This window comes from Colias eurytheme, chromosome 26 (assembly GCF_061535395.1).
Source record: "Colias eurytheme isolate Ceu_HAF_F1 chromosome 26, ilColEury1 Martin Lab GWU primary, whole genome shotgun sequence".
NCBI classification, from domain to species: domain Eukaryota; kingdom Metazoa; phylum Arthropoda; class Insecta; order Lepidoptera; family Pieridae; genus Colias; species Colias eurytheme.
In genome coordinates this window covers 3,655,502-3,799,680 of record NC_143005.1, presented here as the reverse complement: position 1 = coordinate 3,799,680, position 144,179 = coordinate 3,655,502, and the positions used below count along the sequence as shown (strand labels likewise).

The 144,179-nt window shown below is 32.4% G+C and overlaps 2 protein-coding genes across 2 annotated transcripts; both read left to right on the top strand.

The window, feature by feature from the left end:
* The first annotated feature begins 50,285 nt into the window (after positions 1 to 50,285).
* On the top strand, positions 50,286 to 141,764 carry Gycalpha99B (guanylate cyclase 1 soluble subunit alpha 2). The gene is made up of 14 exons (XM_090116908.1): positions 50,286 to 50,468; positions 76,444 to 76,517; positions 78,078 to 78,160; positions 83,419 to 83,579; positions 84,543 to 84,751; positions 86,728 to 86,912; positions 105,960 to 106,138; positions 125,010 to 125,189; positions 126,388 to 126,526; positions 130,130 to 130,296; positions 133,570 to 133,713; positions 134,931 to 135,085; positions 141,200 to 141,341; positions 141,681 to 141,764. The coding sequence occupies exons 1-14, from the start codon at positions 50,286 to 50,288 to the stop codon at positions 141,762 to 141,764; spliced, it is 2,085 nt and encodes a 694-aa protein (XP_089973034.1).
* On the top strand, positions 51,380 to 53,155 carry LOC149897121 (uncharacterized). The gene has a single exon (XM_090116892.1). It carries the CDS (start codon positions 52,314 to 52,316, stop codon positions 53,145 to 53,147), a length of 834 nt encoding a protein of 277 aa, XP_089973018.1. The 5' UTR covers positions 51,380 to 52,313; the 3' UTR covers positions 53,148 to 53,155.
* Positions 141,765 to 144,179: the final 2,415 nt, after the last annotated feature.

Genomic DNA, 144,179 nt, shown 5'->3' with positions numbered 1-144,179 from the left:
GATTTAATTCAAACTTCGTATACTCAAGGATCGTTGACAAAACAATAATTTCAGCATACTAGAGCTTGTTTGTGAGTTTATTTTCATTATAATATTTATTTTTATTTTACAAGCTATAGTGATATTTAACATATAAAGCACTGATTCCTTGTTCAGAAATGTTAAATTACATTTTGTTACACTAGCTTCACCATAAAAAATATGCCTCAAATAGCGTATGTTTAAAAATAAAACGCAAGTCTCCTCGACAATCCGTTCTATATCAAACATTTGTTTAGAAACCATTTCTATCTTTAGATAGCATAGAGGTATCTAGAGATTCCCAAAAACACTATCACAAGGTAAAATCAAGCGCGACATTTTATTTGGACACCGCTCGTAAAACTGTCAAGTAACATCCCAGCGACCTAATTCGACAATTTACTTCGATCTTGTGGAAAACGCGCCGATTCATCAAAAAACGTCGATTAAAACCTCTCCTTTATTTATTTTTTGCTATCCACTGCGACGGGATTATGAATTCTCTATAGCTTCTTGTATTAATATCGATATTGAACTATGAACCTCAGATGAAACTGTTTTTTTTTACGTTGAATTTAGTACAGAAATGCAAAAGCTTATAAAATTGAAATTTACAACATTTATTTGGTAAAAAATTAAGTAAAATATTTGAAAATATATAGTAATAAATGGGATCGAAATATCCTTATTAAAATATTATCTTAATCTTTATATATAAAATTCTCGTATCACAATCTTAGTCTGCATACTCCTCCGAAACGGGTGGACCGATTCTCATGAAATTTTCTGTGCATATCGGGTAAGTCTGAGAATCGGACAATAGTGGTAACATCTATTTTTCATATGTACCAGTACCACGGGCGAAGCCGGGGCGGACCGCTAGTCTTATATATAAAATTCTCGTGTCACAATGTTAGTCTGCATACTCCTCCGAAACGGGTGTACCGATTCTCATGAAATTTTCTGTGCATACCGGGTAAGTCTGAGAATCGGCCAACATCTATTTTTCATATGTACCACGGGCGAAGCCGGGGCGGACCGCTAGTATAATATATAAATCTCGTGTCACAATGTTTGTCCTCAATGGACTCCTAAACCGCTTAACCGATTATAATAAAATTCGCACACCATGTGCAGTTCGATCCAACTTGAGAGATAGGATAGTTTAAACATGTAGGTACCACGGGCGAAGCCGGGGCGGACCGCTAGTATATCTATATATATAAAACTCAAAGGTGACTGATAATATAGTGATCTATCAACGCACATCCCAAACCACTGGAGGTATCGGGCTGAAATTTGGCATGCAGGCAGGCAGGTAGATGTTAGGATGTAGGCATCCGCTAAGAAAGGATTTCCCGAAATTCTTGCGGGAACGGGGAAAAACGGGGATGCACGTACAAAGTCGTGGGCGGAAGCTATTTATAATATAAAAAACCGGAGCGTAGCATTTACATCAAACGAGGAAATGCTCATTCTAACTCCACCATGTCAAATTATTTTAGTGTAAAGCGTTTATTCTATTCTCTGCCATTAGTCTCGGCCTGTAGGCGTAGAACATTATTCTGTTGTTCTAATTGCGTTCGAAAAGATTCTTGCAATGTTCTAATACGTTCGAATACGAGTTTTCGTTTACACTAAAATTATTAAGAAAAAATGCTCTTGCTCTAGCTCTAGCTCTATGTTCGTTTGATGTAAATGCACTGTTATAATTAGCATAGGTACCAACATGGGTAAAATGGTATTTCTTACAAAACTTTATAGTCACAAAATGTAGTTTAAATCCTACATTAGTACACATCAGGTGGAAAGTTTTATTCGAGACACTAAGTCGTAAGAGAAGAAATGATTTGTTCCCTTTATGTCTTTTTTACGATGATGGAAGCATGAGCCCACGATTTTCGGAGATCCAATCGTGTTACGAGCAAATCATCTGATATATTTTATGATGGTACTGAGCAAAGACATAAGAATTTGTTGGCGCTTCTGAATTTGTAAGGAAATGATTTAAAACAAAGAATTGTGAATTAATTATAAATGGAAGCACTTGCTGATATCATATCGTGAGGTTTAAACTTCCAAAAGAAAAATGTAAAGGTAGGGGAGGGTGGGAGACGCTTTTTCAACGTGTTAAATGTGCTATAAATGAAGGTATATACGGATAGACATGTATTATTGTAATTCTTTGATGCTAAAAGAATAGACACCGTATGCTGGTTTGGTACAGTGGCATAAATGTTACCGATTTTTAAACCAGATATACGAGTGAAGCCGCGAGCTCTGAGTAGTTTAATGAAGAAAGTGAATGCCATCAGTATTCTCGTTTATATTAATATAGAATAATATTCCAAAATTATTGACGACGCGGTTGGCGCAGTGGTAAAGTAACTGCCTATAGTGCCTACTGAGCCGACGGTCCCGGGTTCGATCCCCGGTCAGGGAAAATATTTGTGTGATGAACTCAATTATTTGTTCTTGGGTCTGGGTGTTATCCATACTAATATTATAAATGCGAAAGTAACTCTGTCTGTCTGTCTGTTACTCAATCACGCCTAAACTACTGAACCAATTTTCATGTAATTTGGTATGGAGATATTTTGATACCCGAGAAAGGACATAGGCTACTTTTTATCCCGGGAAAATGACGTAATCTCGGAAATCCCATGGGAACGGGAACTATACGGGCGAAGCCGCGGGCGGAAACCTAGTTATCTATATATGTATTTATCAAATATTATATTTATCGTCGCCTAGTACCCACAACACAAGCCTTAATTGAGCTTACTGTGGGACTAGGTCGATTTGTGTAATAATGTCCTATAATATTTATTTATTTATTATTTATTTATTTATTAAAATTATTCCCCGTGTAAACAATTCTACTAGGTACATAATATTCATAAAACAAATTGCTCACACGACTCAGCAAGCCCAAAGAAACCCAGTGAAATTGTTGAAGCGAAGCAGAATTACGTGCATAAAGTTTAATCAACATTAATTTGCTATAAAGGTGTGTTTTAATAAGCGGGCTTGCATCTCGGATTTTCATTACACGGCTTGTGGTTGTTCCTTTGCAAATTTTGTATTTTGAGACGTATTTTTGAGGAAATAGGTGTTTGTGATACTGGTAACAAATATAGTATAAGTACAGGAAAGAAAAGATTTTGTGACTGACCGGTTGGCTTTTTTGGTAGTGGCCCTGCCTTCCAAGCCAGAGGTCGTCGTGGGTTCGATTCCCACCCAGGGCAAATATTTGTGTGAGGAACATAGATGTTTGCTCTGTATCTGGGTGTTAATTATCCATATAAGTATTAATTATTTAAAAATTATATATTATGTATGTTTATCAGCCATCTGGTTTCCACAACACAAGCGAAAGCTTAGTATGGGATCAGATTGTACCGTGTGTGAAAATTGTCCTGAAATATTTATTTATATTTATTTAGATATTATATAATACGCTAGCAACAGTATACTATCAAAATAATAATTAAATATCCCCTAAGAGTTTCTTCAGAATAACTCCAAAACCTTGAAATTCCGCTGCAAGGAAAATATTTTTTCCTAACCTAACTCAAAAAGCAAGAAATTCCTTGCAGTTCCGAAATAACGTAAGGAAAGCAAAAACGTGTGAAAAAGGAAAATTCAAAGATTGCTGACACGGGCCGCTTATCTCGGAAGCTGGTTATATATGGGAGTATAATAAAAAATATATGGGGAAGTTTGTTCAGATATGTGACTGGATTCATATAATTAGCATTAGTTTGCTGTTTGTCGTTTTAGCAGTTTGTATGTATGGTATTCGGATGTTATTTTTAGCTGCAGGATATAAAAAGTATTGTACTCTCTGTTGTTCTTTAAATATTTTTATGATGATGATATTTATTGTTTTTGTGTCAAGCTAGTTTTGTGTCTTTTGATTGCGTTGGCTTATAAGTTTGATTTTTTTTCGTTTTTTTCTTTTGAGGTTCGGAACCCAAAATGATATACTTTAAGATGTAGATAATAAAAATCTTAATATTATTTGCATACATAATAGCCCACTTGCAATATTCATCAAGTTAACATGTATTACCATAACGTAATTATATTTATTTTAGAGCTTTTAGTTTAGTTTAGTTAATTTTGTTATTTTAGAGCTTTTAGTTTAGTTTAGTTTATAGACATATATTATGATCAATATTGGGAGAAGCCTCTGGCTCCTGAGACACAGTATTAAACTAGTTCGGGAGCCGAAGGATTCATTATTTTGACCTGTGTAATTATGTCAATAAAGATTTTTATTATTTATTATTATTATCCCTCTCCATAATACACGGGTACCACCAGAAGGAAGATACCCGGTCCTTTGGAAGGCTTACGTGGGGACACAGGTCCAACACGCAGAGGCCCTTTAGAGAATTTAATGTGTTGTGGGACACCAGCCGCAGCCTGCCCATGACTGCACTATAGAGATACAGCCCTGGGCAGTCCACGGCCAATGTAGGACTATTGCAGAAAAATGGAAATGAATAAAACTGGGTAATGGAAGGGGGTGTTAGATGGGCTGGTATATTGGTTCTATGGGGACTATGGACGTCTATATTATGGACGTCGTTATTTATTATATTATTTATTTATTCGGTAACCAGGCATTTAACTGCAGCACATAATATAGTGGTAAGTTTAAGAACATATTTATTTGAATTCAAATTTATAGTAAATCTTTGTTTATGCTTTTGTACCAGTATGCAAATATGGATGCAATCAAAAGGTAAGCTTTAACGATATGTCAACGAAAATCGGATTGCATAACTAGCTGAGTTAGTTGGTACTTCGTTGTTTTAGTTTACAACTTTCAAACAAGCATAAATCTAGAATCGAGTTTCATATGTGAATATATTGTTATTTACATGGAAGAATAAAATTGAAATACATTCCATTCATTATGTATTATCATTTAAAAGGTATACCTAAAGTTTTAATATAAAAAGCATAAAATATACATTTTTGATTAAATTCCCTGCAATTATTTTTTCCTTGATTAACCATAATTTCTCAAGCTCCAAAAACTCTAATAGTCAGTCGACTTAATCAGTCAATTTAATTCTTGTATTTTTTCATTAAATGAATTTATCTATTCAATAAAAATTGCTAATAACTACGTGGGTTTCTCATGACGTAGATATATATCACAAATAAATGTTCGCTCTATCACCTATTACCATCTGTACTTAATATTATAAAGCTGAAGAGTTTGTTTGTTTGTTTAAACGCGCTAATCTCAAGAACTACTTGTCCGATTTGAAAAATTCTTTCGGTGTTGGATAGCCCATTTATCGAGGACGGCTATAGGCTATATATCATCATGAAGACCAACAGAAGCGGAGCCACGCGGGTGAAACCGCGCAGTAATAAATAAAGCTTTAAAATATGTAATTTACATTAGATAACAATTTCATAAAACTCTGTGACAGTAACATATTATTATTTAAATCCATATGAATTGAATATCTCACGCCATTATCATCTCTCATAAAGAAACTTTCACAATATATTTAAGTAAATTAAAAGAATTCTCGTAAAACTTCCAAGAAGAATCCCATATATTTTCTTAATTGTACAACTTTTACAGATGGCTGAAGTCAAAGACACTATAAATAGTTATTGTAACAGAACTTTCTAGAACCAATCAAAATGTTTCCAATAAAAGTTTCTAAGATAGTATAAACTATGAAGAATAGAGATAGGATTTGTAGTGAAATTGATTTCAAGTTTAGTGGTTTTATGTTATTGACCTTTATACAGTGAATAAATTTTTAAATGGAATTGTTTATCTATTTATGTACATATTATTAAGAAACAAATATTTTTAGGTTTCATCGATTTATCGGTACTAATACAGCCAAAAGTTAAATTTTCAACACATAATATAACATTACGAACGAGATTTGATAACAAACAAAAATTATTAAACGCTGTCTGAAAAAAAAAACATCTACAGAATGGGAACCTTTTAAATACCTAGGTGCTGTAGAATTTATCAAATCGAACAATTTAAATACCTATTTGATAGCTTAGGTACCTACCTTGTATTTCCCTGATAAACAAATGTAGTACCTAAGTAGTGTCTTCCACGCAACTATAATATTTAATTTATTTTTTAACATTAACGTAACTATAGTAGTATTAAGTACAGCATTTGGCCAGGTTGTTCATTTTCATCAACCGGAGTAAAAATATCCAGTTTCAACCAAATCTACAATGTTACACTTTTACATATTACAAGCCAAGTAAAATGAGGTTAAAAATATATTTTTATGAAAACGTTCAGTGTAAAACGGAAATTTTTAATATTATGCAGAAAATTTTTATCCCCTTATCTCACTTGACCGGTCTTTAATTACGCGGTCCGTGTATAAAAAGATGGTCGATAAAAATTGTAGCAAAGTAGTGAGTAATAAATTAAAACTTTAAGTGCAAGAAGTGCTCGTTAAATTATTTAACTGCTGAACTTGCTATTACCTGGTGGGTGGAGTTTTGTATTGATTAACGGCATAGTTAGTATTTTATTGTCATTGGAATCGATTTTTGTGTGGGTAAGAGACATAGAACATTACTTTTGTTATGATCATGTCTGCATTATAGTGTTCTTGGAATCAGACATTTAATTTTCATTCAAATTCAAATATCCTGATGCTAATAATATGACTTCCCATCTGTTTATTTGGTATACAATTTAATTTAATGTCCTTATCACTACATTAAATCTTTAAAACTATGCAACGGATTTTGATGCGGTTTTTTTAATTGATAGAGTGATTCAAGAGGAAGGTTTTAGTAAATAATTTATGCCGTTTTTGATAAAGCGGGCGAAGCCGCGGGCGGAAAGCTAGTTACTATATAAATATAAAAAGTTAAGTTGGAGCTCTGGTTATACAAATATTGATTTTTACTGTATGAATAACACTGGTGGTGTTTATAAATATACTAATTTCTAAGTCAAGTCTAAGTTAGATCAAACAGTATTGCGCCTAATAAAATTCGCAAAGTTAAAAACACCAACGCTAGCAATAAAATTTCAGTCTGTGAGAGATGAGATAAGGCTTTAGGCCTATAGATAACTATTTTAAATTATTCATAAAAATATTGCAGTTCTTCCAATATGGCGTCGTATTCACATCTCCCTTTACACGGTAATATTCGAGACCCTGAATGTAGACGTTAATAATATTAGATATGCGGAAAAAATTATCATGATGTGGCGTAGTGTGTAGTGTATTAGATATAAGCTTCTTGTCTTGTACTGTAGTGTATTATAAGTTCAGTTATAATAAATCACTCGAGGAAGATACACGTGTTTCATTACCCCCGCAACCCGCACTCTACATGGCGACCCTGCCATGCGCGAGCGCCGCGGTGTAAGTTGCCGGGTGTCGCGTATCGGGCGAATTATGCAATTCAGCGGATTCCTGTGTGCCTCAGTGCTCTGAGTTAGAGCATTTATAATATTAAAGTAATGAAAATGGAGAACGCAAGGAACATTCTCCATAACCAGTCACGTACGTCGCTTCAAAAATGGGCAAGAGTTATTCTAAAACCGGACATGAGGAAGTGATAATTGCACAAAATGCATCCCAAGGAAGTAATTCTGCGGTCGAATCTAATATCCACATAAATAATATATTATTGGCGACAACCTTGACAATTTTCGCTATTATAATTGTCATTTTTATATGGAAAAAGCTGAAGGACAGACAAAAGAAATGGATCGAGAAACATATTGAATCACAATTTATAAGAAGAATGCGTTTGCGGTTGTCGGGAAGGCGAGAACGTGAAGAAGGAAACGAATCCGTGTAAAGTGTAAAAGTGAATTCCGTGTTAGTGAGCCCGAGTGAAAAACATATATCGTATATTAAGTGCTTTCTTTTGTAATCATTTAGTGAGCAAAAGTAATAAAAACAACGAACTGTGTTGCGTCATCTACTATCGACATAATAGGAACTATAAGTGTCGGATTAAAAATAATTAATAATTATATTACAATGCCAATGTAATTGTTACTTTTGTCATAATTTTATGTTTCTTGTATCTTACAGCCTAAGTATTTCGGAATGTCACATGGAAAATATATTGGCCGTGCATTCATGTAAGGACCAAACTACTAGGTAAATCATTTTTATGTAAGTATGTTTTAATTTCGTTTTATATGGAAAAAGATTTAGAAAGTATTTTTAATGAATTATCTGATATTCAAATTACATTGAGGAAGTTAGGCCCATCTAGAAGGTAACAATATAAAAGTAAAGTTAAGGATAATATATTAAGAGCTAAGGAATTATATTCATCTTATAAAACTATTATTAGTATATTTTCTGAGCGAAAAACCTCGTTAGAATTAGCTGAATACGTTTATGAAGTCTTGAAGGAGAGAATAAACGTTATTTACGATAAGATTCTATCATATGATTTTCAAGGTAACGTAGAAACAACTACTTCAAACATGGAGAAGTTTGAAATAAAAACTGCAACATCCTTGATACCTGTTATGGATGGTTCAGAAAGTACGACAGAAAAAATCATAGACGCGGTAGAATTATATAGCGATTGCCTAAAGGACACAGACCAAGAAAAAATGTTAATATCTTTTGTTTTGAAAACTAGATTAACTAAAACCGCTAAACTAAAACTAAAATGCAAATATGATGATGTAGCAAGCCTTTTACAAGATTTAAAAACTTATTTACTTACAAAAAAGTCCGCCAATGCAATACTATATCAATTAAATAATTTGAGTCAAAATGATATGTCAATTTGTGATTATGGAAATAAACTATCAGAATTATTTATAGACCTCACTATTGCACAGGCTAACGGTAACGAAAAGACCTGCGAAATACTGAGACCTATAAACGAAAAAATTGCTATTAAAAGATTCTCTGATGGATTAAGAAATAAACGCTTGAGCACTATCATTTCAGCGCGGAACTTTTCCGAGTTGAAAGATGCGGTGCGTGCGGCGGAGGACGAGGAGCTGGGGCAGCCCTCGACTTCCGGAGGTATTTTCAGCGCCAGGGGTAAGTCAAACAAGAGATATAATAATAATTTCACTAGAAGAGGGCAGAATAATTATTATAATAAAGGTTTCAATTTCCGTGGCAATTCTCGAGGTCAAGTTTATAATAAAAATTTTTATTATCGGCAAAATTATAATGGCAATCCCCGTGGTGGATATATACGCGGAAGAGGTAATAATTTTCCAAAATTTGGCAATAATCATAATGCTTCAGGATATTATCGTGGTAGAGGTAGTCGAGGTAGGAACAACCAACACAAAATTTTCTCAGCCGAAGGGAGCGCGAACCGTCAAACAAATAACGAAGAAATAGAGACCAAAAACCATTTTTTTCGGTCCTAAATGTTATAACATTTTAACCTGCAATAAAAATGTTAGGTACGTCCATTTCGACATAAACAATTCCAAGTATTCATGGTTACTTGATACCGGCGCGTCCATTTCTGCTGTTACTAAGAACGCCTTATTAGAACATACTACTTTGTATGAAGATAACATTATAATAAATGGTATCGGTGGAAAAATATGCTCAAAAGGATATGTTTATCTTACTTTGCGTACTCAAAATAGTAGATTTAATCATAAATTTTATTTGTTCGATCATTTACCGTGTAAATCAGATGGAATCCTAGGTTTAGATTTCTTATCGAAATTTAATTCACATATTAATCTAGAAAACGATACATTAATTCTACATAACCAATGCAAAAATATTATACCACTATATGCGTCACCTACTACTTCACATAACTACTTAACTATTCCTGCGAGAAGCGAGTCCATTCACTACATACCAATTATGAATAATAAATTAAATAATGACTGTGTATTTTACCACAACAATTACAAGAGGGTCTATTTTTAGCAGCTCTAATAGTGAAGCCAGTAAATAACGTTATTCCCATTAAAATATTAAATACTCAAGAAGAATCAATTACTATACCGACCTTTCAACCAGACCTACACTCGTTAAACGATTACCAAATATGTCAGTTTAATAAATGTAAATCAAACGCAGAGAGAGCTAATATTTTGTTAGAATTATTAAAATTGGATCACTTACATCCTACCGAGCGTGAGACTATACAAGCAATTTGTACTAAATACAATGATATCTTTCACTTACCGGGTGATAAGCTTACAACTACTAATTCATATGAACATAATATTTATTTAAAACCGAATGCTAGCCCCGTTTATACAAAACCATACAGGTTACCACATAGTCAAAAACCTGAAATAAATAAGCAAATTGAGAAAATGTTACAGGATGATATTATAGAAGAAGCTCAAAGTGAGTGGTCTAGCCCCATTTTACTTGTTCCTAAAAAGTCAAATGATGATAGCAAAAAGTGGAGATTAGTGATAGATTACCGTAAATTAAATGAAGTTATACAAGATGATAAATTTCCGCTACCGAATATCACTGATATCTTAGAGTCCCTTGCTGGTGCCGTGTATTTTACCCATTTAGACCTTAGTCAATCTTATTACCAAACGACCTTGAACCCCGAATCACGTAAGATTACTGCCTTTACAACCAATACTGGACAATACCAGATGAAACGAATGCCAATGGGTCTTAAAACCAGTCCAAGTTCTTTTTCAAGGTTAATGACTATAGCCATGTCAGGTCTAACGTATGAGAAATGTTTTGTTTATCTTGATGACCTTGTAATTTTTGGACGTAATTTAGAAGGTCATAATAAAAATTTAATAGATGTTTTTGAGAGACTTAGAAAAGTTAACTTAAAATTAAATCCCATCAAATGTAATTTTTTGAAAAAGGAATTATTATATTTAGGACACACAGTGTCAGCAGATGGAATTAGTCCAGATAAAACTAAAATAAAAATTGTTGAAAATTACCCAACACCAAAAAATACAGAAGAAGTAAAACGTTTTGTTGCATTTTGTAACTATTACCGAAAATTTATAAAGAATTTCGCGGAAATAACTATCCCTTTAAATAATTTGTGTCGTAAAGGGACATCCCCTTTTATATGGTCTGAACAATGCGAAAACTCGTTTAAAATCATGAAAAAAGCGTTAGTATCACCCCCCATTTTACAATATCCAGACTTTTCAGACGAAAACGAGTTCATCTTACAAACTGATGCTTCTGGCATTGCAGTAGGAGCAGTACTTTGCAATAAAGATAAAAGACCAGTCGCTTATGCAAGTCGGCCTTTAAACAAAGCTGAAAAAAATTACCCAACTATACAAAAAGAATTACTTGCGATAGTGTGGGGAGTTAAATATTTTAGGCCATATCTCTTAGGTAAAAAGTTCACAATCATGACGGACCATAAACCATTATTGTATTTATTCGGAATTAAAGATCCATCGAGTAGATTATTAAAATTTAGGTTAACATTAGAAGAATATGATTTTAACGTTGTGTATATTAAAGGTAAAGAAAACGCCGTAGCAGACGCGTTGTCTAGAATTACAATAAACTCAAACGAATTGAAATGTATCAACGATAAAATAATTAACGTAATGACTAGAGCACAGAAAAAGAAACTAGAAGAAGTTAAAGAAAAGAGTGACACTCCAACTACCAATAATGACACAGACTATCGGCCTGATCAACCGAGAATCGTGGAATTATTGCGAGTTCCGAGTGGTGCGATAGAGATGATTTTAATAGAAGGAAAAGAGTTAAATAGGATTCGAAATCGAATGGGTATAGATGTAGAAACCGAGTGTTTTGCTTTCTCCCAAAATAAGAAAATTTTATACATTAATCTTGATTTCAAAGCACAATACACGCGAGCCGTTTTTGTGAAGAAATTAAGTGAATTAAGTAAAAATATTAATGTCGACGAAATATGTATAATAAAAACAAATAATAACGCGTTATTTATAAAAGAACTAATAGAAGAAATTAAAAGTAAAGATATATGGACCGGTCCACGAATATGTATATTACGAGGTGTAGAAAGAATTGATAATGAAAATGATAAACAATTTATTATTAATGACTATCACTTACTGCCCACTAGTGGCCACGCAGGCATTCGTAGAATGATAAATAATATTAAGAAAAAATATTTCTGGCCAGAAATGGAAAAAGACATAAGAGATTTTGTAACTAAATGCGCAAAATGTCAAAAATCTAAGTATTCCCGAAATACCAAAGAGCCGATGGTTATAACAACCACAGCCTCGTTTGCTTTCGAGAAAGTATTTTTAGACTTAGTTGGTCCATTGGATCAAGATGTAGACGGTAATAATTATATACTTACGTTACAGTGTGAATTAAGTAAGTTTGTTGAGGCTTATCCTCTTAAAAATAAGGAAACGGTCACCGTTGCTAGAGCATTTGTTAATCAATTTATTTTAAGGTTCGGAATCCCAAAAATTATAGCAACAGATAGAGGCACTGAGTTTATGTCATCTACTATGATAGAGGTCTGTAAACTTTTAGAAATTGAAAAATTAAACTCAACCTCCTACCATCACGAGTCGATTGGTTCACTCGAAAATGCACATAAACATTTAGGTTCATTCTTAAGAATACAATGCAATAATTACCCTGAAACGTGGAGCCATTGGCTACCCTTTTGGTGTTTTAATTTTAATAATACTGTACATTCCTCTACAAAATATACCCCGTATGAATTAGTTTTTGGAAAACCAAGTGATATTCCAAGTAGACTAAGTACTAGCATAGAACCTTTATATAACCCAGATAATTATAGTTTAGAATTAAGATATCGTTTGCAAGTAGCACATAGAGACGCACAAAACAATTTGTTAAAAAGTAAACAAGTGCGAAAATCTGTATATGATAAAAACATAAATCAAGTCCGATATAAGAAAGGTGATTTAATATTGTTAAAAAATGAAACTGCAAATAAATTAGATACTTTGTATAATGGTCCATTTATTGTTATTGAAGATAAGGAACCTAATGTTATAATTTTGAAGAACAATAAAGAAGAAATTGTACACAAAAATCGAACAAAATTGTATAAAAATTAGGAATTTTCTTTTAATTTGTTTCTTACTTAACAAAAAAAAAAATTAGTATAACAATTTTTTTTTTATCTCCTACCCCTGTGGTGTAGTGTATTAGATATAAGCTTCTTGTCTTGTACTGTAGTGTATTATAAGTTCAGTTATAATAAATCACTCGAGGAAGATACACGTGTTTCATTACCCCCGCAACCCGCACTCTACAAGTGTGGAAACGTTTATTTTCCGCGTAGGTCTTAGGTATGAGCATTTTTGGATGGATTGTCTGTTTGTAGTGTTTTTTATGGCGCTTAAAAGAAGTTTCACTTTAAACACAGTACTAAAGTCATAAAGATCATTATCACTGAGTTTAACAGTCTGAATATCGACGGAATATTGTGAGAGGTTAGGTACATGCATGTTATGATTTGTGAATGAATGTTTATCTAAATAGTAAGTCTATAGTAAATAAGGTCCATTTTAGTGGGCAGTGTTTATTGGAGGGAACAGTTATAAATTCAATGTAAATGACATAAATAGGTTAAGCGTAAAATAGACGAAGAGATATCATTGTAATAGATGCAATAATAATTAAAGTTTTCTGAGATACGTACTTCTTATTAATAAAGATGTTTATAAAATTAGTGTTCTTTATTATTGCATGTAAAATAAAAACATCTTGCAATCCAAAAGCAACTGAATTAATTTTAAATATTACAATGTTCCTATTAAACTGATTATTTTCTGCCCCTTCCTACTCAAGTCTAATAAAATATCCATAATATTCATCTATATTTATCGTTGCTTGCGACGTTTTATTGCGAATAAAAAACAAAGTTGTTAAGAGCTTTTTTCAGGCGGTAAAGTGTTGTTTTATGGCGCTAGCTTGAATTTACCTAATCAACATAAAGTTTGCGTAGGCATCGCGCGAATTGCGCCATTGTTTTTAAGAAAACAGCCTTGTTATCGTGAGGGACAAAATTGTTATCTGTTTAGTTGTAAATTTTATTTTCTTTATGTTACAAAACAATGGAGATGCAATGTGCTTTTTTGGTGTTATTTTGCTGTGTTGTGTATTCGTATAATTGAAATAATTTTCCTTTTTTTGTACCTATGAAATTTAATTTTAATATGAAACTTAATTTCGTGTGTGTTGATATTTTTAAATCGGTGAATGGAGAAGAAATTTACAGTTTTATGCTGCTCCGTATAGATTTACTTTTACTTTCATAACAAGTCATCATGTTTAAAATTCAAAAGAAATCCATAAAAAGAAGAACACCTACCTCATAAACGTACATATTTTGACTAAAGTGACTCCATGTTCGCACATTTATCTCACCTAACAGTTTAAATATAGGTCAGTTAACTACGGTTACATGAATAATTAAAAACCATACCAGGTGTTCACCTATACCTTTGGTATGGCCGTAATTATTATGATAAAAGGGTAAAGAAGGTTTAATGGGTCTGCTTTGTTTCAACGTTATTTATGATAAGAGTTCGCCAAGATTAAAGGATATTTTATAGTCGGGTTTGCCTTTTCCTGCTTAGTGGTTTTGGGACCGGAATTTTTATATATTATGGTGTATAGATATTTGGATAGATATTTATAATTTATTACTTGCTACGTGTGGGTTTTCGATTTAACAGGAATAACGTGCACTATCTGTTAATTCAGGTTATGTTTTTAATATACCTAACTTTGATGCGCAGTGTTTAGAAGTAATGTTATTATAAAGTATACACAATTAGATACGTGATTTAAAGACTCTTGCCTTTATTAATGAAATAATAATTATTAGATAACATTATAGTTCTTCATCCAGGTTGTCTGGAAGAAATCGCTGCATAGCGATAAGACCGCCAATTGTTTTAATGTATTCTTAGGTTATGTATTATTGTAATAATTCTAAGAGCAATAAAGTATTAATAAATAAATAAATCCATCAATAGTTCGTTATAATTTATAAAAATATTTTTTTTTGCTTGAAATATCCATTACTTAATTCTACGTAGAATCTCTGTTTTGTGTAATGAATAAATTTTAATCCCTTACATATTTCAATATTAGGTAAATTAAATGGTTTTCGAGTTCTCCTGTTTTTAAAAGCACTTATGATTCGGCATGTTTTATTTGCCTCTGGTTTTGTAGACGCTCTACGAGAAGGTATGGACCTCGAGTATTTGTATATATATTCATTATTATGAGTTGATAAAACACTTGAGAATTTGTAAGAGGGTGAAAGTGAAAATCTCTGCAATTACGATGTTTACGATAAGTCAATTTTCAGTAATTGTAACTTTCATAGCGAAAAGGACTAGTTTTTTGTTATTTTATATGCTCTTAAATAGATTTCTACAACATTTTATAGCATTATTTCGAAGTACAGTATTGTAAAAATAATTAAAATACTCCGCAAAAACTAACTACCTACTTCCTAACAATCTAAATAATTTGAAGTAACTGAATCTACATGATTTAACGTCTATCACACGACCAATGCTATTTTGGTTATAAAAATAAATATTATTAAACAAGCACTCAATACAATATTGAAAATTATATAATTAAATCAAACAAATAATCGACCAAATCTAATTTAATCCACCTTATTAGCTAGCCATTACCCTTAAGCTGAGTATGCACTGTATATACGTGTAATGCATAAGTAAACACAGTAAAAGCCCCTGAACACATCACCCTCACGTCCTCATTTGAATTGGAAATTTGTTAGCAATCGTGTACAACGAGCCTAACACTATCCACTGGAGTGATGCATATAAATTGCTATAATATATTGTATGTATATTATGTAACAAAGGGAAAAGGTATTGCTCTATTGCATATAGAAGAACCTTTAGGTATAGACGCACTTTTGGTTTTGATTCGTGTTTTTGTACTTGTATTAAATACAATAAATACATTGTTATTTTTTAAAATTAATCATATTCGTATAAAATTTTATTAAAAACTAGTTTCGGCTGCGGCTTCTCCCACATTATCCAAACGAAACAAAATATAACCCATGATAGAGCCTTCCTCGGAAATCACGCTATTCATTTGAAAGCAAGGTGAAAATCGGTGCAGTATTTTTTGAGCGAACTGACAGACGCGACGGTGGACTTCATTTTATATTATGACTATAAAGTGCAATATTTTCAATCAAAATTCAATTTTTTTCAATTCAAGGGCTCTAGTGTAAAACGTGAAACTCTAGTGAAAGCACAAAGAACGGACTTGGTCCATTGCAAGACTAAGATACTCAGGTCTGATAAATAAAACATGCATTTCGAACTTTTCAATATGTTGTCAAGAGTTACGCTTTCTATACATAAAACATATGTTGTGTTGGCTTCACGCCAACAATTTAGGGTTGGCACTGTTTACATAAACCCAGACCTGTATATTAATGCTTGGGTCGTCTCGTGTGTGTTACAGAGTGATGTATCATGATATCTTCTTGTTTTATTGTGGTACGTGTATGCGGGTAGTATTTATAAATAATTCTTTCATTATTTTATTTAATTACATATAAAAATTATATTTATTAAAGTTTTTAGTTTAAATCTTCTGTTCTCATCAAAAATGTTTTGAATTTCTAAATTTTTGAAAAATTTGAATACAGCCAGCAAAATAAAATATTTTGCTGATTTAAAAAAAATCCTCCACTATTCCAAATCATAGCTTTTTTCTCGTTAAAACATGGCACTATACATGTTTATTAAAGAAAATATTATGCATAATCTACCCGTATATACATTCAAGTAAATTACATACATTTCTATTTCTATACAATTTTGGACAACCCTATTTTTGAGTTAGGTACAACGTCATAACGTAAAGGTTCTGTATACACTAAGAGATTCGTGTAAAAATTGCTGCTTTTATTGGCAAAGCTTCATTTGTATTCTCGAGCATTATGCTCATTGCTCATTGTTTGAAGTATTTTCGACACTTTGTCGTGGTCTCTTTATTTGGGATTTATAAGGCTTGTTATGTTTGTTCGATTTGTTTTGTCTTTTGATACTTTTTCATTCGGTATTTGCATTTTTGTATCTGTTATGCTTATTGCTCTTGTAAATGGTTTTATTTAAATTATATTTTATTTGCATAAATGTATCGATTGAACATTTTAATAAATCTACAAAACAATGTACTGGTAAATTATTAGCGTTCAATATTGGTTGCAGCTAGTTAAAAAAAGAATAAAATTATAACGTGAAATATGAAAATCTTCGAATTATTATTGTTCTGAGTCTTAAACCTAAAATGAACCGTAAAAGGTGTAAGAATAGAACTTATTACTATAAAGTATAATTCGATCACTTATCATAAGTGCATATAGGCACTTAATAATGTCTAATGCAATTTTCACGACCAATCATCGGTTTTCTTTTTCTGTAACATCTTTACAGCAAGGTGAGTGAAAGGTCATGAGTTGGCCTTTAAAGTAAAGATATAAATCAATACTAGCTTTCCGCCCGCGGCTTCGCCCGCGTTTTCAAAGAAAACCCCGCATAGTTCCCTTTCCCGTAGGATTTTCGGGATAAAACCTATCCTATCTCTCAAGTTGGATCGAACTGCACATGGTGTGTGAATTTTATTATAATCGGTTAAGTGGTTTAGGAGTCCATTGAGGACAAACATTGTGACACGAGATTTATGCGATAATTCAGTCAATATACGGCGTATACATTTTATGTAGTTTGAAATAACTGCACAAATTGTCATTTTCCCTGATATAAAGTAAACATGAAGTTTCATGCAGGTAAGGTTTATCCTTCTTTTCAACTGTTAATTCCTACTTATATCGTATAAAGAACTTTTATAGTTTATCTTTCATTATTTAGTATCATCACGTATAATCAACAACAATAATACAAAGATTTATATTGAATACTAGCTATGCCCCGCGGTTTACCCGCGTTGGTCCGTTCCTGTTGGTTTAGCGTGATGATATAGCCTTCCTCGATCAATGGGCTATCTAACACTGAAATAATTATTCTAATCGGACCAGCAGTTCCTGAGATTAGTTTGATCACAAACTCTTCAGCTTTATAATATTAGTATAGATGTTAAAAAATATATTCAGTTCAAAATTCCGATTCACTATTTTTAATGTGTTCCTCATTCATACCAACAAATATTGCACAGCTGTCTTCACACAATATACAACATAATCTTGTTTACTGCATTTTGTTGTGAAATTCTCCTCGCAGTTTAATATTTTTTGTCTGGCATATTAAAGCGGACCATCTGCGGCGTCGCTATTGGTTGTTCGTTATTAAAAATTTCTAGTTCAATTGCCTTCTCGGTTGAGTAAAAAAAACAACGAGACTCGAGAGATGTTAAATTTAGTAGAGATTTTTCTGGGATTTTTACGAATATTTTTCTTGAGTGATTTTTTAATTGCTTTGTTTTTTATTGGATTTCCTTCATGCTATCAGATTTTAAAATTTTCTAATAGATAAACGGTCTTTTCTTACATTTTTATTAATATGACAATTTTATATTATGGAGACTGGAGTAAAGCATTTTTTTAATTTATTTATTTCTAAATTTCATTATATGATGACTAATAATAATTATTTAATCAAGTAAATAAGAGAGTAAAAATTAAATATTAATATCACGTTATATTTAGTTTGCAAAGAATCACAAAAAAGGAAGTTAGTGCTTTAGAATGTTATCTGAACGAAATCTGAATTTTTTAATTATCTATTTGCCGTAGTTTTTATCAATAAATATACGTCCAATGTTTCAATTATAAAATAATACTAAACAATATGAGTAGTATATAGAGCATGAAAAAGTACTAATAAATTAACAATAAAACTTAACAATTAAAGATACTAGTATCTTTAATTTTCTAATAGAATCTATCCATAGTTCAACTCGTTCCATTTATCTTAAAGTTCTCGTTAATGTGATTGCAATGAAGTAAATCGTTGATTTACGCTTTGGGTTCGAGCCAAAGAAATCGAACTTACTTTGATTTGGCTTCGTAATGATATTATATTATTGATTTACTTTCAATAAATACATACAAAGCAAACAGTTTTTAATTGTTGGTAATTGTTGTCTTTAATTATTGTTTGATTCCAATTCAGAATCTTCACCTAGGTGAAGCTTTTTTATAATAAATCATACAAAACATTTAAAAATTAACCCTTATATATTATAAAGAGGAAAGGTTTGTAATTATGTATGTATGTATGGTTTTCACGCATAAACTACTGGACCGATTTCAAAAATTCTTTCACCATTACAAAGCTGCATCTTCACTGAGCAACATAGGCTATAAAGCATGTAGGTACCACGGGCGAAGCCTGGGCGGACCGCTAGTGCTTAGTAAAATTATAATTCATTAATGTAATACCTGCTACGGACTTCCAATCATTCCATAAAAATTTACACCAAAGTTTCCGTATAAATTTTTCATGAAACGAAACGATTTACAAACTCCGAGTGCACTTAAACATGTTGAGTATTTGCCGATATTCGAATATACCAAATGGACCTTACAAATTCAATGCTTCATACGTATTTGATACACGATTTTTAACTTAACATCGTGCACTTGAAATGCAAAATGTATTCCGAATGGTGTTTGCACCTTTGAACATTTACAATCGATTTGTTGGAGATTTGTTTGGTATTAATTTTAATGTAGAGTGGGATTTTTAGGATAGAAAAGTTATATTGTAAACTAGCGGTCCGCCCCGGTTTCGCCCGTGATACATATTTACGTTTTCTCTACATAAGAACCATTCTCGTACTTCAAGGAATATAATAAAAAAAGAATTATCGAAATCGGTTTAGCCGTTCACACGTGATGCCGTGACAACGCGAATCGGGTTTCATTTTTATATAAATAGATGTTTAAGTATCCATTGTTCTATTTAATATAGCAAATATGTCTATTAGTTATAATCGAATTTAGAGTTTTTACAAGTTTTAAGATGACGTATAAAAAAGCGAAACATTGCAGATGTTTTGGTGGTCATTCTATAAATAGCAAGATAAATTTTGAGCTTACCATTCCTGTTTTAAACAACAAATTAGTAAAACCTTCCTTGATAACCATTCTATCTATTGACGGAACCGCATCGAAATCCGTTTTGTAGTTTTAAAATTTAACCTTACATAGAGACAGACAACTAGAAGCCAGTTTGCTGTATACTATTTAAGATAAGTACAACATTCGTGAATTTTTGACTAGAGTAAACATTAGGCTTCTCCTATTTCTATAGCATAACACTCATACACATCTTTACCTATCATACTTCACGCACACAACCACACAATCCTATTTCTAAATCATCACACACATCTACATCTTTTATACACGCACACAACCACAATCCAATAACCAGAACAATCAACCAAAATTACTCATACTGAATTCAACTTCCCTCACAGCAATTGTTCTTGCCGTAAAAAGCCTGCAATAAACGGAGGTGTTAATAAAACTCTGCTAATTGCCACTTTCCTTCGTTTAGTCACACTTGGGCACACATAATTAGCTTCACTTATGAGACAGTGAGATTACGTCACAAGGGCCCTTGTTTATTACCTTTGACATGGTAATTAAAATTTGTTATTCAAGCGTTTGTAAAATGTAATTAATTTTTATTTGGTATCTTTATTAATCGAGATTAATGAGTTATGATAGTGGTATGATATGGAAGGTAGAAATAATTATTATAATACACCTAGAGCCGGAAACAATGTATTAATTTTCTGTAACAATTGTTTTTAACCGACTTCAAAAAAAGGAGGAGGTTATCAATTCGGCCGGTATGTTTTTTTTTATGTATGTACACCGATTACTCCGAGGTTTCTGAACCGATTTACGTGATTCTTTTTTTGTTCGATGCGGGATGGTGTCGAATTGGTCCCATAAAAATTTTATTCGGATAGGCGCAGTAGTTTTTATTTTATAAGCATTTTTGTCTGTATTTGTAAATGTTGCAAGTGCAAGTTTGAAGTCGGTTGTTTTTAACGCAGTTATCACTTGTTGGCAAATATAAAATGGGTAAGTAATTTCATGTTTAATTAAAACCCAATAATTTTAACTTGCATTTTGAAGAGTTTCACTTAGTTACTTGCTTTTATATGACGTGCTTGATGATATTTATTGCCAATTACATTCGCTTTGTATCATAATATTTCATACTCGCTTACAGCACAACCAATTGCTATTCAGCCCGAATTTCACATCAATTCCACTCATCTGTCAGTCTACACATCGGTCATACTAGTATTCATAGAATGTATTACTAACCAACGTTATAAATAGAAGGTTGTGTCCTCAGTTTTGCTCCTATAACTTATTACTGTGTATTTCATACAGTTTTCATTAGCTATTCTTCATAAAAGGTTAAAGAATATCCAACCATCCTCAAAAGATTGCACGTGTAAAAAAAATCTAGAGTCCGTGGCTTCTCTCGTATGCTATATGAGTAAAAACTAGCGTATATGTGTTTTAATTTCATATAGACTCTATTAGCTTATTTACTATTAATTCAAAAAAAATATTTTACTTGAAAGTAACAAACAATAAAAAGACGTGTGGCACTCGGGGACTGCCGCGGTAAAGCTATTGCATAGCATCATAGCATGCCTTCAAGCCACACCTCCGAGCCCGTCGGAGTGGGGAGCGTGAGGTTTTTTCGTTACGGAATTTCTCGATTCGGTCCCCGCGCTCAAGGCCCGCGATAGAAGCTATGCAATAGCTTAATTATTCATCCAACCCCCTTTTTTTCACGTGTAGTAGCATTAGTTATTATATCAGTAGTACAACCAAACTCCCTACATAGATTTTACATAGAATAATGTTATCAATCACGATATGAACCTGAAGTCGGAAAACAACTCTATTACAGTATAAACGACGCTGCTTGCCAAGAGATTGCTCGCCAGATTATTCTGCCAACTTTGTACGCCAATTTTTTGAATAATACTCGAAATGTTACAATCAATAGACGTGTCTCTATAGAGCGAGCAGCCTCGCGAAGCAATTGCTGCGTGAAACAGCTCGGAGATGTGATATCTCACATCCTAGTCCCAGACAGACAACCTACTCGTTCGACGAAAATGACAGCTCACGTTTTTTTAATCAGCCTTCAAGAGAGGCCATTATCCTGTCATTAGAATAATAGTAATGTCGTTTTCTTCGGTTGAACCACGTCCACTAAACTGCTTTTATGATAGATTAATCAAATTATTATATTATATTCAGCAAAAAAGCCTAACTTTTACAATTCTAAAATTATTAAAATAAAAAATAAGCTTAAACTAAAATAAAATAAAACTAGCTGTTTCGCGTAGCAATTGCTTCGCGAGCGTCGAGCGCTTATTCGCGAGGCTGCTCGCTCTGTGTGGACTTGCTAATTGCCATGAAGGTTATCTGACTAAGGTTTTTCTATGGCAATCATACAAAAACAAGTAGACAAAACTGCGATTTTGGTTCTTTTATAGTTATCGTAAATAATATAATAAGCCAATTCGTGTTTTGTATGAACACAAACAAAATAATAAATGAGGTAGAGCGAGAGTATTGTATTATTGTGGTGTTATATTTTGTATTATAAATATTTTATTTGGTATTGAAATACACGTAATAAAACAGTATATTCTTGTTGTGTTACTTATGAACAAATTTCATTTATTTCTGGAGGAATCAAAAACAAAATAAAGATAATATATTCATCATGGCTTTTACAACCAACACAATCACGTGTCTTAAATTATTAATCGCTTGTGGTTTGAGTTATATATTTAAAAATTTACATAATATTTGATGATTGATTTTTATTTAAAAAACCAGAAACAGAAATGAATAGATTGTAATTGTAATATTTGCTGTTCAAAATAAGATCATGTATTATTATACACTTTAATTTTGAAGTGGAGATTTCATTTTAATAGTACTAATAGTTTTTCAATTAGTTTGTTTCATATTTATAGTATCACTTATATCAATCACCTATCCATGTTCAATACACATGCGTAAATATAACCTATATGATATATTACCTTTATTTATACTAAAGCAAAAGGTATCTAACCCTTTTACAGGCTGTGGTTTTGGCGGGAACCGTATCAAGGCCATATTCTAGAAGGTTCGCCATCGCTCTAATTAGATTGGATCAATCAACCTTTATTACTTGCTTCGTGACAATGGACATTGCGTCACCTAGTGTTGATTTAGGCTGTTTATACTAGTGCGATTCTATCGACTATTATAATAGAAGGAGTAATTTAATTTGTTCACTCGTCTTCGTTTAAAGGAACTTGTAAGAATTTCTGTAATTATTTACTTGAACTGTCTACATTTCATCGTTAATATTACCAAATTAACAAAGGGATTTAAATATAGGTATTATATAGATTAAATAAGTAGCCCAAAACGTATCTTTTTAGTAATAGAAAAAGGGACAAATATACATTTATGCATGTTAAAAAGAAGTGTTCTTGCCTCAAGTAATAAATAATTGGAGAATATTATAAAATTATAAAGTATCAAATTCTTAGCCGCTCGTACACTTTACACCCTTTCCTAACATGTTTAACCGTAATATTATCTTATTGTTAAAAATATATTCAAAGGAACATCCAATGTGGGAAACTATTCATTGTTTCTATTTATAGATACAATTATTTCGCCCTAAAAGGTTCTGTTCAATTGCTTTGTTGATAACGAGTCTTTTAATAGACATAAAACAGCGTAAATATAAAAAGTTGTTATGGTAGCTGTGATTAAAAATTAATTGATACGTTAGTATTTATCGGAATATGTTTTCTTTTATTATATTTGCTTTTGTAATTTTTTATGTCCTGGTGCACAATAAAGTATTTTTGTTTGTTTGTTTGTATGTTGGCAGTTTACCCATTCAACTGTCACAATGTTCATTATAAAACTACGATGATCAGTTTTTCCTCGTGGTTTAACGCCAAAGCATATAAAAACTTGTAGAAATTTTAGCTCACGAATCATTCAGGAAGTGACAACGATTATCATCAGAATCCGTTCAGTAATTTTCGACGGATTGAGTAACAAATAAACAAAACAGAGCACCAGCTATTTATACAATTTTTGTAATCTATACTAATATTATAAAGCTGAAGAGTTTGTTTGTTTGTTTGTTTGAACGCGCTAATCTCGGGAACTACTGGTCCGATTTGAAAAATTCTTTCGGTGTTAGATAGCCCATTTATCGAGGAAGGTTATAGGCTATATATCATCACGCTACGACCAACAGGAGTGGAGCCACGGGGGTGAAACCGCGCGGAGCAGCTAGTTTAAAATAAAACAATTCAGATCAAAATCTCGTTGTAATTTAACCTAAATTGTACGTTACTATTCCATGAAATGATGACAAAGCTAGGTATACATAATTATTTTTCCAAGGAAATTGTACAAGACATCTATTTAAAAGATAACCGATGCATGAAAATGCAGTTGTAATATTGCTCTGTTAATATTAACTTCTAACAGGCAAACGCAGGTAATCGCATTCTAATTGGCATAAATTCCTTTCGCTACAAAAGAAATAATATGACGGCATGCAATCTGAGTTCAAGCCTCACCGCTCTGTTTAACGTTCATTGCCAAATAAAAATAAACTCTATAACAATCACACACGGTCCATTTTGCATCTGTATAGAAATATCGTTGTTCAATGCGACAATACAAATTGTAACTAGTGTTGGCTTTTCTGTAATTTAGCGGAACTAGAGCGAACAAATGTGAGCTTTATGTCCAGGAGATAGAGATAAAAATGCAATAATTTTTGTTATAACGATGGAAATGCACAGTCGAAAATATGAGGAAAACATCTTATACCGTTGAACGATTGTCGATTTTCACTTATGATACAAGTATATTCGAAAAGACTTCAGAACCTTTTTATTTGAGCGTTAAAAAGAATAATAAAAAACGATTTGGGCAGTATTTAATTTCAGCAATAATTTTATATAGGTAAGAAAGTAAGGTAGGTACTCAATTTTTGGATAATGGTATAAATTTTGTAGTGAACAAGCTTGTAAAATAATTTCGTCTGCTTCAAAGCCAATCTAGTGAGTATTTGTATGAAGATATTTTTAAATATTAATATTGGATGAAAGAAAGAAATATTTAGGATTTTATACTTTAAAAATCGTATTAGTATGTATGTTATTTCGGATGTATGTTATTTCGTAGTTTTTTTTTTTATTAAAGCCCCGGCAACGGAGCAGACGACCCCCTTGATGGCAGGTGGTCGCCGCCTATGACGATTCACAGCAGGGAACGTGTTGCCGGTTTTGAGGTGGATGAAGGCTTTTGAGGTGTGTGTAGACTGTAGGCTTTTGTCTTGAAGGTTCCCATGTCATACTGGTTGGGGGGACACGGAAGGTGGTAGTTTGTTCCACAAGAGTGTGGTTCTGGGCAAGAAATGCCGTGCAAAACGCACGGCTGTCGAACGCCATGCATCGAGATGGTACCGATATTTTTGTTTGTGCCGAGCAGTGTAATTTCGTAGTTAAAGCTAAATATAATTTCTGTCATAAACTGTAGAATAAAATTATTTTGTAGCAGAATAACCTACGTACCTTTATCATACACTCATCTACTTATGACATATTGTAACTTACAGTTTGCTAGTTTATTCATATTAAAAACTAGCGGTCTGCCCCGGCTTCGCCCGTGGTACATGTTTACATTTTCTCTACATAAGAACCATCCTCGTACTTCAAGGAATATAATAAAAAAAGAATTATCGAAATCGGTTCAGCCGTTCTCGAGTTATGCGCTTACCAACACATTTTGCGATTCATTTTTATATATAAGAAGATATGTTTAGATAATACCAGATTCAAAGTACTTTCTAGGCACTAACTTTTGCTTACTAATACTTCGTATAAAAGCTAACAAGATCAGACCAAAGATAAATTGCAAAGAAGTAAGTAGGTATAAAAACGATTTGTTTTCTTCACTTTTAGCAAAGTCATGTGAGATAACAAGCTTAGTATCAGATTTGGAACAAGTATTTGTTCATGAGTCATGTCTTTTAATAAGCATCACTAGTTAGTTAGTATTTTAGACAAAGCAGGCGTAGCCGCGGGTGGAAAGCTAGTTTGTAACAAAAACATTATTTAATCTTTGGGCACAGTTTGACACGAACGTAAATGCGTTCTACTCAAAATACCTAGAAAAGGTTGTAATCAAATTGATTGTGTGTGGACTTATTATACGATCACGCAAGCTCGATATTCAATAATATTGTTGGAAGAGGTATAAACAGCCCGAAAGTTAATGATTTGGATTGGAAAACATCCTTATGATACACTTTATTTAAGCTTAATGTGTAACTAAAACATGCACAACTGTTTAAAATATCATTACACTAGCTGCGCTCCGCGGTTTTACCCGCGTGGCGTAGCCCCCCCACTCCGCTCCTGTTGATCCATATATAGCCTCGATGAATGGGCTATCTAGCACTGAAATAATTTTTCAAATCGGACCAGTAGTTCCTGAGATTAGTGCGTTCAAACAAACAGACAAACTCTTAAATTGTATGATTGATTGCGCTTATCTAATATAAAAGTATCTTTTTTCGCGCAAGTGTCCAAAATGCACCAGATTCATACCTACTAATCTTATAATTTTATCAAAAGACGTAATTGTAACGCAAATTAAATTATTTAATGGTAATTAATAACACATTTTGGACGCCTAGTTAAATTAACATGATGCATTAGTTATACATATTACATAGGATGCTCTATTAATATTTGCGCGAAACTCCTCAATTCACTATGATTTCATTTAAAGAAGAGACCCTTAATCCATCAAACAATTCACAATACTTACAGTATGCTACACAATCTGTTTGTTCATTGTAAATACACTGTATGGTATGAACTCTTTTCCGAAAGGGCACAACGGATAAAATAAATAATGTACCTTAATTTTAAGGCACCATGATTGAAATTGACATGTAAATCTGTTTATACAGAACCCATTTGCCTAATAAAATAAAATCAATGATTAGAGTTTCAGATTGATGATTATGCTTGCCTGTTATTTGGCTCTTTGGTAAATGGCCAGTTATTTTTTAAAGGTCATAATATATTAGTAGATATTGGATAAAATTGTTCTTATCTATCTTCTTATATATAAAAATGAATCGCAAAATGTGTTGGTAAGCGCATAACTCGAGAACGGCTGAACCGATTTCGATAATTCTTTTTTTATTATATTCCTTGAAGTACGAGGATGGTTATTATGTAGAGAAAACGTAAACATGTACCACGGGCGAAGCCGGGGCGGACCGCTAGTATTAAATAATAATTGAACAACAAACGTGTGCGTGTCTTAATATTTCGTGTTTATGATTCAATGTAGGGTTTTTAGGTTTAGTACTTGTAGTGTGTACTTTTGTAATATTTAGAAGTAAAATTGCGATTGTTTTATAGTATACTAGCGGTCCACCCCGGCTTCGCCCGTGGTACATATGAAAAATAGATGTTGGCCGATTCTCAGACTTACCCGATATGCACAGAAAATTTCATGAGAATCGGTCCACCCGTTTCGGAGGAGTATGCAGACTAACATTGTGACACGAGAATTTTATATATATGATAATCTATTAAAGAGATTTAAATATAAATTTAAATAAACCAAAGACAATCATAGCTCGTATAAACATGAAATTTAATTAGTTGAATGAAACCTCTATAGTCTATTGTTCTATTTTAAGCGATAAATAATATCTCTTTATTATAACTTAAATTGACCACTAACTGAAAGGAAATTATCACCCTTAAATGAATTATAATCCACTTTAATGGGCGCCAAAAAAAAAACTTTTCAGCGAAATTAAACGCTTTTATATTCAGATAACGATAATCCCACCGAATGGAATAGTAAAGCGTCCTATTCATTTCTAATTGACCGTAAAATTTCAACATTGAAACAAAATTTCGGCATTCAGTATGAATTCGCAATAAATTGGCGCGAAATATATTTCTGTACGAAATTATTTTATGACGATAACCATCAGTGAAAACGTAAAAGGGGAAAGGTGTACACAACTCGGTTGATCCAATAATTTCATCAATAGCACAAACCATTATAGAATTAAGCTGTGTGCAAATGGCTGGAATTTCGTCGTATTTTTCAATATTTTATGTTTCAATTTGCGCTGAAAATGTAACGATTTCAATTCCGTACAATTAGGGATGTTGTTACTAAATACACATAGACAATAAAAACTTCGTCGATTGAATTTCGTTAATTTTAAAAGGTTATTTTCGTTTAGTGTTTGTCTATCGACTATTCGTATGGTAAATTGAATGATCAATAATCGTCAACATTTCAATAACATGCTATAAATAACTAAATATTTATAGAAAGGGCGACGATACATGTAGAGAAAATAATACCTACTTATAGAGAATCGTGTTCATATAAAATAGTTATGCATTTATTTTCTACAATTTAGAAACGTAGAATTGTAGAGTCTAATTATCTATTCATCTTTCTTATAAACATTTTTGACAATTGCATAAACTGTAAATCATAACAAAATTGACCCACTACATGAAAAGCACACAATCGTGCAATAGAACTTAAAATTTTATGACCTTGACGTCTTCTATCCCTCACTTGGCCAGCGAAATGAATTACGGTCTGAATACTAATAGTTATCGTGTACCCAGTAAATACAAAGCACCATCCTATAAAAATAATTCATGCTGAAAGTATAGACATTTTTGTATTATTATTAGATAAATCTTCAGCTTACAAATAAATCAATTAATAAAATACCAACCTTGGTACACCAACTAAAATACTAAAGCTCTTCTATTGTAAAAGGTACTTGATATAAAGTGAATCAGGTAATATTACATGTATTTAGACCTAAGAATATTGCACTATTACTGATAATAACAAAGCCGTTTAACTAAAATAGATACAGACACTTCATGATCCAGTTACAGGCGACCTTTGGCATTTTCAAGGCATTTCAAGACAATCATAAGAAAGTCTGAGTAAATCACTGTCGTAGCGTGTTACTACGGAGGAATTTATCTATAATATATTTCTTTAATAATATCGGTAAATAGAAGACAGTATAAAATATAGTAAGAATAATTATGAATTGTAATCAATTTTATGACACTATTAAATTATTTTTTATAAATACATTAATTATTACACAGAAACAACATATTTATTATCATACCAGTAACGTTTAATTTCAGACAAAGATCGCATATAATAAGTAGATAAATATTATACTTATAGAGTTATTCTACGTATCTAAAATAATGAAAAATATACATTCAATCAGACAAAAAAGAAACATTATTTCCAGATAATATAGTTACAACTTTTATGTAAAGATGTACAGTTGAACACAAAAGTATAAACAAATGCAGTTCAAATGTAAAAAATGCGGTACACAAGAGCAAACGATTATAATCCGTATCGAATGGGTCATAAGACCAGTCGAGTTTGCTACGCTGAGTCAAGCGTGCGCATTCGTTTCGTATGGCGTAGCAGTGCCGCGTAGACACCACAGGGAGCGCTACGTCTATGCGCTACGGAACCGCGGATTTCGAAATACATAATATTGTACGTGTTTTGTGAACTGTGTTTATTAAATTTGTATGGATATTTAAATCGTGTTTTGTGCGAGACTGTACTCTAGGGGGCTTATGAAAATATTGTTTAAGGTAAAGCAATTTGTAATTTTAAACGTTAAGTTTTAAAGTTTTGTGCGTAGGCAGATAATTGAATAATAGAAATAAGTTTTTTTTTTATTTGTACGATTTAATAGTAAGATATTTTGCAATTTATGTAAACTACAGTATTTTTGGATTAAGTTTTGATAAAATTTATTATTTCTAATTAGTGATTTATGAGTTAATTAACATTTAATTAAATTTCAAATTATTTAACTAAATTATATTGTTGAAACTTATGTATAATTTATTTATGTAAATAGATTATACATCTAGCATTAAAAACGTGTTAGTTAGACAACACTTATAACTCAAGAACAACTGAAAGTATTTTACAGATTTTTACTTTATTGGATTCACTTCCAACTCGACAAGGAACTGTTATATTCTTTATATATATCCGGGTGGAGCCGGAGCGAGTAGCTAGTCTTTACATATAATAAAACATAAAAAATATACATTAAAAGAAATGAAAGCCGTAAAATTTGATGATAGAGCAAGCTAGCGTTCTAAAATTCAAATACAATAGATGCCAAAACTATTAAGTGTTTTAATGTCACAAGCCTTGCCAGTGACCTAATTTTAATGACCTAAATACTTAAAAAGATGAACCTATCCTTGGGGATTGTTAAGCCGCCTTATAGTTAATTAGGGACGCTAACTTTTGGTATCAAAATGATAAGAGGCTTAGTGAATTGTTTATAAGACTACAATGTATATAGGCTTGGATACTTTTTGTATAAAATATATAACATACGTGTATTATGTATAGGTATGTGTTAAGCAGTAACGTAGAAAGTTTTAATTTTATTAATAGGGATGCGATAGGACTTGCTGTTATTTTTATTAAAGTAATTAAGATAACATTAGTAACAAGACATAGAGGATAAAACTACAGTAGCTAAATTTGTGTTATTTGAATTCCTACATAATACAGTATATCTACATCAGATTGTCTTTAAACACAATTCATTCCACTGATGGTCTCAGCACATCGTCGTAAAATGCAGCCACTTAGTTTGCGTCATTGTATATTTATAGCATAATTATACTGTGGTATAACGTCAATAATAACATTTCTTTGAAGATAATAGTGGTGTAATCTTGGTAAAGACACTTGCCTTTTACATTTCCGAGTTCGAAATGAATGAATTGCATTTTATTTTATTTAAATAAAGAATGGATTGCTAAATGGAAAAAAGTATAGGGAGATATATTGGTATCAAATCGATATCAAAGATTTATGCAAATACACAAATACACTTTTTGTTGGTTTTATAGAAATATATACTGAATTTTAATTATTAAGATTTGCCTATATTAACTCTCACCAATCACCATATCAAACCCAATTTGCCAGATTAGATGAACTAATTCCAAATTACAATTCTTATAATATTAAAGAACTTAGAACCTTTTTAACAAAAAAAATCACGTCTTAGGTAAATACACACTACACATTAAACTCTCTCGTCGACTCTAGCCTCCATTGTTATTATTTTACCATTAAAACACAATGAAATATAAATACGTATTATAACACGTATCAGGAAAACAGTAGATTAAAAAGAACTCAGCTGCAATTGCTATCTCATTTTTGTAATTCCATTTATATAACGCGTTCCTTTGATTTTATGAAATTGAAAACAACAATTCATTGCACTACAGATCGATTTTCTTTACAGTGTTTCATGTAATATTTATGGCTATTAAAATATATATAATAAAATACCGGATAATTTCAAGGAACTACCAGTAAATCTTTTCAAAAATAAACTGACGAACTGGTAAAACAATTTTATGACATTGAAGAATTTATGACTCTGAAGTAGTGTAAACTGAATTGTGTGTGATATAATCGTGTAAATCGTAGTGCGTTCGCGTAATTGTGAAAATTGAATTGTGTGTACATTTAAATAATTTTAATATTTTTTAATATTTGCACACCCAATCAATGGGTAGAATGTATTAGCCACATAATATTGAAACCAAAACATCTAAAATTTGTAACTACATTCTTGCAAATAAATGTAATTTGAATTTGAATTTTATTCTTAAGCAATTGTTTTGTATTGAAGTTATTGAAATAATTTTTGGATTTTATGTCAATGAATATAATATAAGAAACAATAAAAAAATGTATCGTTATACATATTTAAAAAGGGTAAAGTAGTTTTGGGGATTCTGCAATACAGCTTATAATCGTATATAGAATCAAATATTTCCTCTTATTTTATAAATACGATATCAAATGAATCTAATAAGAATAATAATAGACTTTTTATTACTTAACTTACTATTCATACATAATAATACATTAAGACATATCTTCATGTACTTAATCAATTATAATTGCGTTTGCATGATTTTAATTATATAACTCCAGCTATTTATATTACCATGCCAATCAATATCATGATAATCACTCTTAACGTACGGTAATTAATAATGTATTCAGTGAATGAAAATTTTCCAAACTCATTCGTTAAAGTACACTTAATTATACGTAGGCGGAATCTCACCTTTAATTTTTTATAATTTATATTGAAAACGAGCGCATCAATTTTCCTTTCAATTTCGTAAATAACCCTTACTATAGGTATTTAACGTTAATTCATGCTTTATTACATTTTATATACAGTGAAACAATAAGTTACAACTTGTTTACAACACAATAGCTAAACAAAATTGACAACGATATGATAAATTAAGTCTGAAATTAACTAGAGAACCACTACAATAGCATCGGTATTGAGGTTTTGTTTTGTTTTATAAACTCTAATCGATTTGAAGTAATATGACGTAAATATTTTAAAAACCTACTTATCATTATAAAATGTTTGTTCACTTTATTTATGTAACATTAATTGATAAACGATTATTCTATAATTACATTGAGACATAAGCAGTCATTTAATACGAGTAAAATAACTTCTATCATCATCTAAAGTTATCTGCAGTAGTAGGTATACGACGATATTTTAAAAGTATATCTCTATATTACGTTTTAAACATGCCATAAGAAACTTCGTAAATGCCTTATAGCCTTTTTCCTTGACACACCTGGTACCATAAATACCTGATATTAGTAGAATGATATAATATACAAAGGGGAAAGATATTTGTTTTTGGGTTTTTGTATATTTTAATACGCATTATTAGCTTCACCTGAAAGTCTGTATGTAATTGCTTTAGATTCGATTTTGACCTAATTTAAACGGACAGATTCAACTCTTTATTCACCGAGGATCTTACCTCCATATTCAAAGCGTGTTTTTTTAAACCACATTTATTTAAAAGTAAAGTTTCGTGTACTTACATTAACTGTATTTTTTTATATTTATTGATTCCTTTACTGAGAAGTAGTTTAGGATATAGGTCACCTTTACACTCGGGAATCACGCTCACACCACATACAGTAAACATAATAATCCTATTTATAAATGGATTACCTTATATTCATTGTACATTAAAAATAATTTGGAAAATCCAGAAGTGCACGCCTCATAATTTTTTTTTAATAAATATTTATTAATTATTATTTTTGTTTATTTAATAACAATTAAACCACATCGAATCAGACCCTGAAAAATGAAAGGGTTCTATTCCTGAGCATACTCAAGCGTAAGAGAAAAAAAAAGACTCGATTAGTAAAGTATTTCGGTCGCTATTGTGTTAACAAGAAAAAGGATCCGCACATACAGACACACGGACGTCCAAGACAGAACTTTTTTAAACTGTTTTTTAACTAGTTTAAATAACAAAAATGACATCAAAAATATCATGAACGTTAAAAATAGTGATTTTTCTTAATATGTGTGTGTATGTATTATCTTACAAGTGCAATGTATGATACATAAAGACATTTTAAGTTTGAAAAATCAGATGTTTTGCGCGAAGTGACAGTAGTACCCACCTCAACGCTTCGCTTATGAGGCGTGCAATAACTGTTTAGAAAGTTCTCTTCAGCTATTGAATGTAACATAAATTAAATCCTACCTTCATTAAGGATCGTGACCTTTATTCCAATTAGTTAAATATGTTTTCAATAGAAAAGGTGTTCTAAGTCGAATATAGCTCTAGTAAAAATTGTAAACAGAAAAAACTCGCGTGTTCGTTTGAATATTTCACAGTCGTAAGTAATTACTATCTTTAATTATTACCCGGTGTAATACTAACGCAATTTTATTAGTATTAATGAAAAATGAAACGACACGGAAGGAAATTATTCAAAGCAGTATTTAATCTATGTGAGTGCAAATTTCGTGAGTATTTGATCATTCATTTTTAATATTCCTTTAAGTAAATAATATAGGAAAATAGACGATATGTACGTTAGAAGTGAAACTTTTTTGGCAAGATTAAAAAATACCAAAATCGTCGCTTTAATCCATGACGTGACGATATTGCCATGGCGCGCCCTTCAAAATCTAAAAATTGTATGAAACTACATTTCTTACCTTATGTGTCTACATTTTCTTATAATATGTATCAACATTTTTTTTTAAAGTGATGTCATATAAATAAAAACACAGTTGTTTTTCTTTCCTATGAAATTTATTCAACAATGCATTTTAAAAGTAAATAGTAATTTATTTATAGGTATAGTTAATGTCTGTTAGAAATAAATTGATATGAATAATGGATGCCTAACCTATAACCTTGGTTGGAGCGGCTTTCCAATGAAAAGTTGCCCTTTATCTCATGGTATTTTTATAAGACAATACATTTTTCCCATCTGCACATCGCCATTGATAGAAACCTTAAAGTTATTATATTAGCCGATATTGTTTTCAGAGGAATACGTGCCCTAATCCAATATTTCATACGAATATTTTATTGAATTTTCACGATATTCAGATCTTATCATTCCTTTAGTCACGGGTGGTCAGGTTGTAAATCTAATATGAACTGAATTATTTTACATAGCATTATGGTCAATGAAGTGAATTGAAAATTAGCCCTAATGGCTGATTTTTCAATCCTTGGTTAAAACTTATTCGTCGAATAATGACAATTAAAAACGTATTCTAATTGTTCGTATTTGACAGTTTACGTGACATTTTAATATTATCGTGTAAACATCGTGTCATACTTTATTGGACGGATAAGTTTTAACCAAGCATTGAAAAATCGGCCGAATTAATATGTAGCAGTCATGGATTATGATGTCATACTTTGCGCCCGATTTGGCGCCGATCAATATACACAAGTCATTTCGGATCACTTCTAGATGACTCAGATGGAGCTCGTTCATAAAATTCCGAATATAATGAATTTTACCTCTAATTATTTTTGTAAAATGAGTCGTAATAGACAGTGAATAAAGTTGAATTTCGATGAAATTAGTATGACCAAAAAATTTGTGGAAAGTTCAGAGATGCGTACCTGAGTCTAAGTACTTAAAAATATATCTTTTAATGGAAAATATAGACTTATTTATGCTTGAGATTGTACGTATAAAAATACTGGCTTAATAACTATGAAAAATATTAAAATCCTATTAATTTTCACCCCCTATTACATGTAGAACCGTCACAAATGCGTGAGGTTAATCACGCTCCTGACTCCTCCATACAGAGACAAATTTTACCAGGTAGGTACGTACAAACAAGCGAGTCATGTGTGTGTGTACACGTGCGTATACTGTACCATGAATATAGAATGTATTCTATACAAATGGAATTATTCTTAACCTTTCAAGACGAAACAGACAATAGTAATTTATACAAAGCACGCTCGAACACGGAATAAAAGTACATTGTGGAAAAGCTTTTAGAAGCCAATCTTGATACCGAGGCTCTTAGAACCTTCGAGAACAGATTTAAACGGCAAGGACCTTATCTGATTTTATCAAGCCAATTTTCTTTTTTAAGCCCATTCCGTGGCATACTTTTTTGTAATCTTCAATTAGTATTGTAATACATTTTATGTGAAAGTGAACGAAGGAATTATTCTTGTGTGCCGGATTTTTATATTTTGCGTACCAATAATTATGTACATGTATATAATATTGAGATATATGTCGCAGCTGACTGGATAAATCAGCCGTTTCATAAATCGCCTAGGTTATGTTACTCTGACTTTCTTCACAGGAATGTCCTTTCTTATATTAAGATGTATAATTGCATAGGTACTGAATACCAACAGTAGCTAGGATATCAATAAAAGGGCAAATCGAGTAGGCTGCGACGTATAATGTCTACCATATAGGTAAAGTTAGAATTAAAGATTTCATAGTTTGCCGAGTATTATATGTCATATTTAATTGTGTATCCTTTATACTATAAAAGGGCCTAAATTTGAAAAGGCCCCTCAGTTCACTTAGTATACGAAATTTGATAGCCTTTGTAAATATTCCGCCTTTTCTTTGTGAGGCTGATGGGTAACGTGATGCATGACCTGATTCGGCCAAACATCTTCGAATACCAGTTTATATAGAATGGATTAGCTATTGAGCCTTTAAATAAACGTCATTGACCTGTATAGTGTAATCGAGAGATACTTTTAGATGTTATGAAGTCTTATCTAAATATTTATTTTTATCTTAAACAATTTGTATTTACTAAGATAGGTAGGTATATTGGGCTTTAGCAATACCTAGTATAGTATTATCTGCAGATAGTTAATTGTTGGATTCACGTTTGATTATTTTTGTTTCAAGTTCATAATTCGTGTTATTGTGTATATTTAAATAAATTTATATAAGTATATATTTAAATAACACGATTATTAAGTTAAAAACGTTGAACATAGAGGGTTAAACTTCAACTTTGAAGTGATTTTTTGAAAATAATTTAATCCGCATAAAACAAGAACCGGCAGAAATATTTCTTCCATTCAACGTTCGTAAGCGTATATTCATGGAATATACGAGAACAACTCCCCAACTTTTCTAATAACGCACTCAATTCCAAGGAAACCTTTAAAATTGCTTCGGGATCGAATCCGGTGTTGTGTTAACATTGTAAACTTTGAAATTCACCTGCTATATTGGAAGAGGATAAGTTCTCAGGTGATTTGTTCCTCTTCTAGGTTCCGTTAAATTGGTAATCATTTTGCATAATAATTATTACTGATAAATAATGAGGAAATTGAGTTAGAGCTTAGCTTCGTAAAATTGTGGGTTTTGTGTGAATATTGCAATGCTTTAAGGATTTTACTTAATGCAATTTTCTTACATTATACATTATATATGTGTCAAGTATTTCTGAATTGATACCGTCCTGTTTTCAAGCTTTTATCAACTTATATAAAGTAAGTATATGCATGAAGTTTTGACAAAAATAACTTATTACTAGGTGATTCGGCTTTAATTAACTGTTGTTGAGATATTATCTTAATTAATTTTGAAATAGATACGACAGAGATTTATTTATTCATAATTACAAGTTATTACCCCGAGATTTGAATATATCAAACAATGTTAAAAATAATATCATCTTGGCCTTACACTATATGGTTCGTTTTATTTACGGTATGAAATAAACAGAAGCATCAGCAGTTATCTATCTACAAAACATGAAAGGGTTCAGTAACATAAAGTATAACTATCAAATACTTTGTTTACTTGGAAATCTACGATTTCTTTGTAAATTCACATTGTTATGAAACGACAAACATGCTTGGCTGATTTGCTTCCGTTGACGACAGGATACGAGAAGATAGGAACTATCTTCCGGCAAAGTTTTGTTTATAAAGGTATAATAAAAGTTCTACAGTGAGAAAATAAAGTTTGATCGTATTACATTGAAAGAAAATACGCTTGTGATTTTCAGAAAATACGCTAGTGAAAGGTATTTACGAGGTTGTACTGTAAATCAGGCTCTATAGATTTTTTAGTTGTGTGCTTTGTTTGCCTGTCAGGTCGTTTTAACTAATTAACGTGGTTTAAACATTATAATTAATATTTAATAATTACCTATCCCTACCCTAGGATAGAAAGGTCTGCATTTAGACAATGATAACTGATGAGTCATATGGATGTTTTCGCAATAATCAGATTATTCATACAAGTTTCAAGTTCAGGAAATCTACTTAAAAATATTTCAGAAATAATGATAGGAAAGATGCAAGCGAAGTAGTGTAATAATCATATATTATGTACAAGTTGCTTCTATCAGGTGTGTAACATACAAATACAACTGTCAATTAGTGTACGTTATTATTTGTAATCCTGCCAAGCAATTTTCCTCAAAATTTAGGTTAAATACACATTACTTAAGATTTATTTTCCTCTACTCTACAGGATTTTTACGTAGACGTGTCACTTGTAAGGGGAATTACAGTCAATTTGCTTGTCAATAAAAATACAAGACGAGAATCACAACATATTTTTGTCACAAACGAAATTCCAGCAGGATTCTTGGAGATTTTCGTATTTGCACAATTTTAGGGGTACAATCAAATGTTTTTTTTATCAATAATTTCTTGTATGTTATCGTAGAAATCAGATTTTTAATGACGTATAATATTGTTAGACCTAATTACTTTTAAATTTTAATATTATAAACGTTAAACTATGTGAGGATTGATAAAAGTTTGATATTCTATTCGCCCGCAGCTTCGCCCAAAAAAAACATCAAAATTTACGAAATTTTAAAGATAACGAACATACAGTCACAGACATCGAGAGCGACTTTGTTTTAAATTTATAGTGAAGTATAGATATCAATTAAAAGGTATGCCATCTCATGAGTACACAGCCTTCAAAGGATAAAATATTTGAATAATTTTCTTAGCTTATAGAAAATGTAACACACAATACATACCATGAGTACAAAGTCAAGAAAATGCAAGTCATTAGGGCCGGCGCCCACTGCCGGCACGGCACGGCATGGCACGGCAGAGCATCCCGCGGCGTGCAATGGCATCCCGCGGCATGCCGTGGCATCCTGCTAAAAGCCCCACTAAGCTAGCAATCATAATTCCTCGACCCCAAAGCAAGACACGTCATGCCGCCGCATCCTGCGGCGTGCCGCGTCATGCTGCAGCATCCTGCGATACGTCGCGGCATCGTGGCATCGAAATAAAGTAACTTGAATTCTAAACTGATTGAAATAAGATTCAAAATAACTTCATTAGTAATAAAATCCTCTGCCCTGCCATGCCACGCCGTGCCGGCAGTGGGCGCCGGCCCTTACATTACACAGAGATTCCTTTCTTGCATAGAGAAGACATTAACTTACTTATAGATAGCGGAATAGTTTCTCATTATTTCCTTTTAGAGAAATAACGTGCCTTTTGTAGTGGAATATTTAAAGAAAGATCTTTAAAATGCTTTAAGAATGATTTAATATTGATGAAAGGTTTTAGACCTCATTATATAAATGTTCATAGAAAATTCTTTGCCGTTAAAAATTAAATAGATATAATGAGGTTATAATTTAATTAATAGCGTATTTTGATGAAACTGCTATTTTTTATTTTACAATGAATAGATAAATGAAAAATGATGAAGAGAAAGATATTGAAGAAAAAGAGAAGTGTATAAATAAGATTTTACGGTTTTATGCATCTATAATGTTTTTTTCTTGTACGAGAAAATCGGGAATAAATTATATTTTCGGATATGTGCGTATAAGAGCGTGATAAATTGTTTATATTGCGCATTTCCTCTGGTAATGCGCAATATAAACAACGCTGTTTATCTTACCAAATATATCAGTTTTATTTTTACATGTATCTGATAGGTAACGGGATCTATTTCTATCATATATAGATACCTATTTTTCATACAAGTATTTTTATGGGTAATGTAAAGTGACCATAATTCAATATAACAATTTTTGCTTTTGGACCTTATAATGCATGTACACACTGTAGCATCATACCTACTATACATAACTTTTGAAAACAGACAATCTGTTCCTGTAACAGTAACAGAAAAAATATTTTGAAATGCTTAAATTTTTTCCTTACCTTACCCAATTGGTAAATAATTTATGCATTCGATAGCCCGTCTTCGTACTTGAACCAAATTGCATACCACAATTTCTTTTCGACAAAACTCACATTAACTCTATCTCGTAGAGTTAATCTTCATTATTATTTATTACCTACACGATAATCGCTCCAAAAAATCTTCGAACGTTGCTCAAAGGGTTGTCATTAAACACTGTCTGAAGCAACTTGGTTTAAACGCATACAGAAATTTGTCAATATCATACACGCTTAAGGCGGTTTCAGATAAGCGTTTTTTTCTGCGCGTTTCAACATACACATTACACGCACGCTACATTACATGTTTCAAAAAAACTGGACTAGCGTAAAGGTGCAACATTAAGCGTGTTCGCTCGAACCAGTAGTATTACCATGTATTCTATTGAAGAAACATTACTATTTTCGTTACTTATCCGTAGACTGTGAAAGATTCTATAGTCTATACGTGCTAAGCGCGTCAACGCTCGTATGAGTTACGTGTCTAAAGGCGCGGCTATAGGTGCGCGCGTATAAAACGCTAGTCTGCAACAGTTCTTAGCTGACACCAAACAAATTACATACATTACTTTGAATGCTTCACTTTGTACCGCACTCGCCGCTAATTCGAGTGTGCGTGTGTATAATGATGCTAATTTTTCAAGCCTTTGTTCGATAAGCTATGAGTGATAGCAGTTACCCGTTTTGTGTTTTTCTTGATTTAATTGTCGCGAGATTCCTTTCAGTCGGTTCTTTTGTGTATGAGCGTGGGTGATATCCTTTGGATTCAATACGACAATATGACTGATTTAAAAAAAAAATGTATTGATGTTACATCCAAGAGTGATCATGTTGAGATAACTTATTAAATAATTTAATTACTGAATAATTGACACATACTGATGTAGTAAACCTATAAAACGTAACCAATAATTACTGGCCTAAAAACCTATATATCTAATATACATAATATCACCTTATACATAAACCTATTACTAATATCTTAAGCAAACAACGAAATGAAACACGCAATGTCATACGAGAAACACGCCCTTAATCCGATTCAATCGTAACAATTAGCTTTGTCAATAACTGAAGCGATCTGAAATTGAATGGTTTGTATAATTGTATCATGGGAGTGCAAGATTGTAGAGATAACGTAATTGTTATTGATTGTTTGTGAATTGAATAGCACAATTGAGTTTTTTAAGTCAATGTAGATTTAGGATTTTCATTGAGTTTTTAGGCTTATAAAAAGCAGAAAAATTATTGTTTAATTAGGCTAAATTTAAAAAGTAGATGTCACATTTTTATGGCGAAATTAATAAAGACAGTTATTTTATATAGACTACAGGCTACTATGACGGCATAGTGCTGAATCTTATTATTTTATGTTCTTATACTAGATAGGTCACCTGGTGGTTCAAATGATCCCTAATTTTTTCAACATAGGCCTGTAGTTTTCATACCCTTATGATTGTGATGTGACTAGTTGATTGTATCAAGTAATTTTTTTAGTAAAAATATCGTATAAGAATAGATAAAAAAAGTTTGAATTAGCCCTATAATAGTGAACGGTGAAGTATCTATTACTAGCTGCGCTTTTTGCATTCGCATTTGTCTATTGTTCATACGGGCGCATAAACATAATATTAGATATAATTATTTTAAGATCATTAACATGAACATACATAATTTTATTTCACATTATATTTAGTTTTTTAACCTTATATTAAAAACCATTTCACCAAACAAAACAATGATGAATATGGAGAACTTTAAGTACATTTATATTCCTTCCATTTTTAACCACTATAACATAAGAGAGTTATTGCAGTCAATATATTCCTGACCTTTAGCATGGCTAAGTCCTACGTGACTCTAGGACGTGACATCATGAATTCTGATATCCTGGTACATACTTATATGTACTTATGTTTCGTTTAAGTTATATAATATTTGAAAATTGTATAGGTATCTATCGTTTTTTATTATTTGAATTGAGGTTTTAAAGTGAATAGCATTTATTTTTATTTTTAACTAGCGGTCCGCCCCGGGTTCCCCCGTGGTACATATTTACGTTTTCTCTACATAACAAGATAAAAAGTAAAACAACTAAAACCCAACTACGACAAAAAACGACGCTGAAAAAGTATAAAACAAAAGTTAAATTGATGAACTAATAAAGAAGCTATGAACGAAAAGATGTGAATTATATGCAATCAGCCCATGAATACAGGTAAAGTCACAAGCAAATGCTAGTAATATATATATATATATATATATATATATATATATATATATATATATATTCAAAATGTGCAAGTAAAAAGCTTTCAAATGATACCAAACACGGCATATTTATCTTAACTTTATTTTTTTACGCTGTATGTTTTGTCCGCTAGAGGGCGCCACATTAGATTTTGTGAAACCCCATATAGCCTATAACCAGCGGACAATTAAGACGCTTCTAATGATATGTCATTTGTCGAATTCTGATAAGTAGTTTAGAAGTTACGAGGGAACAGATGAACATACATACATACATACATACATACATACATACATATATACATACATACATACATAGCCTGTCAAAATCATAACCCTCCTTTTGCTTTGCCGTAGTCGGGTAAAAACCATCCTCGTACTTCAAGGAATATAATAAAAAAAGAATTATTGAAATCGGTTCAGCCGTTCTCGAGTTATGCGCTTACCAACACATTTTGCGATTCATTTTTATATATAAGACTAGCGGTCCGCCCCGGCTTCGCCCGTTGTACATATTTACGTTTTCTCTACATAAAAACCATCCTCGTACTTCAAGGAATATAATAAAAAAAGAATTATCGAAATCGGTTCAGCCGTTCTCGAGTTATGCGCTTACCAACACATTTTGCGATTCATTTTTATATATAAGACTAGCGGTCCGCCCCGGCTTCGCCCGTGGTACATATTTACGTTTTCTCTACTTAAAAACCATCCTCGTACTTCAAGGAATATAATAAAAAAAGAATTATCGAAATCGGTTCAGCCGTTCTCGAGTTATGCGCTTACCAACACATTTTGCGATTCATTTTTATATATAAGAAGAAGAAGAAGATAAAGATTTAAATGTTCGCATTAAAATGCTACATTTTAGAGGCATTTGATAATGTAAAGAAATTCTTATGAAAAATGCAACTTTAATTAACATCTATTAGTAATATGATACGCTACAGTTAAACTTATTCCCTAATTATTGAATATTCAAGATTTCTTTCTTACAGTATTCGCGGGCGGAAATCTATTATATTACTAGATTTCCGCCCGCGGCTTCGCTCGCGTTTTCAAAGGAAAACCCGCATAGTTCCCGTTCCCGTGGGATTTCCGGGATAAAATCTATCCTATGTGTTAATCCAAGTTACCCTCTATATGTGTGCTAAATTTCATTGTAATCGGTTCAGTAGTTTTTACGTGAAAGAGTAACAAACATCCATATATCCATACAAACTTTCGCTTTTATAATAGTATTAAGATATTATTAATTTCCTTTTATATAAGTTCATCATTAATATACCTACGTTTCATTTACATAATTGCTTATTAAATAAATTGTATACGCTTTTTATGAAACTATGAAATCGAATATAAAAATATCAATGTGATAAACAAATCAATCAACTTCATAATATTACATAGATATTGTATTTTCTTTATAAAATAGCAATCTCAGTTTTCCAGAGCTGAACAATCTCGGCGGCCATGATGGCCGTTCGAAATTAAGCTATTTGTCTGAAATTTTCCGTTTATAACTTACTTAATGGCCCAGATGGTCGGAGATTGAACAATTTTGATATCTTGATGGATTGATGATGTATGACGTTTTTTTTAATAATAAAAATCTTTAATAATAGTTTGAATGAATTTTATAACATTTTGTTTTTGAATATAATATTATATACATTATAGTCTTCTATACATATGAATAAAATTGGTGTGCCTGTTTGTAATATTCAAATATCCACTTTTCACTAAATGCGTAAGGTAAATATACAAAATATTATTTTGTGCAATTTTTGTCTGTCCGTTTGTTACGGCCAATCTCTGGAACTGCTGGACCGCTTTTGATGGGACTTTTACTAACAGATAGTTGATGTAATAAGGACGTGCAAGCAAGTTAGTTTTATAATTCCACGGTCAAACGGTCACGGTTAAACGGTCCCGAAGGTTGGAGATAACAATTTCACTAACTCATAAAATATGGATAATAAACTACACAACAATTCACCAAAGCATTGCAACTGTGTATGATCAAATGTTCAAAAGAATACATTTCCACACAAATCGTTTACGTTTCCAATCAAAAGTTCCAGAACGCTAAAAATCGTCAATTAAAACGAAAATTCCGTAGCTAATTCCTTTGAAATTGCATCAATAACGCAGTGAACAAGGAATGGCTATTTCATGTTAGTCAGGCATTTTCTGTTGGAAAAATGGGAAACTCTCTGAGGGATCCGTTTTAGGAATCGGAACAGAATTGGAACAAAAAGACAGAACGGAATAAATCAGGGGAATTGGTACGAATTCACTATCTATTCAGATTGTTAGAGTTGCTGAAGATTTTGTTGTAAGTACTGTTTCGTAAGTTATGTACTGTTGAATGACTCAATCGTAGTTATTTATAATTGTAATTACATTAGTTCGTTCCGGCTCCACCCAAGTTGACGTAATATAGAAACAAAATAATATATAGTCTATGCCACTCAAACGTGGCGTGACTAACCTATTGTTAAAATCTGTTCAATTGATCCAGAGACTAACCTTATCATCTTCTCAAACGCACGCACTTTATATCTTTATAAGACCCAGAGGCTATCTCTACAACGTCACAAACACACACACGTACTTCATCTCTTTACAATAGCTGTATAGATTATTTTTCTAAAAAGAAAAATTCCTTATCTTATTCCTAATCTACACATATAAGTGAAGCATAACACAAGAATATTAACATAACCTTATGTACATGGCCTTTTACAATTAATGGTCAACATTTAAAAGTGATCTTTCTGCACTCATGAGCACCTTGGGTGATAAATGGGGGTATAGAGCAAAAAGGAACCAATTTAAATCACTGCACTAGAAGACCATTAGCTTCTAATGGCTCTTATTGGAAACTGTATTTATGGATCCATGTATATGTAGTGTAACTTTAATTACGATAAGGAATTCGGATAACTATTAATCCATACTAATATTATAAATGCGAAAGTAACTCTGTCTGTCTATCTGTTACTCAATCACGCCTAAACTTCTGAACCAATTTTCATGAAATTTGGTATGGAGATATTTTGATACCCGAGAAAGGACATAGGCTACTTTTTATCCCGGGAAAATTACGCAATCCCGGAAATCCCACGGGAACGGGAACTATGCGGGTTTTTCTTTGACTGCGCGAGCGAAGCCGCGGGCGGAAACCTAGTATTATTATATGTCTCTACATAATGTTAAGGTCTCGTAATTTGATAATAGTTCAGATTCCGACACACTTTTTTGTTTTCTATTAGGTACAACACATACAGTGCCTTTTGTCAATTTTAATATGTGGTAAGACACCAGCCGCAGTCAGTTATACACCGTCCACAACTAATAAAGGAGAGACTTGCCTTTCGAATGCCCCTTTTTTTCTTTCAGTCGAATAGAAAAAAACAAATGCTTATTAAAATGCGCAGCTTTATTAAAATTCTCTCTATCTTGCGGAAAAGGTTTACATGATCATAGCACAAGCACAGAATTATTATGCATGAATATACTGTGAATAATTATAAAAGAAATTGCTTGCCATAATAAAGATACGCAAATGAGGGGTTATACATATAATAAACATTAATAATATTACAATTAAAACCGTTTGACACGCCAGGACGTTGCGGATTCACATAATAAATTAAATACTTCTCAAGTATATTTGACACAGTCTCCAACTGCTTTGTATAATTAATTTTAAGCCACATTTTCTCGCATTAACATACATGTGGGTTTAATATTATGATGGAAACATGTCGTGATTTAATTAACTTTGTTCCCACCTCAGGCCATTATTTTAAATGTTGGTATTTATATTAATAGTAAGGGTGCATGGTTTAGTTGAAATTATTTATGTTTAGTGGTAACACCTACAATTTGGAGTCAAATTCTCAAGATGTTCAGGCAACCTAAATATACGCTAATTTTTAAGCTCTCCGTCTATTTATGCGTCAAAAGATCTCATTAGGTTCCTGATTTACGCTTTTTAAAACGATTCTTCCATTCTTTTAGTTTGCAGTAACATCACAATTTCATATAATATAATACTATAGCCTTACTATTTCCTTGTCCTTCGTTTATTCTTTACAACATTACTCCAACCGATTAGCAGTCCCGCCATTATTTCGACAGATACAAGCCCTTTTTACATCTCATTCAGGGATAAACAAATAGTTCCAGGGCATCAGTAAAACATCATATTTGTCGAGGCAAATGGGGTCACACGTGTACAAAATTGGCGTTGCAGAACCGTCATAAATCTCCGACTATTTCCGTAAAATCTTAAAAATATTCTTACCAACGTTTGTGTATTCGTATCTATGTTTCATGCCAACATTTCCTTTAGCATAGATTTTTCTTTTATTGTTTCATGCGCGTAACAGAGTTTAATGGTTCTGTCGAAGTGGTTGAGTCACGCTGCGGCATTATAGGTAATGGTAGGGATCAGCGTTACATTTAATAGTGTAGCGTTACATTTAATAGTGTTATACCGAACCCGAAAGATCTTGTCTAATTAGCAATAAGGAGTTTCCTTACAATCTTATATTTTACCTAAATTAAAGTTGGGCTGCTTGGACGTTATCGTTTCTTGTAGCAGTGTGTTTAACATTTTGTTAGCGATTAAAAATAACAAAAAATAGACAAAAGGAATGGTTTGGATTAAAATTTTTAATCATATTATAAAGCCGAAGAGTTTGTTTGTTGGAACGCGCCAATCTCGGGAACTACTAGTCCGATTTAAAAATTATTTCGGTGTTAGATAGCTCATTTATCGAGGAAGGGTATAGGGTATATATCATCACGCTACGACCAACAGGAGTGGAGCCACGGGGGTGAAACCGCGCGGAGCAGCTAGTAGGTAATATAGATTTATAGTAACTTTTATAATAATAATATGTAAGAAAAATTCTTCCCATGAAATTTCAACGTACTCAATGTTCTATCGAAAAATACATAAAATAACTAGAAATTAAATATAATGAAACTAGATTTCCACCCGTGGCTTCGCCCGCGTTTTCAAAGGAAAACCCGCATAGTTCCCGTTCCCGTGGGATTTCCGGGATAAAACCTTGGATTAATACTATGTGTTAATCCAAGTTACCTTCTATATGTGTGCTAAATTTCATTGTAATCGGTTCAGTAGTTTTTACGTGAAAGAGTAACAAACATCCATACATCCATACATCCATACAAACTTTTGCCTTTATAATAGTATTAAGATAAGATGTTTGAATACCAGTATTTAAAGCTGAACATCTAATTTATTTAAATACATAAAGCCATCTAATGCTTTCCAGTAAACTGGTATAATTGTAATGAAATTACCTGCCAAATGTCGTACAAATTCTTGGAATCTGAATTTATATTCCTACTAGCGGTCCGCCCCGGCTTCGACCGTGGTACATATTTCGCAATAAAAGGTAGCCTTGTATGTCCTTTCTCGGGTATCAAAATATCTCCATACCAAATTTCATGCAAATTGGTTCAGTAGTTTAGGCGTGATTGAGTAACAGACAGACAGACAGAGTTACTTTCGCATTTATAATATTAGTATGGATTTCTAGACACATTTGCCATTTTAATTTGATGTATATGTCGCAGGCAAATTGTATTATTTCGCCGTTTACAAATGCTCGGCATTTTGAAAATGCTGAGGATTTACTTTTCCAAAATTCTACAAAAAGACGGTCGCGAGCCGACGGAGCTTTACTTCGCGGGGCTCCTATTTCTGTGTAGTTATAAAAACACAAACCTAACTTAACCCACCCCTTATCCAAACCAAAAACTTCTGATTACGAATTCTCGACATATTACAAAATGCCAAGCGTTTGTAACCGGTGAAATAATACAATTTGACTGCGACATAATATACAATACCCAAAGTACGTCTTTTGTAGCAAATTATATCTCTTTTCCTCGAATAAATGTTATACAGTGTACCGTTTTCTTGTGATAGTGTTCGAATAATATAATCCGTCTAGTCTAGACAAACATCGTTAGCTCTAAGTTTTTCACTTTAATATGTTAAATTATCTCGAATCTTGAGTACTTGAATAATAATAATATTATTTTGGAGTGGAACGGGATACATCTCTGTTTTATTAGTGTGTTTTGTACGGATTGTTATATGAACTTCAATTTTATGTTTGAAATAAAATAATATAGGTTCATCGTTAAAGATAGTAAAATATTCATTGAATACTTTTTAAATAATATGATTCTCATAAAAAAGCTAAACTAAAAGTGACAAATTTTAAAAATTTGGCGCTCAGTCTCCTGCGCTTAGTAATTTGCAAAAAACTAAAATTATGAATACGTATGGAATCGAAACTGACATAACTATATACCGGATTCAGTATGTATATTATTTTATTCATTAAAACACCTTTAGTTAGAACGAGCAGTAATAACTATAAGAATTTTATTCATTGATATCGTCCCCAGTATAGTGTAATAAAACAGTATAGGAAAACCATTATGGTGAACCGTAGAGCTCGGAATGCACCAGTAGCGGACCCGTAATGACGGACTGAATATTAAAGGAATTCTTTTACGCCTACCGTGGAAATTAGTCTTAATTTCATTTTATAATTAACATGGAATACGTATTAATTATGACACCACATCTAATTAACTATTAAACGTTTTATTAATTATTCTTTACTTCAGTAGTCAGTACATCATACCACACGTTTCATATTTGCCTTTTTGAGTTTTCGAAGAAGCTTTAGGCTGCTTATACACCAATAATGTGCGAAGATGTGTGTCGAGGAATATGTTCATTAATAATATACGATTAGGATATTTATGAGTCTTTTCAATGGCAGAGAAGTTAACTACTCTAGTACAAACCATTTTTTTTAACTCTCGTACTTTGAAAAACTTTACACTAGGTATTATTTAATTTACATTTATTGAATTTAACGTTTGAACGCTATTGGAACAGTTCTGTTGGAACGTATAATTCCAATTCCAGTTATTTAATGTTATTATGATCGCTTAGTTTATTTGCGCAAATATCTACGCTGCGTATTTCTATTTGCTTTTGAACTAACTTTGCAGTTTATATTTGCTGTTTGAATTGCAATTGAAATTCTAGGTATTTTAATTTCGGATTTTGTTATGGATAAATGTAAATAATACGATTTTTTAGATTCGTGAGAACAATCTGGATTAATTTAGGAAATAAAAATAGGTCACACCTGTGACCACGCTCTGTGTCAAATATTATCTTCATATTATTTTGTGGCATAAAAATCATGTAAAAAATTGCGTTACGACGTCATAGAAAGCAAAACTTTAATTCAACTTTGTACATTTATCAAGGACCAGTGCAGGTGATAATACAATTATTTCAGAGTTAATATTGATATTAAAAATACTAAAGTGGATGCAATCACTAAAGCGCGTTTATTAGTTTTTAGAACTACGTTTAAGATTATTTAACCATATGTGTAATGCAAAAAAGAGTTTAAAAATACACATTCTTTGTGCTTTGTTACAAAATAGGAAAATTTAAATTTGGAAATACGTTTTCATTTTTAGAAAAGTGTACTACAAAGACTTCAAAGAGCGAACATCATTTCTGAGCTTTAACGTTTCCTAAAAAATACAAAAAATATTAGGAACCTCGCTTAAGTTTTAGGTGAATATTTGATAGCATTTTTCCATTGCATAATAATTAACAGAATTCGTGGAATTCTTGTGTAATACAATAGTAGAGATGTGCGTATAAATAATACCACTAAAGATACTATAATATTTTATCTTAAGATACTGTTATATTTTATATTACAGTATCTTAACGCATCCGGTATCAGCGTTCGGACCATCATTTTTCTTTTTGTCATTGCGTACTAAGACCCCTGTAGAACCGCCATCCTGTTACAAATGACCCACAAAATTTCGCGTCATTTGTAACAGGATGGCGGTTCTACAGAAGTCTTAGTACGCAATGACAAAAAGAAAAATGATGGTCGGAACGCTGATACTGGATGCGTTAAGATACTGTAATATAAAATATAACAGTATCTTAAGATAAAATATTATAGTATCTTCACCGTGTGTGACGCGCTTTATCCTGTTAAATATAAAACCCAGGTATTTTTATATTCACAGATTTGTACCTGTGTATATAAAAATATGAACAATAATACAAAGCCAAAGCTACATATTGTAATATAGTGGCATTGTATGTTGTATAAGTGTAAGTTTGCACCATACATGAAATTAACTATTTCATGTAATAAATAATGGTATCTCTTTCCAGGTCAACAATGACACTATGACTTAACCATGACGTGTCCATTCCGTCGCGCCTCATCCCAGCTCCAATTCGCAAATGGCGGTGCTCGGAAGCCCGAGTTCAGGTCGCGGCAGTCCTCCGTCCATCTGCCCACGGAGGAGGAAGATGGGGAGAAGAATACCCTCACTTTGAAGCACTTGAGTGAAGCTCTGAAGCTGCTGACTGCTCCTACTGTGAGTATATATTTTGTTAAGCTAGGAAATATGGGAACAAATAAGTATACCTAAATGGTAAATGGTGTTCCATATATAAAGGGTAAATGAATTGTTCGATTTACATTTTTACATTTACATTTAATTGGATGGATTCCATAGAATTGAATATTAGGTATTCTTTAAGATGTGAGTAGTCAGACTATCTGAGTATGATAAGAAGTTTGATACAGACGAAAATGCATAAGAAAAACTTTAGTGACATTTGGATTGGTATTTTTAATACATACGATTAAATTAAATTAAATTTATTTATTTTCTCATCACAAATGCACAATCAACACATACATTGTTAATCTATATATCTTAACACTAACATTTGTGAGAGACTGGTGCCCGCGATAAGTATAAAATACTTGAGTTACGGGTCACCAGGCCCCCCAGATTAACATGTTTTTGCTTATAATTTTATAGACGTTTTCATGTTATATTCTTGGTGAAAATTTACATCGGCTAGATAGTAAATCATTGCTCCAAAATGACTTAAACTCTCATCAACCACAAAACAAAGTCTGCCAAATACCGAGCCATAAAGTACCCCAACTCAACTCGGATTTGGTTGAGGCAATTAATTAACTGACTAACATCGTCCATAGCATTTAAATTAAACTTTGTATAGACACTTAATACCTTCAGACGTTTCACTCTGTTCATTTGATCTCTCTAATTGTCTCTTTGAGCGCCATTTTTATTTAACTTTTTTTCTGATTTAAGTTTCCGGAGCAAAGAGCTATTATTTCTTTGTTGATGAAGACCTACAATTTCCATTGATAATTATTAATTAAACTGTCTTTGTAACTCTATACTTTTCTAGCGGAGTTCTGAAGATATTTATGCGTCTTTATTTACTTATTTATCACAAAGGGGACGATGACAGCTGTCATTCAAGTATCAGTGAGCTCCGCTAATTAATTAAATTAAAAATAGTTCTAGTTAAATAATACGAGTGAAAAGTGCTTCAAAATATATCTATACGTATAAAATACCAGTGTAAATGTTATCTCGATAATTAGTCAAACAGTTCCTGTGATATATAAAAATTTTAAATCGTGCCTTGATACAAAGATTATTCAAAATACCAGTGAAGTTTCTATCGGCAAAATATACATAAACTATTGTGAATAAACATAGAATCAAAGTAATTAATCATTGCAGTGATAATAAGTGGCAAAAAAGTATTATTTTTGTTTTGTCAATATAAAAACCGTTAACAGTGTTCAAGTGTACTAGTACTACTAGTATCAACAGCTGTCAGAACAAAAGAAGATGACTCACTTATGTCATGAATCAACATCGTAAAGTATAAACTACACTAACAATTCGAAAATAACTAATAAGCACTGATAGCTCTGTACAGTCAGTTAGAAAAAACTACAAACAAGATTCCTGTAAAGGACATGCCTCCCGTATAAGATGAAATGATCAGAGAAATTAATTGTTTGGATATAAACCTAACTGAGAAGAGCCCAGCAAAGAATAGTGCACTTGTCGATGTGAGAACGTGTAATAAACCTGCCGCTAAGTCCTTGCTAAATATCTAGAGACTAAGTGTTTCCATAAACCGGATTTTTTAAGTGGTGTAAGAGTTCTTGAAGGAAGGTTCGGGAAGAAGGGCGCTACTGCGACACAGTAACAATATACTCCGTATTAAAACTACATTTAAAATCAAATTAAACGCCATCTACCAAAAAAGGTGCACACTATTTTCAACTTAAGATCTACAGAAAAATCAATTGTGCTATTGCCGTAGCAGTACAATCTACCGCACAGAGAGGGCGTAACGAGTACCAAAACAAACCAGACACAATGGAGGAGATTATGAAAGCACTGCAAAACATCCAAAAAGAACTGAACGACCAAAAAATAGAAATTCAGAAAAACGGAGAAAGGGTAACAGAACAAGTTACACAAAACATAACAAATAAATTGGAAGAAAAATTCGCCATATGGGAAGAAAAACACCAAACTTTAAAAGAAAAAGTAGAAAATCAAGAAAGGAGACTTCAATTCATGGAAAAACAAGCAAGGGCAAGAAACATTATATTCTTTGGCATAGAGGAGGGCGAGTCATCGTATAAAAACCTTGAAAATAATATAATTAAATTCATCAACGAATATCTATCTTTAAAACTAGAATACAGAGATATCCAGGAGGTAAAAAGATTAGGAAAAATAGGTGATAAACCGCGTCCCATACTTGTAACTTTTACTACCCTGGGCCTAAAGATCAACATTCTCAAGCAAAAAAATCTATTAAAAGACACCCAATACTACTTGAAAGAAGACTATCCTAAATATATTTTAGAAAAAAGAAAGGAACTACAAAAGGAAGCAAACAAAGAGCGCGAGAAAGGCAATAGAGTCACGATAAAATACGATAAATTAGTTGTTTTAAAATCAAACAACAAAAGAGCATTACCAACCTCACCTGAGCCTCAAAACTATCAACCGCAACAAACACGTATTTCACAAACCACCAAAAAGAATAAAACAAAAAATCCAAACTCTCCAATACGCAGATCAAACAGTGTGTCGGAAGGCTTCGTAAGACCAGGCTTACTAAACTACTTAGTTAACAAAAACGACAAGAATACTTTGCAGCACCAAAACAACGAAAATGTGAATAAAAACAACCAATAGCAATTACCGCCCCCCTCCCAAACAAATGTACCACTCAAACATAATCAACAAAGAAACAAAAACCATCTTCCAACACGGCTGGTCACCGAGGAAGATAACGACCAAAACCCTCCAACGATCTTAGCAAGTAACAATAACAAAACACAAAAAGAGACAACCGTGATTCCTGAAACACTACAAAAGCTATACATATTAACATACAATGTAAGAACACTGTCGACTTACAGTCACCTGATTGAACTTAAGGAAGCACTAAACAATGTTAAATTTGATATAATTGGATTGGCTGAAATTCGACGTACCGGGACAAAAATCGAAGAATATGAAGACTTCATTCTCTGCTACACGGGGCTTACGCAAGGGCTCTACGGAGTGGGCTTTCTAATTAACAAACGCCACAAAGAAAGTATAGAAAGTTTTACAAGTATCAGTGAAAGAGTCGCTCTATTAAACTTAAATCTACATGGTAGCAAATTATCACTTATACAAGCGTACGCGCCCACAGAATCAGCAAAAGAAGAAGAGATTGAAAACTTTTACGCTGACATATACAAAGCACTCGACTTGTCTTACCAAGTTTACATAATCATGGGAGATTTTAACGCTAAAATTGGCCAACCAAAACCAGCAGAATATCTGATAATGAAACAACATGGATATGGTATTAGAAACCAAAGAGGACAAACACTGATTGACTTCGCTCTCGAAAACAAAATCTCGATCTTAAATACCTTTTTTAAAAAGAAACCAAATCGCAGGTGGACTTGGCGTTCGCCAAATACTAAACACAAAAATGAGATCGATTTTATTTTATCTAACAAACCAAGCATGATAAAAAATATCGAAGTTCTAAATCTCAGCTACTCCTCAGACCATAGACCAATTAGAGCGACATTTACGTGGACAAAACAAACAAAGAGTAGAAGCAGCTACACATCTTACCCAAACTCTAAGTTGACAACCGAAGAAGAAATCAAGAAATATAGAGAATGCGTCGCCTACCACCTACCAGATTTATTATGCATTGACGAAAACACTCCAATTCAAACACACTACGACAAAATAGTTAGCATCATAACCCAGAGTCTTCAAAAAGCTAGACAAAACACAAACATAAAGAATAACATCCTATCAGAAAGTACTAGAACACTTATAGCAAGAAGACGAATACTACAACAAAACAAAAATAAAACAAGAACTATTAAAAATGAAATTGCTGCGTTATACAAACTTATAAGCAAACGAATAAAACAAGACTACGCAAGCTACAGATCAAATACTATAGAAAAACATCTTAAACTAACAGGCAGCACAAAAAGAGCTTTCAAACAGTTAAAAACCAACAAAACTTGGGTGGAAGGTTTAAAAAAATGGGAACAAATATCAAATAAGCGTAGGGACGTTCTACATATAGCAACAAGCTTTTACGAAACCCTCTACAGCAACCAGAACCAGACGACCGCTTATCAAAACATAGAATGCAACACTAACATAAAGTGCCTGACAACAACTGATAACATAGTAAAACCATTAGATAACAAGGAGGTAGCTGATACGATAAACAAGCTAAAAGTTGAAAAAAGCCCCGGTCCAGACCATATCACAAATGAGGCCATAAAAACAGCGTGTTCCTTATTGACTACACCACTAACACAATTGTTTAACCGCATACTGAAATCAGCCAATATACCTACACAATGGTCTGAATCAAATATAATATTGATTTATAAAAAAGGAGCACCATATGACATCGCCAACTACAGACCAATAAGCTTACTGCCGTGCTTATACAAGATCTTTTCGTCTATTATAAATCGAAGAATAAGTGTCATTTTAGAACCCGAACAACCAATAGAACAAGCAGGCTTTAGGAAAAGCTTCTCTACCATTGACCACATTTATACTATAGACCTACTGATTGAAAAGTACCAAGAGAAACAAAGAAATCTACATATTGCCTTCATAGACTACAAAAAAGCTTTCGATACCGTAGCACATTCAAGTATCTGGAACGCTCTAGAAGAACAGGGGGTCAATTTTGAGTACATACAGATAATTAAAAGCATTTACAATAACAGTTCAGGAAGAGTAAAACTGGAAAAAATCGGCCCAAGATTTCCCATACAAAGAGGAGTAAGACAGGGCGATCCGATGTCCCCGACACTGTTCATCGCTATCTTGGAGTATATAATAAGGAAGCTTGACTGGGGAAACTGCGGCCTATATATTGGTGGAAAGTACTTGTGTCATCTCCGTTTCGCGGACGATATAGTTCTTCTCTCTGAATCAAGTACCCAACTACAGTACATGCTACAAACACTAAATAAATACAGCAAACAAATCGGCTTAGAGATGAATCTAACTAAAACGATGTTAATGACAAACAGTAGAGTAAAACCCAAAATTTCAGTTGACAACAAAACATTAAATTATACAGATACATATATTTACTTGGGTAAACAAATCAGCTTTGACAAAACAAACAACGACCGAGAGGTAGAAAGACGGATACAACTCGCCTGGAATAAATATTGGAGCCTGAAAGAAATATTCAAAAGCAATATGGCGATACAAATTAAATCTAAGGTCATGACGTCTTGCCTCCTACCATGTTTAACGTACGCCTGTCAAACCTGGAAATTTACAAACAGTATAAGACAGAAAATATCTACATGTCAACGAGGCATGGAGCGCAGTATGCTCAACATAAGAAAGATACAAAAAATAAGACATACTAAAATCAGACAAACAACAAAAGCTACTGACGCACTAAACCAGTCTCTAAAACTCAAATGGAAGTGGGCGGGACATGTAGCGCGACTTCAGGACCAGAGATGGACAAGGAGAGTAACGTCATGGACCGGCCCTCTGGGCAAGCGCTGCAGAGGAAGGCCGCTTACGAGATGGCAGGACGAGATTGTCAGGACGGCTGGCCACGACTGGATACATAAAGCCCTGAATAGGGAAAAATGGAAAACGTTGGAGGAGGCCTTCACCCGAGGAGGGGTTCTGGAAAACGAACCAAAATACTGAACAAAACACTAAAAACTACAAATATATTTAAATTAATATAAACAAGGCAAATATAGGTTAAGTTTAGTAAAAACAAAAAACAAATGTTATTTAAGTTTCTTTTTTCTGGAAATATAAGGCTTTTTTATTTTTATTTATTTACTTATTTCAGTTTGTATTTTAGTTGTTCTAGTTTGTATTTTGTTTCACTTTATTGTTTAGTCTGGGCAGATTGGCGATTTCGTAGTGACTGAAAATGTTATCAACACTAATTAGTTCAAAATAGAACATATTTTTTGCAACAATTACCGTAACTACGATATTATGATATAAGTTAAATTACTCAACTCTTTATATAAATATGAATTGATATAATTTATACACATGCAGTTGAATAAAGAATTCATTTTTTTGAAATTTTTTGGATTAAAAGTCCTAAAACGACAGAGTAAATGGCCATCTTACGAAATTTTGAAAAATTACTATGAATCTGTTAAGTAAGATTAATTAGATGATGGAATGTCAAACGTGTTCCTTTTAGGCACACTGATTTCTATATGTTTGGTATGTGCATTTAAAGATTACTATAACATTGAACAATAGGTTTTAATATTACTGTCACATACGCGACTTCCGGTAATTATAATTTGATTCTCCAATTCATTCATACACAATAACAATAATAATTTTATTGTTGTTTTATTGCATTGGGATGTAACGATGATCTTTTTATAGTCCAAGTTTCTTAGATCATTTTATTCTATTTAGACTGGGGTAGAAGCCTTTGAAAATAATGAAAAGATAAAAAAAATCGCAGTCGGATGAAACCCATTACAAAAGGAGGGGAATATGATAAAAATGTAAGGAAAAATAAATTACGGTCAATCCGAGTTCGGGAAGCGGGAGGGGGGAGCTTTAAAGAGAAAAAAATGGTTTCTCTCGATTTCCGACAAAACTACAAGTCCTATAGAAAAAAGTTCAATGGCAAAGTTGTAGGTAATTAAAAGTTCTACAACTTTTGTATTCACAATTTTTTCACATAACCTAAAAATTTAGGAGAAAAATTCAAAAAACCAAGTTTTTGGTCTTTTATTTCTATCTACTTCAAAATTTATTTTTTTTCTACGAAATTTGGTGGAAACTTACTTTATTATGTCCCAAATACACTGTAATTTATTTGATTGAAAATATTTATTTTTTCGCCTTATTTTGAATTAATACCAAAAAAACAACCTAATTTTCAATCGAAAAGTCACCTGTCAAAATATCAGCTTTTTTCAAAAACTTGGGGTGCCTTTTATTCATTGAAATCTCTACTTTCATATGGTGTAAAAAAAATAAACACCACCATAGTAAATGTTCTCAGGAAATGCATACAAACAGTCTGAAAATTAGCTTTTACTAAATCAGGCACACTTCTTGAACTCTATATCTTCTCTTGTATCGGCTTTTCGGTAATATTTCAAAAGAAAAATAATTATCTGTTCTAAGTTTAATATTTTACAGCATATTCAAAAGCAAAATGATGTCGATAAAAACATTTCAGGTAGTTCGAGAAGTGTGCCTGATTTAGTAAAAGCTTATTTTCAGACTGTTTGTATGCATTTCCTGAGAACATTTACTATGGTGGTGTTTATTTTTTTTACACCATATGAAAGTAGAGATTTCAATGAATAAAAGGCACCCCAAGTTTTTGAAAAAAGCTGATATTTTGACGGGTGACTTTTCGATTGAAAATTAGGTTGTTTTTTTGGTATTAATTCAAAATAAGGCGAAAAAATAAATATTTTCAATCAAATAAATTACAGTGTATTTGGGACATAATAAAGTAAGTTTCCACCAAATTTCGTAGAAAAAAAAAAATTTGAAGTAGATAGAAATAAAAGACCAAAAACTTGGTTTTTTGAATTTTTCACCTAAATTTTTAGGTTATGTGAAAAAATTGTGAATACAAAAGTTGTAGAACTTTTAATTACCTACAACTTTGCCATTGAACTTTTTTCTATAGGACTTGTAGTTTTGTCGGAAATCGAGAGAAACCATTTTTTTCTCTTTAAAGCTCCCCCCTCCCGCTTCCCGAACTCGGATTGACCGTAATTTATTTTTCCTTACATTTTTATCATATTCCCCTCCTTTTGTAATGGGTTTCATCCGACTGCGATTTTTTTTTGTTTCAAAAATTATCTACTCTAGTCTAATTGTGATTCAAGTACATAATATGTTTGCTAAGGTCATGCTAGAAGTTGGATCGTAACTTTACTTCAACACCAGTGTTGTTTTTTTCGTAGCAATAAGATTTAATCAAACAAACACATTTTCAATTTTCTTCACAAAGTCTGGAGTCTTAGATTCTGATATGAACTTAGATTCTGATATGACTTGAAGCCTAAATTTTTTGATAGCAATAGGTACACTAGTAGGAACATCTAACAATCAATAATCTACTTTTATAACACTTATATACTTACCTGCTTAAATAAGTGTTAAAAAGTAGTTTAATGCTCAGTCACATTATATAATTACTAGAGGTCCGCCCCGGCTTCGCTCGTGGTACATAATATTTCGCAATAAAAGGTAGCCTATGTCCTTTCTCGGGTATCAAAATATCTCCATACCAAATTTCATGCAAATTGGTTCCGTAGTTTAGGCGTGATTGAGTAACAGACAGACAGACAGAGTTACTTTCGCATTTATAATATTAGTATGGATAACAATATGTTCTGCTTAGCGTTTTCCCAGTTGTTAAGGTTAAGTATCGTAGCCGAAATAAAACTGTTGAAGTCACTTTATGCTGTCTACCTGTTACCATATAGATCTTTAGAACTACGCAACGGTTTTCGAAGAGATTATTTTTAATAGATAGCAAAGGTGTAATATATGGGTATATTATATAAAATATAGGCGGACGGGTCGCTAATTAAAACTAAAAATAAGTAAATCAATAATTTATTCTTTTAGTCGTAAACGTCAAGACGTTCCTCTCCTCCAAACATGCTGCACAACTTTCTGCTCCTATAATATAATCTTATGTACATATATATTATTATGTAAACCATATAACATTAATAAACATCTTATCCAAGCATTTAGGCACTTAACGTATAAATTATACGAAGCATCCAGTGTATTTGGCTCGAATTCTCAAACGGTGTAGTATGAAATGCATCTAACATTAAGTGCGGTCATTCGCTTCGTGGTCAAACACAGGTGAAGGGAAATTTAGACGATTTCGTACTGCAAATATGTTTCAAATTAAACGAGCGAATGTTAAAAGCTAATCTTAATATAAACTAATAAGTAGAAGAGAAATACAAAATAGAGATTCAACTAATATTATGCTACTTAGTTTCTACAAATAACGTTAACATTTTGAGGATGAATGGATAGAGATGTGAATGAAGAGATTACTCTTTCAGACAGAAATAGCTTATCGGAATTGAATCAAATTTGGTACAACTATAGATTTGTCTCGATTGCACGTGACCAAAATCTTAGTACAGTATTATGAATGGGATAAAAAATGCTTATTAAAAGAGTAAGAGCGTATACGCACTATGCGGGTAGCCGCATTGCGGGTAGCCGTCCGGCTGACCGCAAGCACAATTATGTATGCAACCGCAGACCGCACAGTGCGCATAGAAATGAATATTCCGTACATAATTGTGCTTGCGGTCAGCCGGACGGCTACCCGCAATGCGGTTACCCGCATAATGCGAATACGCTCTAAGAATATACGATTCATTTGTTTTACATAAATCTTATATTATTATCTTATTTGTTTTTTTTTTCAATATGAATATAATTAATGCAGTCTTAATAACTTATTTGTTTTATAAATCGTATTTTATATACTTCTTCCTTTCACTTATCACTACTTAACTTTTCAATCCATTGATGGTTTTTCCTTCTTCATATTTCTAATTTGAGTTTCATAGCGCTTATTAAAAGAGAGCCTTTGTTCAAAGGTTTAAAACATCCTTTGAATTTTTCCTTTATCTTTGATTATAAAAGTACCTTTGTCTTTATTGTTACTTATATTGAAAGGCAATTTATTGAATAGTTTCTGTATAATAGATAATATAAAATATATTTCTGTATGTTTAATGTTTATGCTTCAGCATGTAGGTAAGTGTCCATAAAAGTATTTAACGATGATATTTATTGCTGAAATTTCTTCAGCTTATACGATTATTTGGTTCAATATTTTCATTCACTAAGTTGACTACATAAATTCGTTGTAACATCGAATTTACATTTAAGTGAAAGAAGCGTATATTATAATGTCGTGAAGTCTATTATGACTTAAATAAAAGCAAATTAATGTACTATCTTCATACGTATGGTTTATAGTTATATGTTTGTATTCTTAAGTATGACAACTCAGAGATCCTGTATTCGATCCTTGATGGTGTAAAAAAACAAAAAGCTCTATATAAAGTCTGGTCACGTACTTGCCTATAAAAAGATCAGTAAAATACATAAAATTCATGCGACAGACAATTTCTCTATAACCCACAAGGGTATTCTTACCCCATGGAACTTCAGACACACAATAAAAATAAAAATTTAATGTTTCTGGTGTATGCAGTATAGGTAAGCTATATGTTCTATTCGTAAACATGTTCTTTAAAAGTTCTATTATTATCTAGCTATACTATTCACATTGTTTAATTTTACTTGAGATGGATTTGCTAAAATTTTAAAGGAATGTTCTGGGGCTCTGGCGTTCATCTGCATTATCATCGCGTCTTCTATTTTATAACATAACATTCATTTATAATGCGTTTCAATAACGTTGTTAATATCATATTCCATTTATTATTAGCTCTCAACTCCTGATTAAGATAATATTTAAGTGCTTACAGAAGTGTTTCCATTAGATGACCATGTTTTACGCAAAATTATGCAAATTTGGGGATTCTGTAGCCGGGTTATGTAAGCGGAAACACCAGGCTATGTATAGATTTAGGATTTAGAAGATCGTTTAATCTATCTAAAATATATCCGTATATTATAAGTATGTATTTGTACATAATATATCTGATTAATATCTAATACTTATATGTAACTAACATTAATTTTAATAAACGAAGAAAGTAAATTACAATTTTTGCTAAATTCAATTTATTTTTCTTTAATATTAAAACAACCGGAATAGTTTACTCTAACCTCGTTGATTTTATTTTTTATTCTTTTAAATTTTTCATAAACTTTGTTACTCATAAAAATTACCCCACTTGTAAAGTCCATGAGATACGATTTCTCAATATAGCTTTTACAAAATTACTCCTGTTGCGTAAACGAAAAATATTTTGAGGAAACCACAAACGGATAGTACATTTATGATGCAATCAATCATATTCAATGGCGTACTTAAAACGATACTGTTTATTGCGTAAGCAGTTTGTTTAAGAATATCGTTGGTAATTGGTAAACAGTATTTTTAACGATTAACCGGAATAGGTGAGACATGGCTACATTTTTAGTGTTTTATTTTTTACTGGTATAATAGCGCCAAAATATATTGTTACAATGTATATTTGTGTTCATAACTCGCGCGAGTTAACTTGACACCTGAAAAATGGTCCTGTCCCTTTCACTCCATTCTATTATCACGTGAGAGTGAAAGAGACGGGTATAGGTAGCAGGTCTCAAGTTGACTCGTGCGTTGTAGATACATGTATAGTATACCTAATTTTATAAAGATATTTTAGATGTTGTTTGAATACTTTTTTTACAGTAAAATGTTTTTGAATTTTTTTTTATACAACGCGACACGCAATCTTCATATTATGTGCTTACCGCCCGCGGCTTCGCTCGCTTTGTCTAAAACCTAATAAATTATATACTAAAACCTTCTTCTTAAATCACTCTATCTATTAAAAAAACCGCATCAAAATCCGTTGCGTAGTTTTAAAGATTTAAGCATACAAAGGGACATGGGGACAGAGAAAACAACTTTGTTTTATAGGTACCACAAAGTCGCATTCTCTGTCCCTATTTCCCTGTGTCCCTATGTCCCTATGTCCCTTTGTACGCTTAAATCTTTGAAACTACGCAACGGATTTTGATGCGGTTTTTTTAATAGATAGAGTGATTCAAGAGGAAGGTTTATATGTATAATAACATCCATTAAATAGTGGAGAAGTACTGTTATTTTTGAGGTTTCTATTGTGATGTCGTAAATAATTACATTTTTTCCGCTTACATTGCAAACGCAGGCTGAACCCTACGAGTTTTATCAAAATAATGTACTAAGTATTGTACACATTGAAAAGGTCTACAGAAAAGTCCGCGATGGCATATGTCTAATAGTGAACTTAGCAGATCATTTTTAGCAGATCAAAAAAAAATGTGAGTTCTTATCGCGTGCAGTTGAGTTCTACAGTTCCTGATACTTTTTAAAAATAGTTCTGGCGTTTTTACCTTAAAAAACGACATTTGAAAAAATGATCTGCCAACTTCCCGTAGCAGATCATTTTTAGCAGATCAAAAAAAAAAATGTGAGTTCTTATCGCGTGCAGTTGAGTTCCACAGTTCCTGATACTTTTTAGAAATAGTTCTGGCGTTTTTACCTTAAAAAACGACATTTGAAAAAATTTATCTGCCAACTTCCCGTAGCAGATCATTTTTAGCAGATCAAAAAAAAATGTGAGTTCTTATCGCGTGCAATTGAGTTCTACAGTTCCTGATACTTTTTAGAAATACTCGCGTAAAATGAAACACTAGAAAATTTATTTATGTCATATTTCATCACGCCGTAGCACCATGACGTAGCAGCATGCCGTAGCATCATGCCGTAGCATCACGCCGTAGCATCACGCCGTAGTATCATGCCGTAGCTTCATGCCGTAGCATCATGCCGTAGCTTCATGCCGTAGCATCATGCCGTAGCATCATGCCGAAGCATCACGCCGTAGCATTACGCCGTAGCATCATGCCGTAGCATCACGCCGTAGCATCATGCCGTAGCATCATGCCGTAGCATCACGCCGTAGCATCATGCCGTAGCATCACGCCGTAGCATCATGCCGTAGCATCACATCGTAGCATCACACCGTAGCATCACGCCGTAGCATCACAGCGTAGCATCACGCCGTAACACATGCCGTAGCATTACGCCGTAGCATCACGCCGTAGCATCACAGCGTAGCATCACGCCGTAGCATCACGTCGTAGCATCACTTCGTAGCATCACGTCGTAGCATTACGTCTTAGCATCACGTTAAGCCGGGTCCAGGTCGGGTTTTTTCAAATGTCGTTTGTTAAGGTAAAAACGCCAGAACTATTTCTAAAAAGTATCAGGAACTGTAGAACTCAACTGCACGCGATAAGAACTCACATTTTTTTTTTGATCTGCTAAAAATGATCTGCTACGGGAAGTTGGCAGATCATTTTTTCAAATGTCGTTTTTTAAGGTAAAAACGCCAGAACTATTTCTAAAAAGTATCAGGAACTGTAGAACTCAACTGCACGCGATAAGAACTCAGATTTTTTTTTTTGATCTGCTAAAAATGATCTGCTAAGTTCACTAACATATATGTCTATCTCTTATGGATAACCCACAATAACTTTTTTTGTCATTTACTTTTTACGACAAATAATGGCTAATTTTCGAAGCGATTTTAACCAATACAGCATTAATCCTTAACCAATTAAATACCTTAAATACATTGTTCATTTAATATAGATCTATATGGCCCTTTACACCGTATGATTTAAGTGAATATTTTCGAAGATATTACAGATTTAAAAATTGCGGGACGTAGCGTTTGCGGCGGCACCGGCAGGCCGGGCCGCTATGTTTTTATATACAACGTTAAAAGTTTTTCTGTAGTGTATTTAGTATCAGCATTGCACCCAATTGCACCCGTGCGAAGCCGGGGCGGGTCGCTAGTACATAATATAGCTCAGTAGGTACCTAAAGCATTGTAATGTTACTTCTAAACTAACGTATTATAAAAGAACGCTATAAAACTACTCCACGTGTGTTTCACCTATCAGTATATCAAATATCATTAAATAAGTGTAACTATTTTGAACAATAAAATTTCAAAATAATAACAGTATCATTGAAAGTTCAATATACCACCACTTAAGTGAACGACTCATGCTAGTAATATTCCCTCGGTTTTGTTCGCTTCCATTCACCACATTCATCGAACCAGGAAGATTAAGTATGACATCAATCATACAACGTAATACATTACGTATATTTGGGATCTTAAAATAACGTTCCTTGATATAATCGCATGGGAGATAAAAATGGAATTATACTCGTATTTTCGTGTCCTGGATGAATGAAATTGCTTTGAAGAGTTATCTATATGTATCGTTTTGTATGTATTCTTAGAGTATTCTTTATATTATGTATCACGATAAATATAGTATCGTTTAAGGGAGATTTTGAATGTGTCTTTGATCGCGTTATGTAGAACATAGATGTGTTGTTGGAATGAAATTTTAATTTCGTATAAAGTTTATTATTTTTTAGAAAATTTTTTCCCTTCTATATGGATAATCATCAGCTATGTGCTATAAGCGATTTTCTATAAAATTGTTTATATTACTAATAGATCTATACTTACGTACTTTTAGTTTCTACTGTTATAACTGCATTTTATTCTATTTAAAGTTCTTGTACGTCACTTGTAAGTTGTAATAGTGTTGTCATGTTTTATTTATAGCTATACAACGTCAACCCCGATGTAGCAAATAATATAATTACGTCATATTTGCATTACAATGACTGATATACTGGTAAATGGACCATTTAAAATGGTAATACTATATTATATTTTGTTAAATAGCCTGGTATTAGTTTGCGTTTTATAGGAAATTTAGTGTAATGAATTGGATGTTTAATAATTATGTTATATACAGGGTGTCCCACTATTGGTATACTTAGCGCGAAGAGACTTGTAGTTTTGCATACACTGATCACGTAAAAAATACTTAAACAACAAAATTACGTCAAAAGTTTTCCTGAAAATCCATGTTTTCTTCTCTAGCTTCGCGCAGCCGGCATATACCGCTTCACTAATGTGAGCATTTTGTCTATGAAAACATAATCTTAAACGATAGCTCACGTGCTGGTGTTAAAGTTGGGCGGGTTGCTTGTAATGGGTGTACACATAGAGTTTTAAGAATTCATCTATTTGAAAAAAAATGCGTCTGGAATTTTATAAGTATTTTTTACGAACTCAGCGTATGCAAAACTATAACCTCCTTTGAGCTTAGTATACCAACTGTGGGACACCCTATACAGGGTGTCCCACTATTGGTATACTAAGCGCGAAGGGATTTGTAGTTTTGCATAAACTAATCACGTAAAAAATACTTAAACAACAAAATTACGTCAAAAATTTTTTGCTAAATTTTTCCTGAAAATCCATGTTTTCTTCTCTAGCTTCGCGCAGCCGGCATATACCGCTTCGCTAATGTGAGCATTTTGTCTATGAAAACTTCATCTTAAAACGATAGCTCACGTGCTGGTGGCAAAGTTGGGCGGGTTGCTTGTTATGGGTGTACATATAGTGTTTTAAAAATTCATCTATTTGAAAAAAAATGCGTCTGGAATTTTATAAGTATTTTTTACGAACTCAGTGTATGCAAAACTATAACCTCCTTTGAGCTTAGTATACCAACAGTGGGACACCCTGTATATTAGTTCTATGATATGTTAATTTTCTGATGATCGCATGATCGTTGTTATCATTTCATTTCGTCATTACTTACTTGAAGAATTCCTAAAACATCGTACTTCTTTCACAAAAAAACACGCTTCCCAAATTCCACCAGCGCTGCAAAAAAAAGTAAATAACACCGCAATTTCGACTACATTTTCGCACACAACATAAAACATTCACACAAATGTTAGTTTTCATAACGCTTTCCGAACCTAAATACGGCTAGAACATTATTCTCTCGGGGTCAAACGACGTGACTGCTATGTGGCTTCTGGATTATTCTGCGGAACGACTCAATATTGCCATGTGGCCATTTGCCTTTCTATTTACGAGTTTTAATAAAACCGAAAAGTTTCATTTATACAGCTTCAGACTAGAATTTAAAAATGCATTTCTTTGTTTTCTTTATTATTGTAGAGAAACGGGTATTAAATAAAAGATATTGTTCTCGAATAATTACTTTGGAAAAACTATCCTTAAAACACGGTTTTGTGAAGATTTGTTTTGTTATTTCTTTTAAATTTTATGTAGTTTTTCTGGAAGACATAAACTATGCAGTTAAAAAATGGGGTAAATCAGGCGTGATATAATATTATGATTTCACAATATATGCCTTTGTTTTATTGATTCAAAAATATATTTTACAATATTTTAGACTTGACTTGAAATACACTCAAATATAGTTCATCTTTCTTGTTTCATAAATTTAATTAAACTGATCTTTCTCTTTATAACGTTTTCAATATCGCTTCAAAATTGTTGAAATTTAGCAAACAAATATCTGTTGTTTGTCGATAAAACTTTGGCTATTTGATTGGAAGGAAATTAGTAGGAATGGGTTGAAACTTTAATGAAATTTCTATTTTCTGATATCAAATATCGTGTTCGTCTTGTTGGGGTGTGAAACAAAAGATAGGAATGAGTCTGATAAATCAAAATCTCGTATGATGTTGCTTCCGATAGGTTTTTAGGAATGTTAGTCTTTTGTACTAATCTACCTACGTTTAAAAATAGTATGTTACTTTGTCTATATTTCAAAAACACAAAAGTTGCAATTTTTTACCTTCTAGAACCCGCTCAAAATTTTGTTATGACAAGAAAACGAAAAGTAGGTAACTGAAAACCCTTCTATATAACCAAACCATGAAACACATGAAGGATTTACTTGCACCGTACATTTAAAGTACAGATTATTAACGCAACATTTCTAGAAATTAGCCCTATTATTATAGGGCGAGTTTAAAAGGAGCTGGGATTAAAGTCTATCAAACTGTCAGTATTATAACAAAATCGATTAAACAAATACAAAGTAAACGAGTTAGTTTCCAAGCGAGGCGTGTACATAATGCTAATATAATATACAAAATTTAAAACAAATGTCTACAATAGTTTCAACCATGTTTCAACATATTATCACGTCGCGTCTGGGTCGACCTCTGTAGAAACTTTAGTTATATCCTGGCTATTCTGCTCTGTTGACTTTATGTGGGTTTAAAATGCTTTTATTTGTATCGGCTTTTGTTCATTATTTTATGTATTTTATATCTTTGTATAAAATAATTACATATATTAAAATAAACAATAGGTAGTTTGAATAGGAAGTTTACAATACATTGAACATTGTTAACAAAATACAGGGTTTAAACTTTGAAGTACCTATAATTAAATCAATTGGTTTTATTAATCAGTGAGTCTACAAGTAGGCAGTCTATACTAGTAGTAGTGGTCTTATAAGTAGGAAAATGATGTTTAGTACCTATGGAAATTGTTATGAATCCGACATGAATAAAATATGGAACTCGACGGATGTTTATTAAGTTTAAATTGATTAAAATGATAATCTAATCTTTATCCAACACCTCACATTTCACAAAACAATGAACAAAGTAACGTACATACATAACATGTAATTCATCCTGAGTGACGCCAGTTCAAGAAGCTAGTCATGATAATCTCATTCCTAGCAATGCCCCATCTATTCACAATACTACGCCATCTAACGATTAATCTGTGAATTAACAACTGAATAATTTGACTTATAAATAAGGAGTTATATTAGGAATTCCACTAGACACTTATTTATAGGAAAACTTTCGTGACACGAATAAGTAAATAAATTGGAGCGTATTGCTCAAGTTTTTATTGTTATTGATTACGGCAAATTATCGCAATCAATTTCTTTCTTATTACACGATTATTAGAAGGATGGCCATAATATTTGATAGGACATTTATGTGTGTATGTAAGTTGTTGTTTGAAAAAAGTCATAGCCTAAAATAATATTGGAACATATTATTTTGAATTTATACAAAAGCTGACTAATAATGGTATTTAGTTTTAGACACTACTTTATAAATGCCTTTTTAGTTAAAGTATTATTATATTATGACTATATAATCGATATACCATCGAAAATAAATAGATTATATAAATTCAATTTGATTTGAAGTTTTGGTATCCAAAGTAAAAGGTTCTATAGCAGGGTTTAAGCCCCCTGCAAATGAAAACTATTTAATAAAATGTTTATGAGATACCTTAGATACCAGCTATGAGAAAGGTTCACGTTACAAAGAAAATAAAATGAATATAAGCATTGCTGACAAATTAGAAATGAAGAACGGGAAAATAATTTGTTAAAGTATATAAAAATATTTTTACAGACATAAAAACATGCGATACAGTCGTAAATGTAATAAATAATATTCATGACAAAGATCAAAATACTATTACTCTCAAAAGGATTTTTACCTTTCTTTATCATTAAAATATATATATCACTACATAGTATAAAACAAAAATCTTTAAAATCTTTAAAACTACGCAACGGATTTGATGCGGTTTTTTGAAAAGATAGAGTGATTCAAGAGGAAGGTATATAATTTATTATGTTATAGACAAAGCGGGCGAAGCCGCGGGCGGAATGCTAGTAAAAAATAAAAAGACATTTTCTGTAAAATAAGATGACTTGTAATACAATAATGCTTATTTAATATTATAATAACCAATTTATGTACTCAATGATCGCCTTTATTGATGCTACTTTTGCCGAATAAATAGGTTTATTACTTACGAATGACGAATTGAATATTCATGCTATTATAGTTGGTCGGTGGGCTTGTAAGAAATCCCCAGAAATAAGAGCTTTGTTTTGTGATAAAATCAAAATAAGAATGTATAATCATACTTAACAATAACACACAAATTTAATGGTGTTATTGATGTGTAATAATAATATATTATTAACTATTAAGTTATTCGGTAACTTCGCTTTTTCATACGTAAAAATAAATCCTTCAATGTCTCATAACGTTGCGGCTGTACAAAAAGAAACGAATTTATAAATTAAACAAATGATATAGGACTGTGTATAGGACGTTAGTTTGGATCGTACTTTCTAATTTAATTATAAGGTCAACCACATTAAGTCAACTAAAATTATAATAGATTGTAAGGGTAAATTAACTCAATAATACAATAGTTCGATTAAGCGAAATATTCCGTCCCATGCCAATGTCCCTTGACAGTGGGTTGATTAATTGTGTTTATGTAATTAATGAACATTCATTAATTAATTCGGAAATGTATTGGTTTGTTGATAGATGTGATAGATGTCTTTCAGTGTTAAAGGTCATGGTTTTTACAAAATTGTTACACCGTTTTTGCATGTGTGGGTGATTACGTTGTGCGTGTGTGTGAAGTTTTAGCCCCCAAAAACAGATCTGTAGATGTTAATTTTTCGTATCTTTCTAAAATATTGCTACTACCAGTAAATATATTAAATTCAATGTATATGCTACTCTTTCTGTATGTCTCGTTATCATGCTCAAGTAAGGAAAACGCATCTGTATGCATTTTCCTTATTTAAGCAAGATAACGAGAGTTTGTTTGATATCTGAAAAACGACACAGAATAGTATTTCTCCCGGATATTTAAGCTTATTCAAATAAAAATAAATAAATTCAGCTTAATGTGTACTTCAACGTCACGTTTAAATACTATTTTTTATTCAATTCAACATAAAATTCATTAAAAACGTAGTCAATACCTTTCTTGGTTAATAATAAATTCTGATTGGCCCACTGAATTGTATACAACATAATTGAGTTATTGCAATATCAATAAAGAGGAAATTGTTATTTACTTAACAAACTCGATTGACAAAGTTGGCAAAGTAATTAAATGCCATATTGATTGTTATTGGCACAAACATTCTTTGTACTAATACTTGGGATGTATTCTTAGGAAGTTTTCTATTGGAATACCTAGTTTGCGGTTGTAGGTAGAGGGATTATTTTTCAATTTTCTTCTTGTTTTAGAGTGATCTAGTGTTTGTATAAAGGGTATAGGTATTTGAAAGTAAAGTGATATTTTTGGTAAACTTGAAGAACAGATATTTATTTAAGGTCGGTGCCTATATTTTAGATACAAAGATAACAAAATATAGACATTTTTATTATTTATTATACGGTAGGATAAGTATACCCACCCTGTCGACCTTTGAATTCTTAAATAATCAAAAATTTTCAATTTAAATATTGAAGCTGGATTTCTTTGTCTATACCTACAAAAAAAAAGTCCTACTAAACCTTCTAATAATTAACTACGAAACAACTTCAAACGTTCAACTCAAAATAATGTTCACCGAAAAATGTAATTTACTAATAAAGTTTGCAACGGACACTGATTTACGGCAATTAATTAATCAAACTCCTCAGTAACGTCACAGTATACCATGGTAAAGTGACATCCATTAGTCATTCGATACTGCGTGCGTTTGCCGCCACTTTTGCCGCCATTTTGCTGATCTCAGCACATCACTCAAGCACTCTGTTATCCGATACGTATTAGCTTTTAGGACTACTAGAACAAACAATAGTTATTACATATTAGATAATACTTGAGCCTATGAGCTATGACCTGTTCAAGCGGCTTCAAAAAGGAGGTTCTCATTTTGACTGTATGTTTTGGTTGGGTTTGTCATCTCTGAAATTTGATTGAGTGAACCGATTTTGGTGATATTTTCCGGGTGCTTCTGTTTAAATTCTGTCTAGTTCTGACGATTTGAAGGCGGTTTAGCTTTTTGTTTAAAAAAATACTGTCTATTTTGTGATGTTTTTAGCGAACTTTTCGTCCGGCGTTCACTTTGCGTATGTTGTGACTTAACAAATTATAATATACCTACTAAAATCTTCTTATTTGAAACTCTCTATGTTATAAAAACCACATCAAAATCCTTTGCGTAAATAAGACAGCGGAAAGCGTCTTTGTTTTATACTATTTACTTGTTGAGGTGGTTTTTATTTCGATTGTGCATGTTAAAAAGGCGAATTATTTATTATAATAGAACTTTATGCTACAGGAAATATAGTTTCGAATTATATTTGCACATGGACGGTGTTGGAACTTGGAATTCATTATTCGGATATAAACTGTGAAGGTATTCATTCTCACGCAAAAGTCATTGAACTGAGAAATTAAATTTGGAATAACAATATTTTATAATTATTTTATATTTTATATTAATAATTACAGTAAGTAATTAATAAATAGTTTAATAAATAGGAGGGTAGCCTCCTTATCATTTCAAATTATAATCATACTTACAAAATAAACATTTATTGTTTGCTACAGATCATCTCAACACTATTCCGATATGTTTGACAGTAATACAGTGTGTGTAGTTACAAAAAAATCTTAGCAAAAATCTACAAAATTTCATGGACCTTGTCGTAATACATCTATATTATATACCGTAAAGTGTATAATCGTACCTACGTGAACTAAGAAAACATGCATGCCATTTATTTTTTGGCAGTTTGCTTATTAAAAGCACACATTAGATAGCTAAAAGACATCATTCCAAAAGAGGTAATTATTATAATTTATAATGCTTCAAATCGGTTCGCACTAACCGCGTTTCTTGGGGTCGTTAAAAACAATGGCTCTTTATATCTTTAGATATTCATTATTATGGTAGGGTATTAGGTTTACTTGAATTAATTTAACGAATCTCAAAATTATTAGTAATAAGAGCCATTCTAAGAAATAATTTAGATTAAAAATAGTCACATTACATTATAAGGCTGCCGGGTTTGTAAATATCTTCTAAAAATGGAAAATAATTTCTTGGAAAATATAAATTTCTAGGGCTATTAAATTCAAAAAGGCAGGTTTAAGGCAGTTTTTATGTCAATTAAAAGGCAACTTTCTAAATAAATATAGAATTATGAGTCAATATTCATTGGCCATTTTGTGTTGTTGTTACGGTTTTTAATAATGAAATTAAAAGCTATTTAATTATGGTTAAATTTCTCCTAAATTTCAATATTTTTAAAACCATTTCTACCTTTAAGTAGGTAGGTATAAAAGTACACAAATAATCTCGGCTATTTACGTCCGATATATTTATCTTTTCGATAAAAATAACATTACTTCTAACTTCTTATAGCTTCCTTGTAAACATTTTTATATTTAGTTCAGAACAGCACCGGTAAGGTTTCCCGGCTTATTGTCGACATGAATATTTTCTGAGTATCTATACGTACGTGGGAATTAGTGGAGACATGTTTATACTGTGGCTTTGCTTGTATTTTGTAATTGTAATTGGTAGCACAAGGAAACTAATACACAAAATAACATTAGGTGGCGTTTTCTCTACTGGGAAGATTCGGTAGCGCAATAAAATTCCAATCGAATATAAATTATAATAAAATAAAATAAATAAAAAGTTCATTTATTTGCCTTCACAACTTAAAACTATTACAAACAAACTAAATATGTAAGTATGTAGCATTTTCGTTGTGAAGGACTAGTGTCTGAAATAGGTCTGTGATAGACCTGTAGTACAGATCACTAGCCCCCCTCGCGGATAGTACTAGTAAATACACTTATAGTTTCTAGGACTAAATAATGAGAAGAGAATACAAAAAATGAAAAACAGAACTTAATACTAATACTTATAAGTAGACCTATGCGTGACCAGTGTGTTAGTGAATGTTGTGTCTGCGTGTGTGTGTTTGTATGTATTTGTGCGCGTGTATATGTAAGTTTGTATGTGTGTGTGCTGATAATATAAAAGGGATATAAAAGTTTACGATTGAATAGTTTTTTTAATCACACAAACTGTTTTATATAACTTACTATACTGTAAGAAGTGGATTCAGAAAAGTTCAGTGCAAAAATAAAATAAAACAATGAATCCAATTTAAAACTATAAAGCAAATATTATAAAATAAGTCAGAATAGATTTTAATTATCATATTTTACTAAAAGTTTGTCTCTTAGCATTTAGAGGAAACCTCAGTCGGCTTGTTTTAATAGCATTTGTTTAATTTAGATGACTTTTTGTAAGTTTTAATTGTATCCAATGAATAAATTCGTTTCAGCTCGATAGAATAAATAAGTTAGAGGTTGCTTTATAAATTTAAAAAATTAATTCAGAGATGAAAATTGGATTATCCTTTTGTAGACGATTTCAATAAAAAAAAAAATACTTTTACAACTTGTAATCTATAATTTTAGCTTTAAAATGATTATTTAGGAACCTAAACAATTTGTAATATTAATATTTGACATTATAAAGCAACGATTTATTTAAATTATAATATTACTAGCGGTCCGCCCCGGCTTCGCCCGTGGTACATATGAAAAATAGATGTTGGCCGATTCTCAGACTTACCCGATATGCACAGAAAATTTCATGAGAATCGGTCCACGAGAATTTTATATATAAGAAGATGTAATCTCAAACAAAAATATATAGATAAAAACTGTACAAAAAATGTTCAGCTACCCGCATAAACAATCAAACAGAATTGGAAATTTACACAAAAATACCCAACTTTTACCGCAAAATCTCAAAGCGAACCTTCTGGAACCTTCCTAAAAATAACAATACCATTCATTAGCTTTTCCGATATTGCCCAAACATTACACGGGGGTCGCATACAAAACCCTTTTAGTAGTTATATTGACACTATTTTTATTGAACCCAGAGGCATCGGAACGTGATCCAATTATTCAGGTCACGGGTACGAATCCGGCAAGATCGATTGGACCGAAGTGCCATTCTAAGTTTAGACGATATTTTTGGTTTCACTGTGGCAGCGGAATTTATTTTATTCAGGAATTTAGGTTACCTATAAAACAATAGATGATATACGTTTGGTATTGTATGTTGATTTTTAGAACCGAATAAAAGATTTGTAGTGAAACTTTATCTAAACACTAGCTGTGCTACGCGGTTTCACCCGCATTGCTCCGCTCCTGTTGGTCTTAGCCTACAACCTTCCTCGATAAATGGGCTATGTAACACCGAAAGAATTTTTCAAATCGGACCAGTAGTTCCTGATATTAGCGCGTTCAAATAAACAAACAAACTTTTCAGCTTTATAATACATATACAAAACAATAATTAGTTTAGATTTAGAATAAATACTAATTATAATTCTGAAATGTGGTTTAACCAGGTTTAACCGTCAGAACAATGTGAGTGCAACAACCCGTATATATTATGTCTACTCAAATATAAACACACACACAGACAAACACATTCACCCAGGTACATACAACCCTCCAAATTAATATAAAAAAGCGGAACAAAGAAAATAAAACATAAAATCATCATCAAATCAATGTGCATGACGCAAACCTATCGGCATGACATGCAAATGCCTTGTTAATAGTGCTCGATTGTTCTCGACACATTTTCGACACTTAGACATGAATGTGCAAGACACACGTACCTACTATACTGACTGATACTGACAATGTTCAATGGACCATTTGGATTTTGACAGAATTTACGAACAGTCTTTATTTCTATTTCGTCTATTCCTCTTGGCATTGAATTTTCTTTACACAACTATAGAGGAAGCTTGTTGTTCACTATTGTTAAGTTTATAAATATTTTTTATTTTTTATCTGTGTCGTGTCACTGTAGATTTATGTTATCTGTATAAGTGACGTAATTCTGTATTATATGTGGTTGTTCTTTTTTTAAATATTGTTCAAATAATGGTACAGTTATTGCGCAGAAAATTTAATATAATCGTTTTTCATACAAGTTGAAGTTAACTACAAAAACTTATTGAAATAATCTAATATTTGGTTCAAAAGTAATTTTGCTGACAAACTTCACCTGTCGTAAGATCTACTGAGAATCGCTCGCAGATGGCTGTTGGCATACCGTTGGAACTTTATACTTCGCGAACTATTACAAACTGGAAATTATTTTACATAAAGAGTCGAAATTGGTATAAAATATTATTTTAATTCATTTATAGTTGTTTGAAATTGAGAGAGCCCTTTAACCAATTTCTCTTTGCAGGAATATTTCTGAAAATATTTTACAAAATAGTAATTGTTGTTTTGAAAAAGCAGTTTGTTCTACGGCTATCCGATCTGTAGAATATAATTAGATATAATTATTTTTATAATACAAGTATAGATACTGAACATGATGCACAATAATAAAATTAATAAGGGAACACATTCGTATCTCCACAAACGTTAAGAAAACTACATTATATTGATACCAATACCTTTGCCTGTAAATAATGATTGTATCTTTAATTACAGAACAGAACTCGATCAACTGGAAACATAATATTTTCTACGGTTGTGTTGAACCATCTTTTTCTAGTAGGTTGTATCGTCGAACATTAGGTATACTTACGTAGATAGTCATAGTAACTATTTAGTCAGCTGTGCTCTACGATAGTTACGATTGAAATTTGTTAATCTATACTAATATTAAAAAGCTGAAGAGTTTGTTTGTTTGAACGCGCTGATCTCAGGAACTACTCGTCCGATTTGAAAAATTCTTTCGGTTCTAGATAGCTAATTTATCGAGGAAGGTTAGGCTATATATCATCACCCTAAGACGAACAGAAGCGGAACAATGCGGGTGAAACCGCGCGGCACAGCTTGTAAAATATAATATTGTCTCTTCTTAGTGAGATGTAATCCGGTCTAGCTCTAGTAGACTCTGTTAGAAATAATCATTAAAGAGTAGTTACAATAATATATTTCGAATAATAAAGGTTCATCATGTTATATTTTATGAATATCGTTTAATAGCATGTAAATTAATAAATACGTTCCATGTGAATAAACTGAAACGAGCCTCTGGGAATTGTAATTTTCAGAACTATAGTCTATAGCTGTTTCGTAGTAATAACCTCAATGTAATATGATTACCTATACGTTAAAAATAAATATTACATACCTACTTAATGTGTGTGTTACATACACGCGTGTACTTAAGACAATTTAAAACTAAACGTTTCTTAGAATCAACAACTAACTTGGAAGCGATATTATCTCATAGGCAAGCTGAGATAAAAGTTTGAAATAATTAAAAAGGAATGAAAAATTAGTTACCCTACCTTATATAATATGTAAATCATATGTAAATACTAGATACCTATTAAAATAAATACAAACCAAAAACCGTCAACCACGAGCTTTAAGCGTCTGCATATTTATTCTATTTTTACTTTTGTTGATAAGGATTTCCTCTATTACAAATTGAAATACAGCTGCTCCTTTATCTATCGTTTTCAAACACAATCTAATTGGTACATTGGTTTCAGAACGAATGTCTCCACGCCGCGGTGACGTCACTCACAAAGAACCAAGCTGAACACTATGACAAATATAATTGCTTGTAAGTATTTATTTAAACTATTATTTCTTGTATAATATAGATAATAACGATATAATGTATATTTGTTGGGTAAAAATTTAAAAATACATTCGAGAATAAAAATTAAGTTGAGAATTCGAGGGTAGTTTCGAAAAACTAACGAAAACATTCTAAATAACGTCACACTGCATTGAAACTACTCAACCAGCAGACTAATGTGTGGATTATTATAATAATTATTAAAAACAAGTGCGAAATAAGTGTGTATTGTGTGTAAGATAAGTGAATTACAATTTAAATATGTATTGAAAGTGCGAATTGCTATTATGTAGAGCCAAGAGAGAGAGAGATAAATCTTTTATTTGGTTTTAATAAGCAAATTATATGTCAGACTACAAATTAATAGATAAGTGATATACTATTAATTTGTAGTCTGACTGTACAATAGTGAGCATAGACACAGATTTAAAGCTTAGATTTTATATAAAAAATGGGGCATTTCATAACCATCAATCGAACCATCTGAATATAACCAGTAACAGTTTTCCGTTTCCAGAGGACGATTTCGAATACTAATTGACATTTATCACGATGACTGTTCCATTCAACCGATCAATTTGGATTGAAATGTGAAAATATGCAGTTTTAAAGAGTTTTATATATTCAAAAATTGTTTTCCTATACGCTTTTATGAATGCAGTAAATAGTTTTTTATATTTCGCTTCACGTTATTGGAGTTAGTTAGCGGGACGTTAGTTATTTTACGTTCAGTGATATATTTACCCGACTGTGTCAGAAGGGGATAATGTTTTATTTACCTACTAGTTGTTTTATTTAATAGGGCTAGGTCTTTATTACGTACTAGCTTCCGCCCACGACTTTGTACGTGCATCCCTGTTTTTCCCCGTTCCCGCAAGAATTTCGGGAAATCCTTTCTTAGCGAAGGCCTACGTCCTAACATCTAGGTACCTGCATGCCAAATTTCAGCTCGATACGTCCAGTGGTTTGGGCTGTGCGTTGATAGATCACTATATCAGTCACCTTTGGGTTTTATATATGTATATTGATTTCAAAATCTAATCCTTATAAATTATAATTACATACCAAATAACACGTTAGATGTTAAATTTTTTGAATAACACAATTGTTGTCTAAGAAACTTTTTATATCAGTTTATATTATAATCAGTAAATAACATTTTCAATAGGCAATATAATTGATCTCCCCCTGTCGGATATTCTGTCTCATGGGATCAAGAGATGATGGAACGGTGAAATAGAGTGCATTGGTGTCTGTAATAATATCTCGTATAGTTGGATAGTCTCCATTGAGATTTACAACTGTGACCATAGAATATGCCATACCTATACAATAGTATAGGTATGGCTTTATTTTGCTGGGCCAAAGTTACATTGTATGAAATCTGTAACAGGCAATTTCATATTATTTACGAAAGTAAAGTATCCAAAATGTTTGATTAAATTTCATTCGTATATACTCGCTATTAATTAAACGGACCAATCTGTTAGAAACATAATAGGCAGGTATTTTAAACTCAATTAATATATTTTATTGTTACAGACGAAGACTACCAGATGATGTACGGACTTGTAGAAATTATGCATATTTACAAGAAATATACGACGCGGTACGAGCAACTGATAGTGAGTATTATTTTGTAATTTCAATTATTTGATCAATAGCTGTGTCTCCTATATGTGTGCTAAATTTCATTGTAATCAGTTCAGTATTATTTTCGTGAAAGAGTAACAAACACACAAATACACATCCTCACAAACTTTCGCATTTATAATACTAGTAGGATTACTATTTTGATTAACAAAATAAATCGTAATCGTAAATTAAAACAATTAATTATCAAAATCAATATGCGAACATTATCAGGATAAGTTACCCGACTGTATAATTTATAAGAATAATCACGAATGCACGTAAGCTGTGTCCATAGTTTGACCTAGGTGACTTTTATTTTCATAGTTTAATGTTGAATTTAATACTTTTGTTGCACGCAAGGTGGGGCTTAACGGACAAAGTTGACAATGTCTACAATAATATAAAGAGCTTTTCGTTTCATTCACGAATAACCTTTCAGTTCTAAGCTGAATGTAATAAACAATTATTTTTAACACAAAACTAAAGCAAAGACTAAACACATTCAAATAGTTAGAACTGGATAAAATTTAAATAGGACGAACCGGAAAGCACTATTTTTTCAAATAAAAAAAGAATCATCAAAATCGGTGCACCCAATCGAAAGTTCTGATGTAACAAACAGAAAAAAAATTTACAGTCAAATTGAAACCTACTCCTTATTTTGAAGTTGATTATTAGGTATCAAGATATTATAATCAATTTTGTGTCTTACTTCTGAAAATCAGCTCGATGTGAACTTGAATAAATAGAGATTATCTGTTTGCGAAACTGCGTCTTAAGACGTTTTGCGAAACTTTGATTAACAAATTTAAACACTGTATAATAATATATGTAAAGATAATAAATGTATTATAATATACGTAAAAAGTATAATTTATGTAAAGAGAATAAATGCATATTTTATCCTGAAGAAAATAATTCGTAGATACAATTATTTTTTATACGAATCGGTCAAGTCGTTTCAGAGGTTATAGGAACACGAGAATTTTAGGTACTTACATTCATTGCTGTTAATTAACTCCTAATATATAACACAAATAAAAAATATACATTACGATAGAAACATTACATTTCTAAAAGCATACCACCAATTCTTTAGTACTCTTAAAAGTTAAATGTATTATGGAAAATATGTTTCAACTTACTTGCCATATAGACCGGGAGATACTGACACAAAATTTCGAGTCATTTGTAACAGGATGGCGGTTCTACAGGGTTCTTAGTACGCAATGACAAAAAGAAAAATGATGGTGTGAACGCTGGTACCGGCGGCTTAGTCGCGTGGGCGTTAGTCGAACTCGTCGGAAAATAGCGAAAGTCAAACGATTTGTAACAGTATGGCACTTATTTTTCCTGTTAGTTTGAGGATCAACGAATATAAATACAAAATTTCAAAGATCTAGGTGTTGGAAATCTTCACTTATATAAATTAATACTAAATTAATTTTTCAAGTATGACAGCACTTTTTCCCCCTACTAGAAGTATGGCAAATATAATAATGGTCACATTTTATCAAATACTCTCCAAAAATCCAAATGCAATACTGGTACAAAAAGTTTGGCGAAATAAAAATTTTTTGCAGATTTTCGGCGGTATGGCGACCATTTGGAATCGTCCGAAAAGTATGGCATGGCGATTTTCGTAAATGGCTGCACGTCGATGGTTACCTGTGCAAAAGTTAGCCTGATACAAATGGTTGAATAATTGTTTTATTTAAATCAACACATTCGCGTCGGTATGGCGGGCTGTAAGTCACACCGGAAAAGTATGGCATGACACTACCGCCTACTTCTTTTTTATGGGCTATCGGGAAATTCTAAAATTTTTGTGTTACAAATCGTTTGACTTTCGCTATTTTTCCGACGAGTTCGACTAACGCCCACGCGACTAAGCCACCGGTACCAGCGTTCACACCATCGTTTTTCTTTTTGTCATTGCGTACTAAGAACCCTATAGAACCGCCATCCTGATACAAATGACTCGAAATTTTGTGTCAGTATCTCCCGGTCTAATATGGAAATTCTGCATAAGTTTGTATTATATTTAAGTTCTAAGTCTGGGAGATACTAAGTCCCTCTTAAGTGGCTTTAAGTGGAACTCTGACTCCATATTTTATAGCATGTATTTTGCTTTTAAATGAATATTTAGTGAGGGAACTTGATAAACTTGTTGTTTTATATAGCGGTTGTGATAAGGTGTTTTTTACCTTGTATCCCTGAAACTATTAGAAAATATTTAAATTTGAAAGTTTGTAAGCAAGGATTGATGTTTTTTACTCTTTCATATAAAACGTCTGATCAAATATCTATGAAATTTGGAATACAGATAGATTGCATTGGCCTATATAAGCTACAATTTATCCGGATAATACACAATAGAAGCCATAGAATGAACATTGTATTCAATAAAATAGATAAATTTCCTTAGCACAAGATTCTTAAATGTAAATAATATTAAGCAGTATAGACTAGAGTAGATAATTTTTGAAACAAAAAAAAATCGCAGTCGGATGAAACCCATTAGAAAAGGAGGGGAATATGATAAAAATGTAAGGAAAAATAAATTACGGTCAATCCGAGTTCGGGAAGCGGGAGGGGGGAGCTTTTAAGAGAAAAAAATGGTTTCTCTCGATTTCCGACAAAACTACAAGTCCTATAGAAAAAAGTTCAATGGCAAAGTTGTAGGTAATTAAAAGTTCTACAACTTTGGATTCACAATTTTTTCACATAACCTAAAAATTTAGGTGAAAAATTCAAAAAACCAAGTTTTTGGTCTTTTATATCTATCTACTTCAAAATGTATTTTTTTTCTACGAAATTTGGTGGAAACTTACTTTATTATGTCCCAAATACACTGTAATTTATTTGATTGAAAATATTTATTTTTTCGCCTTATTTTGAATTAATACCAAAAAAACAACCTAATTTTCAATCGAAAAGTCACCCGTCAAAATATCAGCTTTTTTCAAAAACTTGGGGTGCCTGTTATTCATTGAAATCTCTTCTTTCATATGGTGTAAAAAAAATAAACACCACCATAGTAAATGTTCTCAGGAAATGCATACAAACAGTCTGAAAATTAGCTTTTACTAAATCAGGCACACTTCTCGAACTACCTGAAATGTTTTTATCGACATCATTTTGCTTTTGAATATGCTGTAAAATATTAAACTTAGAACAGATAATTATTTTTCTTTTGAAATATTACCGAAAAGCCGATACAAGAGAAGATATAGAGTTCAAGAAGTGTGCCTGATTTAGTAAAAGCTCATTATCACACTTTTTGTATGCATTTCCTGAGAACATTTACTATGGTGGTGTTTATTTTTTTTACACCATATGAAAGAAGAGATTTCAATGAATAACAGGCACCCCAAGTTTTTGAAAAAAGCTGATATTTTGACGGGCGACTTTTCGATTGAAAATTAGGTTGTTTTTTTGGTATTAATTCAAAATAAGGCGAAAAAATAAATATTTTCAATCAAATAAATTACAGTGTATTTGGGACATAATAAAGTAAGTTTCCACCAAATTTTGTAGAAAAAAAATAAATTTTGAAGTAGATAGAAATAAAAGACCAAAAACTTGGTTTTTTGAATTTTTCATCTAAATTTTTAGGTTATGTGAAAAAATTGTGAATCCAAAGTTGTAGAACTTTTAATTACCTACAACTTTGCCATTGAACTTTTTTCTATAGGACTTGTAGTTTTGTTGGAAATCGAGAGAAACCATTTTTTTCTCTTAAAAGCTCCCCCCTCCCGCTTCCCGAACTCGGATTGACCGTAATTTATTTTTCCTTACATTTTTATCATATTCCCCTCCTTTTCTAATGGGTTTCATCCGACTGCGATTTTTTTTATCTTTTCATTATTTTCAAAGGCTTCTACCCCAGTCTAGTAATATTACGTAGGTAGTATCTGTGGTTATATTATTAATAACTAGCTTTCTTCCCGCGGCTTCGCCCGCGTTTCCAAAGAATAGCCCGTATAGTTCCCGTTCCCGTGGGATTTCCGGGATAAAACCTATCCTATGTGTTAATAAGTTACCCTCTACATGTGTGTTAAATTTCATTTTAATCGGTTCAGTAGTATTTGCGTGAAAGAGTAACAAACAAACACATACACATACATCCATCCTCACAAACTTTAGCATTTATAATATTAGTAGGGTATCTTACATTCACAGCTTTGTTTAAAGATAGTGAGGTCGGAAATGCAATTAACGATCTGGGTGAAATTGTGAGAATTACACCACCCTTTTTCCTTACTCACCGTACGGAATGTAATACGAGTAGGTACTTACTACAATATAAATAGTTTCTGTTTCTTTTTTGTTTACATTATGGCGTTCTTACCTTTCTAAGTTTACTTATTTTTTTAAGTGAATTTACGTAGGTATGATAGAAACTAAAAATAGCATATTAATAACGCGAAGTTTTAGTTTGTTTTAAAGAGATTGTGGATATGTTCGTAAAATAACGTGTTTGACATCATTTATGCTACTTTATACCTATGCAATTAACTGTTTAAAGTAACAATTATCCATATGTAAAACGGTTGTTTACCTTAAAATGAATTTTACAATTCAATTTACATTCGCATGTTTTGTTAAAATTATACTAGAAACTCGGAAAGAAATCAAACGTTTTTATATCCAGAAGTTTGTTAGCAAGTTAAGATTTGACTAACAAATTCGTTTGGCAAGTTTGTGTACAGTTCATTTCATTTAGTGTTTTGAGTTTATAGGTCGCAAACAATTTTATTGTGTCAGAGGAAATAGAGTTGTAAATACGGTAATTAAAATTTTATGCTGTGTCATTGTTGGTTTTCTTTGTTTTTGAAACTTATTATAAAGTAGTATGTGTAGAAACGTAAAGAAAGGAATGTCAATTCAAAGCAAGGAATATACTACTCTCTTGATTCAAAGCTTGATAACCTATAACCACCCTATAACCGTTTTTGTTTTAATTACTTAATTAATAAAAAAGTTTTCAAAACTCAACTTCTTCATCATATTGACTTCACTTCGAATTTGAAAGAAAAGTCATATTTATTTAAATACAGGTTATTTTATTTATTGCTAATAAATATTTCTAGTGCAATGTATTTTCATCGCTCTATGTACCTATAGTTGATTATGGACGATGACTTATAGTTGAAACTGCAATTTTATTTATTGTTTCTAGCACTATTATAGTCCTTATTTTAATGTATATAGTACTCATTTTAATTATATTTCTTTGTTACAGGTGTATGTACTAAGGACTTCATGGCGAAATTAGGGGAATATTTAATTTTAACTGCTTTTTCACACAACTGTCGTTTGGAAAAAGCTTTCAAATGTTTAGGCACTAACTTGACTGAATTCCTAACTACATTGGACAGTGTGCATGATGTATTGCATGATCAGGTATGATTATCATTCTACTTGTATTATTAACTAGCTGTGCCCCGCGGATTTACCCGCAGTGCTCCGCTCCTGTTGGTCTTAGCGTGATGATATATATTATAGCCTTCCTCGATACATGGACTATCTAATACCGAAATAATTTTTCGAATCGGACCAGTAGTTCCTGAGATAAGCACGTTCAAACAATTTGGATGAATCTTTACAGTTTTCACAGGTTTATGGCATCAGAATAACACATAAGCTGTAGAACTTATACTTGACTTTGACCGCGGGTTCATCCACGGGTATTATTGTATGTAAATTTATATTTTACATGTTTTATTTGTATGTAAATTTATAGGCGAATGTATTTTAACTAAGACATTGATAAAGCTATAAAGCGTAGGTAGGGCATAGATATTTAATTACCCTTACTTGTTGACATTGATTGTTAATTATTTTAGAAGTTTCATAATTAGTAAGATTGAAGCAAGAATCAAAGCTGATACATAAACAAAGGATCTACGATCAGTATTATTGACATCTAGATACTGAGTTTATTGTAATTTATTGCGACTTTACAATATTCGTTACTTTTTGGAATATACAATAGGTTGATTAACAATGAAAATTTAACCTAAAATACAATCTCATTAAAATTCACACAATAGGTAATATTGAAAACACTAAGTATATATAAATACTAGCGGTCCGCCCCGGCTTCGCCCGTGGTACCTACATGTTTAAACTATCCTATCTCTCAAGTTGGATCGAACTGCACATGGTGTGCGAATTTTATTATAATCGGTTTAGTGGTTTAGGAGTCCATTGAGGACAAACATTGTGACACGAGATTTATATATATAAATATAATTTGCCAATGTCAAACTCTTCATATAAAAATGACAGATAATCTTCAATAAGCAATATAGATAACGATATTATTAAAATATTACATATAACTAAAACTTAAACCCTTTATAGGACGATGTGTTCAAAGATGAGAGCACAGACACAGAGGCGGCATTCGTTTGCACATCTCACGCGGGTAAAGTCCACCTGCACCTCACGACTGAAAGCGAACCCGTGGCATACATGCTAGTTGGCAGCTTGCGAGCGATAGCACGACGCTTGTACGACACACACGCGGATATAAGACTGACGAGCTATACTAATGATCCTAGGAGGTTTAGGTAAGTATTTATATTTAAATTTTAAAGAATAATTAATAATTTAATAGAATAGTGAACTGATTGATTGGCTTGAAATATTTTCAGCTACCTATTTATTTTGCTCGTTTTTACGATTAACAACACGTAATAGGAGCAGTGTCTGCAATTTTATGTATCCCTTATTGTTGAAATTATGGTGTTTAGTATAAAATCGCTTGTTAACATTAATGTGCCAATGAACATATTCAAAATAATCCTCATGATTGAAAAAGCCTAAATGTAATTCATATAAACACACATTTAAATTACAACCAGTTTTCTCATTTCCCACCACACTATAAAACATTATTTCTTCTTTGATAGCTACAAGACGGATAAAGTAAAATACGCCTTTATTTCCTCAAGATATTCTATGCTTATTTGTATACGTTAGCTAAACATTTGCACGTAATGCAGGCGTGGGTAAGACTGATGAGCCTCACTAATTACTAATGATCCTAAGAGATTTAGCTGAGTTACGGTTCTGTCGAGTTAATCTGTGGATTTATGTTTGCATTATCCACAACACCTGCATTTGTGATTCGTAATAATTTCGCAGTTCCTTGAAGGAATGGCAAAGATGTGCGTTTCAGAAATTTTAAATCAATTTTATTGAATCTCTATCAATCTATTGAACGGCTTATATTTATATAAAGGTAATTTGAATACTTTTGCTACATAATAAAGTTTTATTGCTATTATAAGCGCAATATTTTCGTATTTTACTTACTTAATTACTACCTACTACTACTTACTACAGTGGCGCCCAAAGTAAATCTTGGTCTATGACAAACTAATTTTACTCACTAAAGTATAAAAATAAATTCTTTCAATTTAAACGTGTACCGTGAAAATTAGCTACTGTCAACTCCCCACACTGAATGTATCGAAATCATTGATTGGACCATTAATAACTAATGCGCTACAAGCGCAGTCGAAACCAATTCTAAACGTGTTGAAACAGTAACTGTAGCACTGGGTTCTGATAAATTATTCGTCATTTGCCACAATCAGTGACAGTGATAGATTCGCTTAGTTTAATTTATGCATGTGTTTGAAGCGAATGATTCGAGTCGAGTGGCACAAATTTTTAGGTGGTATTCATTTGTGAGGACTAACACGCGATAATAAGCTAATAAATAGTTACGGTATATATCGATGTGAAATTTATTGTTCTAGGCGAAGAAATTGCACTATTTTATTTTAAAAATTTACTGTATCTAAAACATAAAATCTTGGCACTGTCCTGATCATAGTCATATTTTCTTCTGTTCGATTTCACGCGTGTATTAAACATTGGGAAATAAAAATTCCTTTAAAATTTCTAACTATCCTGCTCATTCAAACTCGTAGCAATATAAGTCTATCATCATTTGAACTCAAATTATGAAAATAGGTTGTATGTGGAATTCGCAATTTAAGTTCGTAATGCGGACACAATAATTCCAAATTAGGCTGATACTGAGAAATGTTACATAAATGCATGACGCATCCAAACTAAAACCTGACTTCGCTATTTTGTTGCGACTTCATTAAGGATTAAATACTTTATTAAGGGCGTTTTTGTTAATTCTTTGTTTAGTAGGCATAAATAGATTAATCTAAAATTAACTCAGATAATGATTGATTAAATTAATATCTACACTAATATTATAAAGAGGAAAACTTTGTTTGTTTGATTGTAATGAATAGGCTCATAAACTACTGGACCGATTTTAAAAATTCTTTCACCATTCGAAAGCTACATTATCCACGAGTAATATAGGATAGGTTTTATCCCGGAAATTCCACGGGAACGGGAACTATGCGCGTTTTTCTTTGAAACCGCGGGCGGAGCCGCCGGCGGAAAGCTAGTCTCCATAATAAAACTGGGTGATGACTGATGAGTATAGCTTGAAGTTTGAAATGAGTCTTAAACGTAATACTAAGTTCTATCACTAACATTAACATTTTCGCAGATATGAAATAAATGCCGTACCACTACATCAGAAGTCGAAAGAAGAGAACTGCGAAGTGCAGAGTGAAGCAGTATCAATTGCCACATCCGACAATGCGAGTGATCTTAAGATCGGTGTCGCGTCGTTCTGCAAGGCGTTTCCATGGCATTTTGTGACTGATAGACGTCTGGAGTTAGTTCAATTAGGTAAGAACCTTATTTTTTACGTACTTTGAAAAAGTGTGTAGTTCCCAATTCAATATTGTTTGGGTTTGTTACTCAGAACTTCCAACCGACTTTGATGAAACTTTTGTTTTATTTGTAAGCTGCTGCTTCTCGTGTGACATTTAAATTAGATCTAGTTCTGACAATTTGAAAGCGGTTAAGTTTTTTGTTAAAAATAATAATTTATTAAATATTCTGAAGGAGCGAGCAGATGTGTTGGCTAAATATGGGTAGTGTTTAAAGCCCACGTTGTAGGTGGGAGGTGAGATTTTTCTTATAATCCGATCATAATTGGAAATTCCTGGTTATTGGCAATTCCGTAACAACAGAATATTAGATTCTTAAGTTAATAATAAAATAGAACTAAGATAATATTTTTTAAAGAAACAAACTCGATAAGAACAAAAGGATCATAAAGCATGAGATAAAGATTATCATAAGGAACATAAGCCACGAAGCTTATAAAACTACGTGCCACTATAGGCGTCATTTGGGAACACGGGAACCACTGAAAATCAGTGCTGCAGCTCTTAAGCCGCAGAATTCCTGAGTGGGGTCCCTGTTCAGCACACAGGATCACACCTTATTAATATGTTTTTATGTTTTATATCGTAATTTCAATGTGTTTTTCTATTTAATTTCTGTTTTATTTTTGTCTTTATGTGTGTGTTGAATTAAATGTTTTTTTATTTCTTTAAGTTCTAAAACATTAGAACTTCATAATATAGCAGACAATTTGTAGAATATTAATACTCAAAGCATACCGGTATCATTGCAACAATTAATAATACAGAATACTAACGATATCAAAGGTATTCTCTTAGCAAAGGCAAGGAAGGCAAAGCAAACACTAGTAATTTGAGTCAAACGTTTAACTGAATAAGTTAGGTATATTTGAATCTAGTATCTGTAATTGAATAAAGCTACGTTACGACCACTTCGTATAATGCCTTTAAAACTGTAGACTGTCTTGTCTTAATTAAATTGAGATATTTCGCTTATTCGTAGATCTTCGTCGAAATTAATGTTTACAGGCTTTATAATAAACTAGCGGTCCGCCCCGGCTTCGCTCGTGGTACATAATATTTACGTTTTCTCTACATAAGAACCATCCTTGTACTTCAAGGAATATAATAAAAAAAGAATTATCGAAATCGGTTCAGCCGTTCTCGAGTTATGCGCTTACCAACACATTTTGCGATTCATTTTTATATATAAGAAGATGTAATCTTAATATATATAAATCTCGTGTCACAATGTTTGTCCTCAATGGACTCCTAAACCACTTAACCGATTATAATAAAATTCGCACACCATGTGCAGTTCGATTCAACTTGAGAGATAGGATAGGTTTTATCCCGGAAATCCCACGGGAAAGGAACTATGCGGGGTTTTCTCTGAAAACGCGGGCGAAGCCGCGGGCGGAAAGCTAGTTAAAACTATATAAATGTAATCCCCTTAACTTTAATTACCTAGTCAATATATGAATTAATGACCTTTATTAAATGTTTTAAAAAGGAGAAGTTGGAAAGGTGTTTTTGAATAACTCCAGTATTCATTTATATTAACATTTAAATTGAATTTCAAAAAAATGCACAAAAATAATCAATTAGCAGTTTGCAACTTTTAATAAATTGCTATAAATATTGGGCTGAAATTAATATCGTTTTTAAAAGCTGCATGAAGAGGTTTAAAATTAAACTGTGAATTTTTTTAACCCTCCGTGCACCATGTGGGGTTTAATACACCCCAGCCATACAAAAAATCTTTGTATCTTTTCCAAACATTGTGCGAAAGTCTTGAAACCTCGTGTAGCTGGAGTTGCGACCTTGCTAGACCTCTTAGCGACATTGGTTTAGGAATAGCGTCGCAGACGCGGTAAACGGACGCCGTCAAAGTGCAGCTGGGTGTCAGAAACCCCACGTAGTTCGGGACGTCCACTAAAAGGTGAGCAGTATGGTGTGATAAAATACGACTATTTTTATATAAATATTTATTTAGTTTGTTTTTTATTATTTAAAATTATCTGAAATTGTTTCTAGGGCTCATAATGGCTCATCACATCAATGAAAATGCAATAATATCCGCACTTATGGAAGAAAATGATAGCGATACGGATGAGCTGTTTCTACCTGGAAGTGAAGATGACTCGGATCACTTGAGCATTCAGTCTGAAAGTGAAAGTGAAGAGGATGTACAGGATATTAATTTTTAAGCTATTGCATAGCTTCTATCGCGGGCTTTGAGCGCGGGGACCGAATCCAGAAATTCCGTAACGAAAAACCTCACGCTCCCCACTCCGACGGGCACGGAGGTGTGGTTTGAAGGCATAGCATGCAATATCTTTACCGCGGCAGTCCCCGAGTGCCACACGTATTTTTTTTTTCTTAAAGTCTTACCGAACCGAACATAGTCTTATTTTAGTTGGTAAAAAGTACTATTTTTGTTACATAGCCTAATGATATAATAAATGTTTATAATATTTGATAAATTTATTTTATTTTTAACCTCTTATAGTCAAGGGATAATAATAACATACACATTACAAATTTACAATAAATACTAGCTATAAAAACGTGGAAAGATTATTGGGTCCAGGAAACCCCACGTAGTGCAGGACGTAACTTTTATCCACGTGGTTCACGGAGGGTTAATGGTTTTCGCAATCATCTTTTTGAGAGTATTTAAAGCTTCAGGGTTTTTAAAGTAAATTATTTATATTTTATATTATGTCAAATTATGAAAATTATATTACCTATTATTGTGAATAAATTGAAAAAAATCTGCGATATTTTACTTGAATTGTAAGTAGCTTCAATTTAACTTTAGTATTATAAATCTGATACTTTGATTTGCCCATTCACGAAAAAATCAACGGATTTGGTTGTAATTTCTTATGCAGATAGAAAATATATTCTTTTATTATGCCCTGAACGTTCGAAGCCGCGGGCTGAATCTAGATTAGCTATAATGTTTGAAAAATATCAACTTATTTAACCAATAATAAGTTTTCAATCTTTCTTTAAAGCTACGTGATGGAATGATTTGTGATTTATTACTTTTTCATGGAATTCAAATAGCGTGGAGTGAAAATTCTTTGAAAAATCCTTAATTGGTCTTCAGCGATTGCATCAAAAAGGTTCAATTGGTTGATTTTATTAAAATTATTGGAATATGAATGTTTTATAAATAAGATTGCTTCTTTTACGGTCCCGTAATTTTAGAAATGCATGATAATATATTCAAAATTGGCATAATATGAATAGGAATGATTACAAAATATTAAATAATTTACCCGTAAACAGTTCATGTTTACGTATATTATGTGTACGAAACTTTTGTAATAATTAATATTGTTTCTAATAACTTAAATAATTTTGCCGAAATGTTAAATGAGTCGGTTTACATTTACGTAACCTTTATCAAACTTTCTATCACTTTGGAAATCTTTATTAGGCAGGTTCATACAGAGCGAGCAGCCATTTGCAAAACAATTACAAATAATGCAATAATAACATTAAAGAATATTTATACAAGGTAAATTAAAAAAAAACCATGAGAGTTGTCAAGGGACACCCGGATGGAACGAAGTTCCTTTCGATTAATAACTGGCTTGACAGAAAATACACGCATGCTTTTCACGCACGGCTTTCGAAACAATTCGTTACAGCTTTTGGTCCCCTTTCGCAACGCGCGATAGGGAACATCGTCCCAAAAATTATAAAATCTTAAATTAATGTGTAGTTTCGTGCGCTAAAATAACTGCGTGAGACTTCTCTGAATGTAGCCACATTTGAGGAAAATGACAGCACGCGTAGACAGAGACCGAGTTGCTTCATGCAGCAATTGCTTCGCGAGGCTGCTCGCTCTGTAGAACCTGTCTATTAAAGATGAATGACGTCACAAGCGCTTCAAATCATTTTCGTAGCACGTGACTGACGTACGCTCGTTACTGCTTCAATTAACTGAGTGACAGGCTTCGAGGTTCTGAATTGATATGTAGTTTATTCGTTTCCACAGTATTCGTAGCGAAAAATCGCGTAAATTGCTAATTAAAATCGCGATTTGAACGTTTCATTGGTGGTTTAGACAAGGTAGGTACTTTTTTAACACGCAACTTTAAATAATGCTTTGGTAAGCGAAAGTTTCGAATAGGCTTTTTAATCAACAAAAAATTGAAAGGATTTTTGCGTGGATACGAAGAAACACTAGTTATATCATTATGTTATATGGATAAACGTAGTAATAATGCGTAAGTTTGGCCCTGTTGCTAAATATTTAACAAATTGTATATAACGAATTATACTTAATATTAATTACTAGGTATATTCATGAAATATATAACGAAATGAAATCCATAAAGATCAAAAGCTATAGAAACAATTTAATCTTATATACTAGTTCAGAAGATCGTCATTGATCACTTGGAGGTTTACAAACTACTTCGAGATCAGTTTACTTGTTGTTTTGAAGGGTCACCAATTATTTGAATGCCAATCAATTGTAGTAATTAAGACGGTGAAGGAAGATTCAAAATTCCTTGCGTGTAATAAATTGTTAATTGCATCTTTCCGTATTCCTATTAAACTATATTAATTAAGTTTGGGACAGTGAATTACTGAGATGGGATTTCGATTTTAATTATATTGTTTATGCGGATTGAAATATTAATTGAATACACTTCGATATGATATTCACATACATCTATATGTATATAAAAGTGAAACCCGTTTCGCGTTGTCACGGCATCACGTGTGAACGGGTGGACCGATTTTGATAATTCTTTTTTTATTATATCCACGAGGATGGTTCTTATGTAGAGAAAACGTAAATATGTACCGCGAAGCCGGGGCGGACCGGTAGTCACTACATAGTATAAAACAAAGTCGCTTTCCCTGTCCCTATGTCCCTATGTCCCTTTGTACGCTTAAATCTTTGAAACTACGCAACGGATTTTGATGCGGTTTTTTTTAATAGATAGAGTGATTCAAGAGGAAGGTTTATATGTATAATAAGATCCATTAAGTAGTGGAGAAGTACTGTTATTTTTGAGGTTTCTAATGTGATGTCGTAAAAAATTACATTTATTCCGCTTACATTGCAAACGTAGGCTGAACCCTACGAGTTTTATCAAAATAATGTACTAAGTATTATACACATTGAAAAGGTCTACAGAAAAGTCCGCGATGGTATATGTCTATCTCTTATGGATAACCCACAATAACTTTTTTTTGTCATTTACTTTTTACGACAAATAATGGCTAATTTTCGATGCGATTTAAACCAATACAGCATTAATCCTTAACCAATTAAATACCTTGAATACATTGTTCATTTAATATAGATCTATATGGCCCTTTACACCGTATGATTTAAGTGAATATTTTCGAAGATATTACAGATTTAAAAATTGCGGGACGTAGCGTTTGCGGCCGCCCGGCTATGTATTTTATACCCGTGCGATGCCGGAGGCCGGAGCGGGCCGCTATATTTTTATACCTATACAACGTTCACAATTTTTCTGTAGTGTATTTAGTATCAGCATTGCACCCGTGCGAAGCCGGGGCGGGTCGCTAGTTTATAATATATCCGAATTGGATTATATTTAAGTAAAATCTGATTAATAATTTTTGAAGATCGCCAAATTAGTCTACATAAAAGGACTTTCGTATGCAATCAGAATAATACACCTAGATATATGTAAATTTTAATTTTATTATAATGTACATTAAAACATTTTGTGTATAATAATGACACAATCCAGCACACTCACTTTTTAACTAGAATCTCTTAAACTACATTCCCGTTACGCGTAACATATTTGACGTTCAGTCGCTTACTGGGGAAACATCTATTCCCCTGCTAAAACATGTTTACATTTAAATGATCATACGAGATCTACATTGTTAAACTATACGCAAATGTGTCTCAAGCGTGATGGAGAGACGCGTGATTTTGTTAGTGAAAACGACAAACGTGTTTAGATTACGTAGTGATGGTTCGCTGTTGCTTCGCTTTTGTAATTATGGAACAGAAGTGGAATAAAGTTTTATAGATATTCATAAATTATTAAATGCATATGCTTCGAGTATTTATCTTGTTTGTTAATATAAATAATGTAAAGCCCGTATTTTTTCAGGATAATTAAACTATAATCGTGATAAATCCCTACTAATATTATAAATGCGAAAGTAACTTTGTCTGTCTGTCTGTTACTCAATCACGCCTAAACTACTGAACCAATTTTCATGAAATTTGGTATGGAGATATTTTGATACCCGAGAAAGGAATCAAAATATCTCCCGGGAACGGGAACTATGCGGGTTTTTCTTTGACTGTGCGGGCGAAGCCGCGGGCGGAAACCTAGTAATTAATAAATGAATACACATTTTAAATTATTAATTTTATATTTTTTGCAGAAACACAGTTCTCATAAAAGGATTTCAAGTACAACCCATATAAAAATTTTGGATATGTCATGCCTGTTTAAACGAAGTTTTCCTCCACCAATATAAAATATTTAATAATTCCCTCGCGTTGTCCCAACGCAAAAAATAGCCTTCATTGAGACGATAAATTCGAAAGACGAAAGACGATAATTCGTACATAATACATCTTTCTTCTTTATAATATTAGTAAAAATACTGCGTTTTAATTAACAAATAAATAACAAATGGCGTTGTATCCGCTTTACTGTCAAGAAGTGGGTTGAATGCTTTGAATTCCCGAGTGATTCATAGCTTGCAATACAAATGCTTTTACGGGAATACACCAAAATGTCTCCATTGTACCGCAATGCTATAAATATTCGAATAAATTCACGAGAAATAAATTGCATTTATCTTTGTGAAATTTTTATCGAATTTGTCAGTAAGCAAGTAAAAAGAAGTATTGTGAGCTCGATTTGCAATGACATAGAATGTTAAGTATACGTAATTATACAATTGTTTTTTTGTATTATGACGTTTCATTGTTTAAAAACTGAATAACTGTAAATAACTGTCTCAAATATTTTATGTCATTTCCATCAAACTGTTTAGTCCAAAGAAAGAGAGTATATATACTTGAGATAGTATACTATTGTACTTGAGATAGTATGATAGAACTCTTTGAGAGTGCATACTCTCAAATATAATCCGCACACTTAGCCAAGAAGGGAAATAACACTGAGAGAGACTTCATTCCAACCATAAAACAAAAACGTTTAAATAATAGAAAGAGACAGTAAAGTAGTAAAGTGCTGGTCCTTGTAACTCGACGTGATCCTTCGTCCTGAGTTCTAAGCTGTTAATATTTTATTAGAGAAAGTGCAGCTTCAAATAAAGTTCCAACTGCAAGAATGTTTAAATTCTAATACTACGGGGTATTACTTTCAATGTTGACTCTAGTTTGTGTCACGGAGTTTTATGGTTGAGATGAATTGATTTCGTTACAATTTATAATTTCGTTTTCGTTATAATATAAAACAAAGTTGCTTTCTCTGTCCTATATCTCTTTGTATGCTTAAATCTTTAAAATTACGGATTTTGATGCGGTTTTTTTAAATAGAGTTATTCTAGAGATAGGTTTAACTTTTAAGTATCTTAATATATATATAAATCACGTGTCACAATGTTTGTCCTCAATGGACTCCTAAACCACTTAACCGATTATAATAAAATTCGTACACCATGTGCAGTTCGATCCAACTTGAGAGATAGGATAGGATAGGTTATATCCCGGAAATCCCACGGGAAAGACTAGTTCCCTTTCGCGGGGTTTTCTCCGAAAACGCGGGCGAAACCGCGGGCGGAAAGCTTGTACAATTTATAAGGTTTTAGGCAGTTAGCTAGTTTTATATAAAAAATGGTCTCACTTGTATTATTTTATTTCATCATCACTTTGATAAAAGCGAAAACAAAATTTGAATATACAAAAATTTAATTGGTTTTGTTGTGAGTTACTTGATTATAATATAGAAGTTATACCGAAAGTGTACATCAGCTATCTGTAGCAAATAATTTGTTATCATTAATAGTTTAAATTAGTGATAGTATAATCTGGATCGGCATGATCAAGAACCGAAAAGTTTAATTATGTTTGTAATCTGCCTACACGTATCTGACTAGTGTGATGGATCATAGCTTAAAACCTTTATATGGGGTCTGAGTCGCTTTCGTGGGAATAAATAATATAAATTGAGGTGTTATTTCAAATAGCAGCACTAATACAGTGTTAATATAAGCTAACTAGTACTTGAGATAATCAATAAAGTAATCTATACAAATCACTACAGAGTATAAAACAAAGTCGCTTTCCCTGTCCCTATGTCCCTATTTCCCTATGTCCCTTTGTACGCTTAAATCTTCGAAACTACGCAACGGATTTTGTTAGGTTTATAGTATAATAACATCCATTAAATAGTGGAGAAGTATGTTATTTTTGAGGTTTCTAATGTGATGTCGTAAAAATTTACATTTTTTCCGCTTACATTGCAAACGCAGGCTGAACCCTACGAGTTTTATCAAAATAATGTACTAAACACATTGAAAAGGTCTACAGAAAAGTCCGCGATGGTATAGGTATGTCTATCTCTTATGGATAACCCACAATAACTTTTTTTTGTCATTTACTTTTTACGACAAATAATGGCTAATTTTCGAAGCGATTTTAACCAATACAGCATTAATCCTTAACCAATTGAATACCTTGAATACATTGTTCATTTAATATAGATCTATATGTCCCTTTACACCGTATGATTTAAGTGAATATTTTCGAAGATATTACAGATTTAAAAATTGCGGGACGTAGCGTTGCGGGCTTGCGGCGGTACCGGCCGGCCGCCCGGCTATATATTTTATACCAGTGCGAAGCCGGAGCGGGCCGCTATGTTTTTATATACAACGTTCACAGCTGTTTTTCTGTAGTGTATTTATAGTATCAGCATTGCACCCGTGCGAAGCCGGGGCGGGTCGCTAGTCTATTATATAAAAAATGAAACCCGTTTCGCGTTGTCACGGCATCACGTAATATAACTGTAAGCCAAATGTCACTTATTGAAAATCTGTGCATGTCGCGAGCGCAGTCACAAGCGACAGGCCCAGATTTTCTCACAGAGATTTTCACACAGAGATTTTCACACAGAGATTTTCTCTCTCTTACATACATATAGAGCTCTCTGCTACGCACAACAGCTGTAAGCCAAATGTGACTTATTGACCAATCACAGCAATGCATTCAAATCACGACATTTCGTCTTGTATTAGGTATAAAGCTGTTGTTTAGTTTTTTGTTTGTTTGTTTGTACGAGCTTATCTCAGAAACTATCCTAAATAGTAATTATATTCGTGTTTCCATTTACCGAAGAAAGCTTTATGCTATAGAACCTAATTTATCCTCGCTAGAGTCATTAAAAAGAATATAACAAAATGGCAAATAATATTCTATATGGAGTCGTTTTATTAATTCTTATGTTTATCATCGTACATAAACTACAAAATAAGCTAATGATTTAAGAAGTCGTATGTAAAATTTTAATTTTTTTATTTTGAAAACAACTTTAAGTATGTAAACTATCTGTATCAAAACTTTTCTTGTGGATTGGAAATAAACGGGCTTTTTATTTTTATTTATTTATTTATGTAAAATACTAAAGTTTTTTACCACGTGAATAAAACCAGGCCAAATGAATTGCGTGATAGGTTTCTTATTAGCACTTTTTACACCGTCAACTTTATAGCTGAATTAAATTGTTACGAGCTAGAGATTTATCGCTTTTCTTTCGGTCAGTGTGATTAAGGCCCTAATGAATTTATTTATAGGTAAATTTATTTGAATGAAAAGTGGTGAAAAGATAAAATTGTATGTGCTTTCAGTTACATGATTTATCGAAAGGACATGCTGTGTAGGCATAGTTTGCTATTTAACAATATTTATTCGATACACTCAAATAAAGCAAAGCATGTTCTGTTGAAATTAGAAATATGAAAACTACAAAACTAAACATGAACACAGCATTTTCTCCAATATTGGATATCGAATTTATTTCTATAACTAACTTTATTCTCTCTATTTCAAACGCTTCATTTTTTCAGCCATGCCACAAATGTATGCTTCAAAATATTCTAATTTAGCGTCGAAAATAACGAAATTTATAAACAAATGTCCACCCCAATTTACCCTTTAAGATATTGAATTTCAGAAAATGTCATTGGAGCTTTGTGGGGTTTACTTGAGAACATAAAAATTCTGGTTTTAACAGTGGTATAATATATGTCTGTAAATTATTATAATAGTATTGTACACGTATTTTACACGCATTGGTACACCAGTTCATTTAAATAGCTCAAACGTTAAATAAAAATAAATGTATTTTCTATTTCAAATTATTTTCAAAATAACGTTTAAACATGAAAATCATGGTTGTTCTCTTTTTAGAGAAATTAACACTAACTTTATTAATATTGCTAGGGAGTATTAATGAATAGTGTTGCCTATTTTTCACAACATCTTTTCAGTCGATAAAAAATATTATGATAAAATAACTCCACACAAAATTCGAATAATAAAAGTCAGTAGACCACAACGTAACCTCGTCTCATATAAAATATTCAGCCAAATTCTGTTTTGCACGCCTCATAAGCGAAGCGTTGAGGTGGGTACTACTGTCACTTCGCGCAAAACATCTGATTTTTCAAACTTAAAATGTCTTTATGTATCATACATTGCACTTGTAAGATAATACATACACACACATATTAAGAAAAAACACTATTTTTAACGTTCATGATATTTTTGATGTCATTTTTGTTATTTAAACTAGTTAAAAAACAGTTTAAAAAAGTTCTGTCTTGGACGTCCGTGTGTCTGTATGTGCGGATCCTTTTAGGGTTCCGTAGCCAAAATGGCAAAAACGGAACCCTTATAGTTTCGTCATGTCCGTCTGTCCGTCTGTCCGTCTGTCCGTCTGTCACAGCCGATTTACTCGGAAACTATAAGTACTACAGTGATGAAATTTGATGGGAATATGTGTTGTATGAACCGCTACAAAAATATGACACTAAATAGTAAAAAAAAGAATTGGGGGTGGGGCCCCCCATACATGTAACTGAGGGATGAAATTTTTTTTTTCGATGTACATACCCGTGTGGGGTATCAATGGAAAGGTCTTTTAAAATGATATAAAGTTTTCTAAAAAACATTTTTCTTAAAGTGAACGGTTTTTGAGATATCAGCTCTCAAAGTCGTAAAAAGTATGTCCCCCCCCCCTCTATATTTATAACTACGGGGTATAAAATTCTAAAAAAAATAGAGGTGATGCATGCTAATTAACTCTTTCAACGATTTTTGGTTTGATCAAAGTATCTCTTATAGTTTTTGAGATAGGTTGATTTAACTGTAATTTATTATATTTGCTGCTACGGAACCCTTTGTGCGCGAGCCCGACTCGCACTTGGCCGGTTTTTTCTTGTTAACACGATAGCGACCGAAATACTTTACTAATCGAGTCTTTTTTTTTCTCTTACGCTTGAGTATGCTCAGGAATAGAACCCTTTCATTTTTCAGGGTCTGATTCGATGTGGTTTAATTGTTATTAAATAAACAAAAATAATAATTAATAAATATTTATTAAAAAAGAAATAAAATAAAAAAAGTGTGTGCGTGTAACCTTTACGCGCGATTGAAGTAAAACTTCTTTGGCGTTGACGACATATATCACTGAAATGATTAAATATTAACTTAAATAAATAAATATTATATTATAATTTAATTATATTTATTATTCATGTGCTTTACAAAGATTATTTAAATGTTATATTAATATTATTCATTCGAAACAGGTAATTGAATGTCATAATCATTTCTTACGTACGAAATTATAGGTTTGTGGTAACTATAATGTGAAACATAAATTTTACTCTCTAAATTTGCTACTTTTCTTGAAAATACAGCATCTATCGTTGTACCGAAACGCGTTGTTGAATGAAGTCGAGAAGTATTCATAGATAAATCAAATTTTTCTTCTAAAAAATCAATTAACGGCTGAGATTCCTGAGAGCGAAAATTAACATTAAAATCTCCAGTTAGAATCATCGGTAATTCATGATAATTACTATTTAAAAGTCGAGAACCTTCAATTGTGAAGTGAAGTAATTGCTGATGAATAAATTTTATGATATTTGTTAGGCTAGTATTTGTAGAAATATAAATAACAACGATAATCACAGGTTGGTCATTCGTATTAACACATCGAACCAAGGCGATGTCACCAATTTGTGAAACCTCATCGGAAATTTGTGATAATATCGTTTGTGAAATATTTTGAATTGGTGTTGCATTGTTCAGTGTATCTGTAGATGAATGATATACAGCTACTCCACCAGCAGTTGAGTTGGGTCGTTTGTATTGGGTAACGCAATAAAAATTTTCAATAAGAATTTGTTCGTCATTTTTCATCCAAGTTTCGGAAAATAACAGCAATGTGGACCTTTTTAATACTTTATCATTCAGATCAGAAACATGAGCACGTAAACTTTGGCAGTTGAAGGAAAATAGTGTAATGTTACTCTCATTTTACTAGTATTAAACAAAACTCAGTTACATAAACATAAACCAGAAGCTTACAAAACAATATACGACAAACAAATTATATCAAATATTATCAATGAAACAGATTGGCAACATTTTTATAAAATTACAGATCCGAATAGTGCAGCTAATTTTCTAACACTCACAATAAGTAGAGCTATCGAAAGAAGTCAATGTTTAAAAAGAATACCCAATCGTAAACGCCCATTGAAGCCTTGGATTACACGAGGACTAATTAAAAGCATAAGAATAAGAAACAAATTACACGCTAAAACTAAAAAATCACCGTGCGATGAAGAAATCATAAAAAAATATAGAAATTATAGAAACTTATGTAACAAACTAATTAAGACAGCAAAGAATACTTACTATAAACACAAACTTGAACAGCAGACTGGCAATATAAAAGAAACTTGGAAAATTATCAAAGAAGCATGCCATATTACCAAAATTAACAACAATAATTGTACAAACTTACTAAGTATAAACCCTTGCCCTACCAAATCTCTTAATGCTGTTAATCAATACTTTGTCTCAATCGGATCAGCTCTAGCCAATGAAAGTCTCAAGAAACTCAACCAATCAGAAGTCGAACTAGCTATTCTAGCCAGAGACAATGATAGTCCAACCAATTCATTTGCATTTACACCCACGGATAAATATGAGGTAAACACTATCATCACTGGTCTCAAAAACACGAATGCTTCGGGACATGACAATATACCCACACCTATAATTCAGACTTTCAAAGATATTCTTTCGGAACCTATAGCCCACTTGTGTAACTTAAGCCTCTCAAGCGGAAAATTTCCTGATGTATTCAAGAAAGCCATAGTTTGCCCAATATATAAAACCGGAGACAAAGCTCTTCCTTCAAACTATAGACCAATATCATTGCTTTGCACCCTTTCCAAAATACTAGAAAAATGCGTCAATAAAAGACTCATGAGATACCTGGAGTCATATAAATTACTTCACTCTAATCAATTTGGTTTCAGAAGCGCCAAGTCTACTGAAGACGCAACCTTACGAGTAACATCAATGGTCACCTCGTATCTTGACTCGAATAAGAAATGTATTGGGGTCTTTCTTGATTTACAGAAAGCCTTTGACACAGTTTCTATACCTATTCTGCTAAGTAGGCTGGAAAATGTAGGTGTTAGAGGTATTGCCAAAGACTGGTTCCAAAGCTATCTTAGCGATAGAACCCAAAGAGTAAGAGTTGACAACAATCTTAGTGCAGAGTATAAGTGTACGTACGGAGTACCGCAGGGCAGTACGTTAGGACCTACTCTGTTCTTGATTTATGTCAACGAATTATGTAAACTCAATATTGGATGTGGACAAGTTACTATGTTTGCTGATGACACTGTTGTTCTCTTTAATGCAAAGACTTGGTCTGAAGCCATTGATAGAACTGAAAATGGACTTCGATGTATAAGCAAATGGTTAGAAAACAGTCTATTGACTTTAAATACGGGAAAAACTAATTATATTTGCTTTAGCAAAACCTCATCTATGCAGCCAAAGGGGAACGTCAATGTTAAATTACATATCTTTCCATGTAACCGCCATAACAAATCTAGCGTATGCTCTTGCCCAATACTGAATAGGACCGTCAATATGAAATACCTGGGTATCTGGATTGATGAGAAACTAAACTGGAAAGAACAAATTATTAGCACGTCGAGCAGGCTCAGACAACTTATAGTTATTTTTAAAACCCTAAGAGACATTGCAACCCAAGAGTTAATTATTAGAACATACAAAGCACTGGGTGAATGTGTGATCTCATATTGTATTGTTAACTGGGGTGGAGCTGCGAAAACATATATGATACAAGTAGAACGTGCGCTTAGAGCTCTGCTCAAAGTATCGCTCAAACTACCGTTCCAATTTCCAACATCGCTGCTATTCAAGAGGGCTAATGTATTGAGTGTTCGTAAGATTTTTGTGCTTCAAATAATTAAACGGTTTCACCGCACAGAGGTACCGAAAAATAATAATCCCTTGAATACTAAAAGAACCTATCGTGTACCTGTACCTTACACTAAGACTCGTTTTGCACAAAGGCAGTTTTATTATCTAGCACCCATCCTTTATAATCGTTTCAGTTTATATATTAAAAATGCTTTTGCTCTCACTAATCATAAAATGTTACAAAAACTAAAAGAATGGCTTTTACCACTCGATTATTCTGAAATAGAGCACCTCGTAATGCCCACATATACAAAATAATTACCAAATATACCTATAAATTATTTATTTTATTTTCTTTAATTTTATTTATCTACCAATAATGATAAGTTTAAAATATGTTTTTTTTAACTATATCAGCTTTCTTCTATGTTTTAAAAACGACATTGGAACACATTCACACACATACATACGCACATACAAACACACACACACACTCACACACACATACACACACACTACTTGCACTACGTCTTCAAAATACACTTTTTTTTAATCTTTAATTACTTCGTTTATTATAAGTGATACTAATCAAATAATTATTTTAATTGTATTAATTATTTTAATTGTATTAATTATTTAATAAACAGTAAATATCGTGGAACTAAATATTATGTTATGAAATGTAAATTGTTTTAAATATTTTAATTTATTAATTTTTTTTAAATATTATGATTTATAAATTTTCTTCTTGTGTCAACTTTAAGTAAAATTTTCTTTGTAACTAATTACTATTTTAATGTATTTTATTGAACTATTCTAATGTATTGTATCGGGAAGGCACAGACTCCTGAAACACAGCGAAAGCTATATTGGGAGTCTGGGGTCTATATTTTGATGTAAGGAACCTTGTTCAATAAATGATTTTTATTTATTTTATTTATTTATTTATTTACAAGGTTATATAATTCTTCCTGTTGTGTTATTAGGCGAGAATTTGAAAGTCTTTCAAATTCACACTGTAAATCAACTATTCCCCCTGGACGCTTTCTTCCATGATAAAATTTGTTGTCATCGGTGTTTGAGACAATGAACAATCCATTTATATCAGTTACTCGTGATAATGCTACATATAACAGCTGCTGACTGTGACTTTTATTGTATTCATAAACGATTTGATCAAAAGTACCACCTTGAGACTTATGTATTGTAAGCGCACAAGCAGATACTAATGGAAAGTGATTTCTCTTTGCAAATATTGTCTTATTTCTATTCATTGGTACAGATGACGATCTTCATAAAATTGGGACTGCTGTTCTACTAATGTTTAGAGTTAGAATATGATGGGCAGCTTTTTTCCTAATTTTCTCTCCTATCTTACCAGGAAACTCAAGCCATAAGCGTATGATGTTATCACTGTCATCACGTTCAATATACACTAACTTTCCAACACAACCGTTGGCTAAGCCATCAGATACATCAATATTGGTTGTAATAATGTAAAATTTGTTAAGAACTAATATGATTTCATAAGGCGATCCTCCTGTATCAATAACTGACATTTTATGAAATTGTTGGCGTACATATGCTTCTTGTTCAACTGAATGACAACCTATATACATATCTGTTGCTATGGGTACTACTTTGTCTTCAGCAATATTTAAAATAGATTGATTATAATCCGCAACATGTTTATTTTTATTTTTAATTTACTTATTTTAAAAGTAATAAATAAACAAGTATATTTAGAGATTTTCAAAAAATTTTGCAATTTAAAATAATGTTTTTAAAACTGTTGAATTTTTCATTCACTTTGCTATTCACAATTGATCCGTTTGAAAATTTGAAAATAAATAATCCTAATTGATTTTGATATTTGCCACTAGCTGGCGTATAAGTCAAGAAGCGTGTAGTATATGACATATACTTACAACCAATCAGAATTATTATTTTTAAATGGCGGAAACTACACAGACTATAGTAAGCGTTACTTCCGTCAGAAAAAAAATCTGAGTTACTCCCTAGTCGCGCCTAAAGAAGTTTTACTTCAAAAAAATTATGAGGCGTGCACTTTTGGATTTTCCAAATTATTTATATTTCCCTTTACAAACCCCAAATGTAAAGGTTATCTAGAAGGGTCGTTAGAAAAATTCAGCGCTTTATATAAGACCTAGCTAATGATCTAGGAGATTACAGTTATATTATGTTCTGGTCTGAAAATATCTATTTTTGCCTGAAAGAGATCTATTTATCTTTTAAATACTTAAATATTGTCCAAATCTTCATCTTATTAAAAGCGCATAAATGTTCCATAAACTCGATTTGAAAATAATGTTTATAAGATCAGCAAAAATAATAACAAATTATAGCGTACTAGTGGTCCGCCCCCGGCTTCGCCCGTGGTACAATTTCGCAATAAAAAGTAGCCTATGTCCTTTCTCGGGTATCAAAATATCTCCATACCAAATTTCATGCAAATTGTTTCAGTAGTTTAGGCGTGATTGAGTAACAGACAGACAGACAGAGTTACTTTCGCATTTATAATATTAGTATGGAAGTAGCCATAAGCGTCCAGGCACCGCGAACCTCACAATTTTACAAAATAACCAATTTCTTCTATTCCACGTAACCACTTCATCATCATTCCACGACCCTCGATGCAAGTCTCAAAGCATATAAAAGGAATATGAAACGTCCCAATATAATTAGAGCTAACATTAGCAAGTAAGATATATTTCTTATTTGGACGTCACTTGCCTGTTTTTGCTACAGTCCATTTTCTCAGACCCTGCGACACCGCAATTCTCTTAATGAGGGTCCCGGGACTTCTTTCCACGATTTCATGGCTTGTTTTTTCAAACTGTACAGAAAAAATATTTGGACTCTCAACCATTAGAGACTGTGTTTATTTTTGTGAGGGAATTAGTGTGCAGATTTAACTGGCGTTGTGTTTTTGTTACTTTTAAGAGAATAACGTTAATAGCTACAGAATTAAGTCAATTACAACAGAAATCCATACCTATTTGGTTAATTAGTATCGTAGAGATTTTTAAGAAAAAGCGTATGACCATGTTACTCTATTTATGTGCAAATAAAATATATTTAAGTTCAGTATAACACGTTGATTGTGACATCTTAGAAGATCTGAACTGAAGGTTTAAAATAGCGAAGCAAATTTATAATTATAGTAGGTACCTACCTGCCTATACTTATTTTGAACTCAATAAAAAATAAGTACTTAGTTTTTTTTATTATTGTAGGTAAAAAAGTAAGTACCACTAATGTCCCTAGTTATATAAATTGTGTGCCTTATGTGACAAAGTTTTCTATTAAACTATGTAACATTATTAATAATTATTATCTTCTTCAAATAAACATACGACGGCCGAAAACTTGAAATTCTGTTCCTCCCGATTTATTCAAGCAATTATAATAGGCTCAACTTCAGATGATTTAATACGGGTTTTAAATGAGATTTGCGAGTGTTTGAAGCGATCTTTCGATTTGGAAGTTACGGGGCTTTCGTAAATCACCTTATTGTTTAATTCGACTCCGTTTATATAAATTATTTGACAAAAGGAATTGTTCAATTGTGTGAAACGGGATGGATTTCAAAAATGATCTGTTTAATATAATTTTTGCGTCTGATTTTATATCTTATTTTATACTAGCTTTCCGCCTGCGGCTTCGCCCGCGTTTTCAAAAAAAAACCCGCATAGTTCCCGTTCCCGTGGGATTTCCGGGATAAAACCTAGCCTATGTCACTCAGAAATGATGTAGCTTTCCAACAGTGAAAGAATTTTTCAAATCTGCCAAGTAGTTTCGGAGCCTATTCAATTCATACAAACAAACAAAAAATCAAACCTTTCCTCTTTATAATATTTGTATAGATGTATAGATTAAGCTGCTTAAAGAATTTAAATTAGCTTTGGTTGCCATTCAAACTTTATTTATTTAATATTTATAACTTAATATCTTAAGTTTAGCATTGATCTGTAGTACCTACTATGGTCGTATTGAAAAGAAAAATATAATAACTTAAACAAACATTGGTTCTAATAGCAGTGAATACAAAGGTTCATACTTTGTGCACCTTATTCTGAATGCAAAGGTACCTATTATTTGAAATAAGATGTCATTTTCTCTTGCGTCTTATTATTCAGTGCCCAGTGGCAGTATTCTTATTGAAGTTGATGCTCTTTGTACATTTTTTTAGTATTTAGTGGTATTAAAAATGTACAGTAGGTAACCCAAAAAGAGACATCTTATTTTACTGATATTATAAACGTGAAAGTTTGATACGATGGATAAATTACATATGAAGATGTTTGTTCCTCTGTCACGTGAAAGACTATGGCAGATAGGTACTCGGTATATAATCAATTGCTATTCGTTTGTCTCGCTAAAACTCGAGAATGGCTGCGCCGATGTAGCTAATTTTATTTTTGAAAACGAAAGTTTTAGGTTTTCACCGTTACATATAGATTGATTAGGTACCTTACTTAGTTCAGTTATCTGGCAATAATTATTTAAATCATACAGGAGCAGGCTTCATGCGCCTCTTCGGTTCGCACCTATCTTCACACGGCTCGGCTCTGAGCACGTACTTCAGGATGCTGCGTCCGCGCAGCGTGCCCCTGGACTTCCGTGAAATCCTGAAGCGTGTGAACACACCCTTTATGTTCTGTCTGAAAGTGCCTGGCTCTGCGTCGCTGGCTGAGGTTAGTAAAAACTTTTGTTTAATTTTTTTTATTGCTGCGCCGTTATATCACGGTGCATTTACATCAAACGAGCGAATATATCATACATTGAGTAATGATCTAAGTTCTAACCCCACTATGTTAAATTATTTTAGTGTAAACAGGCGTAGAGCATTCCTTCGTGGTTCTAAGTGCGTTCAAAAAGATTATATGCAATGTTCTAATACTGAATAACAGTGAATACGAATTTTCGTTTCCACTAAAATATCACGAATGAATGCTCTTGCTCTAACTCTAGCTCTGTGTTCGTTGATGTAAATGCACCGGAAATAGATAAGGCATCATTCAGATGATCAAAATCCTAGACTATGAATTAAATCACTGATTAAACATACATAGCCAACCCGTTGGTCGCTAATCGCAATGTTTGGTTACGCTAGAAAAGATTATGCGTTATAGTTCATAAGTAATTATTTTTATAAATAATTATTCTTCGGGTTCTTCCAATACGTGTGCGGTTTCATAATATTAATAAATATCACTGACCAATCAAATAAATTTTATAATTGCTTTTTATATGTTAAGTATCTGAACATGTTTAAGAATAAATATAAAAACTAAAATAATTGACACAAAATAATAGTAAGTATTATTAGAATAAATGGAACTTGAGCTAAACGATTATTACAATTACTGTTATTAATGCTTATACTTTTTTCTAATTAATATGCGGAGCTATTTTTATAGCATTTGCATGTCGATATAATTGGCGAATTTAGTACAATTTATAAGTATAAGAACAAGCAAAACCACATTTATGCAATTATTGATGATTTTATTTTATTTTATTTATACAATTTAAAAAAAAATCTATTCTTCCGAGCTCATAATTGACCACGCAATGTGAACGTGCGTAAGATAAGCAATAAGAATAATAATAAATGTGAAAAATCATACATAACAATGGAAACATGAATACTTTTTAATATTATTTTATTTTAATTTATAATGTGATTGATCTACCTACACAATGAAGTTTTTATAATGTTTGAGTTTATAAGTCTACTAGCGGTCCGCCCTGGCTTCGCCCGTGATACCTACATGTTTACGTTTTTGAAGTGAAAACTTCTTTAGCGGCGTTGAGCACTTTTTCTGTAATGGGTATAAAATCTTAAACTCGCGTCAGGACACGTGACCTGATCGAAAAAGCGTAAGACGGATGGATATCAAACATGCTCAACGTTAATAATCAAGTTTTCACTTCTGCCGGCACTCCCGGAGTGCAACCCGTCTTTTTTTTTCATAAGAACCATCCTCGTGCTTCAAGGAATAGATTCCGCAGCGCACGCGATGACAGAATTTTTATTAAGGAATTTTTTACACCTTGGGTTACATTATTGCATTTTTGGTAAGGATCTCTAATTTTTTTTTAAATGCAATATAGCCTATGTTGCGCAGTGAAGATGAAGATGCAGATGAAATCGGTCCAGTAGTTTATGCGTGAAAACCATATATACATACATAATTACAAACCTTTCCTCCTTATAATATTATTATAAGTAATAAGTATAAGTATAGATTATATTATGATGAAAATGATTATAATTGTTACTATTAACATTTTTTTCTTCTCTTCACTAGTGATAGATCTCATTATCTTGGTGTCATTTTTATTGTACCTTAATAAAATGCTCAGCTACTCAAATATAGATATTATAGGTACTTATATTATTATAGATCATCAAAATTACGAATTATAATAAACTATAATTATATAATATATAGAGGCGGGTTGGAATCCCGCCTCGTGATCGAAAAATTTCGTCATGGAGTAAGGTGACGATTTTGGTATCTTTGAATATTGCCAAAGAAGTTTCACTTCTGACACGTGTACACGGCACACACGCTCTTTTTTCTATTATTTAAAAACTTAAATAATAAACTAGTCAATCAAGAAAATGTCTTTATCATTTGGCCAACCTCGTTATTTATTAAAACTCCAAACCAGATACCTATATTTTGTAACTACTAAGGTACTTAGCTGAAGCCTGAAACGTTAACAAGGAAACTCCCATCGTTAAACTAACCGCGCTTCACTTCGCTTAACCCTCAAATGTTTACCGACCACGAATGTATGTTTGTTGCACTGCAATCTTTAAGATCTTGCTTTAGTTATTAATATGCGAGTTAAGTTTAAATAACCTCTCGTCTGTGGAGCAACCACACAGTGGCAGGTGTAAAATTTTGCGCATCTGCGATGGTGCCACAATGTGGTTACTACGTGACCAAATACAAATCGTCTCTCAAATCTTATTAAAAATCATTCTATTTCCCTCTAACCTACCGTGGTATATACAAAATAGAAAGAGCTACCTTTAGAATCACATTACATATCTGGACATAAATTTATAAGTAATAATTTTTTTCTACTGTATTGGTAACTATAAGTGTTGTGGGATATAATATTGTTGAATGTAGTTTATAATATATTTTTGCACGCTCAACTAGATACGAGCAGAATGTATAAGTATCTATATATTATATGTACCTACAAACATCTTTGTAATTCTACATTCTAAAAATAAAGAAAGGAGAATGGGCAAATTGGGCCTGAAACTTGGGCTAAGACAATACACACAAAATATTGTTTTTGTGATAGATCATTACACATACCTTACGAAAAAAATAAAATAAAAAAATTAATCAACCGGGTTCTTGTACAGTCAAGGCAAAAAGTTTTATTTATTTGGCTCTTATTTTGCGCACAATAACGGTGTTTTTAATTCGAGTGAAGTAAATATAAATCTAAATGTCACTGGAGTGACTGAGTTTAACGACAAAAAAACGTCTAACTACGTTGAATTATAATAAACACGGTATAGGTACATGTTACAAAACATAATATTAGTGTATTTCGTTTATTAGAAGGCTTAAGATTAGTACGTATTTGTAAGTGAAAGTGAATTGGAGTAACATAAAGATATTGTCATTGTCTTATAACAGCTGTTATTTATTGCAAAAAATATTATACACAAAGAAATAAAACTTGATGTGACTGTACAAAAACCCGGTTGATTATTTTTTTATATATATTTTTCCCTTTATGTATGTGTTATGATCTATTAAAAACAATATCTCATGTGTATTGGTCCAACTCAAGGGTTCAGGCCCAACTTCCATAGTAAAATGCCCATTCTCCAAAGAATTTGAATTATTAGATCTGTGTATTTTTTCACTTCTAGCATCTGAAAATACATACCTGCATTGCAAGTTTGCATTATAGTAACAATCAATTTACATGCTATCCTCAAACAAATTTGCGCTGCCATATCATTATTTCAGCAAGCATTACCAAAATTCACCAGCAGTTAATCATGTCATTAAAAACTGCCACCTAAATATTTATACACGAAAATTACGGCATGAAATTAAATTAAAGCTTATCCGAATATTGGTTACAAATATAGAAATTTGGATGTTTGCCAATTTTGCTCACCCGAAGTTGAAACGGCGTATAATCACAATATGCAGATACATACAACCAGTAGGGAAACTAAAAACTTCCTACAAACGTTCGAAATGGCTTACGCACACAAGCAAGCGTGTTTACGTGCGTGTTCTTATATCTGTCAATTGTAAACACGCTTGCTTGTGTGCGTGAGCCATTTCGAACGTTTGTATGAAGTTTGCCTACTGGGCGTATCTGTATACTTTGGTATAATTTTCATTTCTGTAAAAGTAATGCTATTAACATTTGCGGTCAAAGGGAGTAGATTTATAGAGGTTTATGTAGATGCGGTAGTAGCCGCTACGGAATGTGGTGTGATGTTTTGTATGAATTACGGCTGCAATATTTGCGAATCAATTATGGTTTTAATTAATTTGGTGGTTGATTTTGTATTTTAGATTCTAGAGTCTATTAGAGTTTATAGGTATATTTGGTTTCGGATTCATCGGTTTATTGAATGTACAATAAAGTTATTACACACTAGCGGTCCGCCCCGGCTTTGCCCGTGGTACCTACATGTTTACGTTTTTTTTTATAAGAACCATCCTCGTACTTCAAGGAATAGATTCCGCAGCGCACGCGATGATAGAATTTTTATTAAGGAATTTTTTACACCTTGGGTTACATTTTTGCATTTTTGGTATAGATCTCAATTTTTTTGAAAATGCAATATAGCCTATGTTGCTCAGTGAAGATGCAGCTTTCTAATGGTGAAAGAATTTTTGAAATCGGTCCAGTAGTTTATGCGTGAAAACCATACATAATTACAAACCTTTCCTCTTTATAACATTAGTATACTTAGATATAATATTAGACATAAATATTCACGTAAATAAAATAAAAAATGCTTCTCAAGCTCATACACCGTACATGACATTAATAAAGTACATAATTTAAAAGCCAAATTGCGAAAGCATAAATTAATGCAAAATTTGTGCACGGACCAACTTTCCAAAACATTACCAACTTTAATTACGGCCTTAAAAATGGATTCCTTTATAATGAGCACCTGCTTTGTCCAGGGAATATAATTTATATTATAAATCAACTGAATTAGCGTTTGTTCGCGAACTGTGTTCGGACCCGCTTTCGCTTCGCTCGCGTTTTAATTTTTATTTAGGTAAAGTGTGCGATAAAAACGTAAAAACCGGCTAAATTTAGTTTCTAAAATTTTTGTATGTAAATTTGTATCAAATTGGATAGAAAATATTATAGGAAAGAAAATTCAAAAATAAATATTATCGATTCTTCTTAGACAACGTACCTATCTTGATGTGTTTTCTAATGCGTAAGAATTTTTTTGATTGATTGATGCGTAAGAATTTAATGATAGCGGTCATTATAAATGCAATCAAAGGCACACACTAGTAATTATTAAAAATCGTTGTTTTTAACGATTCTGTACAAAAAAATATACGTTTTATCGACATTATTCTTGTCCTAACCACGTCACACGAAGCGTAGCGACGCGACGCCTGTCAACTTAGTTACCGCGTACCTTTCTGGATCAAATTTATTATTTCATTTTAAACGTTTGTACAGACAATTCGTCCCATTTATCAAGACTTAACAGAATAGAATGATCAGTAGCACTTATTTTACATAATATAAGAATACTAGCTTTCCGCCCGCGTTTTCAAAGAAAAATCCCTATAGTTCCCGTTTCCGTGGGATTTCTGGGATAAAACCTATCCTATGTGTTAATCCAAGTTACTCTCTCTATATGTGTGCTAAATTTCATTGTAATCGATTCAGTAGTATTTGCGAGAAAAGTTTTTATCCCAGAAATCCCACGGGACTATGCGGGTTTTCCTTTATAAACGCGGGCGAAGCCGCGGGAACAAATTTAGTAGTCAATATATCACATTGTACACTTTTAACAATTTTCCACTTTTGTAAACATAAAGTGTAGATTAGTTAAACCTATATATTGTACTACTAGATTTCCGCCCGCGGCTTCGCCCGCGTTTTCAAAGGAAAACCCGCATAGTTCCCGTTCCCGTGGGATTTCCGGGATAAAACCTATCCTATGTGTTAATCCAAGTTACCCTCTATATGTGTGCTAAATTTCATTGTAATCGGTTCAGTAGTTTTTACTTGAAAGAGTAACAAACATCCATACATCCATACATCCATACATCCATACATCCTTACAAACTTTCGCCTTTATAATAGTATTAAGATAAGATAACCATTTTCACCAACAAAAATAAACATTGAATCATTGTCCATTTTAATATACCTACAGTACCTAGTGAAATAAATAAATTCTATAAGAAATAAATTCTTAGATAATAGAAATGATTAAGGAATATTTGCATATGGAGTAAACTAATAATTAAAACGGATGTAAAATGTAATATCTGTTGAGGCTTTATCTCAAAACAAATGTATAGATTCACTCAAAATTAATGCCAAGATATCCGCATTAATCAAAGGAAGCTTCAGGCGTGTATAATATAATAACAAACACGATTCACAAAACCACACGTTTCTATATACTAAGTTAATATCCCAAAGAGAATGGAATTTGAAATAAATTTTCGTAAGCCGTTGTGATCTCTCGAATATTTCGGCGTAAACAATTTTGTAAAGGCCCATTAGCTGTAGTCATGTTTCAAATTCGTCTTGTTATAACATTGTTAAAAGTGTCATTTTTAATGGGTTCTTTAATTCCCAAGGAAAACATAGTATATCTACTGTCTTGTTTATGTTCTAAATTATAAACTACTAGCGGTCCGCCCCGGCTTCGCTCGTGGTACATATTTCGCAATAAAAAGTAGCCTATGTCCTTCTCGGGTATCAAAATATATCCATACCAAATTTCATGAAAATTGGTTCAGTAGTTTAGGCGTGATTGAGTAACAGACAGACAGAGTTACTTTCGCATTTATAATATAAAAATATTAGGCACTAAAAGCCTTCTCTACTTCTTTGAGCCGTTTTATTATAAAAATAGGACATTCTTACAAATACTATATTAAGCGCGAAAGTGACTTTGTTCATCTGTAAATTCTTCACACCTTAACTACTGAACCGCTTTTGATGAAATATATATAATAATATTAATTATATATATTTCATCAAAATCGGATTATTATATTATATATATTTCATCAAAATCGGATTATTACATATATAATATTTAAGACCTGAAAAGGATACAGGATAGTTTTTTCTCGCAAATCCCACGACAATGGATTTTCTATTAAATACGCGGGCGAAGTCGTGCGCGGAAGGTAGGAAATTATAAGTATGTATTTCATGTCAACACATTAATAACAGAAATTATTTGACAAATGAATTATACAATGCGAAATACTTCGAATACAACAAAAAAATGTACGGAACAAGGAATGTATACCACAATATTAAAATTCGAGCGCAGAATGGAATAAATATTTCTTTGAATTCTTTGGTCGCTTATTTTATTAATTTTACTGATACGGCTTTAGGCCAATATTTGAGGTGATATTTTAGGGAAAGGAATTTTCCACGCATTGTAACTGCTTGCGTCTTGAAAATAAAAAGAATATAAAATGTTTCAAGACTAACAGTGTTTCGTATTCTTTATTTTATTTCTAGAAACTTGTTTTAGTCCTATTGTAGGACTCGAAGTTAGAACATACAACTGTGTAAGTGTGAGTGTGTATGAATATGTATTTTGGCAAGTAGTAGGTATGTTACTTTTGGACATACATTTTCAATAGACTTTTATATTAGGAGTGATATTTCCACTACCGAATGTATTTATTAATTGTAAATTATTGTTTATTTTAGTGTGAATTTCATTTCCAAAATTCTGTATAACTTTAAAAAGAATAGAAAAAATTCGAACACGAAGCGGGACTCGAACACACTCGAACCCGCATCCTTTCCAATCGAATTAATTTATATTTTCGAATCCCCATCGAATAAATTTATATTTATAAAATATTTGAATGCCATAAAACCAAAAATATCAATTTCTCCAAAATTCTGGTTCGTATTTACTAACGTTTTTTTTTAATACAATTTTATCAGCATTTCATGGCGCAGTGCGGATTGGTAGCTGTCTCATATTTTTAAAATTTATTACTCATAAGATAAATCGGTTTTGTCATCCGTTACATTGTTATTTAACTGTCTTGAGCGTAAAGAATAAGTCTTTCGTAACTTTAGCGGTATATTTTTTGTATTAATAAGAATAGACAGTTTGCGGTGGCAATGAAGAAATGCGTTTATTTCTAAATGTTTTTTTTTTATAACGATAGGTGTATAGGATACCACTAAAAAATATTTTAATTTAACTAAAAATATGGATAGTGAGTAAACACAATCAAAGATATTTTAAACTTCTATTAGAATTATATTTTATTAAACACCATCCAAACAGATAAAAAATCGCTAAATATTTTTGAAAAATGAACTGATTTTTATCTTGAATTGTAAGGCAATCCCAGCGAACTAGCTACTACTAACAAAACTTCACGTATTTGTCCAAGCCCTTGTAAAATCCAATTCCAATACTCTTCAAACATTCTAATTCAACAATCACGTCTCGATGTAATTGAATAAAAATATTTGTCCAGGTATCGAATCCGCACTCATGCATTGTGTACAACCCTCTCTTGCCCACTTCACAATCTTGTAAGGGACTATTTGCTTTATGTAGATTGGTTTTGGGCACAAATTTGCGGACACGTGTTGAGCTGTTTGAATTAACAGGGTTAGGTGTACCTGAAGGGGTAAGGATCGATGTGGAAAGACACAACCGTAAACTATCCGCGACTGTGTTGATCTGTACGTAATGATTTATATTCCGTGCAGTCAGAACCGTTTTAGTTTTTATTTGTTGTATTTGTTAATGTCAGGATTTAATAAAAAAATCCCGTTTAACAGCTCGCACACAGGAAAAGCATGTCGGTGGAGCTAGTTTATAAAATGTCCCTTGTATGTTGCTATATATACCTAGGTACTTCTTTAACCCTACAGTAGTTGCGTATCTAAAAGTGACGTGTGAGGTCATTTTGTAAATAAATACGTTATAAAATTAATAATCTAAAGTCTGTAACATTATTTTCAAAATCAATATTATAATATTTGTAAAAAATAAATGAAACAGTCACAACAAAAAACTTACGTAGTTGGTCTACGTACGTATGCCACGCTATGTCATACGTACTTAGACCGCGAATTTTGCGGAGCTCTTGTTGGACAACCACGCGTACCCGACTCTCCGCGCTGCACTGAGTGCATGCGGCAATTATTCAACTTAGAGTACACGAAGTATGCAATAACTGGAGCTATATGATTTTTATAAATTTGCAGTATCACAGGATTACACGTGTAGACCACGCGACTATTGTAGGGTTAACACTAAGAAAAATTTCCAGTGATTAACGCTACCGAAAAAAAAGGCAAACAGACAAAAGGCATACATCTTCATACTTGATAACATCTATTGACATCGCACTAGAGAGTCTTTAAAATATTTTTGTACCCAACATTGCAGGAGCCTTAAATTAGTCCATGTATTTAGATTAGATAAACTATCTATAGTGAAGTATTCGTTATAGGTCACTGCGAGAGTTGATAAATTAGCCGTCGTGTGAAGGTATACCTAACCTAAATCGAGTCTGGGTCAAAAGGTTATATTGGGACGATCTAGGTTTTGTTCTAATTAATCAATTGATTTTTGAGATATAATAATATGGTCTAAGTGAGATCTTTGGCTAATCTGTACAGTGTATATTTCTATTATTGTATTGAATATTTGTAACAATTTACTAATTACTATCGATTACAATAGCTTTATTTTTGGGGACAGAATATTTATTAGAAATTCATTAACTCTAAATTTTTACATACCTAATGTTATCAATACATATATAAAAATATATTAACTTCATTATTTACTTACGTCATTAGCTGGATGACATGGATAAATGTAAAACCAAACGGTAAAAGTATCTATTAAATAAGTTCAGATTATTTTTTCTCTTTCTATGAATTTAATTGCCCAAATATCCAAACAAGCTAATCTATTCACAACTTAATTTCTTAAACCAATAAATAATTACACTTACCATGAAACTACTAGCTCAATATCCAAATGTACTCAACACATACTGCTTCAAAACCCTGCAAATGCTACATTTTCATTACCGAAAACAAAAGAACTAAATGTAGGTACTTGGAAGTTTCGAGAAGCGAGTGCTAAATCTTACCACACTTGCGGGTTCTTAAGAGCTAAGATCGCAATGAGTCGTTAACTGTGATTTGTGCAAGTCAATTAGGTTCAAATAGTAGGAATAAACATTGGTTGGTTTTTAATACACACTGTGCATGGAAATTTGACCTTTATTATATTGAGAATTTAGATCTAATTGTTGTTGAATTTTTGTATTGCGGGATAGGACTTCTTGTAATAAAATTACGCACATATTTTATCTCTTATATTTTTTATGTTATTTGATAAAATGCAGAAGGATGTGATTAGTATCCATAGGATATTCCGATTGATGATTGTTATTTTTATTAGTTGCATTTATAATTCGAATGTATCTCAGGCTATCGGATGAATAAAAGAAAAATTAAATAATTTATTAGCCATATCTTATATATAAAATTCTCGTGTCACAATGTTAGTCTGCATACTCCTCCGAAACGGGTGGACCGATTCTCATGAAATTTTCTGTGCATATCGGGTAAGTCTGAGAATCGGCCAACATCTATTTCTATGTACCATGTATGTATTTCATATGTACCATGGGCGAAGCCGGGGCGGACCGCTAGTAAATTATAGTATAATAACGAAATAAGTTAACCTATATTGCAAAACTAATATTCAATCCAAAAACAGGCCATTGCCGTATTACATATAGCCATAATTTGCATAACCTAAACATTTCAGAAATACATTTAAATTGGATCCCTTCCAAACGCATTGAGTTATGTTCTATTGGGGTAGAAGCCTGACTCGTACATCGATTGTTGGCATAAAAACTAGTTCCTTTATCGTTGAAATGTCTAAAATATTAATATTATTTGTGGTGCTATTGTAGAGAATTATGATTTATACTGTAAATACATGTACCTAATTATATTTAAGTAATAAGAAGTATTTGAAGTTAATATCCTGATTATTGTTAACTATACCTATGTTTTGTGTTGTTTGTTGAATACACTAAAGCAATTTATATCATAAAACACTAAGAACTTGTACGTATAACAACCATTTAACATGTCGCCCAAAAAATGTCAATGTCGTCGTAAAGTTAAAATTTACAGAAAAATGGCCTATTTATCAATGTTAGGCTATTAACGGTCCGAGCGCTTTTAAAATATGAGGCAATCATAAATGGTGCATATTTCAAATGCTCCTCTTCCTGTAGAAGGAAAATAATAGGTAAATAAAAAAATATTAGGGAAACCTTTAGCAAGCTGTTTTTATGGTATAATTGCTTCTAAATGTCAACCTTGTTATGTTTTGTTTTAGTGTTTTCATGACACGGTTTGTCTGCGTTTTTCTCCTATTTCTTTTTCAATACACCTTTTTAATAAAACGTATACGCATGGTTGCACATAGATATATATAGTATTACGATACAGGTAGTACGTACATCGACGCAAAACATAATCCTCCTCTGCGCAGTTGAGTAACAAAACTAATCTTCATAACAAACAATCTTCTTGTCAATCTTTCCCTATAGTAATAAGAATACAGAAAACATCGTTTATCCGATTGTCGTGTATCTGTATAAGTTATTTATCGTGTTATTTCAGCACATAAAGCAGAGAATGCCATACCGTATTGGTATTGGCGATAAATTTAAAAGGTCCTCTCACTTTTGTGTGTTACAATTTATGGCTTATCGAACTGTTTTTTCTTCGAATGTTCGACGCTTTGTTGTAGTTTTTTCATATTTGTACGCGACCGAGATAAATGAAAGTTGATAGAAAAAGTCTGTATTCTATCTAGAACACAATATTTAAGAAAATGGCATTTTAACGGAAGTTATGTTTATCAGAAGATTTCTTAAAAATAAAAAGTAAAAGTAATCTAAAGACACGATGAAATAAAAATTACGTTACGAAACTTTAAAAATCGACATTAAGTTTACCCTCGGCACAGAATACATAATAGTAGCTAAAGGCTACAGAACGGACACTCTCCGCCCCCCGCCAAAATTAAACTTACCTCACCCCCGCGCGATCAGACATAAAATGGGCCATATTTTTCTGCAAGGACGATACGCAACGAAGATTGACAACATTAATCAAATTGACTTAAAGTAATTTTATTATTTTGGATTTGTGATTATCGTTTTTCGTAGAAAATGGTTAGATATTGTGCTGTTTACGGATGTATTTCGTCAGAAAAACGCGAATATTTTTTTACGCTAGTTTACAAATGTGCCAACCATAAAGCGTTAACACCATGTTAACACACACATTTGCAGTCTCTACAGTGTGACTGTCAAAACGATCATTTTGTATGGAGTGTCCGGGGTGTGCCCTCGGCCAAAATAATACCATCAAACTACTTTCAAAAATGTAGTTTTAAGATATAATACTTTCTGAAAAGGAAAATTACACTTGTACAATGTATTATGCAGTTATATAAAAATTTCCTTCGAGAAACTACGCATTGCAGTGGAGAAACCCGTTTCAGTAGCCTTGTAAGTTTTTAAAATATTTTATTCGTGTCTTTGTTACGATAAAATCGTAAGTGGGTCAGATTGTATCAAAAGTGTTCGAAATTAGGCTTGTATGGTGCTGTTTATTATTTTAATGCACTTATTGCATTGGCTAAAGTATTACTAGTAATCGTAAAACCATCAAAAATCTTTTTGTTTTACGTCATTTACTTATCCTAAAAGACTTCATAGATACTAACAATAATTAATGTTTTCGATGAATTGTAATAAGGCTTAAAATGGAGTAATTGAATACTGAAAATGACAGACTAAGCAAAATTCATTATTTAACATTTGTAGTTACTAGACATTGTTGGGTTCAAATTTTGAAGAAAGCAGGAAGAAAGGAAAATACATTTAAAAATATAGTGCAAGAATACAATTCCTTTGTTATCACGTTTTTCATCTGTACATTCGAACTCTTTTAATAAATTTTATTGTATAAAGTTATAAAGTCGTCATGTACTTCGAATAGACACTTTACTTTCAAACAAATGATACATTTAACATTTAGTACTAAATATTAATGATTTGGCAAAACCCGAAATTCTCGAACATTCCAAGAACATCCCAACTATAGCCGAAGCCAGTCTGTTTGTCAGTCCTTATGTAACGATTTAATATTTCAAAGTTTTCGTACAAAGGTGCTGAAAAGGATTTAGGTCAAACGCTTGCGGGGAGACATGTCCTCGACTACAAAGAAATACGCCAAATATACTAACTTACTAAAATATTTAAATGACAATGCTATTTACAAAGCTTATTATTTCCAAATAAACGTGGATTCTGTAAGGGGTAAGAAAGCGCTTCTTTTGCTGGATTTCATTTATTTTGGTTTCAGTCTTTGAAAATATTGTACTAAAAAGTAACGGTATTTTTAACTACATTTATATGAATGGTAAATTTGTTAACGTTTGTGCTAGAAAAAGTTAATATCATGTACCTATATTATTTAATTATGAAATTTATTTACATATAAATACACGTACATAAGTTTTTCAGCAGATATTTTCAAATTATTAAACGAACGTTCATTACAAAATTATTTATTAATACAAATACAATGATTGAGTGAAATGTCTTTTGTTTATTTCTGTTTATCCAGTGACTTTTATAATGTTCTTCACAATGGATTTGAAGCAATTAGTTTGTTTACACTGTTGAGTGTAGAGTGACCATTAGGCCATTCGCACCTCGAGTTTATTTAGCTGTGTAAAGCTCGGAAGTTTCTGTTTCTTTAGACTGTGGTCAATGCCAGTCTTTTAATAAGGATAAATACTGGGATAATAATAATTCTAAATCAAAGCTATTGTCTTCTTTCAAGCTCAATTATTCATCATTATCAGCCTACATTTGTCCATTGCTGCAGGACATAGGCCTCAGTCATGGCACGCCACTGAGCCCGGTCGTTCGCTCGTTGTCACCCGTTATGCTCAATTATTCGCATATCTTCATAAAGTTATAATAAATAATAATAATCGATATCTTTATAAAATACTAGATTTCCGCCCGCGGCTTCGCCCGCGTTTTCTAAGAAAAACAAACACACACATACACATCCACCCTCACAAACTTTCGAATTTATAATATTATAGTAGGAAGTAGGATATAGTAGGAATATAATATTAGTAGGATAGTAGGATGATAGACATATAATAGTCAATCCGTATCATCAGCAAAAAATTAAGTCCCAAGCAATACAAAATCTCAATAACGACTGTCAGAAGTGGAACAAAAACTCTCAGATTATGAGACTCGTAGTTCTATAAAGATTACAGATGTTTGTCCAACACATCGTAACAAGGGTCTCTCAATCCCAACTTGTCACGCTTGACAAGTTTCATAAGTACAATTCTATTTATCAATCATCTATTTTTATACGCTTTGAGATATCGGATTTTAAATTGAGTGCGTATTTCTTGTGATGAAATATTTTTTGATATTAATGTTGCCATATCTTCTACTGGTATGTCTAAGATTCAGAAGTAGTTAACATTTGTTACATATTTCTTTTTTAAAACGGTAGGTACCGTAATACACTTTATTCATATAAAACACAATATATTTTACTAGAGGTCCGCGCCGGCTTCGCCCGTAGTACATATTTCGCAATAAAAGGTAGCCTATGTCCTTTCTCGGGTATCAAAATATCTCCATACCAAATTTCATGCAAATTGGTTTAGGCGTGATTGAGTAACAGACAGACAGAGTTACTTTCGCATTTATAATATTAGTATGGATTATTAAATATATTTTAATTTATGTCGGAAAAGTCGTAGTTTTCTTTGATCTAGCTGACAAATTGAAGTAAAAGTAAAGTAGGAGGTACATACCTCATTTCGAGTGTTTAAGAAACTCTTGAGTCATCATTTTAAGCATCCAGTTTTACAGAGTAAGAATGCAGATGTTACAGGATTATATCTAAACAAAGGGGAATGACTACATTCGTTTTTAAATTAAATTGAAATGCCACTCATAAAAGGGGTTCGAATGTCATAACATGTGAATAAGGGTGAATTCCCTTACTTTTTGTAACATATGCATGAATAAGGGTCTTCAGGATTCGAAGGGATGCTAATAAAATACATATTGTTCCACTTTTGGAGATCCAGTCTCAGAATTCTAATAGAAACTTTGACAGAGAAGAAAATTTATGTAGTACGTTTTGATAATGTTTCAATATGGTCCATGTCCCATGATCTGGGATAACTTCTTTGCTTCAAGATTTTCTTTTTGACTATTTTTAGAGGGATTAATGTAGAAAATATAGGTAAGAATATAATACATAATATAGTTTGTAATTAAATTGGCCAATCATACAAAATATCGAAGTCATTTAGCTATAATAAAATCCGAAATGGACGAAAGGAATGGTACTATGAACTACCGCATAGTGTTATATTAATTACTAGCGGTCCGCCCCGGCTTCGCCCGTGGTACATATTTACGTTTTCTCTACATAAGAACCATCCTCGTACTTGCCGTGACAACGCGAAACGGGTGCAGACCCGCCGCCTTTTTGCACGACTCATGATGCGAAGCATCAGAGAGTGCTTTACGATTGAAAAATTTTTTTCGCCTCATTTTTGCAGCTATTCTTATTATTATAGCCTTGTTAGTTCACGGAATCAAGATATTTTGCATACTATTGTCGAGATAATTTAATGGAGATTAATCCCATACTTTTTAAAAATTGATTTACTTCAATAGAATTGGAAAAAAACACCGAAATAGGTCAAAAAATTTTCCTGTCCGTCATGTGTGAAACCTGAAAACACTATAACTTGTGAAAAAATCCATCATTTGAGTTAAATTTTTTTTTTTTAATATTCTAATCGACGATTGTAGGTCACTGAATGTAAATGATTAATTAATTCAGTGTCGTTTAATTGCAATTAATAAAAAACGAAAACTACAATAAGTTTTTTTTTATTTTTATATTTCATAATTAAATGAGCATTATGAGTCGTGCACTTTTGGATTTTCCAAACTTTTTTAATTTTTATAGCTCCCGCCGCGAAGCGCGTCGAACGCGGCAACTGATACACAAAAATAATCCTTATGGCATGATTCTGTATTCACGCGCGATGACTTATAACGTATTTCATGTATAACTTTGGTGTTTCTACACCGATTTACATGATTCTTTTACTATAACCTGCCCAGGAGTATGAAGAATAATTGTGCCAAATTTAGTTAAAATCCGTCGGGTAGTTTTTGTTTCTATAACGAATATACAGACAGACAGACAGACAGACAGACAAAAATTTTACTGATTGCATTTTTGGCATCAGTAGCGATCCCTTATCACCCCTTCATAGTTTTTTTTAAATATATTTCATGTACAGAATTGGCCTCTCTACAGATTTATTATAAGTATAGATAAAAGACTTATCACATATTTTTCTCCTGAATTTTATGTTTACCTAAAAATAACATCAAGGTATATAACCATACATAATTGAATAGCACGTGTTCCACCTATCCACGTACACAAATCACCAATATTGCATGTAAAGTGCTCCAACCATCAGGGAATTTGGTCGATTGTCTACATCATTAAGTTTATATACTCTATGGCCTCTAGAGCATACATAGAGGCATATACAGGGTGGACATTTTTGATGGGCCTTTGAGGGAAATTACTTGAAATACTGGGCATAGCAATTTTTGCTGAAAGGAAACATTCCTTTATTTTTAAAAAGAAATAGAACTGTATTCAAATATTTTCGAAAATTCACATGCCACGACCGGTAATCGAACTAATTAAATATTAAAAACGTTTCAATCAAAACAGGCAATGTTAAAAATAGGTCTTGCCCACAAAATACTATCCGTAGATCCAGGGCCCATAGAAAATTTCCATCCTGTATATATAACCAATACAACGAAATTTAGCGGAGTGAAAACGGATGCATCTGACATGTACTATAGACCGGGAGATACTGACACAAAATTTCGAGTCATTTGTAACAGGATGGCGGTTCTACAGGGGTCTTAGTACGCAATGATAAAAAGAAAAATGATGGTGTGATCGCTGGTATCGGTGGTTTAGTCGCGTGGGCGTTAGCCGAACTCGTCGGAAAAATAGCGAAAGTCAAACGATTTGTAACACAAAAATTTTAGTATTTACCGATAGCCCATAAAAAAGAAGTAGGCGGTAGTGTCATGCCATACTTTTCCGGTGTGACTTACAGCCCGCCATACCGACGCGAATATGTTGATTTAAATAAAACAATTATTCAACCATTTGTACCAGGCTAACTTTTGCACAGGTAACCATCGTCGTGCAGCCATTTACGAAAATCGCCATGCCATACTTTTCGGACGATTCCAAATGGTCGCCATACCGCCGAAAATCTGCAAAAAAAATTTATTTCGCCAAACTTTTTGTACCAGTATTGCATTTGGATTTTTGGAGAGTATTTGATAAAATGTGACCATTATTATATTTGCCATACTTCTAGTAGGGGGAAAAAGTCCTGTCATACTTGAAAAATTAATTTAGTATTAATTTATATAAGTGAAGATTTCCAACACCTAGATCTTTGAAATTTTGTATTTATATTCTTTGATCCTCAAACTTCCAGGAAAAATAAGTGCCATACTGTTACAAATCGTTTAACTTTCGCTATTTTCCGACGAGTTCGACTAACGCCCACGCGACTAAGCCGCCGGTACCAGCGTTCACACCATCATTTTTCTTTTTGTCATTGCGTACTAAGAACCCTGTAGAACCGTCATCCTGTTACAAATGACTCGAAATTTTGTGTCAGTATCTCCCGGTCTACTACGATTACTGTCAGTCGCAGAATTTGGGCACATTTGGGTGATTGCATGGCACTTTGCGGTTCGCTCGGACCACCGGTTTTTGGGAATCCTTTTATACGATTTAATTTGTTATGTTCGTGGTTGTTTTTGGTGGATTAGTTGCTGAGTAATTTGAATATCATGATAAACTAAACTTAGATTATTAACTCGCTGTGCCCTGCGGTTTCACCCACAATGTTCCGCTCCTATTGGTCTTAGTGTGATGATGATATGGCTGAAGCCTTCCTCTATAAATGCGCTATCTAACACTGAAATAATTTGTCAAATCGGATCCATTGTTCTTGAGATGAACGTAACCAAACATAAAAATAAAGAAACTCTTCAGTTCTTTAATATTAGCACAAGCACATAGATTATGAGATATTTATTAGTATAGATTTAAACGACATATTTATTAATGTACTTTTTCACGTCAATTACCTCTAAGTCCATCCCATTTAAGGCCGCTGCATACGTGACGGGAAAATACCTCGGACGGGACGTGAGCGGGACGGGCACGTGATTGCCTCGTTCACAACGGGAACGTGGAGCAAACGCATACGCACCGTGACGTGATTCTGATCTAACGTGCTAGTGTTGTGAACAACGAAAGATGGATTTTTCAATTCAAGAATTGGCTTTAATTGCTATTGCTCTAGATGACGAAGAAGCTACGACCATCAAGAAAACATTAACATCTTTGTAATCTACATTCTGCAAATAAAGAAATTTGAATTTGAATTTAAACTAAACAATACTGTTTTTGATTTATAAGCTTAAGATGTTTCATTTTTATATTTTTGGTAATAATGCCGCCATAAAACAAAAATATTATGCACTAAAATTATTTTGGCATTTTAAACATAAAATACCTACGTAATTCAGAACACGATGAAGTGTCACAGGAATCATCATAGGTGAAAAGGACTAAGTATAGTTAGGAATACCACAATATCTAAATATCTAAATATTGTGGGTTCGCTATACTATACAACGCTGGATATGAGCGAACACATTCGATTAGTTTTTCGTCGTCCATTTTCGATACTTGGAAGGCGTCACTACTAATCTCTCCGGCACGAACGGAGCGACTGTGCATACGTAGCGAAATCACGGACGGGACGGGGCACGTGCGGGACGGGACGTGCTAAACATCGTCGGCGACGATATTTTTCCCGTCCACGTTCCCGTCCCGTCGATGTTCCCGTGACATATGCGTATTTGGATACATTTTGTATGCAACGATGTTTCCAAAACTTCCCGTCACGTCCCGTCCGGGTAAAATCCCGTCACGTATGCAGCGGCCTTAAGAGTCTCATTTCACCAAAGCAACATGTCGTAAACCCCCGTAACATTTTTTTAAACTTCATTTTTAACATCTTGTCTCTTGCAGGGTCTCGAGATAAAGGGCCAGATGGTGTTCTGCCCGGAGTCAGATTCCCTACTATTTGTGGGGTCCCCCTTCCTCGATGGACTGGAAGGACTCACTGGGCGAGGTCTCTTCATATCTGATATTCCACTGCATGATGCAACAAGAGATGTGATTTTAGTCAGCGAACAGACCAGGGCACAGGTTGGTATACATATTTATATGACAAGATTGATATTGTCTTTTAAGTAAAGCCTAAATTTTGGTCAAAACTATTTACGACACAGTATGTAGTACAGATAATAACTTTTTATTATTTTAATATGCTGAGTGACTAGGCACTACTCTCATAATCAATAAAAATCTAAAAATTCTCTTAATCTAAAGTTACGCCGCTGCATAGCTTGCCGAAGTGACTATGTAATCGCTGAAAAACGTGACCTTCTTTTTTGCACTGTCTGAAAAAAGTACTATGCCCAGTATGTGGTGGCTAATCGTCAACCGTGAATTCTTCTTATACTTAACTAGCCGCTCCGCGCGGTTTCACCCCCGTGGCTCCTCTCCTGTTGGTCGTAGCGTGATGATTTATAGCCTATAGCCTTCCTCGATAAATGAGCTATCTAACAGTGAAAGAATTTTTCAAATCGGACCAGTAGTTCTCGAGATTAGCGCGTTCAAACAAACAAACTCTTCAGCTTTATAATATTAGTATAGATGAGGAAAAGCCGGTTACAAATGGCTCTTCTTATACACCTAGTTTTGGATTAAAATGTTATATTTCAGTTGATGTATATCTCCCTTCCTCGTAGGCCAACGGGACGCGACTTTTCTTATTTCGTTTATTAACTAAAACTTCAATAATAAAACATTTTCATCATTACGTAGAAATAAGAAGATACCGATTTTCATATTAAAAAGATAATAAATATGGATTTATTAAAGACAGACGCTCAGCAAAGTAATGAAATTAATTACTTGTTGAGGGAGATTACTTTAGGTATCAGCAAGAAGCAGTAAAAAATTATTGCTCAATATTCGAGGCGGCACTTTTTTAATTAGCAATAATTGTCCTTCGTTATCCAATCGCGTTAATTATTTCGTAATTTTTGATTATATAAAGATAATCTGGCTCATCTTCTGAGTAACAATATTCATAAAAAATATCTCAAGGATAATTATTTTGTTAATGAACAAAATTTGATTTACTGTTATGATAAAAAATGTTGCAAAGTATGTCAATGAATCACTATTACGAATATTCGTATGTTCATTTGTCCTTTGTCAATGTAATTATAGTCAACTTGTATGTGTGTGGTGTGTGTTTCCGAGAAAGGAAGCAATTTCAATTTTAAGATTATCTTTTTTAATATTAATTGCTAATACGTATTTATTATTTGAATAGGATGGGCTTCGGAAACGAATGGACAAACTCAAAAACTCGATAGTGGAGCTCAGCAAATCCGTAGCTAAGGAGAGAGAGAAGAACGTCAGTCTGCTGCATTTGATATTTCCACCACATATTGCTAAGCGACTATGGCTGGGTAAGTTAACTTTTTGATTACATATGTTTTTAATTAAATATAGAAATAAATAAATATTGATACTAGTATATGCCCGTGGTGTAACTCTTATAGCTGTTCTCGTACAAACTATATTATGTTAGTATTATGCGCAAAATACACTGAAATTGATATAACACAAAGACGTTGTCATGTCGTTCTATTTCGTTTTCTATAAAATATCCTCATGCAGTTTAAAATCAATTATATATGCAATACTATGTCAAATAGCATGCATAATATTTGTTTCGCCATTTTGACTTGGTCGGGTAACAAACACCAATCCAACTTTTTACCCAGATTTTTTTTCTACTGCTCTAGAGTGAAATTACTGCAAGAATGTATCGTTGATAACAATATTCACATTATCATGGAATAATAAAACAAAACCAGGATACATTCTACTAAATTAATAAAAAATGCACATATAAATTCTTAAATCAATATACGAAAATGTTCACCATTGGAATATAACTCATATTTAATGTGCCAGTAGGTCTATAATTAATTAAAATAAAAAATAAAATAAATTAATTGGTGAGTTAACACCTGTGTTTGGAAATTTATCGTCATACCAGGCGGCCATTGTACACGGTCATTAAAGTATCAATGGAATTATTACTTTGCTCATATTTTAAGTGGATTTTATTATGTCAAACAAGAGGTTATTTGGCCAATATTGCCCATGTTTTAATTTATGCTTAAGAGCGCATATTCAATTTAACGCAAGTCAAAAACTCCGCGATCTATTACGATAGATCGCGGCTTGCGCTATCCTTTTACTATGAACAGCAAAGGTCCACAGGAGAGCGCCGAGCAACATGTCCTCTCTCTGGAAAGGCTCGCTGCCGACTGATTTTAATCGGGTCGCGCGCAGTGTTTTATAGTACTTTAAAAAAAATTGTAGAAAAATAATAGAGGTACCTTAGTTGATTTTTAAAATTTTATCTTATAAGTAAGACATTCTTTTATTGCAATATGTATAAATTATATTCAATAAAGTCAAATATCTTGGTGAAAATAATCATTTTGTCGACTATAATTTCAAAAAAAATTCACATTGTTCGGATTTTAATTTCGTAAGTTAGGAGCCCAAAATAAAAAAATCTTTTAACTAACTATTTTAATAAGGATTCTTTCAGTTAGTTAAAAATAATTGTGTGTTAGATCTGTCAGCAATTTCAGATATTTTTAGCTTCGAAATTGACACTAAAAGTGAAATCAAGTAATCATCGGCTCAGTTATCTTGATGGTATTCAGAAATACTGTATTAATTGAAAAAAACTCTTAACTAACTACATAAACAATAAAATTTCCTAAAATTATTAGGAATTCATATGTTTGTAAGATAAATGGTTGATGGACAATCTGGTTTGAAAAATCACATATTTGAGCCAAACAGCGCACGGACCGCGTACACGGCCTTAACTAGCTGTGACGCGCGGTTTCGCCCACGGATGAACCCATGTGCCTAATCAAGTATATATAAAGCTCATGTGTGATTCTAATGTATACCTTACATTCCTTAAAAGTTTCGTCCAATTCCGTCCAGTAATTTTAACGTGGGAGAGTAACAAGCATCCATACATCCAACCATCCGCTCTTACAAACTTCCCCGCGTTTATAATATTAGTACCATAGTCGTTAGCTCACCTTATTTTAAATTATTAACTGACTAATAATGTTATAGTTTGCTAGTAGCTCGCCTCGATTAGACTGGGCTTCATCCATTTTTCCAATCTCTATAATATAATGTTTGTTCGTGCATCACGCAAAACGTTCCGCATGCAATTTTTACCAGTGTCTAGAGATTTAAATGATAGTTTAAATATAGTACATAATTATTTGTATGTAACCAAATTATTTATCACATGTGCTAAATACTTGTATTAGCCAATTTAGGGCTCTATCTACTTTGCGAGTGAAGCCTTGTGCACAAGTTAGTTTTCAATATAATTAAAATTACTGACAAATACAAACGCATTTTTTAATCATTCCTGAAACAAAATAGTTCAATAATCTTAGATTACAAAATAAAATGCAGATAGAGCATGTCAATCGTACGTCGCCCTTGTCAAAGAAAATACGAAATCAAAAACGAATACGACCCTCCGGCAGTGTAGTAGCGATTCTAGTGTCATGCAATACGTCAAAAGGGGTTTGATATTTTAGTAAAAAAATGCTGTCTTGTGATATTAAAATGCTGTAAAATTTGTTCCTGAAAACAAACAAAAAGATAAAACATCGTTTTACAGGTTTTCTGTAGATTATTTGGCTTATTTAATTTTATATACAAATAATAATTTTACATATACGAAGGAATTCAAAACTTCAACGTATGCTGCCAGTATTTTGAAAATGAATTTGCCAATTTTAGGGGTAAAACGGTAAAATGGTTAAAAGATCTTCGGGGTAGTGCTGTTGGATTTTTCGATCGTCAATGTGATTATTTCTATAGTGCAATAAAGGTTCATGATCATTATTAGATTATTTTAATAAGCATTATACATTTTTTTTATTACTTTTATAAAAAGCGTCATAGTCGTTTTCGCTCGCGATTTAATTCATGTGAACTCCATGATGGATATGATGAAAATTGAAAATAAAATGTCCCGCATTCTCGATTAATAACTACCGCTATTCGCATTCATATTATGTTTTGAAAAATAAAAACTGTTTTTTAATGTAATTAATTAAAAATTGAATAAAATTATTTTGTCCATATTTAACTTTAGTAGATAGGTGCTTTATGTAACAAAATAATTTTTGCAATATTATAAAATAATATCATAAACCCGAATTTGTATTAAAATAAAAATTAAAACATGACTGCTTATTTATATAGCCTACGTCACTACCACCACTACCTTCATAATTCAGATGATTGCAATGACACCTCACAACTCAAAATCGATCCAACAGTTTATACTGCAGGGCGTGTCAAAGAAATATTACACATACTCATACATTACATATACATAAAAAATTACAATACAAATATTATACGTATATACATACATACACTCGAAAAACATAACCCTCTTTCTTCCGTAGTCGGGCAAAAATTTGGGAAATTTTTCAATATCTGGTAACATAACACGCACACAGAAGCACCGTGTTCGAACAGTGCAACGGCGAAATGACAGCACACATAGCTTTATGGAAATGACGAAAAATCATTCGGTTTAGTTCGGCAACGCTCCATCTGTCTTTTATTTTGTAATCTAAGTCAATAATATAATAGTCTGAATAAAAATGCAAATAAAATAACCTATGGAATTAATTTCAATAACAAACAATTTGTATTAAAAGTTTGAATTGTTTGACTTTAATAAAAACGAGGGTACTTCAATAAAACTTAGACCTTTGTTTAGGTTTCATCAACCTCTTTCGTATCGGAAAGATATTGTAGCGATGGAGTTATTTAAACAATATTTATTCTGAGATATTTCTGAAATGATATTTTAGCATCTTTAGTTACTCTAATATTGATATTACTGGCAAACTGTCCAGGATTTATTTACTGTGACTATAAATTGTATCCATAAACACCAAAACCCTATTCTAATACAAGCTTTCTTACAGGAGAGGAGATAGAAGCAAAAAGCCACGATGACGTCACAATGCTGTTCAGTGATATTGTGGGTTTTACTTCAATCTGTGCCACCGCCACTCCCATGATGGTCATCGCCATGTTAGAAGACTTGTACAGCGTCTTTGATATATTCTGTGAAGAGCTGGATGTTTATAAGGTAATATGTTAATTAATTAATTAATTAATAATGAAAGCTCTATATAGTTCCGCTATGATAGGTGCATAGTGACGTCAAGATATCGTTGGTTTCACAACAAAGAGCGCCACCAGCGCTCCCATAACGGTCACAATTTGTTTAGTGTCTTCGAACGTAATGACAGCTCTATATAGATCCACTCAATAAATAAATTCATCATAACAACATTGTAAAATTAATGTGGCGAGGCAAAAATGAACAAAAGATAGTTACAGTCTTATTGCTGAAATTTTATCATGACACATTTTTTGGAAGTGAAACATCTTTAGGCGCGTTGAGAGTTAAATTTCAAGGTCGCGTCATGGCAATACCGTCACGTCATGGAGTAAGGCGACGATTTTGGTATCTTTGAATCTTTCCGAGGAAGTTTCACTTCTGACACGTGTGCTCGGTGCACACGCTCTTTTTTTAATTAAACTTATAGCATACATCATTTTTTTAACAACAAAGCTAAACACCGACATACAAGAGAGATTAAACTTGACCGATTTTTAAATGACCCCTTTCCACATCAAATAGGGGTGTAATGACGTCATTTGAAATATGTCACGCAGTTCAAGACACACTTGGCATCGTTTCTTTGGACACAGCAAGTTCAAGAACATAATATAATATATATAAATTTCAAATATTCAGTTGGGAAATTTTTACAACACGCTGTATATGAAAGTGTCAAACTTTAGTGGAGCCTTTCCAATTTCAATTTTGTCGTGTTTAAAATATGTTTAGATGAAGCTATATGCTATTAAAAGTGCAGTGGGGCTAGACAAGTGGCTTTCTATTAGCGTAAAGTTTAATAGCATAGATTATGAATGTATGAGATTGACGTAATCAATCGTCGTCGTCGTCGTAATCAAACGTCAATCTCATACATTCATATTCTATTCTATTAAACTTTACGCTAATAGAAAGCCATTTGTCTAGGGGGGCAGTTTATGTAATATGTGATTATAATATAACAGTATAACAGTGAATATAACAGTATATTACAATATTTGGAAAATAGTCGTATTTAGCTTATAATTAATAATTGTAACACAATGTAGAGTTATAAATATACCTACTATAGTTTTATTAGAACTTTGATACAAACGTAGCTTTGGTTCAAACTTCAATATTATAATAATATCTCAAAGCTTTAATCCATACTAATCCATACTAATATTATAAATGCGAAAGTAACTCTGTCTGTCTGTCTGTTACTCAATCACGCCTTAACTACTGAACCAATTTGCATGAAATTTGGTAAAGAGATATTTTGATACCCGAGAAAGGACATAGGATAGGTTTTATCCCGGAAATCCTACGGGAACGGGTTTTTCTTTGAAAACGCGGGCGAAGCCGCGGGCGGAAAGCTAGTTATAAATAAACTTAATAATATAATGTTGTATTTGGTGGTTTGTGGTAACACAGCCCCGTCATGTGGAGATCAATAGTTTTATAAAACCGCATAATTTACGTTATATGATAATTGTTAAATTTAATTAAGTTTTATAGTTAAATTAATTATTTTGAGTTTTGAATAAAAAAGAAGGGAAAAATAATTGTATTTATTGCATGCTTCCGTACTTAAATGCATTATCGTATTATATCCTTTTAAAATAATACATGTATATATTATTACCTATGTACTTTATTGATATTAAGTATATAATTTATAATGTAATTTTTACAACAGAAATCCATACTAATATTATAAATTCGAAAGTAACTCTGTCTGTCTGTCTGTTACTCAATCACGCCTAAACTACTGAACCAATTTTTATGAAATTTCGTATCGAGATATTTTGATACCCGAGAAAGGACATAGGCTACTTTTTATCCCGGGAAAATGACGCAATCCCGGAAATCCCACGGGAACGGGAACTATGCGGGTTTTTCTTTGACTGCGCGGGCGAAGCCGCGGGCGGTAACCTAGTGTTGTATATTTTCAATCATTAAATAATTTTGCTCAGTAGTTGAGTCTTTTTTATCTATACAATATATTAATACAATTTCATCTTTCACTGTTATTCCAAGGAATAACTCGTAGGAAAAACTTTTGTTCAAAGCGTTATTTTATTTGCTAAACAAAGGGAAATAAACTCAATGGTAAAATCTTTATCCCTAATACAGTTACAGTGGACAAAACGTAGCCATGTTATTTGACAAATAAACAGTAATAGTGGCCAATAGTAATAATAATAAGTAACAATGATAATGGTTTGGGATCGAATAAACTGCGAACTAAAATGGATAGTTTATTTTATCTGTGATATTTACATAATCTGTGCTAAAGTAATATAACTCTTATTAACTTGTTTTCTCTGAAATGTAATCGTAAGAATGTTTTTACGTTTGAATATTTGATTGCTACTTTTTGTCACTATAAAATAACTTTGTGAAAGTTTTATTTGCTTGTGTGTACAGTGTTTGTGGTGTACAGTTCTTATTGAATCTGTATTACCAATGATCGACGTTGAATAACCATAACTATTTGAAAATAACATAAGTGAACTATAACATTTATGAAGGTATTCATAATAAAAAAGAGCGTGTGTGCCAAGCACACGTGTCAGACACGTGTGACAGATGTGAAATTTCTTCGGCAAGATTCAAAGATACCAAAATTGTCGCTTTACTCCATGACGTGACGGTATTGCCGTGACGCGACCTTGAAATTTTACTCTCAACGCCCCTAAAGAAGTTTCACTTCAATAAATGCCATGTTTTTACGAGTAGCTTGATTTCAAAGTAAAAATGAAAGCCTTGAGTATTTGCGTATGGAAATCGGTTTTCCGATGTGGCCAGGTGTTCTTTGTGTCTTTAAGAAAATACATAAATACGAGCGAACAGCTACGTCTCAGGAATTGCTTGAACAGCATACAGGATTTGTTCGTATTTATAAATTCTATTTGTGTGGTATATTGACACGAACGGTGGCAGACGTATAAAATATAGAATTTGTTAGAATTTTTTATTTAATAAAATGATTGAAATTTACAAGTAATTTTTGATACCTACTTCAAAATTATTCTGTTTGTAACAAACAATATCACATTTTAGACAATTGCTTTCTAACAAAGAAAAAATGAAAAATGAAAAAATATTTATTTGGACCCACATTATAAAAGTTTACATAGATACAAGATAGTTCATAAAATTTCAGCGAGGCTCCGATTATTTAAATTCTATTAATTACCATTAAATGTATTATAATCATTCTAGAAGAAAATAATATGTTTTATTTACCAGGTGGAAACGATAGGCGACGCATATTGCGTAGCGAGCGGACTACACCGTAAGATCGAAACTCATGCGCCGCAGATCGCATGGATGGCGCTGCGAATGGTGGAAACTTGCGCTCAGCACTTTACGCATGAGGGAAATCCTATCAAGGTGGGTAGTATGAATGATATTTTATAGATCATACATAGAAACAGAATAGTTTTTACATAGTAATAATCCTAAAGCCTAATAGCGCTAAATGTATAGCCTAATTATATATCTATATTATTACGTATATTTTTCATTTTACTATATATATGTAATATGTATATATTATTTATTTTAATCTCAGTAGTCCTTATATATTTAAGTATTATGTATGTACAAGTAAGTTTATCATCTACATATTATGGATTGTTAATTTTAACTATCTATATAACATTTAATCACCTGTCCATTTATTTTTTTTACTTTTTAAATTATGTATTAGCTCTTATAATTTAACCAGCCAGAAGACCGTTCTGATGCTCCAAGCGTAGCAAGTCGAGGGGACTACTGAAAACCGGCGCCTCTCCTCTAATACGGAGAGGCAAATGCTGAGTAGTCCACCTTATCACGAATTATTTTTGAATGTATTTATTGTATTTTAAGATTTATTTTTTTTTCATGTAAAGTGTTTAGTTATAAGTCAAAAATTTGTAAAAGTATTTGTGATTAAACGTATTTTCTTTCTTTCTTTCTAAAGATGTGCAATGGGTGGTGATAGAAATACATAGTTGAAACTCGATTGGTCTCCTAAATATAAATGCCTGGAAGAGATCACTCTTTAGTGATAAGACCGTGATCTGTGATAGTCTAGCTATAACTTTTAGTTTAGTAATAATAGAAATATGTATACTAGCAAAGTAAAGCGTAATTAATAAAAATAATTACCACATTATTATTAAAAATAGTATTTACATATATTGAAGGCTCTATAATATCTGAAGTTTTCATTATAATTATTCATTTTAGCACGTACTTTTCAACCAGCAGCACTAATTAAAAAGTAAAACTTTTCTGTATTGGTCGACTTATGAAGAGGCTTGGCAATAAATCTCTATGCATTGGTTAATATTGTACGATATTGGAGTTCCCCAATTGATGTTAAAACTAGCTGCGCTACGCGGTTTCACCCGCGTGGCTCCGCTTCCTTTGGTCTTAGCGTGATGATATTATATTGTAGCCTATGGCCTTCCTCAATAAATGGGCTATCCAACACCGAAAGATTTTTTCAAATCGGACCAGCTTCTTGAGATTAGCGCGTTCAAACAAACAAACTCTTCAGCTTTATTTAGTATAGATATAATTGTTTTAAATATTAATTATTATAAAATGTTTTTATACAGATGCGTATAGGACTGCATACTGGGACAGTTTTAGCTGGTGTGGTCGGAAAAACAATGTTAAAATACTGTCTCTTCGGCCACAACGTGACTCTTGCAAATAAGTTTGAGTCTGGCTCTGAACCTTTGAAGATTAACGTCAGCCCTACTACTTATGAGTAAGTATTTTATCGGCTTTTATTATAAGTATTTTGGCATTTATTGTTCGTATTAATGACATGATAGTACAGGGGGGTTACCATGATGTTTTGTAGCAGTATTATTTCCAGAATGGAATAGTGATGGCGCTAGACGACCCAGGGTTGTCATTTTTTCACCTTGAAAATAATACTACTTCAAACTTGGTCTAGCCTATATAAACTAACAGAACAGAAACAGACAGGAAAAAGGCTTTACCGGTAACATTTTCTCGTGAATTATGTTATTATCATTTCTATGTCTAAGTGTTCCTATGTATGTAACAAAACGGCAGTCTAGTTTGGATCTCCTGTAATACTGTAATGCTCTACTTTTTTGGTTAATAAAGATATTTTTTTTAATTCGCTTTAATTAACAATTAAAATGTAATTCATTGCTATTAAGGGGGCGCATAAAGCAAAATAACCAATCTTCTATTAGATGATACGTGTAATATGCAAGACCAAATCTAAAAAATAAAATATAATATATCAAACTAGATGATATGTTCAACGATTCTGTTTAATCAAAAACATAAAATATTAAAATTTACTCGATAAAAAAAAATCACCAAGTTAGCTCTAATTTTCACACTTTTACGTTTTCTACTTGACATGGTAATAATACTTATTATGATTTTTTTTTCATAAACAATTATATTAAAACATTTGCAAGATATTTGTCAGAGCATTTGTTGTAATTACTTTTAGTTTTGGTTTTATCTGCGATAAACCACTTTTGACGCTCTTTTTTTCTCGAGATAAACGTTTGATTTTGTCACGATAAAAGTGGTTTATCGCAGATAAAACCAAAACTAAAAGTAATTACACAAAATGCTCTGACAAATATCTTGCAAATGTTTTAATATAATTGTTTATGAAAAAAAAATCATAATAAGTATTATTACCATGTCAAGTAGAAAACGTAAAAGTGTGAAAATTAGAGCTAACTTGGTGATTTTTTTTTATCGAGTAAATTTTAATATTTTATGTTTTTGATTAAACAGAATCGTTGAACATATCATCTAGTTTGATATATTATATTTTATTTTTTAGATTTGGTCTTGCATATTACACGTATCATCTAATAGAAGATTGGTTATTTTGCTTTATGCGCCCCCTTAATAAACAAATCTAACGTTTCATTTAATAAATGTTTAATTTCACAATCATGTAGTACAATCAGAACTTCAAGTTCATATTGCCATAAACTCCAACGGCACGAAAACAAGTCGATTAAATTCATAAATATTTTAACATTGAAACCAAAACGGACATCTCGTAAATTATGTTTTATATTTATTTCATACGCCATACGCTCTAACAATAAATTTAATCGTGTCATTATTTTTTATTCGCCATTACACTAACCATAAGCGTTATGGTTTATTTGGTCTATATTTCTTATAATAAAGTTAAAGTGTTATATCAATGACGACATTTTTATTTAAGTACTAGCGGTCCGCCCCGGCTTCGCCCGTGGTACATATTTACGTTTTCTCTACATAAGAACCATCCTCGTACTTCAAGGAATATAATAAAAAAATAATTATCGAAATCGGTTCAGCCGTTCTCGAGTTATGCGCTTACCAACACATTTTGCGATTCATTTTTATATATAAGAGAAGAAGAAGAAGATGATGATACGTCATTGGTTTCACTCAAATTGACAAGGGATTTAAGAAAATAAAGCATTTGTAACTCAAACTCAAACTTTTGAATCGTCATAACATTTTTTGACATTTACCACTCGGTAAAGATAGTGGTAGAAGAATAGTTAAAAACGGTCGAGCAATTTTTGAGTTAAATCATACACAAAAAACATCGAATAATTTTATTATGTTTAATATTAGTTTTAAAATGGCAGCCTCGCTACGCTCGAAAATCAAGATAAAAAAGCGTGTGTGCCGAGCACACGTGTCAGAAGTGAAACTTCTTTGGCAAGATGAAATAAATAAATAAATAAAGATTCAGATATACCAAAATTGTCGCCTTACTCCATGACGTGACGGTATTGCCATGAAATTTTACTCACAACGCGCCAGAAGTTTCACTTCATTTCCGTCATCAGTTTAGTAGATTTTTATAGCAATATTTTTTACAACAATAAGAATCAAACCGACTCTGGCACAACATTAACAATTACGGTACTTCATTTGTGAAAAGTTAAGAGAGAAACCGTGAAGCTTAAAGCCAATTATAAAGCTGAGAATTAAATATCAGGGTAAAGCCCCTGTAATTTAGGCTTCATGAATTAAATAGTTCGAAACAAAGTTTGTAGGGAACATTAAATGATCACAATTTGTGTAAAAGTCACAAGTTTTATCTGTAATGTAATAATTATTTATTAGTAGATATTACTATTAGTACATAGACTTAATTATTTATTAATAATTATACAAATATATTGTTTTATGTCTATTTGTTGTGTTGTGTTATGTCTATTTAAAGTGAAACTTGAAGTCTTATTAATGTAATCGAATTTAGTACTCTCTATATGATAACATACCTTTCATTTTATTTCGTATTATACCTTATTGAGTTTCAGTAAAAACTTTATAAAATCTTTGAAATTTTTATCAAAATCCGACCAACCAATAAATAAAACTACGTATACAAGCGAAACAGAAAATTCCAACATCTAAAAAACACAACCCTCTACAAAATAACTTCCATAATAACAATTGCTCCACTATCAAACCTTTTATAACAAACAGCGAAACTATTTCCGAACAATATTTTCAATTATCCCACAGCAAAAGAAAAGATAAGTCTTTAATCCGGGATCAAGAATAAAAATGTCCTCCGCGATTTGCTTTGTATTGTATCGGATTTTTCTATTTTAGAAATTATTACCCACACATGCAAGCGTTGCGTTGTATATAAAGCACTTTCTGGTGTGGGTGGGTGTAGTTGTTTTTTGTTGATATAATATATTATACAACCTTCCATGCATACATATTGTAAGAGATCGCATAAACTTAATTGAAATAAATTATAACATAATAATAACACATTATACAAATATTTTTTTGGAAAATCGTTGATGAAAAATAATATGTCTGGCTAGTTTAGTTAAAATCCTAATCCTAATATGTACTATTATTATAAAGGCGAAAGTTAGTATGTATGGATGTTTGTTACTCTTTCACGCAAATACTATCTACTGAACCGATTACAATGAAATTAAGCACACATATTGAGGGTAACTTGGATTAACACATAGGATAGGTTTTATTCCGGAAATCCCACGGGAACGGGTTTTTCTTTGAAAACGCGGGCGAAGCCGCGGGCGGAAAGCTAGTAATCTCTAAAAGACAGACTGTAATGTGTTAATTGATCACTAAATTATCTAATTACCAGCAAAAGTTCTTAAAATAATATGGTACAGTCTTAAAAATATCTTTGCACGATATTGCGTATAGCTAAAACGGCTTTACAAAAGTTATACAAAAGCCACTCAGTATGGTCCATTGATAGATAAAATCACAAAAGTACGGTTTCGAAGTTTGTATGATCCCAAGGAAATCTTTGCAATCCACTCCTTTTATCAAAAAACTAACACTATTGTAACGGACACCCTTTCTTGAAACTTCGAGAATTTTGTGGAACCTTCGAGAATAATATGTGAGATATCCACCCCATTCCATTACGCTATCCGTAACTTATATATTTCGAACATTGATTCAAACGATATTATGGCAAAGAAATATTGGTTTCAGGTTGTTTTATGGGCGACATTTCATTGTTATGAAAGTTTTTACTTGCTTCGGTTTTGGAATTTATCTGTGAAACAATTCGAGTGTTCTAAATATAGCATTAAATTGGGCGATTTTGTTAAAGCCCTTAGAGCGGGGGCACACGATGCGTTGCGGCGGCGGTGCGGCGCCGGAGCGATGTCGCTGCGTCGTCACATAGAAATATCTGTGGCATGTAACACGATGCGCTCCGGCGCCGCACCGGACTTGTAACCACCAAGACGAGGCGGGGAGGGGTGAATGCGGTGCGACGTCGGAGCGGCACCGCTCAGTTGTTTTGCGTCACAAGGAAGGACACGCTGTGCAACGCTGCTACGACGCCGCTGCGACAGAACAACGTTACGGCGCCGCACCACTCGTGTGCCCACTGACACGGTGAAATCTTTGCGGTGCGGCGCCGCAACGCATCGTGTGCCCGCGCCCTTAACGTTCAAAGTTTTTCTAAATTGAATTTTGTTAATTGTTTTATCGTATCTCTTAAGTGAATTTATTATTCATTTCTTTTTATAATTCAGAATTATGTAGATACCTTCTTCAGCCCACAACTTTACTCACCTGGTAAATAGTAGATATAAATACCTATATAGATATAAGATATCATAGATATAATCAGCCTTTTTTACATGAAAATGTAATAACTATATAATATAATGAGTGATGAAAATTCATTAAACAAATTGCAAATTAACATTTCATGACTGCAATGACTAGAAATAAAATTATTAGACCGGGAGATACTGACACAAAATTTCGAGTCATTTGTAACAGGATGGCGGTTCTACAGGGGTCTTAGTACGCAATGACAAAAAGAAAAATGATGGTGTGAACGCTGGTACCGGTGGGTTAGTTGCGTGGGCGTTAGTCGAACTCGTCGGAAAAATAGCGAAAGTCAAACGATTTGTAACACAAAAATTTTAGAATTTACCGATAGCCCATAAAAAAGAAGTAGGCGGTAGTGTCATGCCATACTTTTCCGGTATGACTTACAGCCCGCCATACCGACGCGAATGTGTTGATTTAAAAAAAACAATTATTCAACCATTTGTACCAAGCTAACTTTTGCACAGGTAACCATCGTCGTGCAGCCATTTACGAAAATCGCCATGCCATACTTTTCGGACGATTCCAAATGGTCACCATACCGCCGAAAATCTGCAACATTTTTTTATTTCGCCTATCTTTTTGTACCAGTATTGCATTTGGCTTTTTGGAGAGTATTTGATAAAATGTGACCATTATTATATTTGCCATACTTCTAGTAGGGGGAAAAAGTGCTGTCATACTTGAAAAATAAATTTATTATTAATTTATATAAGTGAAGATTTCCAACACCTAGATCTTTGAAATTTTGTATTTATATTCGTCGATCCTTAAACTTACACGAAAAATAAGTGCCATACTGTTACAAATCGTTTGACTTTCGCTATTTTCCGATGAGTTCGACTAACGCCCACGCGACTAAGCCGCCGGTACCAGCGTTCACACCATCATTTTTCTTTTTGTCATTGCGTACTAAGAACCCTGTAGAACCGCCATCCTGTTACAAATGACTCGAAATTTTGTGTCAGTATCTCCCGGTCTATATTATATTGAGCAGATGTTTAATGTCTTTGAAAGTGTAATGCCAAAATTATCTTAATAGATATTATTCGTTGATATTTTCACCTTATCCGATTCACTTTTAGTATCAGTATTTATATAGAGTTACTTTAAATACGATAGTAAAGTCTTCTTCAATAGACTTCAAAGGATAAGGAAGATTATCTTTAAAAGCTTATCACTTAGAGCTTTTAAAATAAACTTATGGTATCAATATAAAATACACTTAACAATACATAAGTATTATTGTAATTTTATTTTTGAACAATATCATCATGTAACAGTGGAAAGAGCTTTTCCCATAAAAAGTACTATTATAGAGCGATCTAGCTATGGAAAATTTTATTGTATTGATTTGTATAGAAAACAGAATCTCAGTTATTTTCTATAGAAATAAATACAATCAAATCACCAATATAAGGCTAAGTTTATACCGATAATCTATTTTATGATTGCTATATAGTATAAGAGTTCGTTCAAGAGAAAATCGATTGCTGCAAAGTGATTTTCTGCTTTTCTAATACTGTTAACATTGAATTATAGTATTATTTATTTTAAGGAACTGATACACTTTTAATTTTAATTACTATCGAATGCATTCAGACTTGAATTTTCCTACGGCTGTATCGTAACTAAGGGACCGGTTAAACTAAATAAACCAGGTTAAAATAAGGGTATAAAGACATTGCCACATAAGCACTACCTTACAAATAAATAACTACCTATATCTCCATCGCAGGTGGCTAATAAAGTTCCCGGGATTCGAGATGGAGCCCCGCGACAGATCGTGCCTTCCCAACTCGTTCCCGAAGGACATCCCGGGAACGTGCCACTTTCTGCACAAGTATGTACACCCCGGGACTGATGCTGGAGCGTCACAGGTTAGTTACTGACATATATATTGGATTAAGTATACATTGTTTTATGTGAATGCACCTTGTGTTAATGATTATATGTTTTTTTTCGCATCTCTAACATACAAAATATATTGATTTCTTTTTCTATTAGATTTATTAAGAAAAGCGTTTGTTTTTATTTTAGATACTGCAAATTTTACAATATTTGAGATTAGTTTCAATCTATAATATATTCCCATTTCTTATTATTTTTTTCTTATTCAACTATAACAGCCAACAACTATTCAGCCATTGGAAGAATCCGATAAAATCAATCCCCCTGTATACACGATTTTCACACACCTTTTTCTATACTCCTTATAGGTAAAGCATATACAGGATGCTCTCAAAGACTTCGGCATAGGACAAACAAAACCAGCCGACGTGGACACGGAGGAACCAACATAGTCGTTTAATAAAAATCTCTAAACTTTTATTAATATCTCAACATTCCAGAATTGTTAAAGTATTTTTATTGCGAATTGTAAATAGCCACTTATCCTAATTATTTTTTAGATTTAAAAAGTTTCGAACTTTTTAAATATTCTATCGTTTATGAGGCTTTTATTATTTGTGGTGCTTCGATTTAGGTTTAAAGGCGCTATGTGGTGATGTATTTGAAATTATCTGTAAATGAATATATTTCTTACTTACATAAACTATATTTTTCTGAATTAAAAGTTGGCTAAATAGCTTCTTAGCGCTATAAACAAATACAGCATTTTTGAATACACACATAAACACACTGCTTTAGTTAAAATGGCTTCCCAACAAAATTATGTTCTGTTTTTTAAACATGCTGTATTAAGTCAATCTACATTACTTTTAGCGCCTTAAAACCAAATTTTGTCTAAAAACATTGTTAAAATATGTACGTTTTGCAACATAGTGTAATTAATTGCGAATAAATATAAGTAATCGTAGTTTCAAATGAATTAAATGAAGTACCTTTACTTGGAAAGTTTGTTGAGAATTTATTCAACTTTGTGTTGCGTGAAATAATTTCAATTTTGAAATATATTTGGTAGAAGTCATCTACAAAACTGATTTGTGTTCTCTCTTTGCTTTTGATTTCAGCTAAATGCTATTTTTAAAGTTAGAGAATCATAAAAATGAGTCGTTTTCTTTTCTAAAATTATTTAAAAGTATGAGATAGCAGTTGTATGGAGGTATGTAGGGAGAGACGCAAGCACTGTAAATCTATTTTGTCTTTAATTACAAGTAATTTATACCACAAAATATAACCTAAGGTTGCCTGGAAGATATCGCTTCTTAGCGATAAGGCCGCCTTTTTGTACCGCTCTATATTACTTTGTTTGTATTGTTTTGTGTGTGCAATAGTGTTCATTATTATTATTATTAAAATATACTGATCAATATTAATTGCAGTATAAATAGATTAAGGCCAAAAAACCTTTTATTTCATAAAATAAAGGGTGTCCGCCGGCAGATTTTACACTTTAAAAAATAAAATAAAATGAACCATGAATAGTATCAAAGTCATTTATTAATTATCTTACAGAAGAATAATGCGGATTTTATTTTTTAAAAAGCACTCCACTCAAATGGCGTCCTTCTAGCTGCAAACATTCTTGTAACCTTTCCTTCATGTTGGCGAAAACTCGTTTACAAAGTTCCGGATTGATCACCGCAACCTCGCGTCGTATATTTTCTTGGAGGGCCGGTATTGTTGATGGTGAATTGCTGTATACGCGAGACTTTAAATATCCCCATAGGAAAAAGTCGCAAGGTGTCAGATCTGGCGATCTAGGGGGCCAGGCTATGTCGCCAAAGCGACTTATTAATTTTCCGGGAAAAAGTTCTCTCACTTTTGCTATTGAGTCCCTAGCAGTGTGTGCCGTGGCCCCATCCTGCTGAAAATTGGTCCTATTATTGTCACTAACATGACGATGCAGCTCCGGTATAAAAAAGTTGTCTAGCATCGCGCAGTAACGTTGAGCAATCTTCCGAATAGACTTACGCGGATTACGTAAAATTTCTCTTCTCACGTGTTCTACGTTTTCAGGCGTAGTAACAGACGTTGAAGGTCCAGGCCGAGGCTCATTTTTAAGTGAGCCAGAACCTCTAAACTTCTGTACCCACGACCATATTAATTGTTTTGATGGCCCATCGTTTAGTCGTCGGATTTCATAGCCTGAACAAAAAGGACGCCTCGCCACATTGGTCGAATTATTGTTCGCGAAATACGCCTCAACCGCAAAAGCGCGGTGTGCTCCTGTCCACTGACTCATGGCTAGTAAATAATCCGCAACTCTGGCGCATCGAATGATCCCCACCCTTCCGCATTATTAGTCGCCGTAAACACAATTCAAAGTGTAAAATCTGCCGGCGGACACCCTGTACCATCAATTACTACAATTTTGAATAAACCCTCAACACTTTTCACTCTGTATATAAACTCTTAATATTCCTGTAGATATATTATCATAGTTATCTAAAGCTTTACAATTAATCGTAAGAAAATGTAAATAAAGTGACTCCGGGATTATTACGACTTATAAATTAAATTCGCAGTAGATTGTAGCTTAAAAAGTTCATTCATTATCTAGATACGTCTAGTTTTTAAGTAGTCAAATTCATATCATCATTTATTAAACATAGAATTTGGTATCGCATTTAATTACATTTAGGGCTGATTTTTCAATCCTTGGTTAAACGTCGCCGAATAATGTATAAAACTACCATTTTAAAAACGTATTCTAATTGCCCGTATTTGTCAGTTTACGTGACATTTTAATATGATCGTGTAATACTATATTGGACGGATAAGTTTTATCCAAGCATTGAAAACTCGGCCCTTAG

What these genes read in the sequence shown, in the direction of transcription:
- LOC149897121 (XM_090116892.1), top strand. Translation starts at nt 52,314, where the DNA reads ATGGAGGAGATTATGAAAGCACTGCAAAACATCCAAAAAGAACTGAAC.
- Gycalpha99B (XM_090116908.1), top strand. Translation starts at nt 50,286, where the DNA reads ATGACGTGTCCATTCCGTCGCGCCTCATCCCAGCTCCAATTCGCAAAT. An exon ending in CGCGGTACGAGCAACTGATA is followed by an intron (nt 78,161 to 83,418) that starts GTGAGTATTATT and finishes TCTTTGTTACAG; the next exon opens with GTGTATGTACTAAGGACTTC. An exon ending in GCTCTGCGTCGCTGGCTGAG is followed by an intron (nt 106,139 to 125,009) that starts GTTAGTAAAAAC and finishes TGTCTCTTGCAG; the next exon opens with GGTCTCGAGATAAAGGGCCA.